The sequence below is a fragment of the Eretmochelys imbricata genome, chromosome 11, assembly GCF_965152235.1.
Source record: "Eretmochelys imbricata isolate rEreImb1 chromosome 11, rEreImb1.hap1, whole genome shotgun sequence".
Taxonomy (NCBI): domain Eukaryota; kingdom Metazoa; phylum Chordata; order Testudines; family Cheloniidae; genus Eretmochelys; species Eretmochelys imbricata.
Window position 1 is genome coordinate 69,880,300 of NC_135582.1, and position 144,179 is coordinate 70,024,478.

At 44.8% G+C, this 144,179-nt stretch overlaps 1 protein-coding gene across 1 annotated transcript; it reads left to right on the forward strand.

The window, feature by feature from the left end:
* Positions 1–5,277: 5,277 nt before the first annotated feature.
* On the forward strand, positions 5,278–92,757 carry COL6A3 (collagen type VI alpha 3 chain). The gene is made up of 45 exons (XM_077829481.1): positions 5,278–5,365; positions 7,429–8,046; positions 12,545–13,147; positions 19,682–20,284; positions 23,557–24,153; positions 25,097–25,663; positions 27,404–28,027; positions 29,571–30,170; positions 30,841–31,443; positions 33,542–34,141; positions 36,270–36,616; positions 37,366–37,444; positions 38,842–38,987; positions 40,813–40,905; positions 41,546–41,599; positions 42,720–42,791; positions 44,450–44,476; positions 44,601–44,645; positions 44,741–44,794; positions 45,530–45,592; positions 46,826–46,891; positions 47,602–47,655; positions 49,387–49,422; positions 51,042–51,104; positions 51,515–51,577; positions 52,304–52,366; positions 53,081–53,143; positions 54,210–54,260; positions 54,785–54,820; positions 54,927–54,989; positions 55,699–55,761; positions 57,356–57,388; positions 57,492–57,528; positions 57,629–57,640; positions 57,836–58,329; positions 59,208–59,307; positions 60,174–60,878; positions 63,405–63,507; positions 65,852–66,075; positions 68,798–69,061; positions 71,217–71,300; positions 75,862–76,041; positions 76,159–76,209; positions 91,185–91,355; positions 92,717–92,757. The coding sequence occupies exons 1-45, from the start codon at positions 5,278–5,280 to the stop codon at positions 92,755–92,757; spliced, it is 9,603 nt and encodes a 3,200-aa protein (XP_077685607.1).
* Positions 92,758–144,179: the final 51,422 nt, after the last annotated feature.

Below are 144,179 nucleotides of genomic sequence, written 5' to 3' on the forward strand. Positions count from 1 at the left end.
GCCCCTTTATTTGTGCATTTCAGATGATCGAGGATGCATGGATTTATTTCCAGCTGTTTTTTTTTGTCAGCTGTCTGACTTCCAAGTCTTTATTACAAAACCTTGTTATTCTTTTCATTAATGGTCTTGGAGTCCTTTGTATCACTTAGGAGGCCCTGAGTTAATTGAGCTGGCAAGAACAGCAGAAAACAGTAAATGTAATTTTTAAAACTGACTTGATTTAATCATTTGACTTATTTGAATCTCTTCTGGCTCATTTGATTGCCTCATGTCCTTTTGGGGAAAGAGAAATATTAAATCACTACATTTTATACTTGGATGATATTTATCAGCTAAGAAGTATTCGTGGGGTATGCTATTTAAGATTGGAAGCAAGTCTTAAATCATAAACTCACCACCAGTATGGCAGCATATCTGCTGTCACACTAAGGGCTATATTCTTTCAGCTGATTTGCCATGTGGATGCCAGATAAAAAGCTTACATAAAGTATTATCTTGGCTACAACATGTAAAGTTATTCTTGGGACCCTTCCATGTTCCTACTACAGGATCATCCCTGAACAGGTTATTCCACAGAGGGGATGGGAAACTTGCAGGATTCCTGTAGTTATTCTGCAGGTCAGAAGAATTAATAGACGTGAACTTGGAATGAGGTTTCCATTCCTGCCTTTGGTGTCCCTGAAAGGGTGAAGTGAGGAGAAGTGCTATCCCGGGCTGATTGTCATTCTGGCAGGGGCTAAAAATCAGAAAGGAACTAGCAATAGAAAGAAATGTTGATCAGTGCACGATGCTCCTGACTGGGTGGCTTCCAATGGCCAGCTGTAATCCTAACATTTTTTTAAATGGGGGAACTACAGTTAACTATCATAGAATCATAGAATCATAGAATATCAGGGTTGGAAGGGACCCCTGAAGGTCATCTAGTCCAACCCCCTGCTCGAAGCAGGACCAATTCCCAGTTAAATCATCCCAGCCAGGGCTTTGTCAAGCCTGACCTTAAAAACTTCCAAGGAAGGAGATTCCACCACCTCCCTAGGCAACGCATTCCAGTGTTTCACCACCCTCTTAGTGAAAAAGTTTTTCCTAATATCCAATCTAAACCTCCCCCACTGCAACTTGAGGCCATTACTCCTCGTTCTGTCATCTGCTACCATTGAGAACAGTCTAGAGCCATCCTCTTTGGAACCCCCTTTCAGGTAGTTGAAAGCAGCTATCAAATCCCCCCTCATTCTTCTCTTCTGCAGGCTAAACAATCCCAGCTCCCTCAGCCTCTCCTCATAAGTCATGTGTTCTAGACCCCTAATCATTTTTGTTGCCCTTCGCTGGACTCTCTCCAATTTATCCACATCCTTCTTGTAGTGTGGGGCCCAAAACTGGACACAGTACTCCAGATGAGGCCTCACCAATGTCGAATAGAGGGGGACGATCACGTCCCTCGATCTGCTCGCTATGCCCCTACGTATACATCCCAAAATGCCATTGGCCTTCTTGGCAACAAGGGCACACTGCTGACTCATATCCAGCTTCTCGTCCACTGTCACCCCTAGGTCCTATTCCGCAGAACTGCTGCCTAGCCATTCGGTCCCTAGTCTGTAGCGGTGCATTGGATTCTTCCGTCCTAAGTGCAGGACCCTGCACTACTATGTGAAGCACAGGTAAAGAGTGGATCATCCAAGTCTTGACAGAGGTCTAACCATACAAACTCCTGAGCCACAGAGACTGTGGCTTAGATCCTGGCCCATGCTAAGGTCACTGAATTGCCAGAGTGGCCCAAAAGGACCTTAAAACCTCCTTATACAGGGACCTGGGATTCCCCCCAGCCCCCATGCTTGTCGTTCCCGAATATCTTTTTCCCTTGTGCTGTAAAATAACCAGGCTGGGTGTAATCACAGACGTTGTCCCTGGGCAGGTTTTAGTAACAGGCAGCCACATAATGTCTAATGTCGCATGGCACATTGCATCTAGTGGGAGGGGGAAAAAGGGGGCCCGGGTGGAACCACCCCTTCCCTGCTTTGGGCCTACCAGACCAGAGCTGTGCATGTTAAAGAAGCATGAAGACCTATGTGGCTTTCTCTATGGGCTGTGGGAAGAAAGAAATTGCCAGGAGGAGCCAGCCCCAGAGGCCATAGGCACTGAAACCATCAGGAGTAGGCAGCAGGGTTTGACATCGTCAAAGTGTTCGCTATGGTTTTGACTGGACAGTCTCTTCCCTCTGCTGATTGGCTGCTTGCTCCAGCCCATCCTGCCCTCTTCCCTCACAGTCTCTTCCCCTCGGCCTCATTCCACCTGCCTGCCACACTCCCCTCCGTCTTCTCCCTCGCCCTCCCTTTGCCCTTCTGCTCTACTAAGCTGCTCCCAGCATGGCTCCCCCGGGGATGCTGCACTTGCTGCAGGTGTGAGCCCTGGGTTGGGCATCCTCCAGCGCCCCCTGCTGACAGTCGCTCCGGTCCCATGGTGGGTCCGTCTTGTCTCGCAGTTGACCCTCCAGCCAGGTCACATTTTAGACACACCCCTTCAGGGATAACAAAAGTCCAACTAAAAGGCCCAACAGAAAAGATCCATTTGCCCCCTTTGGGGCTATTCCTCCACCCGCCCTTGAGGCTCAGTCTTCAGCCCCACTCTGGACTCAATACTTCTTATCTTAGGCTTGTAGACCCTGTCTTTGGGGCTGGTAGGGGAACCCAGGCCCACCCTCTGCTTTGGGGTCCAGCCCAAGGACCCTGTATTAAGCAACTCTTGCAGACATGCTGTTTATCTGGGCCACTTCCAATGTCCAAGCCCTTTGTGCTGCTTCCCTCTAGCCTGTACTTACTACAGCCTCTCTTCTGGTTCCCAGGCCTCTGGCTTCTCCCTGGGTTCTCCCAGCTCCTCCTTTCGCTGCAGCAACACTGACCCCTCAGGATTCCCTCCACGCCTTGCCCCCTCTCCAGGGCCCACCACAGGGAATAATTTCAGCCCTGTGGCCTTCTTCAGACTGCCTTCCCCAAGCCCTGTCCAGAGAGCAGCAACTGCCCACCTCCTCTCTCCTAAATTTCTCTGTCCTGGGTCCCTAACGGCGCTGGGTGTTCTTCACAAAAGGAGGAAGTGAAAGCTACAGGGATGGTCCAGGAGAGGGACCCAGGACAGAGAAACCTAGGAGAGAGGAGGTGGGCAGTTGCTGCTCTCTGGACAGGGCTTGGGGAAGGCAGTCTGAAGAAGGCCACAGGGCTGAAATTATACCAGTCAAACCTGACATGTCCTCCAGGAGCAGCCAGGTGGGCTAATTGAACTCTCCCTCCTGGTAACCCATTGTTCACCCCATCACACCCACCCAAAACATGTTAAAAGAAGCTGGTGCTAACATACTATTGGCCTATCATCACTCTGGTCACTCTGCTTAGGTGCTCTAGCCCTTCCCCTACCCATTGCTGTCTTGGCTATTTAGATTGCAGGGTCTTTGGGGCAGGGATTGTTTCCTGATTTACCTTTGTACAGTGCCTGGCGCAACGGACCCTCGGCTTGGTTGGTCACTAATTACTACTGTAATAAGTAATGCATAATAACAACAAAGGCACAGCCATTTTCCTCTTGGACTTGGAAGCATCTTGGCCTAGATATGGCCAGGACATAATATAGTTTGCTTTGGGCCTTTTTGAATTGTTTTATGCTTCAGTTATGCTGAACTCTCTTTTATAAAGGATGTTCCTGGACCTAATTATTATTATTATTTCTTATTTGTGTTGCAGCAGTACTTAGGAGCCCTGATCATGGCAAGGTGCTGTATGTACACACCCAACAAAAAGGCATCTCCTGCCCCGGGGAGCTCACAATCTTCTATTGGTGACAGGCATATGTCACCAGTTGTAGAAAAGAAAGAGTGAGACGCCACAGTGAGATGCCCAGCTGGCATTTACTGGCATAGCTCTGTTGACATCAGTGGAGCATGCTGCTTTGCATCAGCTGAGGATCTGGCCATTGCTGCCAAGTTTTATGGAAATGTTTTCTGCTCCAGCTGGTTTCCTATGACAGTACATCCATCTATGGGAGCCAGGAGGGTACCTGTGTCTCTCTGCTTTTTCCTTTTCATTTAGGGCTAGATTGTGGGTTAGGCGGTACGTCTGGCAGGGTTGCTAGGATGAATAAGAAACTCCTTTATGCCCCTATGTTGGCTACTCCGGCTTTCGGTCCAGGTGCACAGAAGTGAGCTGGAAGGGAGAGGTGGGGCATGGATGGAGTCACACCAAGCTCTGCTTCCTCAGTGCACTGGCCTGCATTGCTAAACCAGTGCCTGGGGAAGGAGAGCAGGAATTTGTTGCTGTATAGGCCATGAATAAGTTACTATTCCATGGAGCATGGAGGACAAAAGTGGGGGACTGTGTGTTTCCTGTAACAGCAGCAATGCACCATCCCTTCTTACGGGCTGGGGCCTGGAGGCATGATCTAGCCCTTATGTATGAATGTGCTCTGATCATTGCTCCGCCAAACTTCAACTCTGCAGCCTTGTCGGTTTCCCACTATTTGTGGTATCTTCTGCTCATGTGAAAATGTTTTCCTTACCAGATTGCCATTTCCCATTTAGTGAATGCTGATTGTTTCTCTTTTGAAATTCACACACCTGGTTTTTGCCTGTCAATACCCACTTCCATCTTTTAAATGACTTATCATGCCAAAGCACATCATAATTTGTGCATCAGCAACGCTGGCAGAACACATCCAAGTACTGTTTTACTTACGTGATGCTACAAAACCCCCAGAAAACACTGGGAAATGGGACAGAACAAATGCCATCGAGAGCTGAGCGTAACCTGTTACGGGACAAATCTTCTTCCCAGCTACCCAAGTGGAATCCTACTGAAGGCAGTGGGCCAAATTCAGCCCTGGCATAACCAAGCACAGCTCCCATTGAAATCAGAGGGCATTACGTGTTCTGATGCCAGTGCTGTATTTGGTCCAACTACATTTCACCATAACTGAGAAGAGAATTTGTTCTGGTTACGTTATCTTTTCATCCACAGACCTCTAGCAGGAGCCAGCGTGAGTTCTCAGTAAAACATTAATAACAGGAGAGGGGTTTATGGTATTTAGTAATGGGGGTGGGGGGGCTATAAAATCCTTAATCCATTGACATGGGGGTGGGGGAGTTGCACCGGGGAGAGCATGGGTCTGAGGCCATACATATGGCCCTAACGCTGTATCGTAAGCAGTGGTGAGTTCTGGTGTGAGAATGCAGTTTACACTGATCATCTCTCTCTTCCTGTTTAGGTCACACATTTGGTGCTGTGAAAAACACAACAAAAAATGAGGAGACATCGGCATTTGCCGCTAGCGGCAGTCTTTTGCCTCATGCTCTCAGGCTGTTGTATGGTTGATGCTCAGCAACAGGGAGGTAAGGCTCCGGCATCTTTAGAGGGTTTATGATTTTCAAAACGGGGATGATATTTCCTGTTGTGTTTGTGGACAGTTTTAAAATGTGCATTTTGAAAATATATTGTGACCTATCAATGTTTTTGACTGAGAGTTAGTCCGAGCATAGTAGATGCTTATCAGTTCCTCACAAGTCAGTCAGCCTGAATGCCAAGTCATAGACATGCTGGAGAGGGCTCTCAAGTTATCCTAAGCATGTAAAGAGCAAATGGTGTCAGTCTGATGTTGCTTTGTGTTGCGAGTGGAGCATTTACATCTACTGGATTGCCACTCTATGTATTGTCTATGCTTCTTGGCAAACGTACTTTGCATTCCTTATAGCAGGGGTGGGCAAACTTTTTGGCCCGCGGGCCACATCTGGGTGGGGAAACTGCATGCAGGGCCGGGGTTGGGGTATGTGAGAGGGTGCGGTGAGCAGGAAGGGGCTCAGGGCAAGGGGTTGGAGCAGAGGAGGGGTGCGGGATGTATGAGGGGGCTCAGGGAAGGGGGTTGGGGTGCAGGAGGGGTTCAGGCTCCGGCCTGGCACTGGTTACCTGGAGCTGCTCCGGGGTGGAAGCAGTGCTTACCGGGGCCAGGGCACACTCTGTGCCTGCCTGCCCTGGCCCTGGCCCCACACCACTCTGGGAAGCGGCCGGCACCATGTCCCTATGGCCCCTGGGGGGGGAGGCAGAGGGCTCCGTGCACTGCTCTTGTCTGTGGGTACCTCCCCCAAAGCTCCCACTGGCCGCGGTTCCCCGTTCCCAGCCCATGGGAGCTCCGGGGGAGGTACCCATAGGCAAAAGCAGCACACGGAGCCCTCTGCCCCCGCCCCTCCCCTAAGGGCTGCAGGGACATGGTGCTGGCTGCTTCCTGGAGCGGCGTGGGACCCGTGGCGCCATGGGGTGGCAATCCCGCAGGCCAGATCCAAAGCCCTGAGGGGCCGGATCCGGCCCGTGGGCCATAGTTTGCCCACCCCTGCCTTATATGACCAAAAGCATGGGAAGAAAAATGGAATGTTGCAATGAAAAGAACACCAACTTCCAGCTGTTGTCACTGATGACCACTGTCTGCATTACCATGCAGAAAGCTTCTTTAGTTTTCTGAAGAGATCTAATAGTATCTTTTGGGTTGTAACTAGTTTAATAGGAGTTCACTGGGAGTAGAAAACACTGGGAACCCAGTATACAGAGGCCAATTCTGCACCTTAGTCCTAATTGACACTAGCAGGAATCTCCTTGTCCAAGCAAAGGTTACATTGTTTGGGTCATAGAGCATAAATTGCTTGCAAGCAATACTCATGTATATTAACATTACTTAATAACTAAGCCTGCATTTTGACTAGCAGAAAAGATTTCCTGGTGCTAAAAAACCATGCTCCAGGAATTATTTAGTGGAACTTTGATCCTTTAATAACAAAAGGCTAAAAGGTGGCTTTAGGCCTGGATCCTGCAAAGCAGTGAAGCATGTGTGTGACTTTAAGCTCATGAGTAGTTCCGTTGACCGCAATGGCCCAGATCATCAAAGGTGGTTAGGTGCCTATGTGAGTTAGGCACCTAAATACCTTGGAGGATCTGGGCCAATGAAACTAATCACATGCTTTTGCATCAGTGGACCAGGACCTTTCGCCACAGCCCACAGTAAGGGGACGGGAGGAGTCATGCCACTCCAGAGAGAGTGCATAGGGGAATTGTCCCAGAGATAAGTATGATGCTCCTGCAGTGCAGAAGGGGCAGCAATGCATGCTGCTTCCCATGCTAAATGTCATAATTTCTCACCCTGGTGCTCTGGGAGTGCCAGGTCTGGGACGAGCCACTGTGCAGGTGGAGTGGAGGATGGCGGTTTGCATCTTTCCCCCTCCTGGTGCCCCTGCACAGGGCGATTCACAGCCTAGCTTCAAATGATCCTTTTGTCTTGCTCCAGGTTATACGGGGAATAGGGGGCTTCATTTGATAATGCAAAATAGGCCAAGTCTGAGGAAGGGTTTGGGCATCATGGACTTATTCAGCTGACCTGTAGAAAATCCTAAACCAATCTGTTTTTTTAAAGATGTCAAAATCGTTGCTGCTGGTGATATAATATTTCTAGTGGATTCCTCTTGGAGCATTGGAAAGGAACGTTTCCAACTTGTTCGGGAGTTTCTGTATGATGTTGTAAAATCTTTAGCTGTGGGAGGAAATGATTTTCGTTTTGCCCTGGTCCAGTTCAGCGGAAACCCACACACAGAGTTCCAGTTAAATACGTATCACTCTAACCAAGATGTCCTGTCCCATATTTCGAACATGCCTTATCTGGGGGGAGGCACCAAGACTGGAAAAGGATTAGAATACCTAATCCAAAACCATCTCACTAAAGCTGCTGGAAGCAGAGCAAGTGATGGCGTCCCCCAGATTATTATAGTGTTAACGGACGGACGATCCCAGGATGATGTCGCTCTGCCATCATCTGTCCTTAAGTCTGCTGATGTAAACGTGTTTGCAATTGGAGTGCAGGATGCAATGGAAGGGGAATTAAAGGAAGTAGTGAGTGAACCCCGAGATACGCACCTTTTCAACCTAGAGAATATTACTGCTCTCCACGCCATAGTAGGAAACTTAGTGGCAAGTGTTTGTTCATCTCTGACTCCAGAAAGGGCTGGAGCAAAAGGAGTGATTAAAGACATCACAGGTAATGGCAAACTGCTGTGCTGAGACATTGCCGTACGGATCCTTGAGATAAGTATGGTAATTGCTGGTATTGCACTGTTTAAAGCCTTTGTAGGGGAGGACAGAGATGGATGTTCAAAGGTTTAAAAACAAAGGTTTCCAAGCAAATCGTAGAGTAAAAGCCTGTCACTGTTTGCAAAATACACTGTCCTCCCTGCCAGATTATTAAATCAAGCATTGTCTAGGTCTGTGAGTCAGCGATATGAAAAAAGCATCATGCTTCCTAATGCAGGCCCTGATCCTGTGATCCAATCCCCATGGGCACAAAGGTCAGCCTGCTTGCATGGAGCTGATTGCAGGACTCACTGGCAGCTTCATCTGTAGGAAAATTTTATTCCAGATGAATGGGCTTAATAATGCAAACAACTGCAGAAATCCCTCCGGTAGTCATTTTTGTGCATTCATTAACAGAACACAGGTTTAGGGATTTTTGTAAGAAATACAACTTAGTAGCAGCTTGACTTTAAGGATCTTTACATCTAGCCCCTAATATCCACCATTGGATATCTATGGATATAAATGCACTAAAAGAGGCACACACCCTATACGCTGCCCAGCTGGAAGATAGTCCCAGCATATTAGCTCCCAAGCTGCTACTGCAATGTGAAATAAAGGCCTGCAGCAGTAACGGCAGCCGTAGAAATATTGCCCCATAAGAGCCTGCTCCAAAACTCATTGAAGTCAGTGGGGAGACTGTCACTGTCTTCAGTGGGGCCGGGAACTAGTCCTACGGGCATCAAATATATCTAGATAATTCAGTTTGTGAAATACAATGGATCACACTAATCTTGTCTGATTCAAAGCCCATCGGCGCCAATGGGAGCCATTCCACCGACTTCAGGAGGGTTGGGATCTGGCCTGTAATGAAGTTGTTTGGGGATAATCTTCTCTCCTCAAAACTTCGCTATAAGCAGAATCTCACTATAGGAAATGAGGACCACTTTGGAAGATGATCGTCTCCTTGCACTGCAGGGAAGATCCTTGCACTTCCAGCAGGCACTGATCACTATAAGAAGCTTCAGGAAGGCCATGTTTGCAGTCTCAGGGTGCTACAGCTTTAAAAACTCTGACTATTCTTCCAGCTCCTCACTGGGAGCAGATGTGGCAAGAATGGCTCCTTCCTCCTGTTGGCTCCCTGCTTGGTAACAGTTGTGGCAAGACCAGGCTCCAGAAATTTCGACTTCCCATGCCCACTCTAGGATAGTGGCAGCTTTTCTTCTGTTCTGCTCAGACTGATCAAAGGAGGCGGGCAAGTTGGTAATCCCCTGTGCAGTGCTGCAGTAGAGAGCTAGAGCAGCAGGACCATCTTGTAAAAGAAGGGAATGTCACCTTGGACCCCCCTGACTTCTCCGGTGCTGCCCTGGATGCAAGTGAGGGCAGAACCAGGCCAATTAATGAGACAATTTTGCCTCTTTATGCAATTATGAAGTTGGAAAATGACTGTACATTCCACATAATAAGGCCGAGTGATCAAACCTTTGGTTTTATTCCTGAGACTCCATCTAAACATCAATAGCATTTGGGTAATGTAAGACAATAGCGATATACAAGATATAACATTAATCCACTCATTCCGTCTTGTCTAATTAACCTCTCATTTCAATCCCACCAGTTGCTATCCATCATTGCATGATACTTTGCACAAAAATGCGTGAGCACAGGCCTATTGTTTTGCTAAGAATTTGACGGGGCAAATAGACAGATCATTTGCAATCCATGGGAAAATTAAACTTTTTTCCATCAGTGAGCTAAGCTTTCTCAGTTATAGACAATGGATTTTTTTCAATATATGAAATAACTGTGATACCTGACGCTCTGATTGCACTCTATAGAAAGTTCAATATTTTTGCCACTAAAGGCCAAATCCAACTCCTATTGAAGACAATTTGCATTTTGCCATTGCCTTAATGTGTGGAGGATTGGGCTGGTGATATGAAACATCTTGACAGGTAACCAGACTAATGTATCAAATTCCCTATTGGCTTATGGACATTTTTATAGAAGAAAATATTTTAAAGCCCAAAATACATGTTTATTTCTGTGAAGGAGTATTTCTGAGGTTACGTCCCTTCAATAATAATTTTGGCGAGTGTTATTTTTCCACAAATAAAATGAAAGGTAACATTAGTACATAAGCTGCATTTTGTCACTGTGTGATTTACACAGCCTATATATAAATTATAATAAAAGTAATGGTGCGGCTGATGATCAATGCTGGATGATATTGGGACAAAGCCCAAGCTGATCATCTGTCTAAGATGACTTTATGGTGCCATTCATTTAGCTGGTAATTGACTTTGGTGCCATTCATTTAGCTGGTAATTGACTTTCATGCATTTTATCTTGTGATTCCATGTAGCCCTTTTTTGTAATCTTCTCCACCTAAAAATGCCATGGGCATTATAATACATGAACTAGAAGTGTAAGAGGAAAAACAGATCTTGTATTTGCACTCTAGAAAACACAAACTTTGACAGCCACAGAGTGGACTAGAGTGAATAGGAAAGTCAGCCTTGAATTTGCCCTGATGCCTACATTAAATCTTAGCTGTCTGTCTAATCTGACACTCTTTGCTTAATAGTGTAACAAGCATGCTTTCATTTGTCCTCCATCACTGGCTTGTTCCATCAGTGTGTTCGTAAGTACAAGGTTTTTACAGTGATGACAAATTATCCAACGTTTGCATACATTGTATTCCTGTTTCCTCCTGCACAGGAGCTACTCATACTATGATGATGATCACAATCGAAACAACGGTCAATAAATTAAATACCGTTATTAAAAAGAGAGCCAGGACACATGAAACAGATATAAACAAATCCATGTACTGTTCAAGATATTTCCTCTGCTTTTTTATTGTTTTGTGGGCTGAGTACATCACAGTCTGAAATGATCAATTAAATTAAAAGTTAAGGACTTTCATAGCTTTTGACTAAATCTCCGAGCCCTTAGTCGTTCTTAACCATAGCTAAGGTCTTTCGTTGGCATTGTTTATGGGGACTGAAATGGCTCATGAGATAGGTAAAGGACTAGGGCCTTTTACTGTACCATACGAATCGCATAGTTGCATCATTTGATGGTATTTTGCAAAAGTGGCTCCTGGCAAAGACCAGAGGTGAAATGCTGACCCCATCCAAGTTACTGGGAGTTTTGCCATTGACTTCAGTAGAACCAAGATTTCACCTTAGGTGCTTTAAAGCTCAGAGTCAGAGAAGATTTCCAAAATCAACTTGTCAGTTATTTATTAATGGCTTCAAGATTGCTTAGTTGTATCGTGGAAACATCCGAGTCCACTTTGGGGTATATTCTGCCCTTCCTTCATTTGTACAACTCCCATTGACACTGGTGAGCACAAGGAGGGAAGAACAGACTGTTTAGGAAATTCTTAGTCTGCTTTGGTCAGTCCTGCACAAAAAGAGGTCCTGCCTCTTTTTCCAATTCATAATTCATTAGATGTACATATTCATGTACGGTGTTGGTGGCCATCCAGGTTATAAGTAAGGTTGGATAATTATGTCATGACTGGTTTCATCAGCCTGTTTTAACATGATTCTGCATTATTTGATTGAATATCCAGTGGTCATGCAAAAATACAAAACCAGATACTTACATTGGTAACCAATGCAAGGTTCTGTGTTTGTACAAAACCACAAATACAAGCACATTTATTTGTGGTCTTTATCTGCATAGTTATTGTACCTGTAACGATAAATCTGTCCCACTAATATTGTGCATGGACTGGACAACTGAGAATAACGTTCTAAAATGAAATACACAGTCACTCGTACGGCCTTCTTTATTGTTGTTCTACAAACACATTTTAGATACTGGTCACTCAGTGTGAAAAAAACAATATGTTCAGCCAACATTTCAAACATACAACACAGCAGATTTCCAAATAGAGGCTGAAACTTTCCATATAAAAAAAGCATACCAGCTGTGAATGTAATTTTACAGCATAGCAGTTACATTTTGTCTTGAAAAAAGTGCAATGAGATAACATCCCCTGAATTTAACTGTGATTACAAATTATGTTCACATTTCCACTGACTGCGCAAATGTGTGTTTATGTATAAATCTGTTTAGTTCTTTTGGGTCTCCTAACTTCTGTAAATATTTAGACAATTCGCTTACACAGAAATTATCTAGATTTCACAAAATTCTAAGCTCTAGAGTTTTCCCCCCAGTAAAAATATTGTCCTGGTATTTAACTGTAAAAATGAATTTAGATTCTTTCAAAATATTATATTGTCTCATGAAACAGATATTTGGTCTGTTAACTCATATTCAATCAGAATGCAGAACTAAGAGGCAAATGTCACTGTCCTCAATAAACGTGTGTTTTGTTTTCCCATTTTCGTGTTTCTTACTGTTTTCCAAAGAAACATGTCAGAACAGTGTACAACTGCATGTAATTACTTGTTTTAATGCTTTCACCTTTTGCATTTCTTTTTTTAAAGCGCAAGAATCTGCTGACCTTATTTTCCTTATTGACGGATCAAACAACATCGGAAGTGTCAATTTCCCAGCCATACGTGATTTCCTTGTAAATTTCATTGAAAGACTCTCAGTTGGAACTCAGGAGATACACATTGGGGTGGTGCAGTATAGTGACCAGCCCAGAACTGAGTTCTCTTTGAACCGCTACTCCACAAAAGCTGATGTTCTGAATGCAGTGAAGGCACTTAGTTTCCTTGGTGGTGAGGAAGCTAACATTGGTGCAGCACTCGAATCTGTGGTGGAGAACCACTTCACACGGGCAGGAGGCAGCAGAATAGAGGAAGGCGTGCCTCAGGTTTTAGTGCTGATAAGTGGCGGAGAGTCTAGTGATGATATTCGAGAGGCAGTGTTAGCAGTGAAGCAAGCTAGTATATTTTCATTTAGTATTGGGGTCCTGAATGCTGACAGTGCAGAGCTTCAGCAGATTGCTACTGATGGAAGCTTCACATTTACTGCCCTGGATATTCGTAACCTTGCTGATCTTCAGGAACTCTTACTGCCAAACATTGTTGGAGTGGCCCAAAGACTCATTTTGTTAAATGCCCCAACCTTTGTTACAGAAGGTATGTATGCATTTATAGAATGTTGTATTTCATTGAATGAATGGCCTCTTGCATGTTTAAAACACATCTCTGGTATGTTCTCTGAGAGAGAAAAGAGAAGACACTGGGCTACTATGAGGAAACGCATTAGCCCAGCAGGCAATGCTTTGACCTCATACTATCACAACAGCAGTTTTAAACAAAATAAGCAGGGTATAAAAAACCAGATGTGAACTCCTCTGATTTGTCAGTCTCTGAAGAACGCTTGTGTCATTCAAACTTACAACATATGTTGCTATAAAGCTTCAATAGGAGGCTTAAGTGTGACATTTGGTCAGGGAAGTTAACAGATGTAAAATTCAGATGAGGACTATCCAGTGCTATAGACAATGATATGACTGCAGATTGGGATTAATCATTCTTAGTCATTAGCTAAGAAGTAACTAGTAGGGTGGGCCCCAACGTGCAGCTTTCATATCCAGAGCTAGGTTTTGAACAACTACTATGGTGAGAGGATGTTCAGAGCCAATTTGGGTTCAGTGGGAAGCTAGTTGGAATTTTTTTTCCCTACTGAAAATGTTGATTTTTCACCAAAAACAAACAAAGAAGCCAAAAAATGTTTTTTTTTTCTTTTCAGTAATTGAAAGCTGAAATGTTTCAGCAGAGACCAGATTTTTTTTTCTTTTTTTTAGTTTTTTGGTTTTCTGACAAGGCAGAGGAAAGCAGAGGAAAGCAGAAATTTTCAGAGGAAAGCAGAAATTTTTGGCAAACATTTTCATTTAGTCAAAACCAGTTTTCCACTGAAAAAAGTTTTGATGGAAAACATCAACCAGCCCTAGCTCATGCCCAGCCCTAGTATGTCAGATTTCTACCCTAAGGGTAAAATTCATTCCTGGGCAAAGGGCTGGTTCAAGGCCTAGGCACTACTTAAGTCCCGTATTTGGAAGACGTAAGTGGCACAACTTAAGTAGAACACAGATGTTGTACAGACCATCTGTACAGGGATGAGGAAGAAAGTTGCATTAGAAGGCACCATTACATTGACCTTAATTTTTTTTAAAAAAAGCAACCCTCAATTATTTTTAGAGGCAATCCCTATCCTATTAACATAATTTATCCTTAATTACTGTAGCTGAGTTGGTTTGCAGCTTTACATGGAGGCAGTGAAAGCAAATCACTGAAGTGTCCCTTCTCAGTTTAATGGCAATGAAGATTTAAAGTAACATACCAATCTATTTATTACTCAGCAGCATTAACTGGGTTATTGTAACATAATTCATAAAGGGGGGAGGGATAGCTCAGTGGTTTGAGCATTGGCCTGCTAAACCCAGCCTTGTGAGTTCAATCCTTGAGGGGGCCATTTAGGGATCTGGGGCAAAAATTGGGGATTGGTTCTGCTTTGAGCAGAGGGTTGGACTAGATGACCTCCTGAGGTCCCTTCCAACTCTGATATTCTGTGTGAATATATCCAGTGACATGTCCCTGAAATAAAACATACCTGTGCTGGAGTTAATATTTAACACATGAATTTTCTGGAACATGCAGGTAATTAGGATCCCTCGGTACTGTCATTTTATAATTGCATTAATTAAGTTAAATTCAATAATATATGGTTACCATAATAAACATGAAGTGCCATATTTTCAAAGGCCCCCTGTGGTTGAGTGAGCCTTCCAAAATGTGCATGCATCCATTCAGCTGATGCTCCTCTCTGGATACATGAAGATATCCATTTAATAGAATCATAGAATATCAGGGTTGGACAGGACCTTAGGAGATCATCTAGTCCAACCCCCTGCTCAAAGCAGGACCAATCCCCAATTTTGGCCCTCTCAAGGATTGAACTCACAACCCTGGGTTTAGCAGGCTAATGCTCAAACCACCAAGCTATCCTTCCCCACATTTGTACGTGTCATTACCCAGCTGATAGACACAAGAAACCCTTTCTGGATCCAAAGGCCAGTATGGACTATGGTACATTTTGTATGGTTCACCCACTGCGTAGGCATTTGAAAACGTCATCCCAAAATGTTTCGGTCAATTACATTCTGAACTATCATTGGAGTTGCATGGGTATAGCCAAGGGCAGAATTTGGCCCAATACCTTATCTTCCTACATGGGCTCCATTCATCCATTGGTAAATGCATGTAATTTTCACTCATGGTAGTTTTTTTATCTAACCATCTGGCCTGGTTTCAAAATTTAATTGGGGCAGTTTATTCTTGTTTAGCTAAAAGCGGCCATTCCAAAACCCATGAAAATCAAGCCCAAAGGACCCAGTTCACAGCTCATCTGTGCATGGGGGCCTTCCAGCTGTGGGATCTGAGTTTAGAACTTTTTTCCAGTTCTTTGATATTTATATGGGAAAGTTTTTTTTTAAAACATTCTACTCAGAGACTGCTACGAGTGTAAAGTTCAGTCCTCGCAATACCGCAAGGGTTGTCGTTCATTCTGTTTCTACTTGTATATTTTCTATTTACAGAACAGCTCATTTGAAGAAGTATCAGTCTGAAACATTATACAACAACTGGAATATATGTGTGTCTATATATATGGAGAGAGAGAGAGGGAGAGACTGGAATTTTCAAAAGTGCCTATGGGAGTTAGGCACTGAAATTCAATGGGATTTGGGCACCTAATTCCCATTTGTGCCTTTGAAATTTTACCCACAATGTACAGATTGTATATTCTACAGGTCAGCGCAAGCTATAAGAACTCATTCCTGCAAGGTTCTAAACACCTCTGTGAAGCACTGAGGCCTAGATGTCATAGGTAGCTAGGCCCCTAACTCCCACAGTTGAGGAAGCCCTTTGGAGGAGTGCTCGTCATTTTTCAGAGTCAGGTCCTAATGGCCTGATGCAAAGCCCATTGAAATCAGGGGGAGTGTTTCCACTGGCTTTAGTGGTCTCTGGATCAGACTTTAAGAGTCTAACCTCCCCGAAATAATCAGGAAGAAATGGTTTTGTCTTAATCTTGTCCATTGAAAGTGGTATGGTGGTGAAGTGGGTTGCTTTTTGGGGGTGTGGGGGTGGAGGGGTGGTTGGTTGGTTGCAGTTCCTGCATTCCTGTTATATGAGGAAATATAGTGTATAATTTGACCATGGCAATCATGTTTATTAACAAAGACTTATGCCTTATTGGTCACTTTTGTGCCTGCCAAACTCTTTGGATGATTCACACTAACTTCTATATAAAGTTAAAAAAAAGACCCAGGGCCTCCATGTTTGGATATCTAGCTTCTCACAAGCCCAGAGGATATTTTTTGGCATCTTTCTGGAGGACACAAATCAGTGTTTTAACAAGCCTTTTTATTAAGCTGGCATCCTTCCTACATCCAAATCTCTGGCTTTGTGCCTGGCACCCCTCTCCAGTGGGAAACTGATGAGGAGCAAAACTGGCTGCTGGGGGAACAAATATTGGAAGGGTTTGGAAACTATTCAAGGTTCTGGAAAGCGGCTGAGGTTAAACCACTAATGAATGATATGTGAATAGCTTAACTTTGGCAGCTTATGTTAATAACATCCTTTTAAACTGGGAAGTCTAGGCAGTTAGAACTAGATTGTGACTTGGATTATCCACTGGCATAGATGGAGTAAGAATTCCTGCATCCCCCTAATATGAGCTGCCTGGACTTTGGGTCCAGGGGCACAGGAATAAAGCTATTCACCTGCTTGCTCCCATCTGGGAGCAGGTTGTTGGCAGAACCTTGGCTTTAACCTTTAACATAGGACAAGTTATGCAGTCCTTAGTCAAGCAAAACGCCAGCTGGAGTCTTTGAAGCCAGTAGGGCTTTTGCCTGAGAAAAGGCGTGAGACCAAACACTAGTCTTATTCAACACCAGAATAAACAGGCAGGGGCTCGCTGATGGGCTCAAGGACTGCCATTTCCTCCCACCACACTAATGGCGTAGAAGAATTGCTACTACCACCCATGAGCTGTAGTAGAGGCTGTTGTTAGAGAGCTTATTCCTTCACTCTCCCACTTCCCTGGTCCTTCTCGCATGAACAGAGAGCAACAATACCTGAAGTCCGAAGGTGCAAACAATTCGATGTTTATTGGGGTGAACTTCCAGCAAGCTTAAATACAAGTTCCTTTTTCCTTATTTTCGAATCCCAACTTACTTCCTGTTTGCCCCTAATTTATATAGTATTATTCTTAGCTATACCTTAACCAATCATTCTATTGAAATTTAACTAACCAATCCTAACATATTGTAACATGATTAGCTAACCAATTATATCCCTCCACCTTAATTAGTTTACACCCAGCAAAATTAATTATACAGCAGACAGAAACAATCACAGAACCAGACAGAGATTATACAAACAAACAATAGCAAAGTGGGAACTATAATGACAAGACAATACAGAAGTGAGGATTTCACATCCCAGCTATTGATAAGTGAGTTCTTGCCAGACAGGATGCTATCAAACTAAGTTTCCTTTTACATTTTCTAGGCACTTCCCTTTCTCTGGAGGTGATAGGAATACAATCCTGTCCTGATAGTGCCTGACGGCCCAATAGCACCTGATTTCAATGTGACTAGTTTGGAACGTGAGGATGTGACCGGTTGCTTCCTAGCTTATGGCTGCCTCTGCTGCTTAGCCAAAGGCCTTAGCCTAAGAACAGGGCCTCGAACTGTCCCAGTAAGAGAAGGCCCTTACACCGGCAGACAGTGATTTTGATTCTTTCTTTTATACCTCTAGAACTAGCCAAGTGATAAGAATACCCCTAAATTCTTAAAGTACAGGCCTTTGCAGACAGGCCTGAATATCTATATCCTAACAGCTGTTAGGTCTGTACTCCCACTACTCAGCACTCTTGGTCTACAAGTACAACATAGTCTTGAACTACTGGCCAAAGCTCCGGCGCATGCTGCCACAGACAGGACTCCGGCAACCTTGGCTGTATTGTGCGCATGGAGTATTGAATCCCTATAACAGCCTTCCCACAGCCTGCCTGCCAGTGCATCAACTCCACTGCTTTTTAGGCCTTCTGCTCCAGCGCAGAGTCTGATCACAGCAAAGGCCCCGATTACGGATTTTGCCCCATAAGAGCATCAAACTCCTAAGAGTATTTTAAGATGGCACATTACTTTTCACCGGCCAGCCACATTATAGACAGTATTGTAATACTGTACTTTTCTTGTACCCTTCATTCTTAATTAGCCTAAAACATACAAAACAAGCTGGGCAAAGTTTTCAAAAGTGACTGGTGATTTTGAATGCCTCTGTTTTTGGGTGCCCAACTTGAGACCCCGTAGAGGAGTCTGGCTTCCAGCCCTTTTTTGGAAAATCCAGCCATTATAAGGACTCTTAAGTTGGGAACCCGAAATTAAAGCCCTCAAAATCACTAGTCACTTTTGAATATCTTGGCCACCTTCATTAAAAAAAAAAACTGGAAAAAAGTCCTCCAGTGCTCCTGTATAAATTGCTTTTCACTGTCACCAAGAGAAGCAATGGATTTGTAAAAAGAAGTTTCAGTTAAGGCTGTATGTGGAAAGCGAAGATGTGGACCCTCTCCCCATCCTATAATTGTTGATTTTCTTATTATGGCTTCTAGGGTAATAGTGCTGAAAGTTAAATCAAGATTGCGCAATGTTCACATGCACAAATGACGCAATAAATATATATTTATGATAGTGTCTACATATCATCATATTTTATCCTAATACCTATTAACCATGTTAATATTTATTTATCTAGTGCCCACATTTCCTGTGTTAAATATAATGGCATTTTGATGCCAGTATGGCACAACCAACTTTATTTCTAATTACCAGCCCTTCAGACTCAACTGGGAATTTGAAAATCCAGTTGTGTTCTTTCTACTTCTTACATCAACATCCCTATAAAGATTTGGCAGTTAAAATTTAGTCAACAATTTTGTTGAGCCAGAATAGACTCCAGCTCACTCTTCCATAGCGGGGCTGGCTGTGTTGAGCGAAGAACAGTAATAACTTGTTTTATTAGCTAAGGACACAGACAGGACATGAAGACACACAGGGAACAGGTATGTGCAATAAGTGGGAACTGTTCTTTACTTAATTGCTTTTGTGAGCATAATCATTTTGAGACACATGGGACTAGATGATGTAAATTAGCATGCCTCCGCTGAAGCCAATAGGAATACACCAGTTTATGTCAACTGATGTTCTAGCCCGTTGAAGAGTATGAAGATTTTTCATTTGTGTGTTTTTTTTCTGTGCTAGAATACCCTATGAAATTTCCAGTGTTATTATGATTAGCCTTTGACATTTTCTAACTTTTCCCCATGATTTAGAAAGAGACATTGTTATAATAAATCATATTTTATAGTGGAATTCAATGTAATCCCACACTAGAAAAGGGGAAAATATTCTGAAAGGAAGCACTGTAAAGGTGAAGTTCATGGCACAAAACCAAAGTACCCATAAGAGGCATGTAAAATAACAGTAACACTTACTTCAAGCAAACAAGAAGTCATGTAGCCCGTTCAATTCTTGATGTTGCATTGATAAGCACTGTTGATTGAGCACTTCCACTGACAATATATATGTATATTGTTAATTGCAGTTGTTGAAGTGAACAAGAAGGACATAGTCTTCCTGGTAGATGGCACAACTGCATTGGGACCTTCCCAGTTTGGTGCAATCCGTGATTTCATTGCCAAAATCATCCAAAGGCTGGAAATTGGACCAGACCTTATCCAAGTCGCTGTGGCACAATATGCAGATACTGTGAAACCAGAGTTCTATTTTAGTGCCAGTCAGAATAAAAAAGAGGTCATCAGTGCTGTAAGGAAATTGAAGTTAATCGGTGGTACGACACTCAATACAGGTTTGGCATTGGACTTTGTTAGGAAAAACTTCTTCACCAGTTCTGCAGGGTACAGGAGTGACGAAGGTGTTCTGCCCATGCTGGTGCTCATTACTGGTGGTAAGTCCACAGATGATGTTTCCCAACCAGCAGCAGAGATTAAACGGAATGGAATTGTGGTTCTCACCATCGGGTCCAAAAACGCAGTTCAGTCGGAACTTCAAGCAATTGCCCAGGAAGCAAACTTTGCGTTCTCTTCAGCTAGCTTCAGTACCCCAGCTTTGCAAGGCATTCTCCCTGAAGTGCTGACACCTATAAGAACACTCTCTGGAGAAGTAGTTATTCAAGAAATACCACCAGGTAACCATACACATTTATCAAAGGAGATGTAGCTGACATAGTTCTCACTTCTTATTTTGTACCTAGTAGAGATGAATGAATTGTCCATAATGGATATTTAGTTCAGTTAAATGTTGCCTCTTTTCCATTTGCAGAATGTTCATGAACAGATTGTTAAATTCTTTAATGCATTTGTTACTTGAGGTCTTTGTAAATTTGCCCTTCCCACATATTTGTCGTAAATATTTAGAACCTTAACTTCAAAATTCATGCTATTCTGGTTAATTATGTAAGTCACATGGTATTGTTTCTGATCTCTGATGAGATGATTTGTGTTACTAATCACCATCGAGCAAATTTTGAATACTACAATCAAATATACAATTTGAAATTTGCTTTCAGTGGATATTCGATCGATCATGCAAGCTTAATAATTCTATTTGAAAGTACTGTACGTTTGATGATAAAGCTTGACCATTCATACGTTCAGAGAAAGTGACCCTGAAAAGTTTGTGAACATTGAGGACTTCTAATTCACTTTCAAATTCAAATGTGCAGAAAAAATTCTCATTATCCACCTATCTATAAAACTAACTGAGTATAAAACTAGTGTAGAATTGGTTGTGTCCATTTAGAGTGTGACCCAAAGCCCATTGAAGTCAACGGTTTCTTTCCATTGACTTCTATAGGCTTTGGATGAGACCCTTACACAGTAACCTGAGTAATGGCATCTGAACCAGTTTCCCATGTATTTCAATAGATGATTTTTCTGCCTAAAGATTTTGTACTAAGGTTCTCCTCAGGACTTTTCACCAGTGGACAAGTGTGAGGCTGGATTCTTATAATAAAATACAGAGGGTCATGTTCTAAACTCACATTTCAGTCCCATGTCATGAAAACATGAGACAATTAAGGCCCCCCTTCAGTTCCCATTAAGGTCACTAGAGAGATTCCCATTGACTGAAGTGAAATTCGATCACGACTGTATCATTTTCTAGTTTCTTCAAGTTACTAAAATGATAACCCAGGGTGCAGAAAACCTGTATGGTTTTAAGAATCCTTTCAAAACACAATGACTGCTCCCTACGGAGAGTTGCCATTTTATAAATCAGTTTGCCTGCACTGGTCCTTAATTAAGATGAATATCACGGGAAAAGAATCTATCATTTAACAAGCTTTTTCAAAATGTGTTTCCTGCTAATACAGTTTTGCATGGCTACATGTCAACCCTGACATTTTTATTTCAAAACGCCAAGTAAAAATGTCCTTAAACTTTTTCTTCTTTAAAACTTATAAATGTAGCTTCCCTCTTTGTCTCTCTGTCTCTGTAATAAACAAAGCCATAAAGAAACACTATATGCAAGTAAATGTTCCCTTGCAACAGCCCATTACAAATAGTATTACTGAGTATGACACTCTGGTAGATTATCTAAGGATATTAGCTCGCATCAAGGCCTTGAATGATGACCACAGATGAGAACAGAGAAGAGCAACTTAATCTATATGATTTGGCAGAAATCATTTCATTCCAAAGGGACCAATTTTGCCCTTTTGATTTTTAATGCCCTGTTACTAGGGCCCTATAGAAAGAATAGAGGAATCTATCTACATACATGCCTATATATGTATGTGGAGTTGGCATCCATACGATCAATTGCAGAGGCATGCTATAAATTGCATTGGCAAGTGATAAATCTGTTGCATTCCTATGCAGTTTATCTCAAACATAGGACCACGTCTCCAGCCCACTAGTCTATCTCCCGGGGACTTCCCCTAACATTTCAAACCCCTCAGCAGCTTCAAACACGAGAAATTAGTTTTTTAAACCAAACTACAAGAGAAAAGTTGGCTCCTGCATCCCCCTAAAAGTGGAATTTCCCCCCAAACTGATCCCAGGTAGAGGCCCAGATTTGTTCCGGAAGCAACGGCAGCTTTTCAGCAGATAGGGATGTTTATGATTTTAAAGTCTGATATCACAGGACCTTTTAAGGACTAGAAGCGGGAACTGGAAAAGGGAGATTCCAAGGGTGAAATCCCAACCCTATGGAAGTCAATGGGAGCTTTGCCATTAACGTCAACAGGGCCAGTATTTTACCCTAAGTGTTCCAGTGGGATTTAGCACTATCTAAGGGGCTGAGATACTATTTTAAAGCTGTGACATTTTGGCCCAGATCCTGCCGTTTGCTGCATCTCTCCAGAGCAAAAAGGCCCTAATGCTGATGTAGGGCGAATCCTCTAGTGGGATTGAGCTGGCGCTGTGGGTCTGATGCCACCTTTCTCCATGCTGCAGGGGACCATGGCTGGGCCAGGTACTATGCAACATCAATACGAGGGGCGGAATTGGGACCTAAGCAAGGGGTGCAGGATCAGGCAGTGCATCCCCAAAGACGGAAGTTCCTCTCAGTCACTGACAGCAAAATGCAAATCTGCCGTTCTGCAGCTAAGGAGGGTGGAGATACACAAGCACCTTACATAGTCACCCCAATACAGCCACGAGTAACACCTACTTAAAAACACAACATACAGTGAAAGATATTTAAGGTGACCACTCAAAATACCAGCCGAAACTGGTTACTTAAGACAGGTGCTCTAGTACCAGAGCCTGGCGTTACCTCAGATTTACTAGAGTCTGGAGTTACCTCAGATTTACACTGAGAGCAGAATCTGGCTCACTATGCTTTGGGGACAGTCACTTGGAATGGGAGATTGTCTCATAAGGGCGGTCTCTGGTACTGGTTTCACTATATTTGACCATGATTCAGATCACAGTGTATTTTACAGACTACTGAGCTCATATTTTCTATAAGGTGTTAATAGAAGCCCCAAAGTTTTAATTAAATATTATCTCACACCAGTGTAAATGGAGACTAACTGCAGAGAGTCAGATTCTTATCTGGTGTACATTAGCGTTTCTCTATTAAAGTCAATGAAACCAGTTTACAGCAGCTGAGGTTCTGACCCAGAGTAACTACAGAATACATAACCATTCTGATTGGCATTAGTAATAATATGCATTTTCTATGCAGCAGACAAGGACGAGGCTCCATTTCTAAACAGTAGCCATTCAAATACTGTTTGCAGCACAAGTCAAAAACAAAACATCCAATAACTTCACATAATCTTTGTGCTGTTACTCTCTTGGAAACTCTCTCTTCACTTCTCTCTCTCTCTCCTACTCCCCCCTTCTCTCTAACAAGGTATACATGTGTGTACAGTGCATACTGTATGCACACATGACAAATACTGGTATGTTTTCTATGATGTCTCACATTATTTTCTGTGCTCCACTGCAGTTCAAAGCAAAAGGGATATCATCTTTCTTTTGGATGGATCACTCAACGTTGGAAATGCCTACTTCCCATTTGTACGCGACTTTGTTGTGAGCCTAGTTAACGACCTTGATGTTGGAAATGACAATGTACGCGTTGGCCTAGTACAGTTTAGTGACACTCCTACAACTGAATTCTTTTTAAACTCATTCCCAACCAAGGCAGAGATCATTACTCGCCTGAGGCAGTTGTTTCCTAGAGGGGGATCAGTGCTGAATACTGGCTCGGCACTAGACTTTGTCCTTACGAATCACTTCATTGAAGCTGGTGGGAGCAGAATAGATGAACAAGTTCCACAGGTCCTGGTCCTGCTTGTAGCAGGGCAGTCTGCTGACGCAGTCATACAAGCGTCCAATGCATTAGCTCGGGCTGGAGTGCTGACGTTTTGTGTTGGAGTTAGAAATGCTGATAAGGCAGAACTTGAGCAGATGGCATTTAATCCAAGAATGGTGTATTTTGTGGATGATTTCAGTTCTCTGGCAGCTTTACCACAGGAGTTAATTAATCCTTTAACAACATATGTTAGTGGAGGTGTGGAAGAAGTTCCACTTGCCCCTTCAGGTAATATCTACCTTTCTTCATGTTGACTGTATTAAGTTGGTCTTGTTTCTTTTGATTGTTTACTTTGAATGTTGCACAACTTCTTATTTGTCCAAGGCCCTGGTCCAGCAAAGCATTAACCCTTTATTTAATTTTATGTGGGTAGACCCATTGACCCACTGAAGTCACCACTAACATGCTTAAAGTTCAGCAACTGCTCAAGTGCCTTGCTGAGTCAGCACTGAAATGGAGCTCAGAATGGGTCTATGACCACCGTACCAAATATCCTGCCCAATTGTCCCCGTAGCCTTTGTATCCTGACCACTTGGGATACATTAGTGCCTATGATAGGTGTTTGAATGGACCAGCTCACATGTAGGGAGTGGTTACTGCTCCCCACAAAAAATGAAATGGAGAGATTAATATAGTGCAGAACAGCAAAGATCAACCAAGGCAAAAGCAAACCCCAAACATAAAAGGCTAGAGTCGACCCTCAGTTGCAACCCCACTGAAATAAACGGGCTGGTCCAGGTGTAGAGGAGGATAGAATTTATTCTTGATAGTGAGTTAAAAGTTAATGAAAGTCTCTGACATTATTTCCAAAAATATTTGTGTCATGTTTAACGTTAACCTGATATATATAAATATTTCCCCCAGAGTTCTTTTATTGTGGCTCCGTTCAGAAGGGGCTATTAAAAAGATTAAGATTATTTCGTTTGGAAATGAGAAAATTAAGAGGAATTTGACAAATAGATAACAGATGCTCCACTTTGCTTTGGAAAGTCAATGAAATTAAAAGGTGACCAAAGTGAAATAGGTTAAGTGTCCCTTTCCATTTAGATACTTCAGTTAATGAAAATCACTCAATCATTTTAAATATCCGGCTCCTTAAAAGAAAAGTTTCCATGATGAACCATAAAAAGGTTTTAACATCTTGTTTTCTTTTTCTCTCTGTTTGTTCTAGAGAGTAAGCAAGATATTTTATTCATGATTGATGGCTCAGCCAACCTATTGGGGCAGTTCCCTGTTGTCCGGGACTTTGTGCACAGAACTATTTCTGAGCTCAATGTGAAGCCGGATGCCATCCGAGTCTCTGTAGCTCAGTACAGCGACGACGTCCAGGTGGAGTTCACCTTTGATGAACTCCCATCCAAGCAGGAAATACTCCAGAAAGTGAAACGAATGAAGATAAAAACTGGGAAACAACTGAACATGGGGGCTGCACTGGATTATGCAATGAAGAATCTGTTTGTGAAGAGTGCTGGAAGCAGGATTGAAGAAAGCGTTCCTCAGTTCTTGGTTCTGCTTTCTGCTGGGAGATCTACTGACAACGTGGAACAACCAGCAGAGGCCCTGAAAGGAATTGGTGTTGTCGTTTTTATTATCGCAGCCAAGAATGCCGATCTCAGAGAACTAGAAAGGATAGTTTATGCTCCAGAGTTCATTCTAAAAGTCGATTCCCTTCCTAGAATTGGAGACATACAACCGAAGATAGTGAACTTATTGAAAACCATAGAAATTCAACGACCAGGTATGGAAAGCCACCATTTCTTTTGTTTTTATAATGTTGAAACGTATCAAATTTGTTTCAGAGGACTAAAAAAAATGTTGCAAAAATTATAAATTATAAATCATAAATTAAAACTACATACAAAACAATGGATCCTGGGCCTGATCCAAAGCTCACTGGAGCTGGTGAAAAGTCTCCCATTGACTTCAGTATGTTTTGGCTCAGACCCAGTACGACTGAGGTTTAAAATAATTATGTAGCAAGTGGTAGTCTATGTTGGTTTTCCTTCATTCAGGCTCTGACCCAGTAAAGCACTTCAGTGCATGCTTTCCTTTGGGCACAAACAGTCTCATTGAAGTAAAAAGTCTACCTTATGGTTTATGATTTATATTTATAAAGTATAATCTGCAGGCCACAACAGAGACTGCAGCCCCATTGTGCTAAGCACTGTGCAAATATGGTGTAATGGACAGTCTCTTCTCTGAAGAGACTGTCAGTAGGAGTAGATTTAAGTGCTTTGCTGGATTAGGGCTACAAGGAGCAAATTAGGGCATGGTTGTCTCTATTTCTCTTCCAGACTGATTTTGTTTTTCTTGAAAGTGGTGTGAGGAAAGAGGAGTATGGCAGAATTGACAATCCAGTGCATAAATCTATTGCTTGCCATCCTAGGTTCATTTGTTTATCTTTCTTCTTGAATGAAACACAAAGAGCTTTTATATGTTGCTCCCAGATATCAACCAGTAAATTAAATGCTATTGAATCAGTTGCAATTATAACAGGAGGAAATTAAAATGACATAACTAGAATAAAGGATAACAAAAGGGTAACAATTCAATCATCAAAATTCTAAACAGCATGGTATCATACAGACATCATCTGTGCCTTTTTTGGTGAAACATCCCTGCTTTGCCAACAAAGACAATGGGTATTATGGCCTCGCACCAGCAGATGGAGACATGGAAAATGCAACATACTTAACATGAAGCCTCCATGAAGGTTCTAGCCAGATGAACCTTATCCGGTCTTTGACAGGCAATGAGTGCTTACTGGTTGGCCTGCAGCAGGGTTCTGAAGTTTGGTCTGAGTTTGTTCGGTAGTAGAACGGATCAAATTTTTTTATCTTTTAAAAATGTTCAACTACTTTTTTCACAAAAATGATTGAAAATTTTTCATTTTTATTTTAGTTCACTTTTCAATCCTGCTGGCTTGAGCCAGCTGAACTATTGTCACAAAAATACTTTCACCGTTGTCCAATCAGCTGTGGAATTTGTGTATGTGCAGCATTACTTTTCTCTAGGTTAGAATGATCCTCAGGGACGTTTTTTCCCCTCTGTCTCTCCTCCATCTTCCACCCCTCTCTAGAGCACTCTATGTGGAATAGTCAACTGGTGCTAATGTGCTCCACTCCCTAGAGACCCTTGATCGCTTTAGGAGAAAATGGCCCCTGATTACATAGTCCATTCGTCCTCCCTTGCTGAAGGCTGATGCCTCCACTAAAGAGTATAGAGCCCCTCCTGACTAAGAAGGTATCACCCAGCACATGATGTCGCAGGGTTTTCACTGGATTTCCATCCATCTGTCCATTAGTCAAGAGCCTTTGACTGCCTGGCTAAAGGGAAACTATAAAGAAACAGGATCAGCATCTGTGATACATGACCTAAGATCCCAAGCCTCTCCTCTCTCTGCAAATCATTTTATACAGAGGATGTCTACTTTACACCGAGAATCTGACTTATCTTCCCCTCCCCTCATTGTCTCCATAAACAGCTGACGAAAGTCAGAAGAAGGATGTGGTGTTTCTGATTGATGGCTCAGATGGTGCCAGAAGTGGTTTTCCTGCACTGAGGGCCTTTGTGCAAAGAGTGGTCGAGAGACTGGATGTCAGTTCTGACAGGGTTCGTGTTGCCGTGGTGCAATATAGCAACGTCATACAACCCAAGTTCCTTCTGAACTCCTACTCTGATAAATCAGATGTGATCAGTGCCATCCAGGGCCTGTCCGTTATGGGAGGGGCTCCTCTTAATACAGGTGCAGCCCTGGACTATGTCATAAAGAATGTGTTCACCAGCCCAGCTGGCAGCAGAATAGCTGAAGGTGTCCCTCAGCTATTGATTCTGCTGACATCTGGCAAATCTAGAGATGATGTGAGAAGGCCCTCGGTGGCCCTGAAGACCGGAGGCATGGTGCCTTTAGGCATTGGAATTGGAAATGCCGATATCACGGAGCTGCAGACCATCTCTTACATCCCAGACTTTGCTGTTGCCATCCCCGACTTCAATCAACTGGATACCGTACAGCAGGTCATCTCAGAGCGAGTCACTCAGCTTACCAGGCAACAAATTAAACAGCTAACTCCGGATTTCGAATTGCCAACACCCAGTCCAGGTGAGAAGGTGTTTTTTGGCTGTTGTGTCTGCAGAGCACCTCGCATACGAGTAATATTCAGAGAAAAAAAACTGATGTTTAAATAACATTATGGTTGTGATGCAGAGAGGGAAAGGCAAGGCATTCACAATTAAGGTTCCAAAACCAACCTCATCTCCCTGCCAATTTATCCTCTATTTGCCCATTTGTACCTGGGTTTGTAAGGATCTGTGTAATTCCTGCCAGTCATTCAAATACCTCTATAGGACAGGAGGGATAGCTCAGTGGTTTGCGCATTGGCCTGCTAAACCCAGGGTTGTGAGTTCAATCCTTGAGGGGGCCATTTAGGGATCTGTGGCAAAAATTGGGGATTGGTCCTGCTTTGAGCAGGGGGTTGGACTAGATGACCTCCTGAGGTCCCTTCCAACCCTGATATTCTATGATTCTATAGGCCCCAGTTCTACCCTGTGGTCCATGTGGGCAGACCGCTATGTCTACTCAGTCCACTGAAGTCAATGCAGGCTATCTTACAATAAATAAATGAGGTGATATATTAATCAATAACTTAGTGACCAGATAATTTCTGCCCCCCCTTCCCCAAAAGAAAACTAGATCATTTAGATAAGAAACTGACATTTTCATGTAAATGCAGATTCCTATCTAGATTTTTCAGACATTTATAATTCAGGCACGGAACTTTGCTCTGACCTGAAACCGGGTAGAAAAGCTCATCATCAGGAAGCAAACCTTCTTTTAGGAAATAACAGCAACAGGAAAAATAACTCTCAGATGGCAAGTGTAGAGCAATCTAGTGACGCAAAAGAGAGTGGGGTATCACTGAACTCACTTTCTCCATGTCTAGATGGTCACCTTGCAATCTGCCTTGTGTAAGGGGTAGCATGGGACTGCACCTCTCTGGGAAAAGACCAGAGAAGGACCTGTGGCTCAGAGATAATCCTCATGTCTACGACCTCATGTGTGTGGCAAGCTAGTCTGGCCAGTGAATAGGGATTAGGTGCGGAGCCAGGGCTCCTCTGACTCCCTGCCTTCTCAGCCCCCTCCCTGGTCTTCACTCAGAGGACTCATATCAGGAGAGCAACCATTGTTTCTCCCCACATGGCCAGGGTTGCAATCTGAACAGGGGAGCAAAGGGGCTTTAATGCTTCTGTTCCCTGACATGGCCAAGAGAGAGCTCTGACACTCTCCCCTCTGTGCACTAAATGAAATCGTGATACCTATTTTTTTAAATTAGTGGCTGTATTAAAGTGAGATTGTGTGAATGTGGGACAGAATGTGGCTTGCAGGGTCTACCCTCGCTTGGATTCCAAATGTTGTAAGTCAGAGTTGTGTATGAGGTCTGCAGACTAGATTTCCACGCTATTTAATCCTACACATAGATTTCATTGGACAGCTGATTTCAGCCTGGTGCTGCTTGCTGTTGCCCCCCAAAATGATGATGTATAATTGCACATCTGTGGGTGCCTTCAACTTTTGCCCTTTAGATCATTTACCAATGCAACTCTTGGGCATATGTGCATCATCTGAACTCTTTCTCTTTTGACAGTGAGCAGCAAGAAGGATGTTGTGTTTCTCATTGATGGCTCCCAGTTTGTTACCGCTGAGTTCAATTTCATCCGTGGCTTGATTGAACGGCTAGTGAGCTCCCTGGATGTGGGTTTCGATGCCACCCGGGTTGCTGTGATCCAGTTCAGTGATGATCCCAAGGTCGAGTTTCTTCTCAATGCTTACTCCAGCAAAGATGAAGTGCTGAGTGCTATAAGAAGATTAAAGCCCAAATTAGGCCAAAGGGTTAACGTAGGAGCTGCCCTGGAGTATGTGTTGAAGAATATCTTTACAAGACCTTCTGGAAGTCGCATAGAGGAAGGTGTCCCTCAGTTTTTAATATTACTTTATTCCCGCCCATCTGCTGATGAGGTAGAGGACCCTGCCTTCCAAATCAAAGTAACTGGTGTCGCACCTCTGACTATCGGAAAGAATGTGGATCCTGAGGAGCTGACAAAGATTTCTCTCAGCCCTGAATATATATTCTCAGTGAGAAGCTTCCAGGAACTACCCAGCCTAGATCAGAAGCTCCTGACTCCTATTAGAACATTGACTTTAGAACAGATAGAAAGGCTCCTGGAAGACATAAAAGTCCCTTCAGGTAATATTGTCTGATCACTCGGTGCCTTTGTGTTGCTGTTAATGTAGATATTGCTAAAAGTGCAAATAACTTTCCATTCTTTCCCTGCCAACAAATGATTTTCCCCTTAAAAAGAAATACAGCACATTGCACGGTCAGGAGAATGGAGATTCATTAGAGATTTCATGGAGATATTGAGGGCTAAGGTTTTCTGGGCAAAAGTGATATTGCTTACCTTATCTGCAGCCCTTTGAAGAGTTTTCTAGTTAAAATAAGCATAAATCTGGGGCCAAATGCGGTTAGGAACATTTAAGGAAATGAATGCAAAAAAAATAAAAATCAGATTACAGGCGATTAGGATTTGGGGTGATATATGATTATAATTTTGGATGTAAATTTAAACTGACTGGTAAAGCCAAAAAGAGGCAAACAAAAAACACCCACCCCCCCAAAAGAAACCAACTCCAATTCTCATGCCTAAAGAGTGGGTTTTCACTTTAATAGATAGCACATTTTAGCATTCCCCCTTAAAAACAAAGCATATTTTTCAGGTGAATGGAGCTTCATCAGAGATCCTATGTGTTGTGTTATCCTTGGGAAGGGATTGCTCAGAAACCTTACAGCAAAGCTCAAGCAAGGAGGTTTTTCATGTCAGTAATTTTCCTCTCTCCTTGACGTTTTTGTTCTGCAGAATTGGACGGCAATGAGAAGGACATCATCTTCCTCATCGACAGCTCTGACAGCGTCAGGACCGACGGTCTTGCACACATTCGGGATTTCATCATCAGAATTGTTCAGCAGCTGGACGTTGGGCCAAACAAAGTGAGAATTGGTGTGGCCCAATTCAGCAATACTGTTTTCCCGGAGTTCCTTTTAAAACAACACAAGACCAAAGATGCCGTTCTGCAAGCCATACGCCGCCTGAGGCTCAGAGGAGGGTCCCCACTGAACGTTGGAGCAGCACTGGACTATGTTGTGAAGAATTACTTTGTTAAGTCTGCAGGGAGCAGAATAGAAGACAGGGTCCCCCAGCATTTAGTCCTCCTCCTTGGAGGGAGGTCCCAGGATGATGTGACTAGACCTTCTGCTTTGATTGCATCCACTGGGGTTAAAGTCCAGGGTGTAGGAGCAAGGAATGCAGACAGCACTCAGTTACAGAGAATTATCAATGATCCTAGACTTGCATTCATAATCAGAGATTTTACAGAACTCCCAACCGTTGAAAAGAGATTCATCGAATCATTAAAAGAACCTCAAGAGTCTACATCCATACCTCCTACAATTCCAGTTCCTGGTCAGTCTTTTATTCATGTTGGTATACACTAGGGGAAACCTTTGGGATGCAACATGGGATAAAATGATCGTAATTTGTAAAGCTGTTCAGAATTAATGTATTTTAGTCCTTATTCCTGTGCTTGCATTTCACTAAAGAATACTCGCCGAAAGGACCTTGCAGAACTTGGAAAACGGTAGAATTTAGAATGTGAATAAGACGGAAATATGTTCCTCATAAAAATAAATAACATATTACATAGCATAACATTTGGGCGGGGTGGGCCCATGCTCTGAGGTGGCACTGAGCATTCTCTCTCTTAGGGGCATGGCTGGCTGCCTCTTGCTCACAAGGTTATGGTCTCACTGATTGCTGTATGAGGGTCGGGAAGGAATTTTCCTTCAGGTCAGATTGGCAGTGACCTTGGGGGGGTTTCCTCCTTCCTCTGCAGCGTGTGGGGTGCGGGTCACTTTCCATGATTATCTGTGTATGTCTCACTTAATCATTTCCCTGACATTGTGGGGGCCTCAGGCACTGGTGCACCTTGGTCCCTTCTGTTCTCTGCCCATGGCACATAAAGTCTAGTCTCCTATGGGCTGTCGTACTTTGGTCTCATTTTGGTTGCTAGGTTTAGTGTGTGGGTGCTGGGTGATGTTGTTGGCCTGTGCTATACAGGAGGCCAGACTAGATGATCTGGGGGTCCTCTCTGACCTTAAACTTCATGACTCTATCATAAATATTATGTTTTACGGCCCCTTTCTTCTCAGCAGTCACAAAACTGCTTGTGTTGCTGAAGAAACATAAAGATGAGATGGAAGTGGGAGTGAAACATATCATTACTTCACATGGGGCCTGCTCCAAAGTCCACTGAAGTCAGTGGAAAGATTTCCACAGACTTCCAAGAGCCTTGGATCAAGACTATATTTAGGAGTTCTCCTCGTCTTAAAATAGAAGCAGGCATTTTGCTAAAATAATAGAAGTTTTGCACTTAGATTTGGCATTTGGAATTCTGTTCCCTGCCTCCCCCCAATCTATCCTGTTCTCTGCACTGGCTTCACCCTGGAGTGCTTGCATGTTGTGTGTGAATCACTGTTTTTATCATTTGCTTGCTCAGCATTTTCCTTGTTTGATTTTTCACTGGCACCCAGTAATGAATTACACCCAATGGTACCCTAATCTGGAACCTTGATGGACAAAGCTCTTAATGTTTGGTTCTTTGGTTCTTCATAATCTTTTGGTGCTCCTCCAAAGCTTTTGAAATACAGACACTCCTTTTCTCCATGTAACCATCATTGTCTCTTTCAATGACCCTGAACTGTGCCTTTTGTATTCTCTGCATATAATCTGTCACCCTAAATGGTTGCCTCAAGCCAAAGCATATTGATTCTCTTCTCCTTCCTGTTGCTTTGGTCTCTTTTCTCCCAAGAAGTCATCTCTGGTTGATATTTTGCCAAATCCAAAATGTGGTCTCAATAAATCTTGCAGAACCTGCTTTGCTGGCTAGTTTCTTCAAATCTCACATTTCAGAGGGCTTTTCTAGTTCATTGGTGCTTTAGGACATTTTCCCAGCACAGACTGACCGATTCGGCTATGGATTTAGCAGGCTAGCCACACAGGTGCAGAGCAGGGGCCAGAGCGGAGTTGGGGACAAGGGAGACTTTGGACTTCAGGTGCTAATATGAATCCCCAAAAAGGTGAGGTGTGAGCTGGGGTTTGTGTCAGTTTGTATATTCTGGCCAAGATTTGAAAAAGTGACTAGTGAATTTGGGTGCTAGCAAAAGAAGAGACATCTTAAATGGGTCTGACTTTTTGAAAACGCGGCAGCCGCCTGCTCACTGAAAGTCGGGCTCCTTTAAGATTGGCCACCCAAAGAAGGAGGCATCAATTCACTTTTCAATGGCTTGGCCTTCCCTGACTCATTCTGAATTAGCTGTAGTCTTACTGCTCACCGTATTTTCCAAGGCAAGACATTTTTCTAAAGGAAACGCAGAATTATTTCTACGCGCAGCACGTCGCCTTTGCCGACAATTTAAGAATGGTCCGTTTCCCTCTACTGTTTGAGACAATATTCTGGGCGCCACAAAGCATTTAATACCCACCTTCTTTTTAACTGTTTCAGATGGTAAAAAGGAAGTCGACATCGTGTTTTTGCTGGACAGCTCCATCAATTTAGGGAGAGAGAACTTCCAGCAAGTTATCCAATTTGTATATTCCATAATCGATGCTCTCTATTCAGAGGATAAATCCATTAAAGTGGGATTGGCCCAGTACAACTCTGACGTGACGGATGAATTTTTTCTCAAGGACTATACCACCAAAGACCAGATCTTACGTGCTATCAACAGAGTAGTCTATAGAGGGGGCAGAGTGGCTAATACAGGAGAAGGCATCAAACACATCCAGGCAAAGCACTTTGTGAAAGAGGCTGGGAGCAGGGGGGAGGACAGGGTCCCCCAAGTTGCTTTTATTGTGACCGGAGGCGAGCCTTTGGACGAGGGACAGACAGCAGCCTTGGCCCTGACAAACGCAGGGGTCAAGGTGTTTGCCGTTGGCGTGAAAAACATTGACCTGGATGAGGTGAGCAAGCTGTCCAGTGATAGTGCCACTGCTTTCAGGGTGGCGACAGCCCAGGAACTGTCGGAACTGAACGAACAAGTGTTGATTACTCTCGATGCTGTTATGGAAGAGCAACTGTGCCCCGGAGTGGGTGAATCCCGAGGCAAGTACCCCTGTGGTAAAAATATTATTCCGTGTATAGTTCTCCTCTTGGAGCACTTCGTTTGCTTTAAACAGACTCCTCCAAGAGCATCGTTGTATTCCTGTTGCCAGGCTTTCTTAAGCCTGGATCTGGCACATTCTAGCGAGTGGGCTCAGCCCTGCATGGTCTTGGCCCTAGCCTGTAAACTCTTCCCTAGGTGGGAAGCTCTTTGGCACTAAAACCATGCCTTCCTATGCATCTCTGGAGCGCCTAGAACACGTGGGGTGATACTGCAATATGTGTCAAATAACAATCCCAACAGGCATTCCTAGGGACCTCGAGAGGTCATCTAGTCCAGTCCCCTGCACTCAGGGTTGGTTGATCATGTGTTGACAACGATAGTATCTCCACCTCAAACAAAACAGTTACTAAATGATCTAATATTGCCCTGTGGATTTAAGTGTTATCTGATCTGACTAGCTCCTTTTTACTGTCTTAATTAGTTTTCATGACCAAAGGCTTACTAAGTGATAAACTGAAAACTAACTGCCCAAGATTAGTATGCATGTTATGCCAGTGAATTCCAGCTTGACAGGTGGCCTCACCGTGGATTTTGCCTTTAAACCAGAACTGGGTATAACTATATACGTTGGAGGATTAAGGATTGTGGGGAGAAGATTAGTGAGATTTACCCCTTTTGTCATGGTCTGCCCTTAACTTTCAGGGCACATTGTCATATTGTAGGATCTATTTCATTGGTCCATCCTCAGAGTGATGGACTTTGTTTGGCTCCAGACATCCACAAAAGAAAGTACCATACAACTAGTGGGTCATTCTGTAGATAGCCCAGGTCACATGATGCTTGCTCCTCCTCATTTCCAGCTGATTGCACGGCTGCAGACATGCCAGGATGCACGCAGAAGAAACTGGCAAAAAGGAGGGTGAACCTGGTGTTTCTGCAGGGTTCTTGCATGAATGGAAAGGGGATCCAGACTGGTAGGGGTCCTGTGGATGGACTGGGAGGGGAGGGAAGACTGTGTGATGATCTCTCTATTAAGATGTGGTCCCCGCTGGGGAAAAGTTAGACATGCCCATGATACAGATAAGAATAACATTTTGCACTGATCATTGCATTTTTCATTGAAGGATCTCAAAACACTTCACAGAGATCGATTACGGCTCACATCATTCCTGTGAAGTAGATAAAGCACAGATGATAAAACTGTAGCTAACAGAGTCTACCTGCCACGCCAAATGATACAAAACTGTTTGGCCACTAAACTGGGAATAGAACCCAGGAGTCCTGGCTCCCAATGCCCTGCTTAAACCACTCGACTTTTTGCGTCTCATATTAAATCTTTGTACTAATTCTCTCCTCAAATAATGCAAGACTTGTAATTCTGTGCAAATCAAGATAAAATGAAACTCTAGTTTTGGACGACAAATGGGAAATTGTAACAAATGAAAGGAGAAAACACTTGCCCACTGTTAAAGGATGGACAGGCTTTCACAGAGGCAAAACAAGATATTTCCCCATGCAATCTATGACACATTTATTTATTAGCGGATTCATTTCCTATTTGTTTTTTAATAGATTAAGTCAAATTCTAAACAATAGCTACACTGAGAAAAACATAGGCCTTTTCCCCAATATAACCACTTTTTATTCATTGTTCTTATTATAAGTAGTAGTTAGGGATCCAAACCAGGATCAAGGCCTTATTGTACTTGCTGTTGTCCAAACAAATAGCACAAAGATTGTCGCTTGCCCAAAGAGCTCACAATCTAGGATTCAGATAATATTCAACAGATGGATAAGTAGCGACTCAATTTTAAAAAAATAAACAGAGTTCGGTACCTGCTCTGTTCTGAAGCAATTATAGAATCATAGAAGAATCATAGAAGATTAGGTTTGGAAGAGACCTCAGGAGGTCATCTAGTCCAAACCCCTGCTCAAAGCAGGACTAATCCCCAATTAAATCATCCCAGCCAGGGCTTTGTCAAGCCTGATCTTAAAAATATCTAAGGAAGGAGATTCCACCACCACCCTAGGTAACCCATTCCAGTGCTTCACCACCCTCCTAGTGAAATAACTTCCCCCCACTGCTTACTCTGTGTCTGAATGACTCTACACATTTTTCCTCCCCAGAATGCAAACTGGATGTGATACTTGGGTTTGATGTCTCAGATGTTGGACCCGGGCAAAATATATTTAATTCTCAGAGAGCATTGGAGTCCAAGGTAGAGATCATTCTGAAACGAATTACCCAGATGCAGAGGATCAGCTGTACTGGCAACCAGCAGCCAACTGTGCGAGTGGCAATCATGGCGCAAACACCAACTGGAGCCATTGAAGGATTTGACTTTTCCGAGTACCAGCCGGAATTGTTTGAGAAGTTCCAAGACATGCGCAACCGTGGTCCATATGTTCTGACGCCACAGACGCTGAGATCTTACCAGGACAAATTCAGAACAGCTCCTGCCGACAGCGTGAAAGTAAGTCTCGGTTCTCCTCATAGAGGTTTTTCTATGTTCTTGGAAACAGAAACACACTGGGCAAGATTCTCTACTGGTTTAAACAAGCACAACTCCATAGAAGTGAACTTAGCTCTGCCAGTTTACACCAGGTAGGAAATTGCCCCACTGAAATGTTGCGAGCATGAAAGATTTCCTGACACTGAAAAGCAAAGATCCCTAGATGTCTGGGTTTTTCCCCATTATTTCTTCCCTTGGAATATTGCTGTATATATTTTAGTTTAATGGATGCAGGGAAATTAATAAACAAAGCATCCTTATTAGAGTATCTTAACCATATTGTCTTGCTGCACTAAAGTGTCATTTTAAAATATATTGTACAGGAACAACACTGTTGAGTATCGCTCAGGCGAATGTTTGTGAATACCGATTTGGGCCATATACTGAGCTGTAGCTATTACTAACTGGAAAATGTACATCCGAGTAACATGATCCGGCACGTCAAGCCAAAAATCCATATATTTGAAGGGCAGGAGGGACCAGTAGGATCAGCTAGTCTGAATGACCTCAGACAAAATGTGCACCTGAGGAAAGTACGTTATCGCAAGATCGGCTCTGAATAGTGTGGTGTAAATCTGTATCATTCCATTGAAGGCAATGGAACAAAGCAAAATCGACACCAGCTGAGAATCTGGCCAAACATTTCACTGTATCGCTGTATGTGGCTGTGTTTCCCAATTGAGGCCTGACTTGAATTGTTTCCTTCCCAGGTGGTAATTCACCTAACTGATGGCGTAGATGCTGGAATGGCCCAGTTGGAGGCTGCATCAGTCGCGCTGCAAAGAGAAGGTATTCTGTTAGAGTGCCAGGACACTTACTTTTCATTTTGCTTCATTTTGCTCATGGCTCCTAATAAAAGAGGTGCACTCAGCTTTTTGATGACTCTGTGAATGGTGAGGTCAGTATTAAGCTGAATTCCACACACGCTTGCTGTTTTTAATCCTCTTCCCCTTTGAATAATGCTATGGAGGCGTTACACTGACCGAGACTCTGTGTATGGTATATCTGTCAGCACGGGCAGAGGCAAGCCCATGCTGACAGACTCAGATCTGAATCTGAATGTCTCAGAATTTGGGGCACAGGGGTGGAGTTCAATCCAGGATCCACACAGCTCTTAGTCAGCTTACATTAACTGATCACTTGTGACCTGTGACGGCTGAGGATTCCTGGGATGCTGATCTGTTTCATCCAAAGTGATGACAGCGCAGGACGGGAAATGGAATCCTTCAGGTACAGAGCAGGTCCAGCACTGGCAATGGCCGTGCAAGCCCCGCCCTGTGCTGCTGATAGGGTCTGAAGGGACCAGATAAAGGAATGAGATGGGAGTTCAGCGTCCACACTCATTCATGGACTGATTCTGCAAGCCCTCTGTACACAGAACTCCCATTAGCTGCAGGGCAAGTTCCAGAGGCAAAGAGCTGGCAGGACGGGACCCTCTGCCTTTGCTCTTTCCACCTGGAATTATATATGGGCTAGATTGTACTGTTAAGGAGCAACTCAGCACCGTCACTGGAGACATTCTGCCTCCTGGTGCACTGCGGGCAGTACAAACTGCTACACCCCTTTAGAGAGTGCAGCATAGGCCCAGCACGCTCTCACGGCTGACCATGGTTCTCTCTCCTTCCTGCCCCCTTCTGGGCACAGTGCTCCTAGCGGGAGCATCTTGGGACAGCCCTGAGCGCAGAAGCTGCAAATCTGACCCAATCGTCTGCAGCCCACACAAGAGCCGTGCAATTCCTCGCTCCCTCCCTACTGCACCACCCTGGTATGGGGCCACCTGGAATCTAACCCCATGAGGACAATTTTGGTCATCTGGCCACCTGTCCCCATTGGGCCGAGTAGCTTTATAAGGACAAATGCCCAGCCACCAGGTGTTTCAGCCATTAAATGAAGCAAATTGGAGTCAAGCTGGTGACCTAGAGGTGAAACGCTGTGTGTGTAGCCCATCCACTACCTACTGGCACCTAAACGTGATGACTTTCAAACCCAGAGAGAGGCGGATGGATCGTTAATCCCTTGCATTATCCAGTCCCCTAAAATCATTCAAGTTAATAAACATGTGCCAATATTTTCTTTAGATTTCCAGTTAGACAGACAGGAACAATCCATAGTTAGATTTTACAATATGCATGCTTCCAAATCTTGCTGGTGCTTTCACAGAAATGCATTCTGTTCCAATCCTTCAGGTATAAAGGCGCTCATCTTTGTGGGGCTGGAGAGAACGCCAAATTTTGAGGATGTGATGCAGTTAGAGTTTGGACGTGGGTTCACGTATAACAGGCCTCTCAGAGTAAATCTGCTGGATTTAGATTTCGAACTGGCAGAACAACTTGTAAGTAACTTTGAGCCAACAGCTTGTATAGAGCAGAAACTTTACAAAGACTCTGGCCGGATCTTTGGCTGGTGGAAATCCTCCATCCATGGAGCTCTGCTGATTTACATGAGCTGTGCATCTAGCCCTATAAACTCTTTTGTGTATTTTTGTGGATGCTGCAGTGAATAAAATTAAATCCTGACTTTCTTGTGTGAACTGGTGCTGCTCTATTGATTTCAGAGGAGCTATGCCAGTTTATACTACCTGAGGATTCAACCCAGTACTCCAGATGCGATGCCATAGAACTGGACTATTATTTCCCTGTTCCAAGAAGTTAGATCTCTCTATCTGCCATTTGCATTAGCACTACAAACTTGTGGCTACCTTGCTCTTATTCTGTGTCTCATTAAATCTCTTTAGCAGCGCTGCTTTCTAGGTTTCTTCCCCTGAGTGGATAGCTGCCTTTCAGTAATATTTTTGATAATGAACTAGCTTGCAATTTTATTATTTTACACCCATCTATGTAATCTCTCTAGGACTCTTTGCAATGATTTTCTATCTTCATTGGCATTTGCAGTTGCCCCCAGTTTAGTATCGGCTGCCAGTTTTATGACCTTCCTCGTCCAGATCCTTAATTAAAATGTTAAATAAGACCAGATTTCACACTCATCCTTGTGTTACCTCCACTGGACACTTTGTCCCCAAACCACTACATAGTTGTTTAACATTACCCTTTGGCTTGTAGCATTTGAGCTAGTTTTCAGTCTACCTCTGTGCAATTCAATTTGAATGAATTTTCCTAGTAAAAGGCTGAATAGAGATAGGTGAGACCTCAGTGACAAACAATTTACTTGCTGAATTTTTTTACTGGTTTCCTGCTAATGAACTACGCAAAACTAATGAGGAGTCCGGTGGCACCTTAAAGACTAACAGGTTTATATGGGCATAAGCTTTCATGGGTAAAAAACCCACTTCTTCAGATGCATGACTCCACGAAAGCTTATGCCCAAATAAATCTGTTAGTCTTTAAGGTGCCACCGGACTCCTCGTTGTTTTTGTGGATACAGACTAACACTGATACTTGGTACCCAAAACTAGACTACATTTTATGAATTTGTCTGCTCTTCGAAATTATTTTGTTCCAATGACTTTCAGCCTGCGCAATGCTCGCTGTGAGGATTCGTTGGAGCATTCCATGCTCATGATTCGACATTTCAGCATTGAGATTGATCACCTTAAATCATATGGTATTGTTTCTGGGTGAAACTGGGGCATATCAAGGCCAATGCCCCACTCAACTCTGACTCAAGTCCTTGCATTGGCCCTCTGTCCAGGGGTGAATTTAGATCCTCTTTTCCCCGATTATGTGACCTAGCCTGTGTGAATTACTTCCATTTCTGCCTGAAAAGAAGTTTGCTGGGAGTCTGGCATTCACTTTCCATGAACATGTGTGTACACACATCTTTGCTCGCATGGACGTTTGGGAAGAGCAGCTAGAAATGGTTGCAAATATAGTGTAGGCAAAATTCCATTTAAAAGTGTCTAAAATCCTGGTGAATATTTTTTCTCCATCCTTGTCTGGCTCTGTTTCTGAGGCTGTAGTGAACATTTTGCTAAAATCCACTAATATCCAGGTCCTTACCCTGCAATGAAACCTTGCTCAATGTGGATAGACTCCTGAACTTGTGTAGCTTTCGCTGCAGGATTGGGGGATAAACCTTAGCTCCTTCATGTACTAAATTACTCTTCCTGCAGACCTGTACCTCACCCCGCACTCAAGGATGAATGTTGCTTTGGGAGTTCATTTCCTGCATGAGTTTTTAACAGCTTTCTTTCATTATAGGACAACATTGCAGAAAAAGTATGCTGCCGAGTGCCATGCAAGTGTTCTGGGCAGCGGGGAGATAGAGGAATGCCAGGTACCATTGGACCAAAGGTATGTTACTGCATCTAGTTTTGAACTATCCAAGCTTAGGTTCACATTTCACAGAAATCCTCTCCAGCTTTCAGACCTTTCCCCTAATAAAGAAATATAAATGGAGCACTCACTCACTCCAGCATCCTGCATTACGATTCAAGAGGAGGGTTGAATTTTAGAGACAATCATTTAAAGCAACATTAATGAAATTGTAGGGCTTCATGTTCTATAGTAATGGTATTCATTCAGAATTTCTTCTTAATGCAGTTCCATCTAGTGTCTCCAGTCAGGGTCAGAACCTGACTGTGCTGGGTGCTGTACAAACACGGCAGGAGACAGAGCCTGCCCCATAGCGTTTACAATCTAATTTAAGACAAGACATGACCAGTAGGTGTAGCAATTGGATGGGACAGTGTCGGGAAAATGAAGAATCATAGTGATAGAAAACATGTGGTTGCATAGACTAGCTATCTGCACAGTTTGAGGGTCTGTGGAAGTCGTAATCAGATTATTTAATTTAACTAGTTTCTTTATAGATTATATGACCCAAACAACTGCTCTGGATATTTTGAACAGGGGCTTAAAGGGGAAGCATGGATTGTAGCAAGGAAACCTCAGATATTATGTGGAAAATCAACTGATATGCATTGTTTTTTAGGGTGTTTCAGGTGAGAACGGCTACAGAGGCTATCCAGGCGATGAAGGTGGACCCGTAAGTAACTGCCTAGAGCTATATTGCCTCGGGGGGGAATGAAGGGGGATCTTGACATTGCTCAGATTGTTTCTGGCTGTGGTGGTGGTGGGGAGCTGGGACTTTGCGCCCAACATCCCCTCCTCTGATTGTGGGGCGGGGAATGGGAGGTGCCCTGCTTCCAGCCCCCACTAGTCGCTGGCCTGAGTAGTTGGCCTGACTCACAATGGGGTGTGGAAAGGTGTTAGAAGCTAGGGGGAGCTGGGGAAGGGTGTGCCTTTCAGTCTCTGGGCCACTCCAAGGGTGGAGCACACACCTGTTTGCCACCCCTTACTCAGGGCAGAGCAGCTTTGGCCACAGCCGAGTTACATAGAAAGCCAAACAAACAGAGCAAACACCCTGCCTGTGTGCAGCTAGGGGAGTACTCCAAAGTAATCGATGCTGACTGGAAGAAATGTGGAGTGATTGTGCTGCCCTTTTCAGTCCAGCCTTTGGGATATCAGACAGTAACAGTGATGGTGAAGACAATAAGTCCCATGATTTTAATTTCTCCTCATTAACATTATCGCCTCTGAACAGTTACTTCACCCTGCAGTCATACATAAACTAGGAAATAAACAGCCCGTGATGCACAGCACCAGATGGTGAGATGGAGGTCAACTGACTTTTCTCATCCATCTAGCAACATAATAGAGAGAAGCCAAATTCTGCTCTCAGATACTATGTGCCATGGGAGTTGTGTCTGAATAGTTAAGGGCAGGATCTCATTACCGAGCCATCCAGAATCCATTTTCTTTTAGGAGAACCTCGTAACACAATTCTGTATTTGAGAGGCTAGAGACAATTTAGCAAGAAGATATTCTCTTTCAATTGCTTCCTAAGACTAGGGTTGGCCCCCCACAGGTGGTGACCAGGGTCATTGGCAGGATGCTGTGAGGAAACTCACACTGCAGCTGCCTGACCCTGTCAGTTGCTGACCTCTGAAAGTACTGTTAGATTGTATCATGTAAACATGCCCAGCCCTTATAGGCATCTTCAGTTTCTGGTACAGTAAAACCACAATCCAAGTGTGTAAATACACAAAGTTAGGGCAAGTAGGGTGTATCGTAGACCATTACTAATTGCTCCATTCCTACATTAGGGTGAACGGGGTCCGCCAGGTGTCAATGGAACTCAAGGATTCCAAGGTTGTCCTGGTCAGAGAGGAATTAAGGTATGTTTTTAATGAATCTCTAGAGAATACAGCCACATCCTAAGTAGGTGTTAAGCAGTGTAGCTCCATTACAGCTTATTCCCCCAGCTGAGGATCTTATGCAAAACTAGGAAAGGGCTATTTCCATAAGACAGAAATATGGTGCCTTCAACATATGTCACAGTATCAGTATTTCATAGCATTGTAATGTGAAGGAACAACACCATGCAAAGTGCTTAAACCCAATATCACACAGTCTGCAGACAAAAATAATGTTATCATTGGGAGCCTTTGCAGCTGGACCATAGGGGAGAGAGAAGAGAGGAGATTGATTTTCTTGACACCATCACCATGTGTGAATGTTGGCTCAGGGCTGGGATTATCTGTGGGAGGGAAACTGCAATTGGGAGGCAGAGAGCAAAGTGAGAAGATGACTATTGTTTTAAATGGATGTATTGAATAATGGCTCAGAAAAAGGGACAAGAAAAAGCAAGAACTTGGGGAGATTTGCAATTTTTATTATAAATATTCATAGATTCTGAGGCCAGAAGGGACCATTCTGTCACATGCCAGAGAATTTCTCCCAGGGATCCCTGTTTCAAACCCAAATCTTGTGAGAGCACTAGAATGTCTCTCTTAGAAAAATATCCAGTCTGGAACATCCTTTGGATACAAATGTATTGTGGCTCAGAAAAGGGATCAGACATGAGGTCATTAGGTAGAGGAGAAGGGGATTTGTTTAAGGAGTAAACTATTTATTGAGGCCACTGGCTAATATAGACATTACTTTGTGATGCATCATGAGAATGGGGGAGGGGGCCCAATTTCTGAACGCCACTTTATGGGCTAGAGTGTGCCCTTGTCTTACTCAGCAAAGTAAGATGAGGAAAGGGCAGTAAAAGCTGCACTCCAAAGTCCCTGCTAGACTGAGACCTACCCAGATCTTGGGTCCAGTGTGGATTGCACCCCGTTTTCCAGATGCTCCCTGTGGTGATTGAGTGGGGTGGGGAGGGGTTGGAGAGTGGGCGGACTCTTGGATGTCCACCCTCTGCCGCCCACTACTTGCTGGTCAGGGGAGCTGCTGGGTGGAAGGGAGAACTCTGTCAAAGGCGGCAGAGAGAGGGTTGTAAAATTCCTTCACAGGGCGGTTCAGCTACATGTTGCCCCTCACTTCAGGCTCAATCCGTCCTCAGCTCTCCTCACACTTGGAAAAGTTCCTTAGAAAACAGCTGTTGGACGAAATAGGGCGGCTGGCTCCCGTAGTAGATTTTTTTCCAAACTCTTCATGCTTATCTGCTGACTTAGCGCACAGTCCAGCTCTGGTGCTTAACTTGTAATGAAAGAAATTCCGGGGCTCAAGAAATTTGTTTACTTTCATAATTGACACACCAAGCCCAGAGGCACCAGGGCTATGAACTGCCAAGCCCAGAGGCACCGGGGCTATCAACTGCCAAGCCCAGAGGCACCGGAGCTCAGCCCTGGCACAAATTAAGTACTGTCCAGCTCCCACTGATGCCAGCTGAAAGGCTATAAGGATGCAGATAACCTGGCTGCCTCCCCTTCTCACTTTGAGTGGGGGAGGTTTATGACCCTGGTTTGAGTGCCCCATCTCTCCCTAGCTGCAATCTCTGTGGGAAGTGTCTAGGGGAGAGTAACCATCTATTTTTTGTCATCTTCAGGGCTCCCGCGGATTCCCAGGAGAAAAGGTACGTGAGCGTGTTACAAACATAACGACAGCGACGGGTAGCACGCATGTGTGTGAAATATTTCCTCTTTTCACCTATGTGTACATTTAATCATTTGTACCATGCTTCTTTTATTATTCTGTAGGGCGAACTGGGAGAAATCGGCCTGGATGGCATAGATGGAGAAGAAGTAAGTCATTTTAATGAGCTCTCTCTTAATGAGCTGCCATGGTGCTATTCCCCCTAAAGCAGCAGAAATTCTGCTAACGCGTTTGTCTTTGGCAGGGTGAGAGAGGCCTACCAGGCGCTTCTGGGGACCGAGGCAGTGCCGGCAGAAGGGTATGTTTTATTATATACACTGTTCCAGAACGGTTACACTCAGTGACCCCAGTGCTTGGCTGGGGTTGAGGGACACACCACACAATTTGGGAGGGATTGGGTTTAAGCCACTTTTTGCTCTTCTCATCCTAGGCTGGACGTGCAACAGTCTGGTCCCATGGTGTAAGAGCAGCCTGAAGGCTGCTCTAAGTTACATCAGCTCCCTGTATTCTCAAGGGATTGTTACACCAGCTAGGGATTGCTGGGGCAGAGGGAAGCCCTGGGCATGCCCCCTTTCTCCTGCCACACCTCTTATCTCAGCAGGGAGTTGGAGAGCATAGGAGCCACTATATCACCTGTACAGCAGCAGGGAACCTCCTACACTGGGGAAATCCTCCCATGACCAACTATACCAGCTGCAGGGCTGCGGTGTGTGTAGCTAAGGATCAAAGCCAATATGCTCCCTTTCTTATGAGTGGCTGAATACTTTTTATTCATTAAGACTTGTACCAAAGCCAATAGCAGTGGGCAAATCCAGAGCCAAAGGGACTCTCCCCAGCAGTGATATGTTTTATTCCATGAGTCAAATTCACATGGCTCAGCTTGATCCTGCATTCCTCACTTCATCCTTACGGGAGTTTCGCCTGAGAGAGCAGAGAAGGATCACAGTTGATGTGCTGAGTAAATCTACCCCATATAGGCAGGTGTGTGAGCCCTTTCTGCAGCGTTTCTAATTTTCTGTATATCTCCTGAAAGGGTGATAAAGGCGTAAAAGGAGACAGAGGAGAACGAGGTGACCGAGGGCTTCGAGGTGATCCGGTAACTATACTTTAGTCTTTATAAAGATTTACGCCGGCTAGGCCTCCCAACTCTGCCCTCGGCACGGATTAGCCTACAAGGATGGTTCTTCGTTCCTGCTGCACCCAGAACTCCAGCTGATGGGGGGCTAGATCCTTGGTGCCTTGTAGCTCCCCTAGAGTCACCAGCTGAGGGTCTGGCCCTGGCTGTGTTAGGAATGTACAGACTGGACAAGAGCTGGCTGCGCTGCTACCCCACTTCCAGAGGACAGGCACATGGCAAATGGCCATTGTCACATACATGTCAGTAATACGCCTATTTCCAGGAGCCTGCCAGAATGTGGCCCACTGAACCTACCGAGGATGGCGGCTCAATGAGATGTGCAAGTAAACAGTACAGGTTGCCTGGTAATTAAACGTGAGACACGTTCCTGTTTTGAAACCCAAAGGTGCAGTCTGAAAATGTGATGCTGAGCCAGAGCAATATAAGAAGCACACATGGGCCAATGCTGTATTACATGGCTGATGAGAAGAGTCATAGAACCATAGAATATCAGGGTTGGAAGGGACCTCAGGAGGTCATCTCATCCAACCCCCTTCTCAAAGCAGGACCAAACCCCAATTTTTACCCCACATCCCTAAATGGCCCCCTCAAAGATTGAACTCACAACCCTGGGTTTAGCAGGTCAATGCTCAAACCACTGAGCTATCCCTCCCCCTGAAGTGAGACTCGCTCGCATAGGGACTTGAACCCTGGACCCTCAGATTAAAAGTTTGATGCTCTACCGACTGAACTATCTGGGCGCTCTGTAAGCTATCCGGGCGCTCTGTCATCTAAATAGACAGACCTAGACGTACTGTGAAGGTGGTAAAGTAGTTGCCATACGAAGGCACAATCATACTGAATCATACCTGTTATGTAAGTTACTGTGGGCACAGGAAAGCCCCAACGTAGTAGCTGCCTGGGCAGAATCAGCGAGTGGCTAGCACTTGCCTCTCGATGTTGACTTTATGTTAAACTGGCCATTTATTTACTTATTGGAAACATGGCTTCATTATATGAAATCCTTTCCCCATTCTTATTCCACTCTTGCAAGATGTCTCATGTCCCCAGCCACCATTGTGATCTATTTCATATAATGTGTTAAAAAATGAAACATGGATGTTGAAATATGATGGACTGTTTTACAGCGCGGGATGTCTGCCTCAGTGCCCCACTTACACCAGTGGGTTTCATTGCTTCTGCTGCTTTCAGGGCGAGACTGGACTTGATAACACACAGCGAGGACCCAGAGGCTCAAAGGGTGAAATTGGACCAATGGTAAAGTATTGAGATTTTTTTTTTAAAGCATGATAGAACAAATAAAGCAAGAAAATAGGACATTGCACACAATATTTATATTTAGGAGAGCTGATCAAAATTTTTCAGAGGGCATATTTTCCCTCTGAAAAATGGCATTTTGTTGAAATTGAAACTTTCTGTGGGACCATGTCACGTTTAGCAAAATTGGATTTAAAACAATTTGAAATGAAGCCTTATTGGAGCAGATGGTTGCAATTTCATTTTGAACCTGTTCTTCATTGAGAAATGTATTTCTTTTATATTATTATACATTGGAATATACCATAATAAAAATGGATTATAATATAATATACATTCTCATTTTTAATATAGATTTTTTAAACTCCAAGATTGGAATGAAACATTGTGATTTTATCCAAATGCAATGCTTCAATCGGTGTGAAATGATTTTTTTTTCAAAAATTGTGTTGAGCAAGAAATTATTTTTTTTTTTAATATTGGAATTTCCTATAGAATGGGAATTCTGAGTTCTGACTAACTCTAAGATGTATGTCAAGGGCATGATCCAAAGCCCACTGGAGTCAATAGAAAGATTTTCCATCAACTTCGAAGGACTTTGGATCAGTCACTAATATAGCTGGTATGAATGTTTAATTTTTGAGAGCTAAACTGTGTTCTGCTTGCTAGTAAATCTCAGGACTCTTATCTCAGTCTTTCTTTTACCGTAGGGAGAACCTGGACCAGATGGGGGGGCGGGTTCCCCCGGTGGAGTTGGAAATGATGTGAGTATCCTTAGTTATCCTGGTATTGTAGACAACCCCTCCCTCTCAAGGAAGTATCTGGTGCTATGAAAAGGATCTTGAAGGGTCAATTAAAAAAGTGTAAAAAGGGTGTAAAAGTACACCAATGGAACCTAAATGAAAAAGACATTGGTCTGTCACTTCAATCAGTGCTGCTTAATCATGAAAGGCCATATTCTGCTGTCTTTTCTGTCCTTAATGAATCAAAACTCCCACACTGCCAACTCAGTGGGAGTTTTGCCTGAGTAAGGACTGAGCAGAGATTTCAGGATTGAAACATACATTTTTTCATTTGTTTAGAGAGGACTTAGACATAATATTTAAAGAGTGCAGTTATTTTATAGAATTAGGCTTGTATTTTTATTAGACATGGGCCCAATTCAAATCCACCAATCTGAACATCCCAAACTGTGAGAAAGTTGGATAATAACGTTGCAGATTAGATCTCTCTCTGATTTAGACAGTCAATATGCAAAGAGAAGTAAAATTTTACCTATCAGAACAAAAAATCATTACCTAATTTTGAAACAAAGTCAACTTGACATGTATCATGTGTGTGTGTCTTGGATCTACAACATGTATGTCAGAACTTGATAGCACTGCTGAGCGGACATGGGGTGCAGAACAGTTCTCAAAACTGAGGCCTGATTCTGCTCTCGGTTATACTGTAGAGAAGATCTGGGAGGTATACCAATGTAAAACCAGTGTGAGAGCAGATTCAAGTAAATCTCTCCCCCAATTCACAGCTCCATCTTGCTCCCAGCTGAGGGCTATGCCCTAATGGCATGGTATACCTGAAAGAATATTGTTGCATGGGACAGAATGGTGTTATTAGCTAGTAGTTTGCATCAGAGCACCTGGTATATTTGACATGGCTCATGTTCACAGCAGTGAATTCCTTTTTGAAATGGCCATATTGAGTTGCAGAACCAGCACACATCTCTGTGTTCTCTGGGCTCCATTCTAATCTCATACACCACAAGGTGCATTTGTGCGTCTCTTCAGAAAATTGCAACCTCCTTTTAGATGTTTCAGCGGAGCTTTCAAGAGCTTGTGGGGATGCTTATTTGTATGTTTGGGATCAAAAGAGATCCCTGAAAGTGTAACTAAGATGGACCCAGACTCAATTGATATAGGGTCTGCTATTGTCCCCAGGCCACGTGTTATAGTGAATGTGCCTCTTCCGATTCACAAGTGTGTATTTCATGTATTTTCATTGCCGATATTACAGTCGGCAATATTTAGGACCAGGTCCTCAGCTGGGGTAAACCCAGTTCATGTCTGAGGAATCTTGTTCACAGAAAAATCTTGCTTCGTTCTGTGCCTTACTTCATATTTTCCTTACAACTCTAAGAGGGAACTAAAAAATACCAAGCAAACCTCAGGGGGAAAAGGCCTTGTGCTTTTCCACCCTTTCCCTAGAGTTTTAAGGTCAGGCTCTGATCTCATTGCCATTGGAGGAACTCTGTTGATGCCTGTGGAGTTTACGTTGGTGTGAAAGACAGCAGAAGAAGGCCCATCGTTTTTAAAGGGCAAAAAGGAAGTCGTTGCTATTTCAGCTGGCAAGCCAGAGCTCTTTGGAGACACCTTTCTCTGCTTCTCTGTTGCTTCCATGCTGTGTACATGGTTAAAGGAATCCACAGACCACAAGCTGTGAGTATTAGATTCAGTTGCTTGGCATAACATGTTTTGTTGTGGTTTATTGATTCACAGGGTAGTTTCGGAAGAAGAGGGCCCCCAGGACCCAAAGTAAGTGTCTAGTGTGTTGTGTGGCAATGTTGCACAGGTGGCCGGTTTGCATTGCAGACTGTGTAAGTGGTACAGAGTTGATGTGTTCCAGACAGAGTGACTTGCACAGTAGTGCTGGAAGTAGACTTGGGTTTTGTTTCTCTCTTCTTTTCTTCCACACCTCCCCCAAACTTACCCCCTTCCTCACATTTCTCAGCTCCTTCCCATCCTGTGGCTGTTGTGAGATTAGACTCCACATCTGCAAAGTGCAGGCCTATTCTACTCTCTCTTTCAGTCCAGTCACCAGACACAACGCGTGGGGGACAAGGAGCAATCTCATATTAAAAAGAGCAAGAAACAAACCCCAGTGTTGACTTACCCTCCGGTCATGTGTTCTGAAAGTAAAGGAGAAGCATAAACTGGCGGAGGAGACAGTGAGCAATTAGAGGAGACTGAAAAGAGCTGAGAGAATACTTGACAAAATTTCCCAGGATTCATTGCTTGAATAGAATAATGGCATTGATTTCAGCTCCAGGGTCTCACTCCTGTCTGCTTTTGTTACTATTGTGAACACATGTATTAGCCAAATGTTCATGGAAAGAGCAAATTTTAAGTGACTATTTGTGAAATTCAAATGTTGAATTTCTCAGCGTGAGTTTTCATATTGGAAACCTGAGCCTCACAATTACACCCAACAAAGCATGTTGACTACTTTTAATGTAGGAAAAAATAAAGTGTTAGGAATCAAAAATCTAGTGCCCCAGGTTCCCTGATCTCCTGTGCTTCGTAAGAATGTTGTGCAGTTATTTATTTAGCACGTGCCCATGTGTATTACAAATTAATTTCTGCACTGTCTGGGCCTGCACTGCACTGTGTTGTGTCCTCCATCCTACAAGATGCTGAGTCCCTCTTAAGAAACAGCGAGTGCCCTCAACTTCCATTGAAGCAAAGGGAGTTCAGAATGCTCAGCACCTGGCAGGCTCAGGTCATTAAATGATAACCCTACAATGGTTTAACATAACTGGGGTAAACTGGGTGAAATTCTCTGGCCTGTGTTAGACAGGAGGTCAGACTGGATGAGCTAATGGTCCCTCTGGCCTCAGATCTATGAATCAATTATCCTATTGTACTATGCAGTGTAAACCCAGGAATCCAGCCCTGCAGATCTTACTCCAGTGCTTTCATTGCAAGATTTACCTGAGTAAGGACTGCAGGATTGGCCTTCGCATTTGTAAGTCAGTTACGGTAATGGGACTTAAACACATATGAATCAGTAAGAGAAATGAACCTCTTAATGCACATGATTTACTGGCCTTAAAGGGTTAATTTTCATTGTGCCTCATTCTCATTTATAGTAAAGTCTCTTTACATCGCCAGAGCAGTGTGAAGAGGCCTTAGAATACCCAGTCATCAGAGCCATTGTTCTTGCTAAAGTGGAAGACAAGCTAACAGGAGCTTAAATGTCTCTACATCAGCGATTCTCAACTGTCTCTGTACTGTGACCTCAGGTTACAAGAGAAAAAACATCATAACTCCCCTCCCATCTAGCCATAAAGAAAGGGAGGCTAGTTGGGACTCACTGAAAATTGTTTGTGACCCCAGATCTTCCCATTCTAATCTGCATTATGTTGTATTTTAAGGGTGCCAAAGGTGCGCCGGGTCTACAAGGAACCGTGGGAGAACAGGGTACAAGAGGGCCACAGGTTAGTAAGTTTCACAAACAAAGTTCCTGAACAGCCTAAATATGTTTTCCTTTGCTATGTTGCTTCCTTTACCTTGCTACTGCAATATGCTTCAGCTTGCCTTGTTCTGGGTAAATGTCTTTGAGACCTTGTCCATAACTGCTTCTGAATATTATGGCAAAGTGACTATGATCTGTCGATTGCACTGTGGCTGACAGGGGCCCCGATTGCTCTGCCCCAGGACATGAGTCACTCATTATATTTATGGTGTGTTGGTCACATCATGAAACATTGGAACTGGTCCCCATGGTTTTCAGAATTGTCTTTTAGTCTTGTAACTTTGGTTCTCCCTCCCAGTCTCATTTTAACAATATTATCTCAGTCTTTTAATATTTTATACCTTATATAGTATTTATCTTCTCCATATGCAGGGTCCTCCCGGTCAGATTGGGACTCCAGGTCTAAGAGGAGAGCAAGGCATTCCTGGCCCAAGGGTAAATATTTCTTGTTCTTCTCATTCTGGGAGAAGAAACTTACTGCACCTGATTTAAATGAAGTCAATGAGAATCTTTCCATTGATTTCAGTGGGACTTTGAATGAAGTCCAGTATTTGTCTTTCTCCCCAGTACCCCAGGCCTTGCAAAAATAATTCTATTTGAAGCTCATGCTAAGGTTCCCCAAACTACTGGTTTAGACATGAACATGAATTTGAAATTCATTGGGTCAAATTCTGACCAAGTTCCAATCTTTTTACAGGCAAACTCCCTGTAATAGGGGGCTTGGAGGGCCAGGTGGCTAGTGGTTGGAGTACTTGACTTCCGGCCCCCTGCTTCTCTGGTCAAGGTGCCTAAGTCTTTAAGGCAGGGGGATAGGGAGAAAGAAGAAAGAGTTACTGAGGAATTGAAACGCATTTAATCTACAGACAGGGTAGATTGATATTAACAATGACACCAACTCAGTTTTTCCACTCAATTCCCATTAAAATCAATGGGAACTGGGCATCTGAGCCCCTAAAGTGGCTTTGATGGATCTCAGTCTTAATAGTTAATAGGTGATTTCCACTGTTGAGCAAAACCTTTTGATTGTTTGGTGTGGCTGATACACACGTTATTAATAAATAATGCTAAATGAGCTATGGAGCTAGGCCCCAATATTTAATTTCAATGTACTGAGCTTTATTGACATGTTGCAAAATTTTGGCTCTTTTCTTTCTATTGTAGGGCGGTGGTGGTGCTGCCGGACCACCCGGGGATCGGGGCAGGATTGGTCCCTTGGGACAAAAGGTACGGTGAGCATCAATATTGAGCATCAGTGCCTAAAATAATAATGAAAAGCTGCTGAATATGAGTTTAATCTCTTTTTTTAAACATACTGGCAATCAACATGTTCAAGCAAAATTGTGATTTATCATCTTCAAGAGTTTGCATAGAGTGGAACAAAGCAGGGTAAAGGCTAAGCCACTGGCTGCTTTACTGGAATCCTATGTCATTGAACTAGAAGACACATTTATTAAAATAAAAACAACTTTGAGATTCATAATATCCTGGGCCAGATCCTCAGCTGGTGTAAATTGGTGTAGCTTGATTGACTTAGCTGATTTGCACCAGAAAATGATCCAATCCTTTTTTTCGTGATCCGTATCACTGTTATGCCCTCTTCATATATACCCATTGGGCCACCAAACCTGCTGTTATAACTTCGCCATGGAGTTCGATCAGCAAAATGTCTGGCCCTTTGTATTTTGGCCTTATTGTTGGTACGCTCATAACAGACAAATGGTGGCACTTATTACTGCAGCTTCTGTATTTCACACAGTCTCTGAAATCACTGGATCAGGCAAAAGGATAAACAGTGCTATGGCTTTAGCCACACATTTTTAGTTGTGTAAACATGGCCATGCATTCCTGCTTGTAAGGGACCATTACAGATGCATTTGTAGAAAAGAACCAATGCATAAGCGGAGAGATAAGGGCTTAAATGAATACTCCCTTTTTCAGGGTGAACCTGGTGATATTGGAACAAAAGGACAGCCTGGATTTCCTGGGCCTCGAGGAGAGACAGTAAGCATTGTCCTGTGCAGCTCTAAAGGATGCTGGGCTAAATCCCATTCTGGTATAAATGTGCAAAATTCCATCAAAGCAGAAAATTTAGTTTTCTTGTCCTGCCTATGGTCCTTGTATTTTACATGGTGACATATAAAGAAGAAATATACATCATAGTTTTACTCTTGTGTGAACATTTTTTTTTAAATGGCAATCACTCTCTGGAGGAGTCTTTACGTTAGCTGAGGGGATACTATTAAGTGATTTTTTTTTTTGCCTCTTACTATCTGTTCCTTTATACCTAAGAATTCTTCACAATGAGCAAGAACAGGTGTATAGACCAGTGCAAGAAATATTATCAGCTCTATGGGGGATATTCACCCTGTTGCCCCGAAGTGGTAGCTAGGTCTCTTTCTGGCCCATTGCACAGAGCATAGATGTATACCCTACTTAGCAGTCACCATAGTTCCTACCATTCTCAGCTTAATACAGATTGCAGTCCTAAAAGTCAACTGTAGGAGGGATAATGGTTGGTCATCTAAAATAAGGAGGAACAAACACGTTTGGGTGAATGTTTGCAGGATCAGCACTTATGTAAAGTTAAGCATATGCATAAGTATTGGTGAGATCAGGGAAGTGGTGCTCAATCCTGTTCACACTGAAGGCAGTGGCAAAATTTCCATTGACTTCATGTGTGTTGGATTGGTTCCCCTGGTTCCTCTAGGAATAGAATAGCTATCTGATATACTGGTTCAGAGAGACTTCTGGTTTCTTTTGAGCAACTTGATATACAACCAGGGTAAAATCCTGGTGCCAATGAAGTCAATAGTTAAATTCCCATTGACTTCAACGAGGCCAGATTTCACCCAGAGTGCATATGCACCAAGCCTGGTTTTAGTTTTATATCTTTGTTTTTACTTCTCTCTAAGTAACTAATTCTAAAAGGGCCTGATTCAAAAGCCTCTTTCCATTGACTCCTATGGACTTTGGCTCTGGACTAAATGGATTTTTGTGACTCTTACGTTGCACCAATAATCCTTGCACATGTGTTACATATTAATGCTTTCATCTTTGCCAATTTTAGGGAGAAGATGGGCGAGATGGAGTCGGCAGGCCAGGACCTAAAGGCAAAAGAGTAAGCGCAGCCACAACATGTCTAACAGTATCGCTTCAAGGACCTTAAAAACCAACCGAAACCCTGGCGGTAACAAGGACCTCCATCCTCCAGTTGGATCCACACGCATGGAGAGTGGGGGTGTCTAGTTGAAGTCAGTGGGGTTGTGCATAGGAACAAGGATCTGCTCTAGTGCGTCTGATTATTGAATCACAACAAGATGCTGGTCAAACCCGTCCTCCTTCATATGTGTTGGGTGCCTTTGTGCTTGTTAGCTCCTCAGTGCAGCTTGTCCGCCTACTGATGGCACTTTAGAAATAGCAGCATCGGCTGTCATTTCAGTCTTGTTTGATATTAACAGTCCAATAACAATCAGATTTTTAAACCAGCTGCCATTTATTCTCTCTTGATCATATCAACATTATGAGCCTGCAGTTTCATTCACTTTTCCTCCACCGGTTCTTTTCCTTCATACATTTGCTTTGGACCTGTCTTCAGAAGCAAGATTAATTTTTTTAAACCCTAAAACTTTTCTGTTACTACAGGGTGAAACAGGATTCCCGGGATACCCAGGGCCAAAGGTACCGTTGAGCTTATGTAACTTCCCTTCATGTTCTGCGAGAGTAGCAAATTTCTGTTTTATATTATCTTCTGCTACAACTCCTGTTTATACTGTTTTCTAAACAGGGCGCAGCTGGATCTCGAGGTGGCGGTGGAGGTCCTGGCCCTAAAGGAAACAGAGGCCGCAGGGTAAGTTTTACCATGACACGGTTTCTCATGCAGTCCTTTACGCAAGAACGGAGTAAAAGCCTGCTTAGCTTCAGGGCTTTGTGAGTTCTGCACAATGTTTTTTCCTCATTCACGCTATTCTGGGGGTTCTCCTGCTCCCAATGATTGGGATTGCTAGGCTGCAGCTTTGGGAGAGTGATCGGTTGGGCCAGATTTTGCTCTTCGTTACACTGGAGCATGCAGCCCTGTTCAGACAGTCCCATTCTTCCCGGGGGAGGGGACTTGCCTGCCACAGATAGACTAATTCAGCCATTGGTCTGAAGAAACCCTGCACATTGGCTCCACGGATGAGGGAGGAGGTGAACATGTACCAAGCTTTCCGGCTGGCTACTCATGTCTGGATTTGCAATTAGAGCATAGACATATTGCTCTGCTGTATATAGTACTTGTAGTCAGCTGGACAAAGTTATTCCTCAGGAAGCCACTTTTTTATATTAGTGCCTTTATTCTGAAAAATAATCCACCATGGGAGGTTATACCGGTTGTATTTCAGACACCTATTCCTTAGTGGGACTGTACGCTACAAAGCTCATAACTCATTAGCACCTACGTACCTCCAGTGAGGTGCATAGGACTCTGTTCTCCTTGAAGAGCATTCGGGACATTCTTCTAGTCTTGTGTTCAAACATATCAAATGTGGATTGGTGATCTTTACTCTACTGTTTCTCAGGGGAATGCAGGAGAGCCTGGGGAACCAGGTCAGATCGGAGTGATTGGATACCCAGGACCACCTGTAAGTGTTCATTGTATTTACAGCTGGTCTAGTAGATTGGCTTCACTGTCCCCAGAGAACTTGCTAATTTCCCTTTCCATTAATATATAGCATGTTTGCCAACAACTGAAATAAGCTCTATTTTTCCTCCTTTTATCTTACACTCTGGCAAATTCATCCTCCATTATCTTGGACATGTTGCATGTTTCCTTTGGGTCTAGTGAGGATAATGGGATCCTGATTTCATTGTGCTCGCTTTATAAATTCCTAGCTTGTTGTTATCACTGAACAATGTTCATACATGCTCCAGGTTCAGTGCGTGACGCAAGGCACTCTGAGAAGGCTAGCAGTGAAGGGCTGGTACATGCTGAGAAGTTTATCAATGTACATTTCTTTGACATTTGGCCTTTAGTTGTTCCACGTGGGAAGTTTCCTTCTCAGCGTTTGGTCAAATAGAAACCACCCAAATACACCAGCTAAATCCACCACCCCTTAACAATGTCATAAGTACTCGGGAACTTCTCTCGCAGGGCTCCTGGGGACAGGTTGCCAAGCCTGCAGCTGCACGGACCCTGGGTGGGAGGTAGAGGTTGTGTGGCTACTTGTTTTCAAAGTGGCAGGAGGTCACCCATCTGCTAAATCTGCAGGGCTTTTTGTTGTATCCCCTTTCCTTACTCAGCATGCCATTTTTTCTTCTGTGCGGACTACCTGTGACTAAGTGAGTCCTGTGCTACCTAGTGCAACATGTGGAATAGCAGCTGTTCCATTGCACAGCCCAGTAACACTCACCAAAAGTGGTAAGCAAGTTGCTTACTCCTGGGTATGGACGTGGAGCGGCCTACATACCCCAGCACAGGATTGGGGCCTAAGAAAACATCCTGCGTCTCAGACACCCAGGAACATAATACGTTGGGAGATAATCAGTTCTGTTTAATTAATTACATGCCATTTATACTGGCTGGGCCTGCCTGTTAGCCATTGTTTTACAGTCATTGAAATGCATTGCCCTGAATCTGTTCTCTGGCAATCGTCCCAGGGGAGGACTGCCAGGACGGTTCATGCTCCTCACCAAGATGGTACGTAACTCTCACCCAATGAGGCAAGCTGGGTGTGCGTGTGGGGGAACGTTTGTAACTGCCTTAGCCCCAGTGTGCGTACTCCTCCAGGGCAAGGCACAAAGTCACCCTAACACTCAAATGGGTGAAATTCCCCCTGTGCCCAGGGCCTGCACAAGGTCTGTGTAGCACTTCATTCTCACATAAGCCCTATGCGGAGATCCTAAGGGATGGTGACCCTCTGCACAGGGGTGAATTTCACCAGGTGCTTAACAGTGACTGCAATGATTTAGATGAGCAATAAGAGCCCTGCATGCCTGTAATACAACAGATCCTTGATTTTATGAGCTCCTTCATCTCCAAGTAGTTTGTAAAATAGGGATTCTACTGTATAACATTGATAAGGATAGAAAGTTTCGATTTCTTCCTGGAGATGGAAATTAAAATATACAGATTTTTGTTCTTACTTTCACATGCTCATTGGCTGAATAACAATTTTAAGTGACTTTGGTATAACATCCCATCAATATGTATTGTAATGCAAGCTTTTTTTTAAACAGGGGCTTAAGGGTGAAAGAGGCGAATCCAAAGATGTAAGTTGAATATTACTTCTCTGCCTCCATCTTGTTCTGAAATACCTTTTGTTTGATGGCGTGTTTATCTCTCTCTCTCTTTTCCTTTTCCTCTTTTTTAAAGCAATGTGTACTTATCCGGAGCATCAAAGATAAATGTCGTAAGTATCTCTGTGCTGTCGTGTTTCTGTAGCTCACTTGTGTGCTGATCATGTTATACAAACTGACCCAACTAAATCACTTTCTTTTAATTATTTACAGCTTGCTGCTATGGTAAGTCATTTTGATTGTTTACTGCCTAGTAGTAATTTTTATATATATATTTATTCAGGGCCAAAGCCTCAGGCGATATAATACCCTCCGTTGACTTCAATGGAGGTAAATTGATTTACGCCCTCTGAGGATCTGGTCCTTGCTATTTAATAATATCATCTAATATTAACTGTTTTAAACCCATCTTTTGGGTAGGCCCCAAGGAATGCCCTGTGTACCCAACAGAACTGGCATTTGCTATAGATACCTCCTCAGGTGTCAATAACAACATTTTCAACCGAATGAAGCAGACAGTGCTGAGAGTGGCTAACAACCTAATCATTGCCGAGAGCAACTGCCCCCGGGGTGCCCGTGTGGCAGTCGTGACCTACAACAGTGATGTCACCACGGAGATCCGTTTCGCTGATGCCAGGAAGAAAGCCAATCTCCTGGAACAGCTTCAGAACCTCCAAATCACCCTGACGACAAAGCAGCGCAGCCTGGAAACTGCCATGTCCTTTGTAGCCAGAAACACCTTCAAGCGTGCACGCAGTGGCTTTCTGATGAGGAAGGTGGCTGTGTTCTTCAGCAATGGCCCAACAAGAGCATCGTCACAACTTAACGATGCGGTGCTGAAGCTGTACGATGCTGGAGTCACGCCAGTGTTCCTTACTGACAGAGAGGATCGGGCTCTCATAAATGCACTGCAGGTTTGGACCACTCATTGCTGCTCTTTCCTTTCTGCTTGATGAGCTCTGTCAGCTCCCATGGAAGTCAGTGGGCACGTTTCTATTGACTTATGTAGGCATCGGCTCAAGCCTTTCAAATGCCTAGTTCCGAGCAACATTGTCAGGACAAACAACAGGCTTCATGCATATTCCAAAATTCTTTCCCAGTGCAATGCATGCTGTGGAACGAGAATATTGATTCTTTGTATTGTGGTAGCTCTTAGAAGTTCTAGTCATGGACCAGGACCCTATTGTGCTAGGAACTGTACAAAAACAGTCCCTGCCCCAAAGAACTTACAGTCTCAGTAAAATACCCACACGAGTACCTCACTCTTAAGGTACTGATGTGAATGAACGGCATTTTGTGAATGAATTGGGTGAGAGGTCTCTCATACACAGAGAATAAGAAATCTCTATACTGTATGTTGAAATACAACTTAAAATCTGAGTAAGCTCCAAAGAAAGTATTATTATTTATTAGTATCCCACCCAGCAGCACCCAAAAGCCCCAATCGCCCATTGTACTAGGTGGTGTACAAACATAGCAAGAGACAGCCCCTGCCTTAAAAACCATACAATCTAAACAGACAATACAAAAGAAGGGGTGGGGTGGGGGGAAGAATGGAAGTACCACATTATTATCCCCATTTTACTGTTGGGGAACTGAGGTCCAGAGAGATTAAATAATTTGTCCAAAGGTCACACATGGCATGTATGGCAGATTAGGGAACTGAATCCAGCTCTCTAACCCCCAATCCAGTGCCTTAGTTCAAGACTACCCTTACCCTAAGAAGTTTATACGTTTAAAACTTATAAATATGTGTTATGAACCCTGTGTTTTTTGCTTTTGTCTAAACCAGATGAATAACAGTGCAGTGGGACAAGCTATTGTCCTTCCTACCGCTGCGGTTCCACTTAATCAAACCATTAGGAGACTACTGACATGTCACATTTGTTTGGGTAAGGCACTGGGTTTCTCCTCTTTATAATTTTGTTTAGTTAGGGCCTTGTCTTACATGAGTAGCCCCATGACAGCCAATGGAAGTTTTGGTGTGATGGAAGCACAATCAGGAGTCAGCCGATATGCAGTATGAGGTGGGATACATTCACATTTCTATTTTTTGCTGAGTTGTTATGTTTGAGAGAGAACATTCAGCAAAAAGGGTTTGGATCACACTGCGGTTTAACACAGTGGTTCTCCAGCTTTTGCATTCTGCAGATCACATCAGATGTTCATATTCCTTTCATGGTCTGTTTCCTCTTCCAATGTCTCAATCCCCTGCTTCTTAGTGCTCAAAATACTGCCTTCTCCAGTTGGCTAGAAAGAGCTTGACGGACTGCACAGTGTGAAATTCATTGATTTAGTAGACATGTGTTCAAGTAACTGAAGATGCCTCGGGATGAAATCCTCTATATATGATATATAACCTACTGCTTTCTGCTTGAGCCTTGGTAGTATTTCATATTATGAGGGAATTAGATTGTAAGAGCGATATAAAAGATATGTTCAGTAGCTGAATAGATACAATTTGAGCATATTACTACATAGCTACGTGATATAATTAAGGAAAATTGTAATTGATTCAGTTGCACCTACTGGAACTAATGCTTAATTTATGCCAACAGTGTGGAAAGAAGCAAAACTATTATTGGATTTGCTTTTATAGCAAAACTATTAATACACCAGGCATATGACATGCCAAAGTATTTTATGGGAGACCACATCTGTGATATTGTTGGATCTCGTCAGAAAATAGATTATAACTATGTCAAGGAATGATTGTCTTATGGACGTGCACATGAAACAGGATGTATTTCTTTTCTAGATGTATGTGATCCTGATCCCGTCTGCGGCGTTAGTCCTAGTTCTCAAAGGCCTTTCTTCAGAGACAGGAGGGCAGTCCCCACGGACGTAGACATTGACATGGCATTCCTCCTGGATAGCTCTGAGAGCACCACTCCTTTGCAGTTCAACGAGATGAAGAAGTACATTTCCTACATAGTAAATCAGTTGGAGATCAGCTCTAATCCAAAGGCATCACAGCACCATGCAAGAGTGGCCGTTCTCCAGCATGCTCCTTATGAATACGAAAGCAACTCAAGCTCATTGCCAGTAAAAGTAGAGCTGTCCCTAACAGATTATAGGTCCAAAGACAAGATGATGGATTTCATTCTGAACCAAATGGCCCAGCTATATGGCACAAGGGCTCTGGGAAGTGCAATTAAATACACAATGGGACATGTTTTTGAAAGTGCACCAAACCCCAGGGATCTGAAAGTCATGGTTTTGATGATGACTGGAGAAGTTAAAAAGCAAGAACTTGAGCACCTTCAAAGAGTTATCTTGGGTGCCAAATGCAAAGGGTACTTCTTCGTGGTACTTGGCATCGGCAAGAAAGTGAATGTCAAGAATATCTACAGCTTGGCTAGTGAGCCAAATGATGTGTTCTTCAAATTAGTCGAGAAGCCGTCTGAGCTGCATGAAGAGCCCTTACTGCGCTTTGCGAAATTGTTACCGTCGTTTATCAGCAGTAAGTAGAACATAGCACAGGCATGGGGGAAAGTGGAAGAATAAAGATGTTAATATGATAATGCAGCTTGGAGATGGGGACAGCATGAAAGTACAGAAAATTAGCAGTTGTTGGCATGGCTTTTTTGTCTTATTTGATTTTAACTAGAGATGGGCCTCAAGCCCGAACTGCAGATCTGAACACCTGAGGATGTTAGGCAAGTTTGCCTCTGGAACCAATCAAGATGCCTGGTGCCTAGGTCCATACATTAAAATTCTGAATCTAGGCAGCTCAGCTCTTTGGGGACCTTTGGCTCTGAATCTGCATTTTGCAGTTTCAAGTCAGCCCTAATTATAACATTTTTTTATTCTTTCATCTTGTAGATGCAAATTGGTTCCACAGAAAGGGAGTTCTGGGCTGGCTGCTTTGGGCAGTGCAAAATCTTTCGTCATACTAAGTCTCTGGTGGCTCAAAGAACCACAGTGATTGAGGAGATTCTCAGGGGCAAGCCCAGGGCAGCTTTGTTTCTTGCTGTCCTGTAGCACGCTGGAAACTCACTAAGCATGCTCTCCTCTTCACCCCAGCACCCCACCCTGGCGATATCTGAACAGCTCAAATGAGGAATTACCGTTCTCTGAGCGTAATGCTCAGGCATTTAGTGATGTAAACCACGCTGGCCAAAGATTCAGATCCCAATAGTTTTCTCGGCCCTTTGTCATTCAGAGGCAGTAACCTGAGTTCCATGTAACTTGCTGTGCATGGCTCCTTTAGAGGTGCCTTGAAAACCAAATCTCTGTTGCACCAGAAATGCCTGTCAGCAAGTGTAATGTTACTGGCCTCAGCTGGTGCAAATGGTCACAACTCACCATTAACTTCAACTTATGCAAGTTGAGATCTGGCCCACTGAGAGGAGAATTGGGTGCTTTGCTGAGGCCATTAGCTCTAGTGTTTATGTTCACCCTCTTGGGGTTCTTCACAGCACTGTCTCTCCTACAATACACAATCTGCCTGCTGCAGTACCAAAAGCAACCCATTGGGCTAACAAAGCCTAAGTGTTGGGATTTCCCCCTGCAGACTCCACAACTACCCACCATCATACAGTCTCGGCACCTGGGAATAAAATAGAATCATAGAATCATAGAATCATAGAATATCAGGGTTGGAAGGGACCCCTGAAGGTCATCTAGTCCAACCCCCTGCTCGAAGCAGGACCAATTCCCAGTTAAATCATCCCAGCCAGGGCTTTGTCAAGCCTGACCTTAAAAACTTCCAAGGAAGGAGATTCCACCACCTCCCTAGGCAACGCATTCCAGTGTTTCACCACCCTCATAGTGAAAAAGTTTTTCCTAATATCCAATCTAAACCTCCCCCACTGCAACTTGAGACCATTACTCCTCGTTCTGTCATCTGCTACCATTGAGAACAGTCTAGAGCCATCCTCTTTGGAACCCCCTTTCAGGTAGTTGAAAGCAGCTATCAAATCCCCCCTCATTCTTCTCTTCTGCAGGCTAAACAATCCCAGCTCCCTCAGCCTCTCCTCATAAGTCATGTGTTCTAGACCCCTAATCATTTTTGTTGCCCTTCGCTGGACTCTCTCCAATTTATCCACATCCTTCTTGTAGTGTGGGGCCCAAAACTGGACACAGTACTCCAGATGAGGCCTCACCAATGTCGAATAGAGGGGGACGATCACGTCCCTCGATCTGCTCGCTATGCCCCTACTTATACATCCCAAAATGCCATTGGCCTTCTTGGCAACAAGGGCACACTGCTGACTCATATCCAGCTTCTCGTCCACTGTCACCCCTAGGTCCTTTTCCGCAGAACTGCTGCCTAGCCATTCGGTCCCTAGTCTGTAGCGGTGCATTGGATTCTTCCGTCCTAAGTGCAGGACCCTGCACTTATCCTTATTGAACCTCATCAGATTTCTTTTGGCCCAATCCTCCAATTTGTCTAGGTCCTTCTGTATCCTATCCCTCCCCTCCAGCGTATCTACCACTCCTCCCAGTTTAGAACTGTGGTTTAGAAATATATGTTTAGAGTGGTTTAGAAATATACGTTTAGAACTCTGCAGCTTGATTTCCCCATCTCCGCAGGAAGGAGGCCTAGATCCTTTAAATTGTCAGAAAAATATTACGTTTCGCTGAGCCTGTACTGTGGGAACACATGGGTTTTGTTTAAGTACAGCAGGGTTTAGGCATTATCTAATATGCTTAACCAATGTATTCTTATGGTTTGTCCTGATATAAATCTAAAACTTATGATCCCCATGGAGCTGTTGCTGTCTTGAAATAATAAATATACCGTTTTAAGCAACAGCTTAATTTCTTGTAGTGATCAATGGAGCTGGTGCCAGAGATATTATAATATAGTCGTTAACACAACATTCCAACCTAAACCAGGTCCGCTGTCTTTTGTGGCCAAAGTGAGATCAATGTGGTTAAATTAACATGAAATAATTGTTATGCTGAGTTGATTAATCATTTTTTTAAAAGTATTACCATTATTAAAAAACAACATTTCACATTGAGCTGTTTCTCTCTCTAGGTGAAAACTCTTTTTACCTGTCTCCAGACATACGGAAACAATGTGATTGGTTCCAAGGTGATCAGTCAGCAAAGAGCTCTTCTAAATTTGGCCAAAAAACATTGTAAGTAGGAGTTTTTCTGCAACAGATTGGGCTTGGGAAGCCAAATCTCTGAGGGACAAGCACTGTCTTCATATTCCTTGTCATATTGAATTAAACTGAATCCTGGATCTTCCCACAGGGCATCTAAGTGTTCATGAGCCTGCTGTCCTTAGTGCTGTAGCAAAGGAGCAGCACATCTGTCTTTAGATAATTTTGATATACAAATATACTATGTAGAGTATAAAACTATCTTCCTCGTTTGGACCAAGATTTCCAAAAGTGGTTGATGGTTTTGGGTGCTCAACTTGGCCCACCGTAAAAGGACCTGATTTACAGAGACCAGTTGCTCAGCACTGTCTAAACACCAGGCCCTTCTTAGGTAGCATTTCCCAAACTTTTGAAAGCTGATCCTCTGCTTCAGGAAAATGAAACCAATCACACTCCCATTCAACCTGGCCGGGTGGTGTTAAAAGCTGATCCCTCTCAATTTATACATCTCCTGCTCCAGCTAGTGCTTTGCACTCCCTTAGGGGGCACTTTGGGAAACACTGCTTTAGGGGGTCTCAAGTGGGACACCGCAAAAGTAAGACACTCGCTATGACTTGCATCTTTGGAAAATCTTGGTCCTGTATTTTCCTAAGCAGATTTTTTTATGTTAAATTTACAAGTCATGTCAATGGACCCATCCTCCAGGTTCTCTCTTCATGAAAATCCCAGTAATTTGAATGAGAATTCCAGGTACAGAGCAAGCAAGACAGCCTAATATACCTTGCTATTCATCTATTAATTGTGTATCTTTCTCTTACTTCACTGGCATCATTGTAAATCACTGCTAAAATGATTGTGCTATCATGGGATGTCGTGCATGGTAAGGGTTGTTGCCTTTTCTCATACCACAATCATGCCATAAAGCATGGTCTAGGTATACTTGTTCCTGCCTCACCATGGTGGGCAGGGATGGAGTAGATAATCGCTTGAGGTCCCTTCCAGCCCTACATTGCTATGAGTCTATGTGTGGCAAGATGATTCAGCTTGTATGGTGATAGACAGGATAGAAAAACCAGGACAGGTATGTCTGAAAATGAGAACAATGAATTTCTTTTTAAAAGCTTATACTATAGCAGGGGTGGGCAAACTTTTTGGCCTGAGGGCCACATCGGGGTATGGAAATTGTATGGTGGGCCATTAATGCTCACGGAATTGGGGTAGGGGTGCAGGAGGGGGTGAGGGCTCCAGCTGGGGGTGTGGGCTCTGAGGTGGGGCCAGAAATGAGGAGTTCAGGGTGAGGGAGGGGGCTCTGAGTTGATGTGAGGGAAAGTGTGGGCTCTGGGGTGGAGCTGGGGAGTTTGGGGTAAAGGAGGGGGCTCCAGGCTGGGACCAAGGGGTTCGGAGGGTGGGAGAGGGATCAGGGCTGGGGTAGGGGGTTGGGATATGGGGGAGGGGTGTAAGGGCTCCGGCTGGAGGTGTGGGCTCTGGGGTGGGGCCGGGGATGAGGGGTTTGGGGTGCAGGAGGGTGCTCCGGACTGGGACCAATGGGTTCGGAGGACAGGAGGGCAATCAGGGATGGGGCAGGCTGTTGGGGCATGGGGGGTGGAGGGGGAAGGGGAGGGCTCCGGCTGCGGATGAGGGGTTTGGGGTACAAGAGGGGACTCTGGGCTGGGACCAAGGGGTTCGGAGGGCAGGAGGGGGATCAGGGCTGTGGCAGGGGATTGGGGCGCAGGCTCCGGGCGGCACTTACCGCAAGCAGCTCCTGGAAGCATGTCCCCCCATCCAGCTCCGAGGTGCGGCCAGCATGTCCCCCCATCCACAGGCGCCACCCCTGCAGCTCCCATTGGCCAGGAACTACATAGGAGCCGGAGGGGGGTCATGCCAGCTGCTTCCTGGGAGACGACGCGCAGAGCAGGGTGAACCCCTGACCCCACTCCCCGGCTGGAGTGCCGGAGCGGGGGAAACCCCTGACCCTACTCCCTGGCTGGAGCTGAGGGCCAGATTAAATGGTCTGATGGGCTGGATGTGGCCTGTGGGCCGTAGTTTGCCCACCCCTGTACTATAGGATACCTACAGCGCTGTCTAATTAATGGCCTCCTTACCAACAGAACTTGTAACATGCCTGCCATGGTAGTAATTAGGTGTAGCGTTCAGCTGCTTGGCAGAAATCCACCAGCTTCTCATTTCTCTGTGGGCGCAGCCTACAGCACAGGGAAGCCCATGGAAAGATTCCCATTGACTTAGTGAACTTTTATGAGTCCTTCTACCTCCAGAACTCTAGTATCACACGAATAAAGATGTTATTGCCCGGCACAGCTACGTTTTGTGTTAAATAGAAAAATATAGCGATCTGTAACAACTGGTTTGGTTTAAACAGACATGGTGCAAATAATGTGACTACCAGTGCGCCTATGACCACAACTGTGCGTACGACCACAACTGCGCCTACGACCACAACTGCGCCTACGACCACAACAAGCCCAACCACGAGTGCGCGGAAAGCTACAACGGCAAACGCAACCACCAGTGCGCGGAAAGCTACAGCTACAACTGGAAGCAAAACTCCCAGTGCACGCATAGCTGCTACAGACCAGCCAGCGGGTATGTACGGTATTCCCCAGTCTTCCCTTTTTTAGAAGATTGAGATCCGGGGTCTGAGCAGTAAAATCCAGCGCCCACTTTTTCAAATACTGGGAAATAAAAAGGCAGAGCGTTCTGTCTCAGAAAGGACTATATTAATTAAAAAGTGCCTAGAGGGCCAAATCCTCTACTGGTGTAAAGTGGTATAATGCTCTTGACTTCAATGGAGCTTTGCTGATTTTCACCAGCGGGAGAGCTGCCCTTCTAACGTCTGTGCCTGGAAACTCCCACAAAGATTTTGTGGGATTGCATGGCTATGAATGAATCAGAGACTAGACAGAATTTATACTAAATAAAAGATATGTCTTTATTCAAATGCATTGTTGATTCTCAGTGGTTTAGGTGGAATAAATATAGTAAATGAGCTATACAGTCCCACCCAGTGCAGCCGGGTCATAGGTGTAATGCCACTGGCTTGACCTTGAGGGTCTTTAATACCATTATAGCAGGGCTGAATTTGGCCCATTGTGGTTAAGCACATAGCCACTGTGTAGGATCATTTGACTTCTGAGTCAGCTAAATGGAAACGTTGCAGTCTGTGCAGACAGAACCAATGCTGGCACCATATATGGGAAAAGAAAGCTTCTTATGCGAGCAATGGTAATTTAAAAGAGCTATGCCATATGGTTTTGTCAGGGGGTTGCACAAGTCTTTACTTTTCAGTGACAGAAGTAACAAAGAACATATGCAGAGAAACATGTCTCTATGTAAATATACGGTTACACTTTCATTAGGGGTCAACTCTGTCGTCAGCTTGCAGAGGAGACCCAGTCTCATGCTTCACTGGAGTTTTCAGCCAGTTTTCTAACTGTTTTATCCAACATTGTATCATAGTTTTGTCCAGAGCTGGGAAAACTCTTCATGGCAAATAATTTGACTCATTTAGACCTATTTTCTGTTAATAAATTACCCTTGGGTGGCCACTGGGCTAGGGCTTCAGCTGGTACAACTCAGAGGTCAATGGAGCTATGCCAGCTTATAATGTGGCCTGCTGGTGTTTGCAGATTTGTTTGCTATTTGAAATTGTTAGGAACATCATACAAACATATTTGAGTTTGTGGGAGGCTTGTTTGCTTTGAAGATGTCTTTGGCTAGTCACTATTCTTATACGTGGATTGTGATTTGGTCACTTGTCACATCAGATAGCTGGGTGATCGAAACTTTTATAAAGAGGAAGAGGGAAAGCAGAAATGTTTCAGGGTTCATCACAGGAACATTTCTGCCATAGACCTTCACATGATAATATTTTTGCTCAAGGTTTCCCAAGCGTCCGCTTTCCGTGGACTTTCTTATGAACAAAAAACGCTGCTGATGCCAATGAGTGCGGAAAAGCCCGTTAACATCTTCTAGGCACAGAAACATTCAGAAATAGGTTGTTGCAGCTCCACCCAGCTCTAGTTTTGCCTCTAGAAAGAAAATTATGTGCATGTGAATGAAAACTATTGAAGAAATATTGTGCCCATTTAGGACTGAATTGCTGATTTTGAGGAGTTGAAGTAACACATGGTACTATGTGCTTTCTTTTTTTAAGCTCTAACCCTGGTACCTATAAATTAGCTGGAGAGAGCAGATGAGGGTCTGGTCTAGTCTCGAAAATTAGGTCGGCATAACTACGTCACTCAAGGGTGTGAAAAATCCACACCCCTGAGCAGTGTAGTTAAATTGACCTAAATCACCTCGTAGCCAGTGCTAGGTCAATGGAAGAATTCTTCGGCTGACCTAGCTACCGCCTCTCAGGGAGGTAGATCACCGACACTAACAGGAGAACCCCTCCCGTTAGCATAGGTGTAGTCTACACTGAAACACTGCCGTGGCACAGCTGTGCTGCTGTAGCATTTTAAGTGTAGACTAGCCCTGGGGAAGGGCTGGGGCTGTTCTGCTGTGGTCATGGGGCAATCTTCCTCCAAGACTGTAGCTCAGCAGCAGACCCTAAGGTGCAAAGCAGCCTTCACAGAGCTGCTGTGGTATCTGCAGCTACTGTCCTCCTGCTCCATTTCTGTGGGGATATTTTGGCCACATAAACACAGATCTACCAGCCCTGATTCTTCCCTGATCTGCAAAGGCTTCTCAAACCCTACTGCAGCAGTCCAGATTAAGCCCTCTCGTTGCACATCCCTTGCAGTCTCCATGGAGCCCTCAAACCATATCCCTTTTTGAGCAGTGAACCCATCGTGGTTGCACTATCCATTGGTCTTTTCTGGTCCCACAATGGGATGGGCAAAGATCAAGAGTTTTTTCTTAATGAACAAACATGAGATACTTGAGAAACACTGACTAAAGTAGTTTCCAGGTGTGAATTAAAGAGCACGATTCATTTTCTCTAGAGCATTTTTAAAAATTCAGTTCAGAACCATGGTACTATACCATACATGGCATTTCAACCAAGATTTTCACAAGTGACCAGGGATTTGGGGTGTCTCAATTTTTGAGTGCCCAACTTGACACCCCTTGAAGGGTCCTGTGCTTCAGGAAGGGCAGCACATCCACCCTCTGAAACGCACTTCTGAAAATATTGGCCTTAGTATTCCATAATCTGTTCTATACGGTGATAATTAAAGCCTTGGTTAACCTTCCCATCCTCCTCCTCAGGAACAGCTAATTGGACTAAAATTCCTTATGCACCGAACCATCCCCTCAGCTTTTCTCTTCGAAGCTTCTGACTTTAGTTTGTGTTGCACTGCAGTTAAAGTGAAGAGTGAAATCCAGATCATTGACATCACTGAGAACAGCGCTAAGCTACGCTGGGTGAACCCTGAACCCCAGACCCTTGACTTCTTTGACATCACCATCACCTCAGCACAGGACCACTCTCTAGTCCTGAAGCTAAACTTAACCAGCACTGAACGGGTGATCGGAGGCCTCAGAAGCGGGCAGAAATACCAGGTAGCAATTACTGGGTACCACAAATCACAAGCCAAAGTAACCTACATGGAAACGTTCAGCACAAGTAAGTGTCTTTCTGGGTATGTGGGATGGAATAAACATATTTTTCCAGGGGAGATGTTGAAAACATTAAATGGAAAAAGTCACAAACAATGGAGAGTAAATTGGTGATGATTATGATGATTCATGCCTTGATAATGCTCAGTGTGTAACTGTATGTCTTACATGCCACCTCTCAGCGCAGCAGCCTGGTCTGTAGTGCAATGGCAAACAGAAATTGTTTGCAACAGCAAATACAAGTTGTCATTTCAACGCAGTTAAACTGATGAAGATTTCAATGGAACTAGTCCATTCCTCAAAGAGGAATTTGTTTCTTATTGTGCGTACAGCCCCGAGCACGATGAGGCCCTGATCTTTGACTCAGGCCTTCAGTATCAAAAGAGCTCAGCTTCCCAACTGTACTAGTATAACATATTATACGGGTCCATTCAGAGGGGATTAAGCAGCAGGTTAGTCCTCTGGAGACCCAAGTTCAAATCCGTGTGTAGGTAACTCATGAAAAGCACCAAATGCTTTGGCTATTCAGGATAAGCCCAAGCTTTTCGCTGATCAGCACTGAGGTGTATTGGCAGAGCAGCATGGGGAAGATTGCCCTGTGCCTGCCAGCTCCATGACCGGCTCACTTTAGTGCTGGTAGAGCCTCTCCCAAGGCCTGTTGGAGTCTGCGGGAGGCTTTCCATTTATTTCAGTGATTTTTGGATCACGCTAGTTGCAGTTGCTTACCTTTGCGAGCAATCAGTTCACCCGCCAGAACGTTCAGAAAAGATGTGAGCCCGAAGAAGAGGCATTTGCATAAACTGAGTTAGAAGCTAGGATGCCGATTAAAAGGATCCCCCCATCACTGCTGCCTGCATACACCCATGCTTTGAAAAACAACCCTGCCCACAGAAGCAGTGCTGCAGAATTTATGAAGGGGGGTGTGTCCCTCTGGCTGAACCAGTCCTCTGGACTGCTGTTATACTTTGGACAAAACCCATTTTGGTGGAAACTGCCGTTGCAGTGTGAAGCAAGGCCTTTTCCAGCAGAGTTCAGGCTTGACTAGGTCTATGTATCCTTGATTACATTCAACACAAATCTTATCATCAAAGCAGCTGTATAACTGCTACCCCATCTGGGAACTGCAAATTGCCCTGGGGGGGGGAGGAGCATGCTCAGTTGTTGTACATTGGCATAGCTCCATTCAAACCGATGAGGTGGCACTGATTTACACCAACTATTTGGCCCACTGAGTGGGATCATTGCCCCTCCCAACCCAAATCCATCCTGTACAGAAAGAACCAGTGTCAGCTACTTTTGGGCACCATCCCCTTCCTTCCTCCCAACCTTGGGGGGTCTGGAATCTGTACTGTGGATGGGGGGAAGAGATGGGTACGGAGAAGGGGCAGCATGCATGGTGGAGATTGCTCTGCCCTCCACTCCAAAAGTCCTGGGAGCAGTTGTATCCAGGAGAGAGTTCTTGGTAGTGCACTTACCATGGGGCTACCAGCAACTGACCAGAGCAGGGCCTCTGTGCAGATCCCAGGGGATCCTGGAGCTTGAGAGCAGGCCCCCTGGACCTTTCTAGGTGTTTCCAAACTCCACGATAGAACAGTCAGGGGGAATCTCCATTAAAGGATTTTTATGGAGACTTCCTCCCCAGGAATCCCTGCCAGCGGGATTTTTTCCCTGGGATGGTGTGATCTGGCCCAATGTAAGCACTGATGAGTAAACACTGTCTTTGTTATAATACAGAACAAAGCAGCCCATCCTGTTAGCATAGTTGCTGGAGGGAGAAGAATTAATCCGAGATGCAGTTACTCTGACATGAATTACTCATTGTGTCAGCTGCAACCAATATATATTTCTAGAGTTTATGTATTTATGTAAAGAAACCCAGCTCTGAACAGTGCTGCATCTCTCCCTCCCCGTACCAGCACATTTTGTTTACCAACTCTTATTCCATTCCTTCCATAATCAATACGATCTAGGCTGTTTCTGGTTGACAAGCACAGTTCCTGGTCCAGACTGTAGATTTCTAGTAGGCAAGAAATAGAAGACCGGAGGCTGGCCTGGACACATTGCTAGGGGAGGTGGTGTTGGTTTTCCTTTAGCTACATGTGTTGCTCTAGGATTTTTTTTTCCCCTTTGGCTGATCATTCCATTTGGTTTTGCTCTCACAGAAAGTATGCCAGTGCCCAAGGCACCTTCAGTAGCGACTGCTAATCTGATGGTGAATACTGAGCCTTTGGAACGGCCAGAAATAGGTGAGTAGCAATGCACTTAGCAGAATGGGAGCAGTAGGTTCCATAATTACCTGTGTTGGGACTGTACTAGGGCCTCTGCTAGACTCTGCTCTAGCTCCATTTAAGTCAATTGACTTCAGTGGTCCTTGATCAGATCCTAGCGTAAACTGCATGGAAATCAGTGAAGTTATGAAGATGTCCACCAGCAGAAGAACTGGCCCTTTATTTCTGTTGTGAATTAAATTATTTCCTCAGACAATTAAGGTGCAAAGAGCTGGAAAAGTGCTGTTCATTCAGGGCCAGATTCTGCTGGCCTGCCTGAGCCAGAGCAGGAACTTACTCTGCAGGAAGTCACACTGATTTCAATATGACTGCTCAGGGCATGAGGTACAACACCCTGGGCTTGGCCAAAGGTCACTGAAGTCAATAGAATTCTTTCCATCAGTTTCAGGGGCCTTTGGATCAGTCCCCTCATAAGTAAGGCTAGCACAATCTGGCTCTTAGGCAGGCCTCAGGCACAACCCCATTAGCTGTTCTGTACTGTTCTCCTGACAACCTCCCTTCCTGACCTGAAGGTGTAAATGGTGCAGGATGCTCTATGGCACATTGCACCATTGTACTGGAGTGTCAGACTGGAGAAGGAATGAACTGTCCATCAGAGGCTGAGCTGAGAACCATCCGATGCTCGGTTCACTTGGCTCCTGGGTGTAATACAGAGCTTTACCCAAGAGTTTGCGGCCTACCGGGGAGTAAAAGTGAAAGATTTCCCAGGGATCCTATGAAGAATGGTCATGTGACCTTTTGAGTTGGTTTAGTAAGCTTCTCTCACACTGTAAGTCCTACCACTTGCCCACCCTCATCTTCATTTCTTCCACCATGGCATCAATGGTTTATTGTAATAAACCATTAATGAGCAAGTAATCAGATCCTATTCGTGATTAACAGTGTGTTTATTATTAACATTTGTTATTAACATGTAACCATTGTAGTGATTAATACCTATAATGGCTCCTCCACTTTGTTTTAAATGACCATAAAGATATTACATTAAGGTCCTTCCCCCCCATCCCCCCCCAAAAGAAAGGTAAACAACTGATTGCACCTAATGTGATCAGTTACACCTCAGCTAGCACTGATCTCAGCCCCCTGGCTGTAACACCTGATTCACAAATGAGGGAGCTCTGGACCCTCAACTCATGGAAAACAGCTCCACTTCATTACAGTCATTGAAGCAGCGCTGTTTTCCACCGGCTGAGGATCTGGCTCCCAGTCTGAACCATAATCCTGAGGTTTGTAACCTTTGTCTTGTTAAGACCTTATTGCTACCTTAACAATGTTTTCTTTGAAAATAGGTTCTGAGATTTGAGTTAAAAATGCAGACCTGGAGGGTGAGATTTTCAGAGCTGGCTAGGGGGTTTGGGCGCCAGGTTCTCATTAGTTTCTAATGGGAATTAGGAAGTTCTTGGGCCAACCCACACAACCCACACAACTGAGGTCAATGGGGTTTGCCTGGATGTACATGAGGGTGAAATATGGCCCCTGTTCTTTAAACCAGATTGAGTTTATTCAAGTGATTTTTTTAAACACACTGAATCTTACCTCTCCCCACAGCCCCAGGGTACTGTGAAGGACTAGGATTCCTAGGAGCATCTGAAAAATCTTTGCTAGCTTTCCTACAGTTAACACTGGCACGGGGGAGGGATGGGGAGGGACAATCTCATTATGGGTCCCGTATGTATAACTGCCCTTGCATTTAAGTAGCACTGCTCAGCTGCAGCACTTTGAACTTGCTGGCTCCAGATTAGCAAGATTTCATTTCTCTCTTTGGACAACATGCCATTGCTGAGATTGGCTGTAACACACTGAATGGTTCCTTCGAAGTACATCCCTCTCTTCATTTGCTGTCTTCCATCATTTCCAGTGTCTGTGTGTGAACCATTTGCATTTGCTTCCCCCACCCCCTCCATGGTTTTTCACCTGGAATGACACAGCTGGCTTGGACTGCCCAGCTACTCTGAGAGCACTAGCCCTTGTCTACACGTTTAACCCTTTGTTTGTCATGCCTTCCGAAACAGCGGCACAAGATGTATGGTGCACTATACATCTCTGTGTCCACGTGTGACTTCGTAGGACATACAGCGGACCGCGGGAATGCTTAAGGGTTGATATACAGAACAAAACAGCATCAAAATACATAAATTATACACAATAGAATAGCTAATCAGGCACGTGTGCCTGTGGAATTGATACAGGCTCTCAGAGGACTAGGAAATGTGTTGCTTAGAGAGTCATGGGACCAGAGAAGCCCGGGTTTCCAATAGCTAGTGATCTGGAGGAAACATGCAGTTTGATACAGAGTTCAGTAGTTCATACAGTGGCATAGCTTATCTGGATTCCATCTAGGTGCTTAAGACATTAACTAGAATAGCATACTGGAAATACTGGGTTACATAATCTAAACCTGCATACAAGCTTTTGTGTCAGTTATTTGGCATGGAAAAAGGGCACATGCTAAAAAGTAAGGGCCAAATCCTGCAGTTAAACTCCTATTAAAGTGAATGAGATTTTTGCCTGAGCAAGAACTGCAGGATTTAGCCCTAAACAATCACTTTTGGACTCCAAGTAATATACTCTAATCTTCAGTTATTTAAGTCAGACCTTCTGAAATCAGTGAGTTTTTTTTAAAAAAATGTACTTTAAACCCAAAACTCATGCCAAGGCAAATAGGTTTTTGAATACACACTTCAGAGCACAGAACTCTTCAAGCCCAAGCCTGCTCCCATTAAAATCCACAGCAGGCGTCCCACTGATGTAAACTGGAGCAGCCTAAACCACAGCAAGCAAACAATCCCTACCTAGAGATCTCAGAGAAGACCCAGGAGTAAAGCTGAAATTCCAAAGTGTTTCATCCATTACTTTCCCAAGAAAATCCAACCACTATTCGCTCACAGAGACACCACCGATTCGGAGCACTTGAAAATGACAGCTTCGTCCTGGAACTCTCCATTTAAGGAGACAGGATTTTAAGTAAATTTTCCCTTTGAAATTCCAGCCTGCACTGTTATCTGAGGAGCTTAAGGGAATAAGTCACACTACTCCCATTGACCTTCCAGGGAAGCTGGGAAGCTGGCTCCTTTAGCCTCCTGCAGCCTCCCTGACTTGATAGCTCAGTGCCTTCATACTTGAGCCCACACTGTTTTTCAAGCTTTCTGCCAAGTTAGAAAACCTCAGTGATCTCTAAACTGACACCACTACCACATGATTCCCGCCATGGAAAATGTCCAACTCCGACCGATGGCCCAGTTATTCCTCAGAGTGCGTGGGATGGGGGTGTATTGTCCAAGCAGAGTTGGGTGGGAAACACCATGACTGCGTACGGCATAATGCCAAAGGGACTGCTGGGGGCTTCCCAAAGTGATACTTGCTAGGCCTGTTAAAAAGGTGTAGGGTGTGTTTCCTGCTGCCACTGGCTGGAGGTGGTGGTGATCAGCCTTCATCCCCATCCTAGTCCCTTTGGGCTGTCCAGCATTGCCATCGGTGCTAGAAATGTCCCAATCCTCCCAATCTCAACCCCACACAGCTGCATTGTGGCTCTCTTCTGCATTGGTGCACACAGGGAATCCTTGTGCCCTTGGACATGTGCATCTCAGAGCCAGCTCATGCCACTCTTGCCCACAGAAGAGCAACCTTACTTGGTGAGTGGTTCCATTAAAAGGAATAGGGCTGGTCCTGGAGTACAGCACTACCCCGCCTACAGAAAGCGGCACAGCCTGGCCCATGACTTGCCCCTCAGTAATGGATGAGCTGACCACGATTACGCGTGTGCTGAGTTTTTCTGCTTAGATCTGCTTGGTAGCAAACTGGATAGGATCGCGAAATCTTACATATACTGCAAAACGACATCACAGTCCGACGTTTCGCTCAGTTGGGCGCAATCCCTGTCACCCCCCGGTATCTCTGGTTTCTGGGGGTTTTGCTTAGAGAGGGCGAGATTGTGACCCACCCCGATGAGCTGTTATTTGCAGAGGTAGTTCCCATTGACCACTCCTGTGAATAACTGATCCCCATTGGAGCACGGAGCTCACAGTCCGGCCTAGAGAAATCAGGTTTTGGCAAATATTGAAATTAGGCCCAAAAAATGGTTTTGTTTTTTCATAAAACCTCAGCAAACAGTAATGTCCCTGATTTCACTTGGGCTGTGAAATGTTTTACACTGTTCTGGCACTTTCCCCATGCTCTGTTCTGCCCCTGACTACTACATCGCATTGATTTGGCGCTTATGTCCTAGGCTAGGTAGAGGCACGTACAAGCCTAGCACATTCCCTGCAAACCTATGCAAAATAAATAAATAAAAATCTGGGGTGCATGCACCAGCTGCTTGGCATGTTTGATCTGGTGTGGTTAGTGCAAGAGTATGTGCAGATATGACTAGAGACCTGGCACAAGCTGAGTTCAGGCCAGGCCCAGTTTTACGGATGACTTTTTAAAATGCTTGATTTTTTTTTTTTGTTTTTGCTCTCTTTGCCTTTTCAGCTTTTAACCCTTTCAGAGTCATTTAACGTTTGCACATTTTGAAATTTAGATTTGACAGATCCTTGCTTGCTGGATTTTGACATGGGCACACAGTGCAAGGAGTATCAGGTTATGTGGTTCTTTGACTACAAAAACAAGATCTGCACCCAGATTTGGTATGGTGGGTGTGGCGGTAATGCCAATAGATTTGAGACAGAAGCTGATTGCATTAGCAGATGCTTGAAGCCATGTAAGTACCACATGGGGTTAACCATTTTTGCACTTTTATAATATTGTCAAATAAAATTTTAGATTGGCAAGAAATTTTGGTTGAAAAACAAAACCCCACACACTTTTTCCCCTACAGCAGCTGAGAAAGTCATGCAGCAACCACCCCTTGAGAAAAGATTATTGCCAGGTAAAAGCACAAATGCAGCAGATCCTGCATTTAATCTCACTGCTCTGGCCACTTCTGTTGCAAGCTTTGCCACTGTGGGACTAGGGCAAATGTAACCAGAAAGTATGTTTTTTTCACTTGTCCACTTGACCAGCTGTGACCACTTGACCCATCACATGCTTTGCATGGACACGCTGTTGGCATGCCTCATGTTGCATCCAGAAACGCAGTGTTGACACGAGTTAACTGTAACTACAGTTAACAAACTGTAGTTACAGCAAAACCAGGTCGTTTATTTCATGATAAGTATATGGTCACTGAATTGGAGAGGATTGCAATCACAAGGAAACTCGTGTTAGCACTGTTGTGTTGTCCCCTGGTAACTGTGTCCCTAACTAATGCCATCACTCTGCTGTATGCATTACTCCTGGGGGAATTCTGCGCCAAAAATCCAAAATTGTGCACCAAAAAAAAAATATCCAAAATTCTGTGCCAAAAATGCAAAATTCTGCATATATTATTTGTCAAAATAATGCAATATAAGAACACCAGTTTCACTTATTTTGGTAATTTATTTAAACTACCATACAGAAAAAAAAATAACGATAACTCCCTGAACAGTTAAGTTACAAATACTTGGTAATCAATACCCTGCAATCCAGTTATAATCCTGGGTTTTCATTTACTTGTATTTTGGCATTTGGTGTTCTGTAAAGTAGAATGTCACTCTATATGGCCAAGACTTTCACACATGAAAATACAGTTTTGCTCGTCATTGACCTGCATTTTTTTTTTAAATGGAAAAGTAAAATAGAACCTGAGCTGTAATCTAACCCCACTGTGCCTCTCTGGCGCAGGAAAAAAAGCGAGAAAGCACACAGATCTTCCTAGCTGAAGAGTCCGTTACTGTCATTTCCAATAAGGCTCCTTTACACCACTCTGGCAAGGTAAAGGAGCCTTAATTGACTGATGAGAAGACTTCACTAACAATGGGAACATTAGCAGCCTGCCTGCTTAATTGTTACATTTCTGCTCCTTCTCAGGGACAGAGCCTGCTTCACAGAGCCCTAGGCCTCCAAGTCCGGGATGCAGCAACTGCGAGCACGAGGGACAGAGTGACTCTCTCTAGGAACGCATGCACACTTCCCCAGCCTCTCTCCTCCCCTGCACAGTGATCTGCTCTCTCTGCTGCTGGCTGCTCCCAATGGACTTGCCTGGGCTGCCAGGGAAGGGGCATGTGTTCCCCACAAATTTCTTTGCTCCCCCTTTTTTCTGCAGGGGAGCCAAGAAATCTGCAGAAGGTATGAATTCCGTGCCCCTGGGGGCACAGAATTTTCCCAGGAGTAAAGTAGTGTGGATCTGTACACTTTTCTTTAATTGAAATACTTAATTGAAAAATATTCCTCATTGCTTGGGTCTTGAGTCCAGATGTTCCCCTTATGTGGAAAAACCCTCAAGAAATGGAGAGTGGGGGGAACCCACACTAGAAAACTGCAAAGTTCTCCTCAAGGAGTTTCCTCGGCTGTAATGTGGGGGTTTGCAGCTTTGTAGACTGGACAGAGGGTGTAGCCTGTGATTGCATGGGATCTTGACGATCAATGCACAACAGACTTCCTCCTCCATAGCGATGGCCACAGGACAAAAACCTGAATAGAAAAGAGTCCTGCCAGCATTGATGAAGCCCTGTCTCCCTGCAATGGTTGTGCCCTAGCCCGCTCTCTGGGAGGGGGGACAAACCCAGGAAGGAAGCTAATGCCAGAGAACCACAGCAATGTAGTGCTAAAAGGAGCTTTGAGAGGTCGTCTAGTCCAATTGCTAGAGGCAACATACAGTGTTGCCAAAACAGCCATCCGGGAAATGGGATTCTTCTTCAAGTGATGGTCCCTATGTGTGAAATATACATAGGGACCACACATCTCGAAGAACCTCCAGTTACAAGTAAGTAACCTCCTCTTTCAGTAATGCAAAAATTTTGAATTTTTGAAAAAAAAATCATCCCAAATCAGGAGGAATTTTTTAGGGGAAAATTTAAATTCTGCAGAAACTAAATTGTCCATCAGCAAATCATTCTGCTGGAAAATTCTTGACTACCTCTAGGGACCAACTCTCATGAGTTTAGTGTAAGTCTCATGTTATTTCGTGCTTTGCTGAATATCACGGCTCCTGTAGTTTAGTGATATGCTTATTTGGGAATCTTGGCTTTAATATTTCCTTTTTAAAAAGCAAGTTTCTAGCCTTCACGGTGGCAGAGAAATACTTCAAAACGTGATCCAAGTGCATGCTAGAGACTCAAAATCCAAAAAGCAAATAAAAAGAATGCCCAAATGTATTTATTTATTTTTAAATCTTTTAATGTTTCAGCCATCTTGGGGCGGGGGCGGGGGGAGGTGAGGGCTGACTCATGAGTTTTCACTGCTTGGGATTGGTAAAGGGTGGTTTGATCACAGTCTGTAAGTACCCACAGTGGGAACAGAAATTTGATAGTGGACTCTTCAGTCTAACAGACAAAGGTATGACCCAAGATACAAGGGCTGGAAGGTGAAGCTAGACAAATTCGGGCTGGAAATAAGGTGCAAAGGTTTAACAGTGAGAGTCGTTAACCATTGGAACAACTAACCAAGGGCTGTGGTGGATTCTGTATTACTCATCATTTAAAAATCATGACTGGCTGTTTTTCTGAAAGATCTGCTCTAGCTGAAACAGGAATTAATTCGGGCAAGTTCTGTGGCCTGTGTTACACAGGAAGTCAGACCTGATAATCACAGCAGTCCCTTCTGGCCTTGGAATCGATGAACATTAATTCCTATGTGGATTTTGAAATAGAAATACACCAGAGGAGCATGCCACAGAGAGCTGCAGAAATTTCGAGATCAATAGTTTGTTGTGCCGAATGAGATTTCCGAGTCCTTTATATTAGAAATAGGTTGTGTCCTGTCACCAGTAAACTCTGGAGAGAAACAATTATTTGTGGACCACGGTTTGAGAACGCTAAGCTAAAGGGAGCATATTGCTAGTGTGGAAGCCTTTTCTGGCTTCGATTCAGCTAGGCACGTCAGCACATCCTTAACTCCATTCCTGTTCAGGAAAGCACTTACTTAAAATTAAGAACGAGTTTAAGTACTGAAATCCCATTGACTTAAAGTTAAGTATGTGTTTAAGGACTTTGCTGAATAGAGAGGCCTTGCTGAATCAGGGCCTAAATGAATAGATTTGCCAAATGAGATCTATTTCTATGTTATATTGGTTATGCATTGATTGGGTTTCTCATGTCCCTTGGTGACGTTTCCAGTGAATTTTGTTGCTTAGGCTAAAGTGATATTTCCAGTACATAAAAGGTTGTTACAAGGAGGAGGGAGAAAAATTGTTTTCTTCATAACTTCTGAGGATAGGACAAGAAGCAATGAGCTTAAATTGCAGCAAGGGCGATTTAGGCTGGACTTTAGGAAAAATTTCATAACTTTCAGGGTGGTTAAGCACTGGAATAAATTGCCCAGGTGGGTTGTGGAATCTCCATCATTGGAGATTTTTAAGAGCAAGTTAGATAAACTCCTGTCAGGGATGGTCTAGATCAGTGGTTCTCAAACTAGGGCCACCTCTTGTTCAGGGAAAGCCCCTGGCGGGCAGGGCCTGTTTGTTTACCTGCTGCATCCGCAGGTTCGGTCGATCGCGGCTCCCACTGGCTATGGTTTGCCGCTCCAGGCCAATGGGGGCTGCGGGAAGCGGCGCGGGCCAAGGGACGTGCTGGCCGCCCTTCCCGCAGCCCCCAATGGCCTGAAGCGGCAAACCATAGCCAGTGGGAGCCGCGATCGGCCGAACCTGCGGATGCAGCAGGTAAACAAACAGGCCCTGCCCGCCAGGGGCTTTCCCTGAACAAGCAGCAGCCCTAGTTTGAGAAACACTGGTCTAGAAAATACTTAGTCCTGCCATGAGTGCAGGGGGCTGGACTCGATGACCTCTCAAAGTCCCTTCCAGTCCTGCAATTCTATGATTCCTAAACTTGGCGTTATTACTCTGCAGACAGTCCACAGCAGATTGACAAGAAAAGCAATGAAGTGGCCCTCTTTATGGCAGACAGACATTTATGTCCATGGTTCTCTGGGAGATTTCTTCTTTTTATTTGCAAGTTTTAGTTAGACTCTCTTTCTTCTACAAAGTTCAGCCTGAATCTTTGATTGAAAAAAGAGATGGGTTTGAGACACAAAAGTCAGCAGCAGTTTTCAGACACTGATATTTGGGGGGTTTGGATCAGGGATTTTGGTGCAAAGAGATGAAGAACAGCTGTAAAATTGGGATATACATGGGATTCCAAACCCAGCCAACCTTTAGGATTCTTTGGATATAGAGCTCTGCTTCAGGACCATCTCCATGTTTTAAGTACAAAATAACCTTTAAGTTTACTATGAAAGAAACAAATCCAAACAGCAGCAGTTAAGGCTAGCATTCCAGTCATACATTTGTGTGTGTGACTGGATCAAGTAAAGCCATGACTCACAGTGGCCACCTCCTCTCTTTCAATTATGTGCAATATAGCCACATCTTAAAGCCCATTTCAGTTAATTAGGAGGTCTGAACAAAATTCAGCACTGTGATTAGACCCAGCTTGTCTGGGTCATTTTTTGTGTACTGCAAGCTTGAGACACAAATCTTCCTCTTACCGTATGCGCAACATGTCTCAGGTGGCACGTGACCAGGATTCATCACTGAATTTGGTCCGCTCCCGGATCATTGGTCCAGACCAGGTACTGACAGGGAGTGCAACGTCAATGCTGATCCGTGCCTCCCCTAGACACCAGTTAGATGCACTGAAACTTGTTAGGATCCTGGTGCCTAAACAACTAAGAAGAATTCAGTCAATTGTCTGAATGATTTGCTCATTAATAGCACAGTTTTCCCACACTCACACGGTGGACACATGAGAAATCATAGTGAGTCAAAAAAAGCACTCCTGATTCAAGCAGAAATCCCGTTGACCACTGTGGGAGTTGAGATTGCTCAGTGTCTCAGATAAGTGCTTAGCGTACTGCACAATTGAGCCCTTAGTCACACTGACATAAGAAAAATTCAAATCCTAGCCAGAGAGGGAGATCCTGAAGGTAATCTGGTGTGTGAGGCTGGCAAATGGAGTTTGAAAAGGGGTCAGAATAGAGCTGACGTTACTTATAAAACACATTTTATCCAGGAATATCAATGTACTTTACTAAGGCGAGTAGTAGCCTTATTTTAGCAAGAGGGTAAATTACTTGCCCAAGATTATATAAAGTCAGATTAAACTAAAATCCTCTTGTTCTCAGTCCCCTGGACTAGCAGCTAATTGGCATAGCCTCCCTGTAAAATAACTGCTGTCAAAATATCCACAGAAGAAATTATGTATGGTTAGGAAAATTGGGAAAGAATGCAGAATGAATGGCAAGAGCTGCTAGGAAACAGATTAAAGAAAGAAAGGCTAACAAGATCATAGGAGGCACAAGGAGACTTGCCACAGAAAGTAGAAAACAACAAAGGAAAAATAACCTGGTGAATGCAAAACTATCATGCAAAGGCCAAAAGCTGAAAGAGGGGAAAGGAAATGAATTGTGTGTATAGATGAAGCCCAGAATAATGGCACAAAAACAAGATCTCCACATCCTCTGCTGAAGCACCAAGGCCTTAATTTCAATCCTGTGCTTTAGTGCGTTCCTGAACAGGGAAGTATTGCTGAATCAAGGGCCCAAATAGAGTAAAAGCTTTGTTATCCAGCATGTTGAGGGAGTTGGGGGTGCTGGTAAGTACAAACTCCGGTTAACTAAGAGGGAGGGAGTTTGGGTAAGAGGGGGGGCTCAGGACTGGGGGTTGGGGCATGGGAGAGGGTGCGGAGTTGGGCTCCTGGTGGGAGTTTGGGTATGGGAGGGGGCTCACAGCAGGGGTTTTGGGCACAGCAACGGATGCGGGGTGCCAGATCCAGGTGCCGCCTCCGCAGCTCCCATTGGCCTCGGGGCGGGGCGGGGGCAGCGCACAGAGCCGCCTACCCGTGCCTCACCTGGGAGCAGCTGGGACATGTTGCCACTTGCAGGGAGCTGCCCGAGGTGAGCCCCTCCCGGATCCAGCACCCTGCACCCCCTCCTGCACTCTGAACCCCTCATGGCCATTTCTCCACCTAGAAGCAGCAGGGACATGTTGCCACTTCCGTGGAGTCACGCAGAGCCAGATAGGGAGCCTGCTGGCCCCGCACCAATCAGAGTATAAACAGGACTTTCTATGAAGATCAGAAATGCCTGTTTATAGAGCTTTCCGGTTGGTAAAGTGCCGGATAACACAGCTTTTACTCTGGGCTTAATTCTTCAGTGTTTCCCTAAAAGTCAATGGGAGTTTGGCTCGAGCTAGCCGCTCACAAGAACCACAGGTTATAATCCATTGGCTGGAGGTGGAACCTTGAAAATGCATAAAAGAAATTAAAAGATTTAACTATTACTGAAAAAAGAGCAAAAGGAAGACAGAGTCAGCACCTCTGCAAATTACTGCACAATCCAGAACCTGACACGTGACCAGCTAATATCACTTATTAGCCACAAAAATGCTTGTATTGTGGAAATTGGACCAGTCAATGAGAACGAACTGAAGCTAACCGTCAAAGAAATTAAGGGGGAAAATAGGTAAGCACTGATGTGATTAGTGCTGAAATTCAAATGCTAAAGCTAATCAGAGAAGGAGGTTTAAAAACACTCTTAGAGGTCTATGAAAAGGACTGGACTGATAAGAAACTATCACTTTAAAGCAGAGGTGCCATTGTGTAACTGTCAAAGTCAACGTAGCCTAATAGGAAAACTGGAGAGACTCTATTTTACTATCTGCACATAGCCAAATCTTCAGGAATATCATTCGGAGTCAGAATTAAAGCACAGAGTGACATAATCATTCATGGCGAATAATTTAGCCAATGAATTCGAACTTTTTATCCTTCTGGAATAGCTATTAGCAGGATTTCCTTCCATGTATTCGTTTGAAAATTTTCTATACATTTTTGGGGGGGCTTAAAAAAATTCTGTGTACTGTTCATGAACAGATCACTGCAGATATTCAGTATTCACTCTCCAAGCTATGTCAGTTAGTTGTAGTGTTGGATAAGTCACATGGTTCCCACTAGCCACCACTCTCCGGCCACCCAGCTGTGAAGCCAATGGAGAAAGAAGGGTGGCAATACGCCCCCTCCACCCCCCAACACACACAATAGCCAGATTTCATGGTCTGTGATGCATTTTTCACGGTCGTGAATATGGTAGGGCCCTAATTACTGTAAATCGTTGAAATGAGCGAACACCTACATGGCTCCCTGAATTCTCTGGATTAGGAGACAGCACTATAAACATCCATTACATTAGAGCCCTGGGCGGATACAAATTTATACCCGTGGACGCGGATATCCGCGGATAGAAATCGGTATCTGCAGAACCGCAGGGCTCTCCCGCGAACCGCAGTGGCAAAAGGAGCCAGCGCCCCAAGCCAGCATCTCCTCTGGCGCGGATGTAGAGAAGAGATACAAATGGTCATTAGAGGCCCACCGGCAGCTGTCCGTGGTCGCACTCTTGTGTTCAAGCAGAGCGCACGCCCCCAGACAGGAGATGCACACAGCTGCGTGGAAGGGCTGGGGGCAGGGCTGGGGGGGCGGTACAGCCGCACCAGAGGAGTTGCTGGCTTGGGGCACGGGCTCCTGGGAGCAGCGGCCCCACATTCGGCTCCTTTCACCGCTGCGGTTCCTGGGAGAGCCCTGCGCTTCTGTGGATACCGATTTCTGTCCGTGGATATCCGCATCCGTGGGTATAAAGTTGTATCCGCGCAGGGCTCTACATTAGACACTCCCGTAAATACTAAGGGCCCAGTGGCTGGAAAGATGTATGATGAAGCATATGCAAGGAGAGCTACATCTTCCAACTTCTAGGTTTGTGTCTGAGTCTGGGCTGAAGCAGTCCTGTTGCACTGAATGTAATGATTGCCCCCAAATGGCTTTTCTGAGAGAGTCACTAAAATAACGTGGAATTGATGAACAACCATCAACTACCCAAGATGCAAAGACAGAGGCTAACTACGAAGACTAACCCACAGTATATCCTTCCAACTGCAACAGAAATGAAAACTCCCTCACTATAAAGGTAGAAACAAAGAAGAGAGTCAAACTGGTCAGGAACTAATTTAACAAGCACAGATGAAAGTTAGAAGCAGACAGGATGGCTGCTTTGGATTTGTGCTTGCTAATAAGGCTCTGTAGCACATAATCAAAGGAGAGGCAAGAAGGCGAGCACGAAAACATTACCTACATGATGCTTTCAAAAAGCAAATAGCTCCAGAGAGTTTTAACGAAAGGCACTAGAAGAAGAAACCTCTTCCCCCAACACTGAGGTTGTGTCTGTGTACAAAGTGCAAAACTCAAAAAGAACAAGTGGGCCCCCTTAACAACATACAAAAGGACTCATTTCTGTTGCCTGTATCCATTAAGGCTCTGATCCTCCAGGGCGAAGTATGTCCACATGGCATCTGATTGAAATCATTGTTCTCAATGGGAGGTGCTGAGTTCCTTTGACAATCAGGAGCTTCCTTCTTTCCAAAACTCTTAAGATCCTCCTGTATTTTCTGGTCCATGTAATAACCGCAAGCTGTTGTTTTTTTACATTATCAACATATACAGTTTCATAAATCTTCAGCTATGGTACAGCAGAAAGAATCCTGAAGCTGAAGTTGAAATTGGATGTGCACCAAGTAAAACAGTAGCTGACTTTTACTGTGCACCAACGGATCTAGAATTACCCGCTAACTTGTCGTTAGTCTTAAAAAGAAGGAGACTCTGTGCTGCAGAGGATTAAGTACTAGTACCTATACATACCATGGTCAGACAACTTTGTTTACCAGCCGGAGTCCATAACGGAGCGCCAGAATTTGGAGTGGATTGATTTTTGCATGTGTAAGTGCTGGCTTTTATATTTGACATTGGCCAATTGGAATGCAAAAAGCAGTGAGCTGGAGTGTTGTTTTTAAGACAACATCCTCCTCTCCCAAAGGCCTGGAAAAGCTTTTGGCTGCAGGTGTCCATCAACAAAGCTGAATTGAAAGATCTGTGCTGATTGCAGACTCGTACGGGACAATGGGTAGAAATGACAAGGGCTAGAAAAGTGCTTTTAAAACTTTCTCCTGTCTCAGAATTGCAGTTCCCAGTGTCAATGGATTATACATCACATAGAATCATAGAATCATAGAATATCAGGGTTGGAAGGGACCTCAGGAGGTCATCTAGTTCAACCCCCTGCTCAAAGCAGGACCAATCCCCAACTAAATCATCCCAGCCAGGGCTTTGTCAAGCCTGACCTTAAAAATATCTAAGGAAGGAGATTCCACCACCTCCCTAGGTAACGCATTCCAGTGTTTCACCACCCTCCTAGTGAAAAAGTTTTTCCTAATATCCAACCTAAACCTCCCCCCTACAATAAATTGTTAACCATATAGAACTGTTAAACAGAGCAGCCAACAAATTTCCAGTGTGATTCCAGTAGGGAGGATGGACAGTTTGAGGTTGATCTAATTGACACATTGGAATTTCTTTTAGCAAAGATATACTCAGATATATGTGATCATAAAGCAGAGAGACTCTTAATATAGCGTAAAGCATCACAGTAGGGAACCCTCCCCCCAGTTCAACTGAAGAGCAGAGTTGATTTTATATATGCCAGATTCTGAGCCCGAAGTATAATTGTGTGAAGTATACAACTGCATACATGGGGGGGTGGGGGGGTGTCTGTAATGACAATGTGATAAAGTGCATGGGTTTGTGATAAAGATACATGTATCACAAACCTATGACTGCATCTCCAAGCTCTTAATCGCTCATCTGGGATTTAGTCTAACATTCCAAACCCCTGAGTAGCTTCCAGGACCTACCATTATTATTTATTTCGATCAAATTGCCACTGGAATCTTTTTTATGGAGTTCTTTGCCAGACCTGTTTTCTAATCAGAGTTGCAGTAGCATAGTTCCAGGTCATTCCCCAATACAGAGCTTAGGGAGTATTAAGTCTTGTTCTTTAGGATCTGCCTAAGTTTAAGAAACTAGCTTGCAAATGTACTTTCATTCCTCCAGTCTGCTAGGTTGGGCCCCTGGTGCTATCAAAGGCCCCAATCCTGGAAACAAACAAACAAACAAACAAACCGACCCCCAAAAAACAACAACAAAAAATGGGCAGGGAGGTGCTCTCATTATTTAAAAATAACTAGAAGAGAAACTGTAGTCAACCCCTAACAGATTTCTCTCATTTTTTAATGAGAAAAAGTCCTTTATCCTCAATGTTGATGTAAAATTGCTTTATAGGAAACTGGGGTCTGATCCCATAACCATATATTCCCATGATTAGTCCTTACTTGGCCAGGTAGGCCCGTTAAGTTCAATGGGATGTTTTGTGGGAAGGAGGATTACTCTTTGGGCCTCCTGTGCTTTGTTAACATTAACTAAAATTTGTAATCAGGGTGAGGACTGCCGAAACCATTGTAGCTGTAATGCATGGAGGCCGAGATTTCTGAAAGTGACTAGTCAGTTGAATAGCTCAAGTTTGCGATGCCCAACTTGCCATACCTTCCAAAGGGCCTGATTTTAAGGGGTCTCAAGCTGGGAGCCCCAGTGCTGAGTTACCCCAAATCACTAGTCACTTTTGAAAATCCTATTTATATATTGAACTGTACTTTACAGTCGCCTAGGCTAAATTTCAGACTGGAAAGGAAGGCAAAGGGTTTTAAATTTAATTTTTTTTTTACTCTTGATCTGATGCAAAATCAAGCATGTAAAAAGTAGTTATTTCTACTTTCACATCCTGTGAATGTCTTACAAAACTGATCGCAAATACTGCCAGCCCTGAAAGGCATGTAGTAGCCTTAGAGAGCTTCACCCCCTTGCAGCTGTTTACAAACTACATAAACACATGATGAATTTGTTACCAAAGAAGCATGTTCCCAAGGGATGGGGAAATATTGCAACAATTAGAACATCAGCCTTCCCTGCCTCCCCAGCTAACCGATTTTCTTTTCTGGTTTTTGTGTGCTGCGTGTGATTTTTAATCACGTGGCAGGCTGGAAAAGGTCAGTATGAAACAAAAGGGAACAAGAAACTGGAAATATTGAGGAAGACATGTGGATCCCACTGACCCTGTGCTTGACACAGGACCCCAGAGGGGTGTCAAAGACTGTTGTTTGCCAATTATAAACTTCACCCCTTGATCCAGAGGCCAACTAGACCCCAGATTAGGGCAGCTTCAGGACCGCTCTAAATTGGGTTCCTTGGTAATGGCTTCCAAGTGGCTGCTATGCCAGACTGAGATGACCAGGGCATAGCACACAACTCCTGCCCCCTAATTCACCTCCTTGCACAATGGGAGTGCCTCAAGCCAGCTTTGTGTCCCCCTTCTTTTTAGCACTGGAGCAGTACAAAGAGCCTGAGCAGAGGACCAGGATCTCACCCATTGCTGACAAATAACTGGAAGAGAAACTATTCTTTAATAAATAGAAAAATAAATTACCAAGAACCAGATTTTTAAAGGCATTTAGGTGCCTAACTCCGAGTGATTTCAGTGGGAGTTGTAATATAAATCCACTTACATGAAAACCATTGACTCCGATACTGTAAATGAAAGTCTTGTAAAGTTCAGGGTCTCCTAGAGTTCTGTCCCTATCGAGAGAGTGTAGCTACCATGTGACCTTATTTTTATCTCTACCTAATCAATCGGCCATTGCACTTACTACTCCATGGGATGCATTTAGTTGTATTAGCCTTCATTTTGCGCTTGGATCAGTGCAGGAACTCCAGGGCCAAGTCTTCTCACTAGATTCTGCCGGCCTCACCATTGCCATTTAAGGCATGTATTTTTTCTTGCCTGTGACAGATACTGAATGGCTCAGAAATAGGCAGTGCTTTTTACATGGCAGGCTATTTAAAATAAATAGTGTTATACTAAACAGATAAATCGTGTTTCTGTGAAAGGCTGTGGTTTTATAATCCCGATTCCATGCATGGACTGTCTTGGTGGTGAATCTATCTGGCTAATATATCACTTCTTGCTAGGGCAGGGAGTGCTGTCTGGTATGTCCTCCTATGCTATAACCTCAGCTAAGAGATTTGTATCTGTATACTGACAAAACCTGGACCTTTATACTCTAGGTAGGGCAGGACACATTGTAGCCAACAATGACTCTGATGATGGTCCTAAGTATATTTTTTAGAACCCGTTAGCAATTATTTATGATCTGTATTCTAGTAGTTCCGAGGACCCCAATGAAGGATCAGGGTAGCTCACTGAGCTAAAGCTGCAAACTCTTTCTGCTTTCCCCGCCAACCCCCCTGGGGTCCCTCTGCCCTATTATACATCCCCTTCACCAGGAGGGTGTATCGAGTCCACGCTCTTTGACACCTGGCACTGAGTCACTAAGGATCGTGCTGTGACCAGAATGTAAATGGAAAGGCTTGCTAACATCACACCAGGTCCCATGGAGAACTGTGTGAATAAGTGATTTTTTGGTTCACTTGCAGAACTGAAGAAAAAAATGGTTCAGAGCAACCCAAAATAAACATTTTTTGATTTTTTGGGTGAAACAAAAAAGTTGAACCAAAAGTGTTTTGAGTTAAATTAACTATTTTGTTAGTTTTCAAAGGTTTGGGGGCTTTTTAACTTTTTTTTTTTAATTGTGCGAAATTCCAAAATGAAAACTCAAAATGGTTTTGGTTCGGAAATGCCCAAACAAATCATTTTGACATTTCCAAATTTTTTCTGTGCTTGACCGAAACAATTTGCCACAGTCTACCTGAGCCTGCAAATTATTTTGTTCAACCCAAGTCTGCTTTCTTCAGCAAAAGAAAGTATTTGCACAAAAATGTTTGCTCTGCGGTTGCTCTGTGGAGCAGCCCCCTCAGCTGGGGTAAATCGTGGGACTCATTTACGTGGGCTGCACCTGTTTACACCACCTGTAGATCAGACGATCCAACTTTGGCTCAAGTTTCAAATATGTTTGTCACGAAAAAGATCCAGAGAATCTTGTTTGTGTGCAGATTGCACATCTCCGGAAACAGCTCCATGAGGAAAAGCATCTTGACCCTGACATACCATGTGCAGATATTAAGGTCAGACTGGTTTCAGTGGACCGGGCCGACCTAATATCAGGTACATTCAGTTAATAAGTTAACTAAATATAATAAGTTATATTCAGTCTACACTGTCTACTAAGGTGAGCGTAGAGGGATTATGTCTCAAATTATCTTGGTTCGTATGGCCTCTATATCATTCACAGATTTTGTACATATGAGAAAAATATAGTATTTTAGGGCAGAAATGGGGTAACTCAGGTGACGGGCTCCACAGACTGTTGTAAGCCCTTCTCACCAAAGGATTTCCTGTGTGTGCTTGGGAAAGAGAATTCAGCAGCCAGCGGCAGCAAGCCGATAAGGCACATGGTGCAGGCTGGGGTCTGACTCTAACCAGGAGGTGTCCTCTTTAATCACGGCACCAGCTGACATTGGAAAGGCTTCCAGGAAGTGAATGCATGGTGGAGTTCTGACCTTTGGCTGAGCTATGCTGGTTTACTTGTAACAGTTTACAAGGTATGCCCTTGTTATTGTGAGGAAGGGACATAGCTATGCGGAGCTATTTCCAGATCGGTATCTCTATCACACATACATATATAATATAGATACTATAATAAAATGAGCGACAAAAATATAGTCACCTAATTTTGAAATTTACTATCCATCATGTCACAACCTTGCCAAACCCAGGCATAGCTAATCCTAATGGACAATCCTTTAAATTGCACGCACACACACACCCCATACACAATCACATCTGTCCCTTGCTAGTGGACTCATTTGCGACATTCTCGGTGAGACCCCACTCTGTGCAGTCATAACAGCTTGGTGCCAGGAAAAGTGGAAGGGAAAAATGTAAATGTAGATTTGACAGTAGGAGAGAAAATCCTGTCCTTTGGGAGGAGACTGGAGAGGTCAGTGTGCAGCGGCCATGTGGCTTCTTAGCTTACAGTCATTGGAGAGGATCCAGCACCACTCCACAGGTGCTCTGTCCCTCATCACTAGATGTGAGTTTGTTCCCAGTATAGCTAGGACTGAGGAATGAGACTTTTTTCACTCCCACACCTGAGTAGCTCTCACTACACAGACTAGCCTGTGCACTGAATTCGACATGGCCTAGATTTTAAAAAGGACTGGAAGTGGGCTTTTCGCTCAATGTTGTTTGTAGTCGATGTCTGGCTTCCCTCTTCCCTAGGCATGGTTAGCCATGTGAGAGTGGGGAGCAGCCAGGCCATACAGCTGCTGGAGTTTCCAGTACCCTCTGGTACTGCTGGGCCACATACACTGAAGCTAGTGCAGCTCACTTCCCATGCTTAGCTGGCCAATTCCACTGGCTGGCGCAGAAGGGACTACAGACATAGTCCTGCCCTCTCCTCGTCCTCTTTTGGCACCTCGCATTCTTGGGGATACTTGGAAGAAGCAGGGACTATGTTCCTATCAAGATTCTGGCCAGCCCCTGAGTAGTGCAACATGAGGGAAGGGGAAGAGCTCCCACACAGGGGCTGGCCAGATCGTGTGCTTCACAGCTTCAAGTGATCTCTTGCAGGGACCAGGAAGGAATTTTGTCCTTCCTGGAAAACACTGGATAGTTGGCTAGGTAATTGGGGGTGGGTGATGGTGGTTCTGACGTTATCTGAAGCAGCAGCTGCTACTGGAATGATGGACCAATAATCTGATCAACTGGTAATTTGTATGTTGTAATATGGAGATTGTCTCTTTAATCCTGCATGCCACATGTACCCAGCGATCCATCTGTCTCCGTCTTCTAAGCATGCACCTTCTGAGAGGCCACGTCTGACTTTGTGTCAAATAGTATCTATGAAACCATGGAAGTGCAGGAGCCTGTCTGGAAACGTGGTGGTGGTGTGTGCATTTATCGGTTGCTAAGTCTTTCTCTTTCTCTATTTATTTGTAGTCACAGATATCTGTAGGTTGCAAAAAGAAGAAGGAACCTGCAGGAATTTCATGCTCAAATGGTACTATGACTCAGAAACCAAGAGCTGTGCAAGGTTCTGGTATGGTGGCTGCGGTGGAAACGAAAACAGATTTAACACCCAGAAAGAATGTGAAAAAGTTTGCGTTCCTGGTAAGTGGAGTCCCTTCTGCCACTACCCAGCTCCCTTTGGCTACAATAGCTGGAGAGAGGCAGTGGAACTGTTGGCAGTTAATCATAACTTAAGGTCATGGAGCCAGCTCATCAGCTAGTGTAAATTGGTGTAACTCCATTGACCTCAATAGAGCTGTTCTGATTTACACCAGTTGTGGGTCTGGTCCATAATAGTTACAGCATGAGGAAATTGTCACTTCCAATCTGATACCAAAACACTGGCTTCTGATTACAGAATGCTCCAAAACCTGTATCACGTGGACATTCCAGAAATTGACTGTCAAGGAGCTCAGATACCAGTTCTGACAGTGACTACAATCCCTTTTTCCATACAAGACCTGAGCTAAACCCCATTCAAGTCAGTGGGAGTCTTTCCATTGACTTCAGTCTGCTATGGATTAGGGGCACGGGTGCACTGAATTATCCTTCTTGAAGCCTCTCTTCCAAGAGGGGGTCTTGCTCCACCCCATTGATTGCCCTGGGCCAAAATTTTGAGTGTAGCCTAGTGCAAGGACTTGCTGCATATGGGGAAGACACTAGACCCCAGCCCATTAGGAATCAACCCAGTTGTGGTCTTGCTGTGATCACCTGCCTTCCTATAGATTAAATTTATGTGTGCAAGAGATCTGTGGGCACAGGAGGACAGCAGAGAGCTGGCAGGACAAAAAGCACCCTCTATCATGTGCTGTGGTAGAGCTCTTGAATTTAGGACAGGAGAGTACACAGAAGAGGATTCACTCATACACCGGACCTGGGACGACAGCTCATCCTTGACGTGTTCCACACTTCCATAGCCACGTGCACATCTCTGGGGCGTGGCCAGAGAGGATCAGGGCATCTCCCAGTGGCAGTAGCCCATCAACCCTTGTATAAATGGCCTCACGAGAGGCCACTTGGGTGATGACCTTGAGGAACAGCATATTTAGAGCTGTGCTGTACTACTTGCACATACCCCTAGTAAAGGCCAGCACGTGTAGTCTACGCCCTGACCCAGGATCTGCATGTACTTCAGGAACAATTTCCCCCAGGGTGTTGTCCCCTGCGCTGCTGGGAAATAACTCTGCAAGGTGCCGTGCACCGCCCCCTGCATGGGCGAGCTGCTCCACTGGCCAATGTGCTGGGGGTAGGGTCAGGGCTCCATGGACTGCCTACTCGCTCCCCATCCACCTGCCTCTGAGGGCAACATCTGCCCCGCCTGCTCCTGAGCTGCTGTCGGCATAGCCTGAACACAGGCTGTGAAAAAGGGGTTTTCAGTGCTTAAACATTGCCTTGTTTGAGGCCGTAGGTGGTCTCCTGGCCACACAATAATGTTGTTTTTTTTCTCTCCATTCAAATTTCAGCTCACATTAATCCTGGGGTTGTCACGACAATAGGAACCTAAAGACAGCAACATATCAACACATACCTCTCAGAGAACCAGGAGTCAGCCAATGCCAACTTACCCCTGTAGAAGCTAAGGGTATAGACTACCTTGCACTGTACTATTTCATGCTTTAAATTCCAAGCAAACCTTGAAGAGAGTGTTTTGCTGCATGACCTATCAATATGGTGCTAAACTGTTTGTGGACTGAGTACTACATGTGTCCGGGTTATAGTGTATACCTTCAACTTTATGTAATAGTTATCCACTGCAGATTATTTTGTTTGAACATGTCTACAAACTACCATTTCCTTCAGATTCTGGCATTATGCCTGTTTATGGCAATGTAAAGTCTAGAAAATAAGGGACAAAATAATTTCACTGCAACTGTTATGTATTTGCTTGTATCATTTTCATAACTGAGCATAACTTTAGATGGAAAGCCTATGTGTAAAGAAGTCATTAATTCTGATAAACAAGCAGTTCAGTTTTTCATTCTGTTTTTACTCTTGCTGGATTAGATTTCAAAGGGATTCTTTTTTACGCATTTGTGACATATGTGATCAATCAAACTAAAAAGAAAAAAAAAGCAAGATTTCTGAATACAGATGCGCTGCTGGGACCAACACCTCAGTTAAAGAATTTTTAAATCGTGGTGTAGAATGTTTTTGGCATTCCTCTAAATGTTGTGTGTTTTATCTTTTTTGTTTGTTTGCAGGGCTGGGGATTTTTTTTTATTGTGATTTTTGTTTTTAGGAAGTCTATACAAAAGAACTTTTAAATAAAGTCTACTGGAGGTTTTGAAAGTCTTGTAGTTTCGTGCCGTCTTAACTTCAGTGGAACTACTCCCATGAGCAACGTTAGCACATAAAGTCAGAGTCAGAGTTTGAGGCCAGAAGGGACCACCGGATTATCCAGTCTGACCTCCTGTATAGCACATGCGTAGGTCTTTGCAGAATCAGAACCTCAATCATTGATCAAAATAAAGAAACAAGGAACTTGTGGGTTTTAGCGACTGAACAATAAAAATACTTAGAAAAAAGAACAGGAGGACTTGTGGCACCTTAGAGACTAACAAATTTATGAGAGCATAAGCTTTTGTGGGCTTCAGCCCACTTCATCGGAGGCATAGAATGGAACATATAGTAAGAATATATATATATATATATATATATACACACACACACATACAGAGAAGGTGGAAGTTGCCATACAAACCGTAAGAGGCTAATGAATTAAGATGAGCTATTATCAGCTGTTATACTGAGCTCTTCTGTAGCAATTCTTACCTATAAATCTCAAAGCACTTGACCAAGGAAGTTGGTATCATTATCCTCGTTTTATAGATGGAGAACCCGAGGCACAGGGGACAAGTGACTTGCCCAAGCTCACCTAGTAGATCCATGACAACACTGGGAATAGAACCCTGTTCTGCTGAGCTGCTGTCCAATGGAATAACTATTGGACCATGCTGCCTTGTAAAAGACAATAAAACGCTGATTTCTTGTATGGTTCAGTAGCCAAGACAGTGGTTCGAGGTCTGAGGCGACACCCACTAAAGCCAACTACACGCCCATTAACTTCAATGGGTGCAGGGTCACCTCTTTAGGAAGCTTCCATGGTAGAAAATATAGCTGGCACAGGCCATTGCCGGTAGGCTAGGAACAGTGACCTTGATTTCAGTGAGCAGCCTCCAGGTGTGTAAATGCAACTTTGCACACACCTCTGCCCTTACTTTTGATGCACTGTCACCCGCCTGTCAATGCCAGGATTGGGGCAGAGTTGAAACATCCCCTTCCCAATGGGTTACGGGAGTGGGCCCCCCCTGCAATATCCCTTTGGGAGCTGTCGGCTGCTCACCACCCCAGATCGGCCAGTTCTGTGAGGCAGTGTGCGATGGTGCGCCGGGCCAGGGCCTGCCACCCCACCTTCTTTGATGTGATTTGCATGTATTGGTTACTATCAGGGAGCACCCCAATATGCCCCTCCCAGGGCAGAGACTGCGGGTGTACCTGATGGTTATGCTAGGGGGGGCGGAAGAAGGCTCTGTGAGCCAGTGCGGCCCTGACACAAGGCCCAGCATGCACCATGCTCCATGTACAGAGTCAAACCAGAATTGAAGAGGCATTTTATGAAATGAGAGGAAACCTTCCAGCATGGGGATGAGTCACCCAGAGAAATTTGCCTGCCAGGCTGGACGATGCCAGAATGAGGTGTCAGGATTTGGGTAATTATCCGAGCTCAAACAGCAGCCGAGATCTGATTCCAGAGCCAGCGTCTGAACCGAATTGGTGGAAGTCACATTGTGTCTGGCTCTGAATGGTGTGACAGCAGCCCTGCCAACACAAACACACGGGGCAGTGGGGAATAACACTGCCCCTTCACACTGACCTGTCAATCCAGCAATCCGAAAACCTCCTTCTTCAGGCGCTGGGTCCATTTGGATCCAAGCCCCAGAAGATGGATCTGGATCCTTCTGTTTTACAGAACATTAGACTAGATGATCAGAATGGTCCCACCTAGCCTTAAAAGAATCTATGAATCTCTCTTGTAGGAGAATTTGGTCCCAGCCACAACGGCCAGCAAGAAACAGGAGGTATCTTTGGGTTTTCCACCTTACCCAGTCTGGAAAAAGTCTGCAGAAAAGGAAGGCTCTGGAGCTGGAATTTTGGATATTTCCAGTGCTGCCCATGGCAATTGTAATATTTTAGCACCTGGTGTTCCCAGATTTAGTCAAGACTACCCTAGAAGGCTAATGCCCAAGGCAAGGCTTTGAAAGTGGACTGTGCCATCTTCACTTGCTTGGTCAGAGAATCCTGATTTAGACCAACAGGCAGACGAGTGATGCTCACATCAGGAATTCATATTAGGCAAATTAGTACCCTCATATTGAGTCATACCCAATCAAAGTGCATCCATTGCCTTTGAAAGGATCCCGAAAGCCTAGCAGGTTAATCCAGGAAAAGGGATCCCGCAAATCTCTCTAGAATCTGAATTAGCATTTGTTTCCACAGGGACAAAAGCCAGCGCATATTCATAGGACGAAACAGAGTGAAAAAGTGATGCTCAAATTATGACAGGGTTACATTTGATTGACACAATTTCTTCTGATACCCCAAAGTGCCATTAACACTCCATCTGTGATGTCAAAGAGCCACATTCACCCCAGTAGCACAAAGAATTCCCAGTTTGAGCTCCATGTGCCAATGAGGACTACCCAGGTGTGGTTTTGGCTACAGGCCCTTTCTCTCGGGCTCTGTCAGGAGCCGTCAGCTTTAAGTTCAGGTGTGCAGTATCGGCACATCCCTGTCCTGCTTCAGTCTCCAGGCCCTTAGCAAACTTTCCCCTGCAAGGAGCCCAGCATCAAGGAGTCTCACAATAGCTTTTTAATTGCGGGCTGCAGGACGATTTAATAGCTGTTTCGGATCTAGTATCTGGTTTTTGTGAGAGCTCACGGAGAAGAGCAGCTGGATTATATTTTCCATCTGATCCAAAATATTTTACATATTGGAAAAACCAGGTTAGAATGGCTCAGAGGCACATAAATACAAGCAAAAAAAACAAACAAACGTTATTTCAGAGGAGGATTAACCATTGGAATGGTCAAGTGACATCCCTGGCTCAGAGGATGTTCGAGAAAAGCACTCTGCCCTTTGTCGGGCCTTTATAGGAAGAAAGAAGAGGACTTGGATTCGAGTCATTGGTGTGACTCATCTAATACGGAACATGTATATTAATCAGAAAACATCTTTCATGGGGGATTTTTAAAAATCGCCTTTGGGAAAGGGAATGGTCTGTAAGTAGTGTTACCAAAGCATTGTATTGCATTATTAATGTTAGGTTAGCACCTGGAGCAGCCAACTGAAATCTGCCCCATTCTGCCAGGCATTGTACATGAATATAGCAAGAGACAGTCCCTGCCCTGAAGAACTTAAAATGTAAATAGACAAGACAGATACAGGTTTAGAGGGGGTTTTGCTCAAGATCACACAGCAAGTCAGGTGGCAGAAGGACCAGAGCCCATGTGCACCATCTCGGTCCAGTCCTGATGCAGGGCACCATGCTGCCTGCCTTTTGAGTGACATAAGCAAAGCAGGCAGGAGGATAAATCTGTATTCTGAACAGATGTTGATGGACTAGGCAGCAGTTCTGCGGAAAAGGACCTAGGGGTGACAGTGGACGAGAAGCTGGATATGAGTCAGCCGTGTGCCCTTGTTGCCAAGAAGGCCAATGGCATTTGGGGATGTATAAGTAGGGGCATAGTGAGCAGATTGAGGGACGTGATCGTTCCCCTCTATTCGACATTGGTGAGGCCTCATCTGGAGTACTATGTCCAGTTTTGGGCCCCACACTACAAGAAGGATGTGGATAAATTGGAGAGAGTCCAGCGAAGGGCAACAGAAATGATTAGGGGTCTGGAACACATGACTTATGAGGAGAGGCTGAGGGAACTGGGATTGTTTAGTCTGCAGAAGAGAAGAATGAGGGGGGATTTGATAGCTGCTTTCAACTACCTGAGAGGTGGTTCCAGAGAGGATGGTTCTAGACTATTCTCAGTGGTGGAAGAGGACAGGACAAGGAGTAATGGTCTCAAGTTGCAGTGGGGGAGGTTTAGGTTGGATATTAGGAAAAACTTTTTCACTAGGAGGGTGGTGAAACACTGGAATGCGTTGCCTAGGGAGGTGGTGGAATCTCCTTCCTTAGAAGTTTTTAAGGTCAGGCTTGACAAAGCCCTGGCTGGGATGATTTAATTGGGGATGGGTCCTGCTTTTGAGCAGGGGGTTGGACTAGATGACCTCCTGAGGTCCCTTCCAACCCTGATATTCTATGATTCTATGACTAAAAGAAGCCCTCCTGCTTCCTGGATAGCTCAGTGGTTTGAGCATTAGTCTGCTAAACGCAGGGTTGTGAGTTCAATCTCTGAGGGGGCCATTTAGGGATGTGGGGCAAAAATTGGGGTTTGGTCCTGCTTTGAGCAGGGGGTTGGACTAGATGACCTCCTGAGGTCCCTTCCAACCCTGATATTCTATGATACCTTTTCTTTCCATCCCACTCTTCTCTCTCTCGGCTCCCCCTACTGTTCCCTAGCGTGTATTGCATTTCCTGGCTCCTGCTCTATTCCATTAAGTACAGACACAACAGAGAGATTGTTGTGGGCTTGGAACGCCATATGGGGAATAATGTAATATAAAATGGTGCAATTAACTTCTGGGTTTAAAATAAATCTCAGTCTACAAAGATAAAAGGAAATAAGGCCGGACAGAAAGGGCCTGCACCAAATATAAACCTACGACTAAGAATTCAAAATTGCAGCAGATGGGAAAACAGAGCAAAAGAGCTACCAGGAAAATGATAAACATTAATGGTGCTCAGTAACTGCCTGCTCTGAAGTGTGTTAAAAATGCTTCACCGCATTAAGGAGGAGCTAAGGTAAAAACAGTTTTTAAGCTGGGACTTAAACCAGTGACTTTGGAGCTGGGAGAGCTTTCCAGATCTTCAGTGCATGCGTGATTCCTAAGGGCCAGACTGTCAGCCCTACCCTCATGGCCAAAACCGTCTTACTCCATGATGTCACTGGGAGTACCCCAGAGTATGCTGCTGCCCACCATAAGTGAGGATATCTGATCTTACATGTGCAGTGCATGGAAGGAACAGGATCTTAGGTGTGCAGTGCATGGAGACAGGAAGCACGCTCTACTGGATAAACCATTGGACTGGGATCCTGAGTGAGCACTGGGCTTAGCCACCAACTTCCAGTGTGACCTACTCTGTGCCTCCATTCCCCGTCTGTCAAGCAGGGACACTTCCCTACCGCTTCAGGGCACAGGGGGGATGCTCAGACACTACGGTGAAGAGAGAGGTGGGAGATATGACAAGAGATGAAAGAAAAGTTAGGAGTGGGAGTGTCTTGTGGATCAGCCATGGGACTGAGTATCAGAAGTAGAACCAGGTGAAATTTTTCTTACAAAGCCTTTCCACACCAAACAATGGAGATCGGGGTCAACTAAAACTATTCACAAATTCCACTTGATTGAGGCAAATTGTTTTGGCAAAAACAAACAAAAAAAGAAGCATTTTTCAGGAATGGTGAAACCGTTTGCTTTGGCATTTCCAGAACAAAACATTTTGACTTTTTGCTTTGGAAAAACATTTCATTTCGGATTTCCCCTCAATGTTATTTGAATTAAAAAAAAACACTTTAAAAAAATCCCTCAGAACTGCAACAAAAGGTTTTGTTTTGATCAACATGAAACTTTTGTGTTGTTGTCAATTTTGCTGATCATAGGGGCCACAGAAGTCCACACAGAGAGAGCTGGATTATGGGACCAAATATTTCTTGATGCTGTCTTGAGCATGTAAAAATCCTTGCCAAGACCATAGCAAGCTTCAGAGAGGCTTGGACATTTATATGCAAAGCAAGAAGAAAGTTGTAATAATTTACTCTAAAAAAATTTCTCGGGAGATAAAACTTCAGGGCTTAAGCCAACCACTAACTATTAGGAACTAGGTTGAGACCTTCATGGGGCAGGTTATCCAAGAGGATTTCTTGCACCATTGTCAGAGACAGGATACTGGACTAGATGGTGATCCAGCCGGTAATTCCTATACTCCTTTGATGCAACTTTTCCAGCATTTAAATTTGCCCTCTGTGGCATCATCATTCTTTTAGTCACCATACAAAAGTGATTAATTAAACTGGAGGAATTACATTATTTCCCATTCAAATGCTCCATGTTGTCCACAGAGGACCAAGATGTTCGTCTCATCAATTTTCTGTAGATTTAGGTTTTGGCTCTGAAATCAAACATGGGCACTGGAGGGCACCACCTAATGTATACAGTCCAGGTTTTGCTCCGTATGCAGCAGCAGCTTTCATCATCCTTCCAACAAAATACCAACCAAATGGGTGGAGAGTGAAGTCCATGATTTTAGGGTAGTTTAGTGTCTGGTTTCCCTAGCCTCTGTTTGCTAGAAGCTGGGAATGAGCGACATGGGATGGATCCCTTGATGATGACCTGTTCTGTTCATTCCCTCTGGGGCACCTGGCATTGGCCACTGTTGGAAGACAGGATACTGGGCTAGATGGACCTTTGGTCTGACCCAATAGGGCCATTCTTATGTTCTTATGGTTTCTGGCGCACTGTGAAGACACAAAGCAAGAGTCCATGTTTGAAGAAAGCAGAGATAAGCACCTGGCTGAATAGTGTGTGTATTGGGGTGATTTGATATTTGAAGCAATACAATAACAAGAAAAAAAAACAAACTGAAGAAGCCCTTAGACAATGAACTGTATAAAAATAAAAGCCATGTAAGTGAAGCCGTAGATGCTCATCTACTGTACAACAAATGTTGTTTTATTATCCATGTTTTGTATGATAAAGCACCATCTCCATTTCACCCTAAAAGCGGTTTCATCTCAGTGGAGGGCAATATAGTGTCTATGTAGCAAAATGTGTTCCCATTGTGTTACACACTAGGGAAGCACATCAGAAGACAGTCTCTGCCCTGAAGAGCTAGCCAAAAATTTTCACAGGGTATGGTTTGAAAAAAATAAAAGTTTTGTGATTGTTCAAACGTCCCCTTTTGACATTTTTGGAATGAAAAGTTTTGCTTTTTGGGTCAAAATGAATTTTTGTTTAGTTTAACATCATTTTAGTTAAAAATGTAAAATATGATCTCACTTGAAATGAAACATTTTGAAATGATCAAAACAAAATGTTTCAATTGCTCTCATAAAATTTCTTTTTGCCTTCAGATTTCTGGTTCACAAAAACTGCCAAGGTTTTGAGTTTTCCTCCTGATTTGGGATAGGAAAATTTTTCAATTTCAAAAATTCTTACGATGGGGAAACCATTTTCTGCCCAGCTCTCCTTACAAGTAATAAGGTGTTTTCTCTGGGTTCACAGATCTATAGCATTAAAGGCCAGAAGGGAATATTTTGATCAGTGAGTCTGGCTGGCTGGTTGAAAAACAGGAGGGGATATTTCACCAAAAATCGAATCAATATTTTTCCCATTTTTTTTTCAAATTAAAAAATTTGGAATTTCAAAATGGTGTCAGCAGTTTGGAATTTGAGAAGTTGTGACAAGTCCTAATAAAAATAGAAAATATTTGGAAAAAATATGGGAAGTGCAGAGGCTCCTGTGTACAAAGTAGAAACAGACCCCAGTGGCCAACACTCATAAGTCTTGAAATATTTTGAGGGCTTCCTTAAGGCCCCAGCTCCTGGAGACAAGTGAAAGTCCTGTGAAAATGTCAGCGTTCATTAACATTGTAAGATTCTAGCACTCATGGATGCAGAGAAAAGCTTGAAAAGTTAACTGAGTGTTCTCTAAAGATTCAAAACCAAGGAAAGACATAAACACATAAAATCTCTCGTTTATTTTTATTTTAAAAAGCCATGATTTTTATGCCAATCTCATGCTTTTTTGGCAATGATTCAGAGGAAGGTGCAAGGAATTCCCCTTGGGGGAAATTTTGTCTTTATCCCAGTCAGTGAGTATTTGGCTTATGCCCTGAAGCATGAAGCTTTATATCTCTTATGCATTTTTTTACTCTACCTAGTGTGGAAATTGTCCTTATCCAGATAACTAAGCCTTTAACTGAATTCTACTAAGGTTGTAAATAAGGGCGTGATTTCCAGGTGACAGTGCTTCTTAGCTTTAGGATACCAAATGATACTCATTTTCCATGTGATTCACAATGTATTCCTGCTTCTCCTCTCAGATATGCTCCATATTGCAGGGGCATCACTTTCAGCACTAGATCCTCACCAATTCTTCTGGGACAGCTCCCCCACGCAAAGAGTGGATCATCACCTAGTCCACAATAGGCTCTTTTTTAGCTCTCCGTGGTGCATGTTCAACGTGAATTTTCCTTTTTTTCACTCCCCCTTTTACTGCGTTCCTCTGTTGATGCAGATCTGTTCTGGCTCGGGTACAGGCTTGGAAGCACTGGCAAGAGACTGAGGTCTTGCACAGTAGGCAGGAGGTGCCAAACTCAGCCTTGTTTGCCCTGGAAGCCAAGCTATTCAATCATTTATTTGGACTTGCCTCCTCGCACATTTCAAGCACTTAATTATAAAAGGGGCTGGTGGAGTGGGGAAGGGGGTTTGCTTTGAGGTTGTTGTGGTTTTCTTTTCTGTAACGTCCCCATTTTATTGTGGCTCGTTAGTCTAGATAAAACTAAGGGCCTGATTTTCATTTATAAAAAGGCCCCTTTCCAGTGTAAAAGGGCCTGTAAAGGTATTTCCTGCCTCCTTTGCACTCCCAGAGGAGTGCTCTAAAAGTGCCTTAGTGTAAATGCAAATCAGGGTCTGACTATCGCATGCTGCCTGAATGATCTAATCAGAGGACTCTGTTTTTAATTGGAAGCAGAGAAGCTGAACTGAGCAGTGATCCAGCTCTCACAGAGGACTGTATTTCTGAGTGCATCTGCCTGGGGTAGAGGCAGATTCCATGGAGGCTGGTTTCATCTGATTAGTTATTTGGGATGTGAGTACACTCACGAACTAACCGGTTTATTGCTGGAAAGGGCCTGTCTGGGAAGTGATCACCTAGCCTCCTTTCTCACTCCCAGCACATCAGGCATCACAGCTCAGCTTTCTCAGGCCTTTTAAGGAAGCACATCATGTCACTGGAATCTGTTCAAGGGCTGCATTCCGGCTTGCACACATGGAAGCTATTGCTGGTCAGCTGGGAGAGCATCTGCCAACGTGGCCGGGGACTCAGACCAAAAATAACTGGGTGCAGCTCTTCAGAGGCCTTTGCAGAAGCAGCTCAGTCCTGTCTGTCACTAGCAAGCATATGCTTCAATGTGCAGGCAGCCAAGCTGAACTCGTGGATACATTAATTATCTCTAGCCATTACATTTTCCCTCTTTGTGCTTCCCCGGTCTCCAAATGAAGCTGTCGAGTTTCGAGCAAAGTCTTCTTACCAGGCCTCAGAGCTTGGATTGTACTATTCAGTTATTACTGGGCCTGATCCACAATGCTTATTGAAGCCATCAGTTTTTAACTAAACACCGCTGCAGAGATATTGGTCTTCCCTGATTCCTGGCTCCCTCATCGTCTGTGGCTAGACTGGAATACAGCAAAGGAAAATCAACGGCTTCTCTTCTCCCCAGTGGAAAAATTCTCTAACTAGTCTGTCCTTTCTGTATCAGAAATGGGAAAACCTCTCAGGGATCGTTCTTATATCACAGAACCATAGAAGATTAGGGTTGGAAGAGACCTCAGGAGGTCGTCTAGTCCAACCCCCTGCTCGAGGCAGGACCATCCTCAACTAAATCATCCCAGCCAAGGCTTTGTCAAGCCGGGCCTTAAAAGCTTCTAAGGATGGAGATTCCACCACCTCTCTAGGTAACCCATTCCAGTGCTTCATCACCCGCCTAGTGACATAGTGTTTCCTAATATCCAACCTAGACCTCCCCCACTGCAACTTGAGACCATTGTCTGATTATCGAGGCAGGGATACAGCACCTTTCACTATTGCCCATTAAACACAAACAAACAAAACTACTCATGGCAAACCCAGGAGCAGAATTGTGTAAGTTCTTCGTGAAGGATGGTTTTATGGCTAGGATGCTGGTTTGGGCCTCAGAGCATACGGGTTCAGTTCCTGACTCTGGTTCAGACTGCCTGTGTGACCTTGGGCAAGTCACTCTGTCTCTCTGTGCCTCAGTTTCCCCCTCTGAAAAATGGGAATAATAATACTTCTTTGTCTTGTCCATTTAGGCTACAAGTTCTTTGGAGCAGGGACTGTCTCTTAGTATGTGTCTGTACAATGCCTAGCATCATGGGACCTGATCGCCTTCGAGCCTTATGGTACTGAACGTAATGCAAAAATTGTAATTAGAGCAGAAAACAATATCATACCACCAACCAATTTAAGAGGCATGATCTACAGATGTAGCTGCGAAACCTTTGCCAAACATGAGTTCTTCAGCGTTCTCTTTTCCCTAGTCCCAGAATGGAACAGGGCCACTATGCCATAGGCAGACAAGAGACTGTTAGTTTGTTTTCTAAGGATCTGTAAAGAACTAGGATGAGGATCCAGGACACAAACTATTCACCCTAGAAGAATTCTTCATCTTGGGAATAATTTATACCCATTGGTCTTCTTTTTCCAGGTCTTCTTCTGGCTTGCTTCTTGTCATATCCTTCCGGCTTACCGTAATTGAATAAACACGCAGCACTTTCTCTCTCTTTAATTTCTTTCCAGGAAAAAACAAAACCCTTCCAAGGAACGGCATCAGCTGTGTTCTTACTTAGAATTTCCAGCCCAGTTAAGAAGTTCTCCTATGTTCAGTCATGTCACTTGTCCCTCACATGACTATAGTGTCATATTTACTGCAATTACTGGGGATGCTCAGCACACCAAACCCCTAGGGTACCAGTAGCACGCTGGATGACCACAGCTTGGAGGCAAACACTGTAGGTGCGTCAGCAGCTCGGCCTTGTAGGCGCTAGCCCAGGTGTGTCCCACTAACCAGTCAGACACATGGCTTGGGGAAGGGTATTTCACTAGGGCGGGCAGGGAAGGACATGGATGCAGATACCCTAGGTACAACTGAGGCTTAAACAGTTACAGTTCAAAGTGAGTAATAGCTGCTCTTGTCTGCATCCCTGGGGCAGCCCAATCGAGCGTCAGGGCTCTTCAAGCCCTACTGCCTGGGGTGCTCTCCCCAGTCCAGTCTCTATTCCAGCAAATACGAGCTTGCAGGTTTCCAGGTCAGGCTCAGTTCGTGTCTCATTGGGTCCCCCTCTGCGCAGGCAGAAATTATGTTATGGGGGGGAAATTATACTAGAACGTTGTAGTTAAAAAATACCTGAAAGCCAAGAAATTCAAAGTTAAAATGATAGATTCAAAACCATCCCCCATTCAATGGGATATATGAAACTGTGCAGTTAAGGTACCTCAGGTGACTTCGGTTTTTGCCCTTGAATCAGCTGTGTGCAATGCTGCACTTAATGGTGAGATAAGTCCACTGCATATCTCACACCTTCATTACTGCTTGTAGTGCACTTTGAGACCATTAAATGAGTGCGAGAATTTGATAGAATGAATCAGTAGGGATCAACTTCATTGTTACTATTATTCAATATTTAATATTCATATTAAGTTACAGCCCAGAGGTCCCAGTGAGTATTAGAGTCCCTTTGTGCTAGGCACAGTATAAACAGAGACAGACCTGGTCCTTAGTCTCTAAGGTGCCACAAGTCCTCCTTTTCTTTTTGCGGATACAGACTAACACAGCTGTGACTCTGAAATCTAAAACATGCTCAGCATTTTAAAAGAAGTGCATCGCAGCTAACAATAAGCATTTTCCCAAGATCTATCTCCTATGCATTCAGATAAACAGAACTAGCAAGATCATTTGCATTTCCACCTTCGGATGACATCCAGTAATTTTCTATGCACAGGATCGCATCTTTCATTCACAGGCAGGCAGGAGGTTTCAGTGTCTTTTGTCATAGCCTATAACTCTTCCAGTCTCAGGCCTGATCTACACTGAGGGGGGACCGATCTAAGTTAAGCAACTTCAGCTCCGTGAATAACGTAGCTGAAGTCGATGTACTTAGATCTACTCACCGCGGTGTCTTCACGACAGCGAGTCGACTGCTGACGCTCCCCCATCGACTCTGCCTGCGCCTCTCGCACCGGTGGAGTACCAGGTCGACAGGAGAGCGTTTGGCTGTCGATTTATCGCATCTAGACTAGATGCGATACATCGACCCCCGCTGGACTGATCGCTGCCCATCGATCCGGCAGGTAGTATAGACAAGCCCTCAGTGTAGTCCAATGAGGATACTATAATACTGTATCTGAATTTTACCAGACAAAGCAATTTCTGATTGAGAAATCTGCATTGAGAAAGTCTAAAAATAACCACCAACCTTTCCAAAAATAGATAAACCACTGGGCCTTCTTGAAGCCAGATAAGTACAATAAATATGGAGTTTCTAAGACAAACTGCTTTTCAGGTAGGACGTTCCACAGCATGGCTCAGACAGGGGGACTCTCAGAGAATTGGGTGCGTGACAGGTGGTAATGCTACTAAAGGTTTTCAGAATCTGGAGGCTATTCATTGACATGAGTTGATGAATTTAGCCAGTTCTAATGGACAACTTCCGGTAATGTCCCATCACCTTTACAATTAGCTCCCTTGCTGGCAGTCTCAGCAGTTAGGTCAAGGACTGAAAGAGCAGAGAGACTTGCAAATAGAGGTTTCAGAGTAGCAGCCATGTTAGTCTGTATTCGCAAAAAGAAAAGGAGGACTAGTGGCACCTTAGAGACTAACAAATTTATTTGAGCATAAGCTTATGCTCAAATAAATTTGTGAGTCTCTAAGGTGCCACAAGTCCTCCTTTTCTTTTTGACAAATAGAGATGGCTCCTCCAGTTCAAAACTGAAGCAGGGTGATGCAAAGAAGTTTCCATAGTCACTGTCCAGAGAGCATCTTTTCTATTGCTCTTCAAAATACTATAATTGACAGCAGAGGAAATGGAAGTCCTCTCTAAACAGAACAAGAAGAAACAGAAAGAGTGAGTAGATGACTAGGAAAAAGGGAGGAGAAATGAATCCTGGAGATGGACAGGTGGGAAATGTGGAGCGCTAAACAAATTGACACGCAAGACACTTACATGGACAGATACTGGAACCTCTCTGAATCTTGCTATGTTCTTGGCAATGTTTTTTAAGTGCTCGACACAACATCAAGAAACATTTGGTACCGCGTTCTAGTTCTCTCTATATGCTCAAAAACATGAGCAGGGGGTTGGACTAGATGACCTCCTGAGGTCCCTTCCAACCCTGATAGTCTATGATTCTATGATTAAGACAGTCCCTGCCCTGATGAACTTAACATCTGGAAGGCAGACCTGGAGAAGACATGATGCTCTGGGACACCCAGAGGCAGAAGTAACTTGTCATTGTTTTTATAGTGTTAAAGTGTCAAGAGGGGATATACAGTGTCCTTGTAGAGACAGAACCATCATCATATAAATCCGCATCAGAAAGGTCTCATCTAAACTACCTAACCCATCCCTGAACAACCTCCAAGGTCATTATTTTTTCCTCTTGCTTTCAAATAACAGACTTGTGTCATTAATAACAGAAGGCCCATGTACCATCTGGTGTGTGCTATGCCTTTTCCTTAAGATTTACAGTATCCGATGTTCCCCACCCCCTTTGGTGAGGTGGAAACAAAGATAAACATTAAATGTAACTGAGGCTATGTCTACAATAGCACTTCTATTAATATAACTTACATTGCTCAGGGGTGTGAAAAAACACCCCTCCGAGCGACATAAGTTACATGGACAGAAGCGCCAGTGTGCACAGCGCTATGTCAGTGGGAAAGCAACTCCCACCGACATAACGACTGCCACTCGTTGGAGGTGGGTTAGGTATGTCGACGGAGGGCTCTCGCCTGTGGGCATAAAGCGGCTACACGAGTGCTCTTACAACGGTACAGCGGTGCTGCTGTAAGCTCGTTCGTGTAGACATGGCCTGAGATCAAAGCCAGTGCCTCTCAGGATGTGGAAGCCAGTATTATTGAGCGGAGAATGCTTCCGTTTAAAGAAAGCACTTTGATGAAGTGTTATTCATGGGGAATTCCATGGACTCAGCATAACTCAGGCAGGTTCTATACACGTGTGTCTATCCATTAGGGAGTAGCAGAGATTCTGAGCACAGAGCAAGAGAGATCTTCTGAAATGTATCACTAGTTATGGGGACACCTCATCAAAGACTCAGCACTTCTACTCCTGGCCAACATGATTCGACATCATTGTTCACTCAGCGTCTATTTCCTCCTTAGCTTTTTCCTTTTTATGGGCTTTTAGGGAAAGATATGTGGATGATTAATGGACCGATTCAGCTCCCACTGAAGTCGATGGGAATTTAATAGGAGCTGGACTGGCTCCTAAATACTTCAGTGCAGTAGAAGTACAAAGTGATTTCTGAAGGGACTGAGACATATCAATGATCAGGACCATTTCATAAAGTCTCTCCCCTCCAAGGCTCTGCTCCATAGGTGCTGGAACTAGGGGTCCTGCCACACCCCCTTGCCTGAAGTAGTAATAACAACCCAAATACATGGTTTCTGACTTCAGCACCCGCACTATAAAAATTGTTCCAGCACCACTCCCCTGCTCCTCTTCCCAATAATGGATATTTTTAGCCGAAATAGTTGATGTTCCCATACTAAATCAGAGCTCTGACTATGCTCACAATATACATGGTATTTGCCATTTGTTCAGCGTGAGCCACATCCACTTCTGTAAACGTCTACAGACAGAAAGTGCTGCATTAGTCCTAAGCACTATTATTCTAACAAAGCATTTACATGGGCTAGTGATTGGCTGGCACAATGAACACTGTTAACTCTGGTATTAAGCTTTTGTTTAATCTCATTGTGTCATTTTGTGCGGAGATACTCACAGTATCAGGAGTTGGATGGGGGAGGTTCTGTGGGCTGAAATGTGCAGAAGGTCAGGCTAGATGATCATGCTGCCCCTTCTGACCTTAAATTCTAGGAGTCTGTCACATCCGGCCCGCGGGACCGTCCTGCCTGGCCCCTGAGCTCCTGGCCCGGGAGCCATGCCGCCACATGGCGCAATGCTCTGGGCGGTGGGGCTGCAGAGCCCGGCTTGACTCGGTGCTCTGTGCTGCATGGTGTGGCTGCCTGTCCTGGTGCAGCCGCAGTAAGGGGGCAGGAAGCGAGGGACGGGGGGGTTGAATAGAAGGCAGGGGAGTTCAGGGAGCGGTCAGGGGTGTGGATAGGGGTCGGGGTGGTCAGAGGGCGGGGAACAGGGGGGTTGAATGGGGGCAGGGATCCCAGGGGGGCAGTCAGGAAGGAGAGGAGGGTTGGATGGGGTGGCGGGGGCGGTCAGGGGACAGGGAGCAGGGGAGGTGGATGGGGTAGGGGTCCTGGGGTGGTGGTCAGGAAGGAGAGGGGGGGTTGAATGGAGTGGTGGGGGGCAGTTAGGGGCAAGAGGTCTGGGGGCGGTCAGGGAGAAGGGGTGGTTGGATGGGGCAGGAGTCTGGAGGGGGCAGTCAGGAAGGAGTGGGGGGTTGGATGGGGCAGGAGTCCTGGGGGAGCCGTAAGGGGGAGAGAAGCGGGGGAGTTATATAGGGGGCAGGGGCCGGGCCATGCCCGGTTCGTTGGGGAGGCACAGCCTCCCCAACCGGCCCTCCATACAATTTCGGAAACCCGATGTGGCCCTCAGGCCAAAATGTTTGCCTGCCCCTGATCTAAGCCCTTTTCTCAGCTCTCCTAGAAGTGGGCAAGAATATGTCTTTTTAGTCTAAAAATTGGTGTGCTGATTCTCTGGCCACTGGAGAATTTTCATGTATTTATTTACTGTTAATTTAGAACAAATTTGGTCACACTTGTTTTGATGTACAGTTCAGTAAAAATGTACCATGCTTTCACATTTTGAACATAATTAACCTGAGAAATCACTGCAACAAGATAGTGGGAGCGAAAGCTTGGTACAGTTCTAAAGAGGGCTACATGCATTTTTATAGACATATAAGAATAACCATTTATATTAGATTGTATAAAAATAGGTGTGTAATAAACCCTCATGCTTCATGGAATAAGCCAAACAGTAATTGGTGATTATGGGTAAATTATTCTATAGCAAACGAGTATGGAGTTCCCTGTACCTTCCGCTGAAAAAAATCTTATCATGGCTGCTATCTGACAGCGTACTTGACTAGATGGATCACTGGTATGAACAGGAATAGCAACTCCTATGTCTGTGACAGAACTGGGAATCAATTCCGTAACTCTTGAGGATCAATCCCTGGCCTTAAAACACAAGACTATCTTGGGTTCAGTAGGTGCTGATTTTGGTCTACAAAACCCTATATGATGGGTCCTGTCTATACAGCAATGCAGCCATGAAGGCTGAGATCAACTTGGGTGCAATTGCTACCTAGATTATAATGAGTGCTGGTGTCGGGTTATTTTGTTAGGAGGGCCTTGACTTGTCAGTGCCCCATTGGTCTAAAGAGAGTTGGGGCCTTCGGGTCGTTAGAAAAGAGTGCAAGAGTGATCTACTCTCTCAGGCATTTGCAGGAGGGGCTTGGTTGGATGGCCTTACTTTATTTTGGAATGGAGGTCTCAAAGTGTCTAATAAATCTTGTAATTTGACAAAGCTAGTAGCATTTGTAAACCACTTCAAGGTTGTTTGAGGACAACTGAGCTAAGGAGTGCTTTGTTAGAACCACTAGGGGGTTTATAGGCTCCATAAGGGATAGCTACCAGACCAGGGAGCCCTTGGCATACACCCAAGATGATGGAATGCACAAACTCCATCGGTGAAGCTTCTGGTATTTGCAAACTCTCCAAGCTAATTAACTCTGAATTTTTTATTTACTATTTATATTATCGTAGCAGCTGGGAGTCCCAGTCAGAGACCAGAACCCCATTGTGCTAGGCATTGTACAAACGTAGAACAAAAAGATGGTCTGTGTCGCCAAAAGCCTACAATCTAAATATAAGACACGGGACAGTGGATGGATAGACAGACAGGGAGTACAAGAAAATAATAAGATGATATTAGTCAGCATGAAATGGTGTTGTCTCTTAGATTTTTCCACCCTGCCCTTTTCTTTTTATTTCTTCTCTATCTAAACACACACGGGTAAATGAAATGCCGTGTTGCTTGTTCAGGTCAAAATATCAAGCATTCAACAGTTAGAAAATTGCAATAGTTAAGGTTGCTCCTGCCATGTCTAATTCTGCTAGGCTGTAAATAAGTAGCATTACAGAACATTTTGTACTGCTGCTTCCCTTGTAAAACGTCCTTTTTCTTTTCATTCCTTCATTATTTATGTATACTAAAAAATTTTTGGATGTGAAATGGAGCAGAGCTAACCACTGTGATGGCAACGTTTGGAATTTACTATCTTTTGATCATTCGCTGTCTCAGCCTTTACATTGCACTAATGCTAGAGTTTGGCCTTTAATTATATCCACCCTTGGAAACTTTTATAAGAAAATTCATAGTGGCTCTGAAATATTTTATTAACTAGTATTACGTGTATAGCCTCTGTAAATGAAGTCAGTCTAAGCATGCAGCACTTAACTTATATATTGAATCCTCTTCATTTCAAAAAGTGCATATATAATGTTGATGACATGTCATATACTATAGATTTTGATTCTTAAAGGCCAAGCTTTTCAAAAAATGGGTATCTAAAATGCTCAGTAATTTACAAAAGCAGGGCAATTATTTAGGTACTTGAATATGGATTTAAAAGCCTAGCTTGAGGCAGCTGGCCCTAGATAGAAAGGATGGTCCCGTAGTTAGAATACTAAGCTAGACCTTAAAAGACCTCGTTCAATTCCTTCCTCTATCACAACTTCCTGGGGGACCTTGGCCAAGCACCACTGAGGCCCAGCACCACAAAGGTACTTAGGCTCCTAACTTCCCTTGAACTCAATGAAAGTTGAGAGGCTAAATACCTTTGTGGCTCTTGGCCTAGTCTGCCTGGTGCTCAGTTCCCCATCTGTTAGGGTGGCCAAATAGAAAGTGTGAAAAATCAGGACAGAGAAGGGAGGGGTAATAGACACCTATATAAGAAAAAGCCCCAAATATTGGGACTGTCCCTATAAAATCGGGACATCGGGTCACCCTACCATCTGTACACAGGGGATAGTAGCACTTTCCTATCTTAAAGAGCTGTGGGAGGCTAAATACATTAAAAGTTGTCAGGGGCTCAGACAGCCCAATAATGGGGACCATGTAAGTACCATAAAGAGATAAATCTTAACTTGGAATGATGTAATATTTGGAGCTCTCTCTCATGTTTGTTATGTTAAACAAGTAATGATCTCTTCGTATTTATTTGCTTTTTTTCCCTTTCATAATTGATATTCTATATCTGAAGAAATACTGTGTATTTCACTCAGCAGGGAGGAGCACTCGGGAGTTGGCTGATGTACCTGGACTTTTCTCCAAAAATGCATTTAGTCCAATGAAACTGAGTGGCAAGGATGACGGCTTCGTTGTCAGAGCAGGGTATGTAAATGAGATGCACTTGGATGGTGCCAAGTGATGAAATGTTAAGCTCTGATTTTTAATACAGGCATTGCCAAAAAAAAAAAAAAAAGGTAAAAGAGGGAAGAATAAAGACTATATAAAGACCACTCTGGCACTGAATGTGATGCTTAGCCATCCATGCTTATTCAACACAGTATTTAAATCTCTATCTCAGAAGTTTTCTTTGTGTGCTATAACCATTTCATACATATTTCTGTTTGGACTGCAAGCTCTTTGGGGCAGCAATTCTGTCTGTGATGCCTTGGAGTAGTTGTCTAATAATCATCAACATAATGTTGCTTTCCCTTTAATTAGAGCACTCAGATCAATACAATCCACTTAACAGGCTATAATGGGAAACTGAAAAGCTGATATTTCGCTCTCTTTCTCATTAGTCCTCTCCAATTGGAGAAGAAAATGACAGAAAAGAAAATGCAATTTAATTTAAAAAATAACCCTGAAGGAAAATAACCTATTTCCTACTTCAAGGGAATCGGGACAGTATAAGGAACTCAAGATTTGTTTGCTTTGTGGCCTGAGGGAATTCAGTATCTCTCTGTTCCATTCAATATCACTTCTGTGTTTATGTGAAGGATATTATTTAGCCACTAAATGTCTAGATGTGCCAGCAATGCCCCTCTGCCATGTACATTGGCCAAACCGGACAGTCTCTATGCAAAAGAATAAATGGACACAAATCGGACATCAGGAATCATAACATTCAAAAAACAGTAGGAGAACACTTCAGCCTCCCTGGTCACTCAATAACAGACCTGAAAGTGGCAATTCTTCAACAAAAAAACTTCAAAAACAGACTCCGATGTGAAACTGCAGAACTGGAATTAATTTGCAAACTGGACACCATCAGATTAGGCCTGAATAAAGACTGGGTATGGTTGGGTCATTACAAAACCTAAACTTAATTTCCCCCTTCTGTTACTCACACTTTCTTGTCAACTGTCTGAAATGGGCCACTCTCATTACCACTTCAAAAGTTATTTTTCCTTCCGTGGTATCCTGCTGTCAATTCAATTGTCTCCGTAGACTGAACTCACACTTGGTAAGGCAAATCACATCTTTTCATGTATTTATACCTGCTCCTGTATTTTCCACTCCATGCATCTGATGAAGTGGGTTCTAGCCCATGAAAGCTTATGCCCAAATAAATTTGTTAGTCTCTAAGGTGCCACAGGGACTTCTCGTTGTTTTTGCTGATAGAGACTAACACGGCTACCACTCTGAAACCTGTCACTACCCACTGTACTGTATAACTGTTCCAGAGAGGGCATGCTCCTTGGAGACAAAGCCGGAACTCAAGCTGTGTGGACACCTGCTTGTTTGAGTCTGTTACTGTTTTCTTTAACAAACACCTCCTCTTTGAGGAGGATTGTGATTCCATATATCATTACATGCCTGCAGCAATGACATCTGCTTCATCTATGGCCAAAGCGCTGCTCAAAGACCTGAAATTTTGGAAGCAACCTTACAGCCTAAGAAATCCTCCCAAAGCCTGAATCTGAGGCCAAATTTCTGAGAGAAGGGAAGTGTGAAGCACTAGGGCTCCAGGGCTAGAGGATTTGGGTATAATTCAATGTTATATTTGAATTCTGGGGAAAATGATGGAGAGAGTAAGCTATTTTGGGTAGGGACAGTCTTTCTGTTCTGTGTTTGTACAGTGCTGAGCACAATGGACTCCTGGTCCCTGGCGGGGGCTGCTAGGTGCTACCACATTACAAATAATAAAGACGACAATGACTCATTGTGGGCTGGGTGCAAAGTGCCGCTGAAAGCTCTGTTTGTGTCTAACGGAACCGAGCAGATGCATCCCAGGTTCATTCCTGCCCTGGGACAAGAGCTGAAAAGATGGGGCTCAATGTCCCCTTCTGCTGCATGGGGCGGAGGAGAGCAAAGATATGCAAATTCAAACCCCAGGTGGCCTGGCGCAGAGAAGAAGAAAAATGGAGGCTAGCTCTCAGGGTCCCGGCTGCGGGTAGCTGAGGCCAGAAGCCACGGTCTGAACTGGTGTTGCGCCAAAGGGTCAGGTTGCAGTTGCTGAGCCATGCTAAGTTAAAAGCTGACTGGATCAGTCAAGGCTGGGCTAGTAGAACAGTGTCAGGCTGGGTTAGGAGGAGCTGGGCAGGGGGACCTGGAGATAGGAATAAGGCAACACAGCAGGGTCTGTTGGTAGCAGAAAGCCAGGGATCCACCTAGTTGCACAGGCAACCTCCAGGTGTTTCCCCGGGTCTTACATAACATGCCTGAGCCAATCAGGGAAACGCAGTAGGTACCACCAATCAGGGCCTCCATGGGCAGGTATCCAGTGAAATCTGAGCCTGCAGAACTCATAGGCTGCTCGCCCATGCTCCACCCGACCTCTTGAACAGCAGCATGGATGTGGCAGCCTCAGAGGAGCCAGCAGACCCATGTTCCTGACCTTCACTCCACCTCCTCTTGAGCTGGTATTGGCAGCAGCCTCTCCATGGCATCTGGGTCATGTCTGGTTAGCACAAGGGCCCTCTCTGGACCCGTACTATTCTGAGGTGGGGTCTGATGTCTTCTGTGATGGGTCCTGGGAGAGCGCAAACTAGAGATGGTTTTATATTTTTTTCCCCTTGGTGATGAAGGGACGAGGCAGCCCCTCGGTGATTATTCTGATTTTTTATTGGACTCTGTCCCAAGAAAAAAGAAGCCATTGTCTCTGGGTTTCTGTGTGCCTCTGAATCTGGCATGGGCACAATTTTGTCAGGTCTTGGATACCCACGAGATCTCAGAATAACCAGGCTGCTTCAGACCAATGGTCCAATTAGTCCCGTATCCTGTCCCCAACAGCGGTCACTACCAGCTGCTTCAGAGGAAGGTGCAAGGAACCCTGCAGTAGGCAGATATGGGATAACCTGAGGAAAGTTTCTTCCTGACCCCCATTAGCTAGAAGACGGCTTGTGCCATAAAGCGCTAGGGCCCATAGTCCTTCAAAAAATTCTAGTTTTTTTTTTCTCATGTCAGGGTTCCTTCCCTACTCTGAACTCTAGGGTACAGATATGGGGACCCGCATGAAAGACCCCCTAATGTTATTCCTACCAGCTTAGGTTAAAAACTTCCCCAAGGTACAAACTTTGCCTTGTCCTTGAACAGTATGCTGCCACCACCAAGCATTTTAAACAAAGAACAGGGAAAGAGCCCACTTGGAGATGTCTTCCCCCCAAAATATCCCCCCAAGCCCTTTCCTGGGGAGGCTTGAGAATAATATCCTAACCAAATGGTTACAAAATCATCAAAGACCCAAACCCCTGGATCTTGGAACAATGGAAAAATCAGTCAGGTTCTTAAAAGAAGGATTTTATTAAAAAAAAAGAAAGGTAAAAATCATCTCTGTAAAATCAGGATGGAAAATACTTTACAGGGTATTCAGATTCAAAACACAGAGGATCCTCCTCTGGGCAAAACCTTAAAGTTACAGAAAACAGCAATAAACCTCCCTCTTAACATAGGGAAAATTCACATAAAACAAAAGAGAAACTAATCCGCCTTGCCTGGCTTACCGATACTGGTTGCAATATTGGCGACTTGGATTAGGATGGGTTGGAGAAGATGGATTTCTGTCTGGCCTCTCTCAGTCCCAAGAGAGAACCACCAGGTAACAAAGAGCACAAAACAAAAGCCTTCCTTCTCCCAAGATTTGAAAGTATCTTATTCCCTTATTGGTCCTTTGTGTCGGGTGCCAGCCAGGTTAGCTGAGCTTCTTAACCCTTCGCAGATAACAGGATGTTGCCTCTGGTCGGGAGGGATTTTATAGCACTGTATACAGAAAGGTGGTTACCCTTCCCTTTATATTTATGACAACACTGCTAATGTTTTGGGTAAAAATTGAAACAAAAAAAAAAGGCATTGACTATTTCTGCCCTATTTTTAACTTGGGGTATTCTTGTCCTCCCATATTAATGTGCAAATCCTTTTTTGCTAAGCTCTTGACTTCAGGGGTATCTTGTGGCAGTGAATTCCATAGGCTAATTATGCGTTGTGTGTGTAAAAACCTCTTTCCACATACATCTTCTCTCACATCAACTGGGAGGGCACATATATTTATATCAAACATTTATTATTATTACCCAAGAAGTGATGTCCCCCAGGTTCTGTAGTTTAAGTCTTATGGCAATTTCAATCCCAAGAAATTTTTTTAATTTGTTCATTCCCCATCCCTGACCCCAACAAATCCTAAGGCAAAAAAGATTGTCAAATGGCAGAACACAACTAGCTGGAAGTGAAGTCACTCTTTAAAATCAGACGTAGTGGGGTAAACAGTCCCAGCTATTAGCCGTGCCTGTGTTCCAGATGCACAGTGATTTACAAGACAGGGAGAGTGGGTCTCAGCTTAAATTAAACAACGTGGGTAGATCCAAAACAGATGTCTAACCTTTATCGCAATTGCTGCAGAGACAGAGGGAGCAGACAACAGGGGAGAAGGGCAGAGAAAGCGACAGCTAATGGAAACTAAAAGATCTTCCAAAGGCAGCTCATAAAAAATAAATATGAAAGCCATCAGCCAGGAAAGTTTGCCTTAGCTAAGACTATATGTTTTGTTTTGACATTTGCTACTATAGCAACCACTGTAAAAAAAGTGTAGGCATTTGTGATGACTTCAACGTATTGAAGTATTAAAACCTTATATTAAAGCAATATCTTGGGGAGATTTTATCCTAAGATTCACTCACAGGAAGTGTTTTTTGGTGGATAATCAAGCCCCTGGAAAGTGGTGATTTTGGGAAGAACAGATTGAGAAAGGTAACAAACAGTACCTTGGGCCAGATGCTTAGCTGGCGTATCCTGGCACAGGTCCATGGAGATCAGCAGAACTACAGCTGATTTACACCAGCTGAGGATTCTGTCTACATAGATGGTAGCACAGAAGTAGTACAGAGGTTTACAGGGCTCAATTCATTTGAACCTGATACAGGAGTTTAACACCAATGCAATCCAAATTGTCCACTTCTTTCATAGAATCAGAGAATCAGAGAATATCAGGGTTGGAAGCGCCCTCAGGAGGTCATCTAGTCCAACCCCGTGCTCAAAGCAGGATCAATCCCCAACTAAATCATCCCAGCCAGGGCTTTGTCAAGCCTGACCTTAAAAACCTCAAAGGAAGGAGATTCCACCACCTCCTAGGTAACGCATTCCAGTGCTTCACCACCCTCCTAGTGAAAAAGTTTTTCCTAATATCCAACTTAAACCTCCCACACTGCAACTTGAGACCATTACTCCTTGTTCTGTCATCCGCTACCACTGAGAACAGTCTAGATCCATTCTCTTTGGAACCCCCTTTCAGGTAGTTGAAAGCAGCTATCAAATCCCCCCTCATTCTTCTCTTCTGAAGACTAAATAATCCCAGTTCCCTCATAAGTCGTGTTCCAGTCCCCTAATCATTTTTGTTGCTCTCTGCTGGATGCTTTCCAATTTGTCCACATCCTTCTTGTAGTATGGAGCCCAAAACTGGACACAGTACTCCAAATGAGGCCTCACCAATGTTGAATAGAGGGGAACAATCACGTCCCTCGATCTGCTGGCTCTCTTTCTTCAAGTATGGCTTCCAGACTTGGACACAGTTCTCCAGCTGAAGCCTCACCATTGCAAATAGAGCAGGGCAATCACCTTCCACCATGGGCGCCAATTTCTGCTGGTGCCGGTGGGTGCTCGACCCCCCTCGGCCCTGCCTCACCCCCTCTAGCCCCCATTCCAACCCCTTCCGCAAAGTCCACGCCCCAACTCCGCCCCCTCCCTGCCCCTATTGGACTCCTTCCCCAAATCACAGCCTCCTCCCCTGAGCACGCCGCATTCCTGCTCCTCTCCCCTCCCTCCCGGAGCTTGTTACACTGAGAAACAGCTGTTTTGTGGCAACAAACACTGGGAGCTTGGGGGAGAAGCGGGGACATGGTGCGCTCAGGGGAGGAGGCAGAGACGAGGCGAGGTGAGGTAGGGAGCCGGGAGCTTAATATTTAACTTTTAACATTCCTGTGGTGGGAAGAACACCTCAACAGCCTGACACTGTGCATTTAATTTCAGAAAGGGGAACTATGCAAAAATGAGGTTAGTTAAACAAAAGTTAAAACGTACAGTGATCAGAATGAAATCCCTGCAAGCTGCATGGATACTTTTCAAAGACACCATAATAGAGGCCCAACTTAAATGTATACCCAAATTAAAATACACAGTAAAAGAACTAAAAAAGAGCCACCGTGATTAGCAACCATGTAAAAGAAGCAGTGAGAAATAAAAAGGCATCTTTTAAAAAGTGGAAGTCAAATCCTAGTGAGGTAAATAGAAAGGAGCATAAACACTGCCAAATTCAGTGTAAAAATGTAATAAGGAAAGCCAAAAAGGAGTTTGAAGAACAGCTAGCCAAAAACTCAAAAGGTAATAGCAAAATGGTTTTTAAGTACTTCAGAAGCAGGAAGCCTGCTCAACAACCAGCAGGGCCCCTGGGTGATCGAGATACAAGAGGAGCACTTAAAGATGATAAAGTCATTGTGGGGGAACTAAATGAATTCTTTGCTTCAGTCTTCACGGCTGAGGATGTGTAGCAGGGTAGACACCCGCTCCTGCCCTGAGGGGCTTAGAACAGCCCAGGGGAGAGCTATGGCTGGGGCAAGCAGCCCAGGCTGAGAAGGGAAGTAGGCTCAGCTGGGGCCACACCCCAATTAGGGCTCAGGGAGCCTTATAAGTAGGCAGTGAGCCAGGAGCTGACTCACTCTCTCTTGCCTTTGGAGAAGGAGGGACTTGGCTGCAGAGAATACCTAGATTGGAGAAGGGCTGGGGAAAGGCCAAGGGAGTTCCGGCCTGGAAAATCACAGGCTGTGGCCTAGTAGAAGGCCAGACACGTACTGGGGTTGCAAAGGGGGCAGTCCATGGGTAGGCCAAGATAGCAGGTCCAAACCCCTCCTTGCCAGTGATGAGTGGCTTTTACACTGCAGTCTGCTCCCGATGCAAGGGGCTAGTTGGTAACTGACAGGAGCCTTGCAGTGAGGCAAGGTGGGGATAGTGGGTGGGGGTTCCCTGGGAGGGGGGGGACTCTGAGAGACAGTGGGTGTACTGCCAGGGGGCAGCCATCCAAGAGACAAGGGGTACCAGGTCTGGGACGGATGCGGGCCCTGCGGTAAGGTAGATCACCAACCTGCAGAGGGCGCTGTGGAGCCTGGTGAGCTAATTCCTGACTAAGACCAAGAGGAGGCGCTGCAGGGGTGAGTCCGCTCCCTTACACATGGTGGAGAACGCAGGCACGAGTGGTCTGCCCTGATACAAGGGGCAAGTGAGAGGACCAGGCAGATTGTGCCACGTTGAGATACTGAGGAAGGGGCTGATGGAGCCCAGGTATGCTGGGGTTTATTATGCGGAGACCCCAGGTGCCATCCCAGGTTGGGCCCTGGGGTCAGTGCCCCAGAGGAAGGGGACTGACGTCCTCCAGGGAATCTGGGAGGCCAAGGTGGGATTGTAGGAGGTGCAGGAGGCCCTCCATGGACAGATGGCCCAGCTGGTGAGGGAGCAGCGGGCCTTCGTATGACTCCTCCAGAGGGAGTTTTGGAGGAGCCGCCGGCAGCAGGATGGGAAGCGGAGCACCAAGACCAGGAGGCCTGTGGAAGGGCGCAGGGCTTGCTATGCCTGCGGGCAGAAGGGACACTTGAAACGGGACTGTCCCTCTTGGGAGGGGGAGCAGGATGCCTCACCCCAAGCGGAGACCGGGGCAAATCCCGGGGCCATACCGCTGGGTGAGGGAACCCGGGCGGCAGCCAATCTGTTGGGCCTGTGGGCTACAGGGCCACATATGGGGGAAGTGCCCAGGCCCAATGCAGGAGGTCCACATGAGTCCCAGCAAGAAGACAGGACCCCGAATGGACCATAGAAAGTCCCGGGCGGCACAGAGGCGGGGAGCCTGCTGGGGCTGCCGGGCGCTGGACCACATTAAGAGGCATTGCCCCCTTGGGGGAACTGAGGGGCAGCGATAAGTGGGGCCTGAGAGCCCGGAAGGGGCAACACCCGACAAGGTGGTGGAGGCGGACCCCAAAGGAGGTCGGGACCCAGACCGTCACCGGGCTGGCCGCCAGTGAGGAAACCCAGACAGACTGGGCCCAGCAGGAGGCCGGGACTCAGATCGGGGTAGAAAAGTCAGCTGCGGGAACCTAGATCCAGAGGGAAAAGGGCCAGGGGGACCCAGACCTGCGGGCACAGCTAGAGGCCGCGGAGCAGGCCTGCCTGACAGTGGAGGTGGAGCCAGAAAAAGCCCACAAGGAGAAGGAGGACCTGGCCTTCAAACTGAAGCACAGTGAGGAGATGCGAGAGCGGCTGGCAGGACATCTCTGGGTTGCACAGGCCAGAAGGCCGCCCTGATCCCCTGGGGTGGGGATTTTGTGGGGGGTGGGTGTAGCGGGGTAGACACCCACTCCTGCCCTGAGGGGCTTTGAACAGCCCAGGCCTTATAAGTAGACAGTGAGCCAGGAGCTGACTCATTCTCTCCCTAGCCTTTGGAGAGGGAGGGACCTGGCTGCAGGGAGCAGAGAGTACCTAGATTGGAGCAGGGCTGGGGAAAGGCCAAGGGAGCTGGGGAGCTCCAGCCTGGAAAATCCCAGGCTGTGGCCTAGTAGAAGGCCAGGCAGGTACTGGGGTTGCAAAGGGGGCAGCCCATGGGTAGGCCGAGGCAGCAGGTCCAAATCCCTCCTTGCCAGTGATGAGTGGCTTTTACACTGCAATCTGCCCCCGATACAAGGGGCTAGTTGGTGACTAGCAGTAGTTTTACTGAGGCAAGGTGGGGATAGTGAGGGTGGGGGTGTTTCCTGGGGGAGAGGGTGGGGGAACCCTGAGAGACAGTGGGTGTACTGCCAGGGGGCAGCCATCCAAGAGACAAGGGGCACTGGGTTCGGGACGGACGTGGGGCCAGCAGTAAGGCGGATCACTAACCTGCAGAGGGCACTTCGGAGCCTGGTGAGCTAATTCCTGACTAAGACCAAGAGGAGGTGCCGCAGGGGTGAGGCTGCTCCCTTACAGGATGTTGGGGAGATTCCCAAACCTGAGCCATCCTTTGTAGGTGACAAATCTGAGGAATTGTCACAGATTGAAGTGTCACTAGAGGAGGTTTTGGAATTAATTGATAAACTTAACAGTAACAAGTCACTGGGACCAGATGGCATTTGCCCAAGAGTTCTGAAAGAACTCAAATGTGAAATTGCAGAACTATTAACTATGGTTTGTAAACTGTCCTTTAAATAAGTTTCTGTATCCAATGACTGGAAGATAGCTAATGTAACGCCAATATTTAAAGAGCTCTAGAGGTGATCCCAGCAATTACAGACCGGTAAGTCTAATGTCCATACCAGGCAAATTAGTTGAAACAATAATAAAGAATAAAATTGTCAGACACTTAGAAGAACATAAATTGTTGAGCAAAAGGCAATATGGCTTCTGTAAAGGGAAATCATGTCTTACTAATCAGAGTTCTTTGAAGGGGTCAACAAACATGTGGACAATGGAGATCCGGTGGACATAGTGTACTTAGATTTCCAGAAAGCCTTTGACAAGGTCCCTCACCAAAGACTTCTACGTAAATTAAGTTGCCATGGGATAAGAGGGAAGATCCTTTCATGGATTGAGAACTGGCTAAAAGACAGGGAATGAAGGGTAGGAATAAATGGTAAATTTTCAGAATGGAGAGGGGTAACTAGTAGTGTGCCCCAAGGGTCAGTCCTAGGACCAATCCTATTCAACTTATTCATTAATGATCTGGAGAAAGGGGTAAACAGTGAGGTGGCAAAGTTTGCAGAGGATACTAAACTGCTCAAGATAGTTAAGACCAAAGCAGACTGTGAAGAACTTCAAAAAGATCTCCCAAAACTAAGTGATTGGGCAACAAAATGGCAAATGAAATTTCATGTGGATAAATGTAAAGTAATGCACATTGGAAAAAATAACCCCAACAATACATACAATATGATGGGGGCTAATTTAGCTACAACTAATCAGGAAAGAGATCTTGGAGTCATCGTGGATAGTTCTCTGAAGACGTCCACACAGTGTGCAGCGGCAGTCAAAAAAGCAGACAGGATGTTAGGAATCATTAAAGGATAGAGAATAAGATGGAGAAGATCTTATTGCCCTTATATAAATCCATGGTATGCCCACATCTTGAATACTGTGTACAGATGTGTTCCCCCTCATCTCAAAAAAAATATACTGGCATTAGAAAAGGTTCTGAGAAGGGCAACTAAAATGATAAGGGGTTTGGAACAGGTCCCATATGAGGAGAGATTAAAGAGGCTAGGACTTTTCAGCTTGGAAAAGAGGAGACTGAGGGGGGATATGATAAAGGTCTATAAAATCATGAGTGGTGTGGAGAAAGTGAATAAGGAAAAGTTATTTATTTGTTCCCATAATATAAGAAGTAGGGGCCACCAAATGAAATTAATGGGCAGCAGGCCTAAAACAAATAAAAGGAAGTTCTTCTTCACTCAGTGCACAGTCAACCTGTGGAACTCCTTGCCTGAGGAGGTTGTGAAGGCTAGGACTATAACAGCGTTTAAAAGAGAACTAGTTAAATTCGTGGAGGTTAAGTCCATTAATGGCTATTAGCCAGGATGGGTAAGGAATGGTGTCCCTAGCCTCTGTCAGAGGGTGGAGATGGATGGCAGGAGAGAGATCACTTGATTGCCTGTTAAGTTCACTCCCTCTGGGGCACCTGGCATTGGCCACTGTTAGACAGGATACTGGGCTGGTTGGACCTTTGGTCTGGGCTGGTTGGACCAGTATGGCCATTCTTGTGTTCTTGGCTGCCGGTGGGTGCAGAGCACCCACCAATTTTTCCCCATAGGTGCTCCAGCCCCAGAGCACCCATGGAGCTGGCGCCTATGCCTTCCATGTCTTTGATATGACACCCCTGTTAATAAACCCCAGAATATTAGCCTTTTTTGCAACTGCATCCCATTGTTGACTCATTCAATTTGTGATCCACTATAACCCTCAGATCCTTTTCTTACCTAGTTTTTCCCCATTTTGTAGTTGGGCACTTTGATTTTTCTCTTCCTAAATGTAGTACTTTGCAATTGTCTTTAATTTCATCTTGTTGATTTACGTAAACTTTCCAATTTGTCAAGGTCATTTTGAATTCTCATCCTGGCCTTTAAAGTGCTAGTGACTCCTCCCAACTTGTTATCTGCAAATTTTATAAACATACTCTTCACTCCATTATCCACATCATTAATGAAAATATTGACTAGAACCAGTCCCCTGTGGAGCCCAACTAGATACATCCTTCCAGTTTGAAAGTGAACTAGTGGTGATGACCGTAAGTATGGTCTTTCAACTAGTTTTGCATCCATCTTTTAGTAATTTAATCTAGACCCCATTTCCCTAGTTTGTCACGTGGGATTATTAAAAATTAAGATACCCTTATGCTTCAGGTGTGATGTATCAGTAGGCCAGTAACCCTGTCAAAGAAGGAAATTAGGTTGGTTTGGCATGATTTCTTCTTGACAATTCCATGCTGACTATTCTTTATGGCCCTGTTATCCTCTAGGTGTTTATAAAGTGATTGCTTAATAATTTGTTTCAGTATTTTTCCAGGTACTGAAGTTAGGCTGACTGTTCTGACACCTCAGGTATTGCTCTCCTTTTTAAAGGTAGGTACTATATTTGCTCTTCTACGGTCCTCTGGGACTTCATCTGTTCTCCCTGAGTCCTCAAACATAATTGGTAATGGTCAGGCCTGCCAACAGCAACTCCAGGCCCCAGGGCAGAATAGTCAATGGCCCCCCTAGAAAGGGATGGCTGAGGTTTACGACACTACTTGTTATCCTATTGATAACACATTATAACCCACTACACATAAGTTGCGGTGTTGCTTGATCTAGTTAACTTTTTCCAGTTGCACCACCCGTATTAAACAAATTGTGAGCCTAAGTATAAGATGTAGAATTTGTTACGAATTCTATATTTAAATTAAATAAATACATTATGGAATGAAATTAATATATACAACATTTAAAGAAGCCCAAAGAAAGAAAATATCTAAAGTATCAAGTAGGCTAATTAAGCACCTAATCATGATTCATGTGCAATCTAAGGACAAGGAAAAAACTGATATAGAAGATGTAACTGAATATGACCAACAAAGTTAAAATACACAATACTTGTGCTGATGGTGCTGTGGGACATCAACACCCAGAGCAATGAGGAGACAGGCATGGTGTGTCACATCTACTGGGAGACCTCTGAGGAGGCTGTCGGAGGCAAAGGCAGAGGGAAAACTTGTTCCCTGGCTGAGTGGTGGAAGTGCCCTCTCATCCTGCATTCATGGTGGCAGCTTGTCAGCCAGTGCTAGAGGCAATGAAGATGGGGGCGGGGGGGGGAGCGCGAGCCCCGGCAGCCTCTCAGCAAACTTAGGGTAGCTCGATTGGGTGGTTGAACTTGCTGGCTTGTATTTGGCAAGAAGCTGCAGCCTTGGGGGAGGAAATCTGGTAGCGCAGAGGGAGCTTGTTTCTCTTTCAAGTCTCCCTACCCGCCCCTGTTGTTGATGCTTTGCCAGACTAGCAGGGTGCAGCAGCACTCCGGCAAACTGTTACTGTCCTGGGTGGAGGGGGGGTGTGTGTGTGTGTGCTCTGTACAGAGCAGCAGCTGCAGAAAACCAGATTTTTTTTCTTTTGTTAAAAAAATCCCATATCTATCCCATCTACTTGGGCCCTTTTAAATCGCCAGGCCCCTGGGCAATTGACCCATTTGCCCCACACTGTTGGTGGGACTGGTAATGGTTCTGAGATTGCTTCAGATAGTTCCTTAAGTATCCTAGAGTGAATTTCATCAGGACCAGCTGACTTGAATACATCTAACTTATCTAAATGTTCTTAAACGTATTCTTTCCCTATTTTGCATTGTGGTCCTTCCCCCTTGTTAACATTCATTGTGTTGAATATCTGGTCATCGTTAACCTATTTAGTAAAGATTGAAGCAAAATAGGCATTTAACATTTCAGCTTTCTTGATGTCCTCCATTATTATTTCTCCTTGCCCAAGAAGTAGAGAAAGATGAAGGAAAAAGTGTAGGTCCTCTTGCTCCTAATATATTTATATAACCTCTTATTGTCTTCTGTCTCTTGCTAGGTGTAACTCATTTTGTGCCTTGGCCTTTCTGATTTTGTCCCAACACACTTGTGCTATTCCTTTGTACATCTCCTTAGCAATCTGGCCATGTTTCCACTCTTTGTAGGTGTCGTTTTGGCATTGCTTTGCACAGGTATAAATAACCAAAGAAGGTGCAGAGCAAGAGGGAATCAATGCCTAAGAGGCTCTGAAAGAAATGGATGGAGAGAACAGTGATTAGGTAATATGCAAAGGATGCAGACCAAAATAAAGAGAAGGAAAGGAGGGCATACATTTCTAAAGACCATATAAAGCATGGTCTACACTAGCAAAAGCTAGGCCCATAATGGGTCTCTCATGCAACTCCACTTGATAGCAATTGTAAAATTATAGTCAACGTTCAGGTTTGTACCACTGTATTGGGGACCAGCCAATCTTAGGGCTGCATTGTGCAACCACTACTCTTGTGAGCAGCTGCTCTCCTGAATAGTCTTTTTGATCTTTTTGACCCTAATCTTCTATGATTCTATGATATCCTGCAAGTCAATGGCCACCCAGTGTAAGGATTGCACAGGACTACTTGCTAAGTGCATATCAACATCCGTAAGGGATGCACAACCTAGTTCTTCAACAGCCCAGTGGTAGCAACACCTCCATTCTGTGCACTCTAACACCCACACCCTTGCTATGCCCAGTGGTGAATGGGAGATCTGTTAGCACAGATGCCCATTTGGTTTCCTAAGAAAGGAAGACAAGCAGCATTAAGAGAAAGAAGTGTGACAGGGCAAAAGGAAACAGGTCCCAGTTGCACAATTTAGTACAAGTGGATCCAGATGCAGAATTTCTAGTGGCAGCTGGGAAAGCCAGGTCTGCATTAACTGGAACTAAATAGATTAGGTAGAAATGGCTGTGGATGGGAAAGCACTGGGTTCTTAAAGACCTCCTGGAAATGGATTAGATTAGGAAATTTACAAGCATGTAACAATAGAAGACAGCTTTGTGCTGACAGCACAGGAGAGGAGACCAAGACTAGACTAGTGAGCATTCACTGTAACGCTTCAGGCCAAAACAGTTCTTTGTCACCCACTTATTAAGGTGATAATGGTGGCGTGTTAGAAAATAAGCATTCCCAGAAAATGCAGAAGAGCTTGCTCTGAGAAGGAAGCCTAGAATCCCACTTATTGACTGGAACCTATTGTGCACACAATTTCCATGTACAGAAACCTACTGTGCATGCATGATTTTCATGTGCAAATGCTGGCTTGATTATGTTGAACTCTGACACTTAAATCCATTAAAGAAGCTGTAAGAAGGCACCAGAGGATGGAGAGTAGTGAAGAGCTACAGCAGAATGAAATCCACAAGATCTGCAGGAACCCATAATAGTCTGGACTGGCAGATCCCACCTTCAGGGCCCAACTCTTAGTTGCTGAACACCTGCAAGTCCTGCTCAAGCCCATGAGATACTCAGTATTGCCAACCCCAAAAGTTATGAGTAAGATCCCCAAAATCATTTTTTTTTAAATTAAATCATAGGGTGTTTTGGTTTGTCTTCTGCTTTTTTGAACTTTCTCTGTCACCCTCAAAGTGTGTGTGTGTCAGTCAGCATGTTGCCAGTTCTCAGATGTATAGTAGATAAGACTATTTTGGCCCCTGCTTCAGGAGCTCTCACTAGAGAAACCAACTTGAGATGAGGGTCCCAATGTGCTAGGCACTGTATGAAAAGGTCAGAATCAGAGCAAAATGGATCAATTGACTGAAAACATTATTATTAATATTTTGTTTTGTGGCAAATTTGTTTTTTTTCCAGCGGAAGTACAGCTGGGCAGGAAATGAATTTTCTATTAGATGGGACATTCCTCAAATTCAAATTTTTTTCCACTCCAAAAGGGAAAGAAAACAAACAAAAAATAAAAATTCCCAGCAAAACAAAACAAGTTTTCAGTCAATTGATACATTTTGCTCTGATTTTGACCTTTTCCAAGTTTTAATAATTTTTAAATATAATACACAATTAATATTGTTTCAAAAACTTCTTTTGAGACAATTGAAACGTTTTCCCCAAAAATGTTGAAATGAGATGTTGGACATCAACAAAAAGCTTCATTTCAGTTTTGTCTAAACAAAACTTTATTGAAATCAGCATTTTTCTAAATGTTTGGGTTTAAACAGAATCAGTATTGTTTTTCAAAAGCTGTTTTGAGATGGTCAGAAATTTGTCATCTAAAGGGACATTGTCTGCCCTGAACAGTTTACAATCTAGTACAAAGCATGGTGGCGAGTTTGTGAAGTGGGAGCTGGAACTGAGGCCCACTACAGTAATCTCATACAGGGGCTACCAAAAATCCGTTAGATAGGAACAATTTTAAATCTCTGCTGAGTTGGGCAGAATTCAAACCTGTGCCCTGCAGGTGAAAACTCATTAGCAACCCCCTTAGGCATTTAGTGCCTCTAAGCACTAATTACACCTTGAAGAATGAGGCTGCTTTCTGGAAAGATTGTTAAATCAAGTTCTGACCTTTTTGGAGCTCATACATAAACTGTCATATTGTGTCAGATCAATGGTGAATCTAGCCCACTATCCTGTCTCTGACTGTGGCCAGTGCCAGATGCTTCAGAACGAATGAACAGAACAGGGCAATTCTGAGTGATCAATGCACTGTTGTCCAGTCCCAGCTTCTGGCATTTGGAGGTTAGGGACACTGGAGTATGGGTTGCATCCCTGACCATCTTGGATAATCACCATTGATGGACCTATCTTTCATAAACTTCTTTTTTCTTGAACTTAGTTATAATTTTGGCTTTCACAACATCCCATAACAATTTCCACAGGTTGACTGTGCGTTCAGTGAAAAAAATACTTCCTTTTGTTTCTTTTAAACCTGCTACCTAAAGCATTCTTGTGTTATCTGAAGGGATAAATAACCCTTCCCAATTCACTTTCTCCTCACCATTCATTATTTTATAGACTTCCATCATCTCCCCCCAACCCACACCCCTTAGCTGTCTCTTCTAAACAGAACCATCCCGGTCTTTTTAACCCCTCCTCATATGGAAACACTTCCATACCCCTACTCATTTTGCAGTATGCATCCGATGAAGTGAGCTGTAGCTCATGAAAGCTTATGCTCAAATTTGTTAGTCTCTAAGGTGCCACAAGTACTCCATTTCTTTCTACTCATTTTAGTTGCCCTGGTTTGCGCCTTTTTCCATTTCTAATACATCTTTTTTGAGCTGGAGCAACCAGAACTGCACACAGTATTCAAGATCAGGGTCTACCATAGATTTAGATAGCAACATTATGCTATTTTTAGTTTTATTATTGCAGTGAGGTGGTGTGGCCCCCCTCTGACCCAGAGGGGAGGAACCACTCTCTCTGCCCCAGTGGGTGGAGTCCAGCTGGGTTTGGCCCTACCACTGGAAGTTGAGAGGCAGGGCAGGAAGTACAAAAGGCAGAGCCCTGAGCTCAGTTGGGGCAGAGCCAGGGAAGGAAACAGATATGTTCTGCTTGCTGGTACCCGCCGACCCTGCTGCCGAGCTAGGCAGTGCCCTGGACCTGGAGAGGCCCGAGGCTGAGGAGGAGTTAGAGCTGGTGGGACTGTGGCCAGCTGAGTATCCTGACGAAACAGAGAAGCCCGAGACCACGGAACCTGAACTGGAACTTGGGTAGAAAGTAGCCCCGAGGTTTAGTCTGATGGTGTTGTGGCTTAACAGCCAGTCAGTGTGTTGCAGGAGGATCCCTGCTGATCTGGTGATGGGACACCCCGCCATTGTTCGGGCTCTGGACTGGAACACAGTGGAGTCGGGTGGGCCTGTGTTCTCCTACTCCTACCATCCCACCGACCCCGGTGTGGCATCTCCCCACCGTAGTGCTATAGACTGCTCCCAGAGCTCCCCTGCCTAAGGGTTAGAGCGAGAGATTGTTTGCTTGCTCCACCCTGCCTGAGGGCTGGGGCTTAGAGACTGTTTATTGGACCCACCTGCTAAGGGTGTTGGGACCCTCACCACTGATTTGCTGATTCCCCCGATACTAGGCTGTGAGCCCAGTGATGTAGTGAGGCGGTGTGGCCTCCCTCTGACCCAGTCCACTACACTTGGTGGAGAACATGGGTAGCCACCCTACCCCTGTGAGAAGGGGTCTTAAGCGAGTTGCTCTCCAATAGTTCCTGTAACAACAACGGAGATGGCACTGAGAGCCAACTGCAACCAGTGCAACAGCTGGGGGCCCAGCAACAGCAGCTACTTCGAAGGCTGGAAAACTTGCCCCAGTAAGCGACTGAAGGAGCTCCCTGTATTCAGCTTATTGAAGGGAAGGCTCAGAGGAGACTTGATCATGGTCTCTACTTACCCATATGGACAGATGAGAGCAGAGGGCTCTAAGCTAGCAGTCAGAGACAGAAGGAGAAACCAGTGGCTGGGAGCTGAAGCCAGACACATTCAGACTACAAATAAGATGTAATTTGTTAACAAGGAAGGAACTGACCATGGGGCACTGCCCCAAGGGCATTGCAGTGGGAACACTCTGTCACTGGGAGTCTCATACATGAATGTCTGTGCACCATCTACACTATGATTCACCCTCCTTCATGAGTTCGTGTGCACAGACCTATGGTCAGCTGCTCAGAAGAATGTTAGCCCCTAGAGGTGGTGTGAGAAGGCTGGTCTCAAGGCAGCAGGCCCAGCTGGACTGAGAGGTGCTAGCAGGGTTTCCAAGCACAGGGGTCCTACATTTAAGCAGCAGCTACTCAGAAACAGAGTCAGCCACTCCTTGGCTTGGGACTGAGGTGGCTGGCTTGGGATCCCTGCAGGGGGAAGTGCCCAAGCCTAGTGCCTGTGTAATGTGGAAATTGTAGATTGCACCAGCATTCTCCAATTTAACCCTACGAATGCCAAGTCCATACAGTGACTGCCCTGCAAGGCCCTGAATATCCGCCAGTGCATAGCCAGAGGGCTGACTGTGGCCCTTCACAGACCCAGGGCTAGCTGTGCCCCAGCCCCTGGACTCCCTTCCTGCATCTTAGAGAGCACCAGGGCTTTGCTGTCCTGCAGGGGGAAGTGCAGGTGCACCAGCCCCTTCTGCCTCTCCTTCTCTCAGGCCAACAGGGGGCACACATGGATGTTAACCTGGGGACAGGAGACAGGTCAGTCCAGTGCGGGAAAGGCTCTGTCCCAAGCTCCCACCAGCTGTCCCTCCCAATCCATCTTCTTCCCACCCACACCATACGGCCTGGTGTCCTGTCCTAATTCCTTGTGCTCCCCACCCCCTCAAGGTGGGGTGGAATGAGAGCCTCCTGTTACCTTGAGCTCCTGCAGCAGGTTGTGCAGCTTCCTCCTCTCCTGCTGGTGCAGCTGCTGGGTCATGACCTGCAGCTGGGCTCCCCCCTGGCTTCTCAACTCCTTGTTCTCACACTCACCTGGAGCAGGACCAGGAGGAGTTAGGGGCAGGGGTGAAAGTAAGTCAGGACACTTACCGGTACGGGGCCTGCGTGGCTCCGGCCCCTGGAAGGGGTGGGGCCTCAGGCGGAAGGGGCGGAGCTGGGGGGGGTCATCATCCCCCAGCCAGCCCTTCCAGGCCTCCTGGCCCGCGCCACCTGGGGCTCCCATGTTGATTTAAAGGGCCCAGGGCTCTGGACGCCGCTGCTGCGGTGGCGTCTGGAGCCCCGGGCCCTTTTAAATAGCCGGCCCCAGGGCAGCTGCTCCCTTTGTCCTCCCCACCCCACCCATCAGTGGCCGGGGGGGCAAAAGGGGCAGGGATGTGAAAGCACTGCCACGCTTTGATGGGGGCTGGGTATGGGCCGCTGCAGGTTCTTACTGGTACGCAGTACCGGCCTGTCCCGGCTCACTTCCACCCCTGGTTAGGGGTTACTGCTAGAGACTCTCTGGATATCACTATCCACACCGTCCCTCCCCACCAGGAGACAACCATGTCTCTGTTGTCATACGCCATGGGTCAAGCCAGTATGTTTGAATCCCAGCTGCTAACTGACAGGCTTGCTAGACAAGGAGTGTAGCTGATAACGCAGTCAAAGCAAAGCTGTTGTGGGAAATGCATGCAACGGTGCAGAAAGCAGTGCTTGTTTGCAGTACGAGTGAATCAAAGAGGCCCAACATTCGGGCTGGGATATTCAAAGGGTGTTGGGTGCCTGAACGCTGGGGAAAGGCTCCTTTGAAACACCCCAGAAGGACAGCAGTCGCTTTATGGAGGTGCAGCACTCTCAGTGAGTGTGAGAATAACTAAAGCAGAACAGCCAGATACAGGATTAAGTCCTGAAAGCAGGATGGGAATTTCCAGGAGACTGGAGAAGAGCACAACATTGTCCCAGTAAGTCTACGTAAAACCTTCATAAGGCTGAGCTATTGCTATAGGAGATGAAGCTTGTGTCTAGGAGGTGCAGATTGAGCCCATGCATGGAAGGTGCTGTGTAAGGCCAGGTCCCTCTCAGAGCATGCAGTAGAATGCAGATGCAGATTAGCCAATGGGTGCAAAACCTGTCTACTGAGCAGGAATCTGACAGGGCACGGTTGGGTTAAGGGTACAGCATGTTATGGGAGATCCTAGTACAGGGACCACAGAACATGCCACTAAAGCGCTGAGCTTTGTTTCCTGGCCCCAGCCACATGACCTGGATCAGGGCTGTCTGCCTCCAGTGCGGGAGGTTAACATCACACTTCCCCCCTCCGCCCCCCGGCTCAGACCCACCTCTCTAGTCTCCAGCAGGGCTGACAGGTCCCGCTTGGTCCCCTCCAGCTCTCAGATGGTCCTGCTGTGCCTGGGGACCTGCTCCGCTGGTTGCTGCGTCAAGCCTGACAACTCCATCACCTCACGGAGCCTCTGCTGTGCCAGCTCCTGGCAAATGTGCAGTGCAGAGCTCAGTGTGGGGCCATTCCCCCACAACCAGAACGACAGGGATCCTTCCCCCTCCCCCTCAGTCTCCTGGCTTCTCACCTGGCTGGCTACTCAGTTCCCAGTTCTGAGCCACTTGCTCCTTCAGGTGCCTCGTGAGCTGCTGGTTCTCCCCATCCAGTCTCTGCACCTTGTCCTTGTAGCTGCTCACCTTGGCCCGCATATCACTCAACTGGCCCTTCAGGTCCCAGGCCGCCTGCTCCTTCCCATGGTTCCCTGCAACACTATTCAGTATTGAGTGTGACCCAATATCCAAACACCACATCTGATGAAATTTTCCATGTTCTATATCCAGGTCTATTATGGGTCGACCATATTGGTCCTTCCACAGAGGAGTAACAACAGAACAGGATTGTCCCATTACTAAATTGTCTGGAGTTGGTGTCTGGGGTGTTTGGGTCTGACTTATTGACTCTACTACAGGCAAACTTTTGAATAGATCATCAGTGTGTTGGGTTGTGAATTCTGAAAATTCCAACCATGTAGATTCTCCCAAACTTCTTCCTTTATTTCTTCCTTCTGCATTCTTCTATCTGCTGTCCTCTATCCTGTCTTTAAAAGCGACAGTCACTCTTATTAATTTGCTTCTCTTTTCCACCTTTTTAACTGTGATGAATGGAATCATTTAGATTCTTTTTCCTTGTTGGATATTGAGCTGATCTACAGTAGAGCTTGTTTTATCCACTATTCTTACATGTCCTTCCCACAGAGGACTAAGCACATGACCCCCCCCCCTTTTTTTGAATTGTTTATACATGGCCATATCACCTATCTGCCATTCTTGTGGGATGCAAAATTGGTCCCATTTTCTGGTCCATTTGTTGGACATTTGCCTTAAGTGCAATTGCTATTTGTTTGTGTGTGTCAGTAATGGACTTTAACAGTTGTTGCATCCATTGATCTGTTAGTACCCTAGGAATTAATTCATCTTGGGGTGTTCCAACTACCCACCGTTGCTCCGGTAATCTCATATTTCTCCCAGTCATGTCTTTGAATGGATGCTACAGCTGATGTGTTGCTACAGTTCCCCAATAGCCATTAATATTAAAGGCAACTTTTGATCCCAATCTTTACCCTGATGGTTCACCACCTTCCTCCGGGAAGTTTTTATTCTAATTAGTTCTTTCTACCTGCCAGAACTTTGAGGATGTCCAGCTATATGCAACCTTTGTTTAATACTAAAAGCTTGACACAATCCCTTTGTGATTTCTCCTATAACATGTGGCCCTTGATCAGAATCTATTTCTTATGGGATGCCCCATCTTGTAATAATTTGATCCACCAGAACTCTAGCTGTGGTTAATGATGTTTTATTTTTCGTAAGAATTGCCTCAATCCATTTAGAAAAAGGATCAATGATTACAAGGCAATATTGATTTCCTCTTGCAGTTCTTGCAAACAGACCAATAAAATCAATTTGCAATCTATTCTCTAGTGTCCTAATGGTCCTTTTACTATCTTAGTATTTCCATTATTAGCTGCACAGGGTAAGCAATTGTTCACATATTCTACATCTGCCTTCATACTTGGCCACCAACCTGCCATTTGCAACCTATCAAGAGTTTTTATCTATTCCCTTATGCCCATTATCATGTACTGAGGAGATTATTTCAGTCCTAATTTCAGTTGGAACTATCCATACAGACATTATCATCTGTTTAGTATCTAGGACCAATCCTGTTATGTTGCCAAATTTTCCATCATTGGTTTTCTTTTGACGCCAATTTTTGTATTTCAGGATCTTTTCTTTGTAAAGCTACTAGATTGATTTGCTCTATCTTTTCTCCTTCTGTTTTTGTTATCTGGGCCAACTGGAGTAGTGGTTGCTATATCATCATCCCCTCCTTGGCTTCTTCCTTGGCCTGTTCATCTGCCTTCTTATTCCATTGAGCTCCTTCAGCACCTTTCTTGTGAACTTTTACTTTGCCCATCAATACAGGTTGAGTTCTTTTGTTGTGCTAGATCACATAAATACATTAACTTGTCAGTATGGGCAATATGTTTACCATCTGCTGTTTTCATGCCTCTCTTTTGCCATCGAGGCATTCAATCTACTATAGCTCGTAATACCCATTCAGAGTCCGTAAAAATAGTCACTGTTTAATTCGTTGGCATATTTTCTAATGCTACTATTACGGCTACAATTTCAGCAGCTTGCGAATGAGGTAAACATGCTCCCTTAATAACTTTCAGCAGATATCCTTACAGCTTTATATCCTGTATATGCTTTACCCTCTTGATAAATGCTAGAACCATCCACAAACCAAATTACATCTACTTTATCCATAAATTCACTTAGGATTGCTCCACCTTGGAACAATATAGGTCCTTCCGGTGGAATTTCTGGCAAAGGACATTCATGCTGTTCTCCTATCAAAAAAACCATAAGAAACTTGGAATCTTTTCCATGGCTACAGTCTTATTTAACAAGGCTAATGTACATTTTGTTAAACTGGGACTAGAGACATGCCCTTCATTAATCTTTCCTGTTAATACATATTTTACAGGTGAATGGGATGTTTTCAAAAGCACTGGGGATAACCCTACTAAATATTCCCAATGTTGCAAGGTCCAAATTAAAGCTAATACTCCCTTCTCACAAGGAGTAAATTTTTCTTCTATTCTACTCAGAATTTTCGAGTGCCATATGCCACTGGTCGAGAGCCTGTACCATGGTTTTGACTTAAAACAGCACTCATGCCCGTGTTTGTAGTAGCCAACTGTAATACAAAAGGTTGTCCTACTTTTGGATACTGTGATGGGGTCAGGCCAGATGGTTATAGGAGCGTGGTAGAAGGCAGGTATATTAGCCTGAGGATAAGCAAGTCCCCTTTCCCCTGGTAATTGAACAGGGGTTACTCCAGGTTAATTAGGACATCTGGGGCCGATCAAGGGCCTGCCAGAACATATTAAAAGCCTCCCCTCCAATCAGATAGGTGTGCGCGATAGAAGCTGTGGGGAGCAGGTGTGCTACTGGAGAGCTGGATGGTGCAGACACTGAAACCCCAGGAGGGAGACCCCACAGGTACAGAGGTGAAGGTTGGACATATGACCAGGGAAGAATATAAAAATATTGCTCGGGCATGTAGGAATGAAATCAGGAGGGCCAAATCGCACCTGGAGCTGCAGCTAGCAAGAGATGTCAAGAGTAACAAGAAGGGTTTCTTCAGGTATGTTGGCAACAAGAAGAAAGCCAAGGAAAGTGTGGGCCCCTTACTGAATGAGGGAGGCAACCTAGTGACAGAGGATGTGGAAAAAGCTAATGTACTCAATGCTTTTTTTGCCTCTGTCTTCACTAACAAGGTCAGCTCCCAGACTGCTGTGCTGGGCATCACACAATGGGGAAGAGATGGCCAGCCCTCTGTGGAGATAGAGGTGGTTAGGGACTATTTAGAAAAGCTGGACGTGCACAAGTCCATGGGGCCGGACGAGTTGCATCCGAGAGTGCTGAAGGAATTGGCGGCTGTGATTGCAGAGCCATTGGCCATTATCTTTGAAAACTCGTGGCGAACGGGGGAAGTCCCGGATGACTGGAAAAAGGCTAATGTAGTGCCAATCTTTAAAAAAGGGAAGAAGGAGGATCCTGGGAACTACAGGCCAGTCAGCCTCACCTCAGTCCCTGGAAAAATCATGGAGCAGGTCCTCAAAGAATCAATCCTGAAGCACTTGCATGAGAGGAAGGTGATCAGGAACAGCCAGCATGGATTCACCAAGGGAAGGTCATGCCTGACTAATCTAATCGCCTTTTATCATGAGATTACTGGTTCTGTGGATGAAGGGAAAGCAGTAGATGTATTGTTTCTTGACTTTAGCAAAGCTTTTGACACGGTCTCCCACAGTATTCTTGTCAGCAAGTTAAGGAAGTATGGGCTGGATGAATGCACTATAAGGTGGGTAGAAAGCTGGCTAGATTGTCGGGCTCAACGGGTAGTGATCAATGGCTCCATGTCTAGTTGGCAGCCGGTGTCAAGTGGAGTGCCCCAGGGGTCGGTCCTGGGGCCGTTTTTTTTCAATATCTTCATAAATGATCTGGAGGATGGTGTAGATTGCACTCTCAGCAAATTTGCGGATGATACTAAACTGGGAGGAGTGGTTGATACGCTGGAGGGGAGGGATAGGATACAGAAGGACCTAGACAAATTGGAGGATTGGGCCAAAAGAAATCTGATGAGGTTCAATAAGGATAAGTGCAGGGTCCTGCACTTAGGACGGAAGAATCCAATGCATCGCTACAGACTAGGGGCCGAATGGCTAGGCAGCAGTTCTGCGGAAAAGGACCTAGGGGTGACAGTGGATGAGAAGCTGGATATGAGTCAGCAGTGTGCCCTTGTTGCCAAGAAGGCCAATGGCATTTTGGGATGTATAAGTAGGGGCATAGCGAGCAGATCGAGGGACGTGATCGTTCCCCTCTATTCGACATTGGTGAGGCCTCATCTGGAGTACTGTGTCCAGTTTTGGGCCTCAAACTACAAGAAGGATGTGGATAAATTGGAGAGAGTCCAGCGAAGGGCAACAAAAATGATTAGGGGTCTAGAACACATGACTTATGAGGAGCGACTGAGGGAGCTGGGATTGTTTAGTCTGCAGAAGAGAAGAATGAGGGGGGATTTGATAGCTGCTTTCAACTACCTGAAAGGGGGTTCCAAAGAGGATGGCTCTAGACTGTTCTCAATGGTAGCAGATGACAGAATGAGGAGTAATGGTCTCAAGTTGCAGTGGAGGAGGTTTAGATTGGATATTAGGAAAAACTTTTTCATTATGAGGGTGGTGAAACACTGGAATGCGTTACGTAGGGAGGTGGTAGAATCTCCTTCCTTAGAGGTTTTTAAGGTCAGGCTTGACAAAGCCCTGGCTGGGATGATTTAACTGGGAATTGGTCCTGCTTCGAGCAGGGGGTTGGACTAGATGACCTTCTGGGGTCCCTTCCAACCCTGATATTCTATGATTCTATGATGGGCAGGGGAAACCCTGCCCAACAGGGCGTACAGCCCTTCCAGGGCCCAGAGGTTTGGGGGAAGAGACCCTGCCAGAGGTGAGAGACTGAACTGGGTGCTTGGCTTGCTGCCACTATGCTCGGAGGAGCTATCAGAGACTAAGAGGCTCCCCACCCCTGTCAGGGAGGCTGGGAGGAACCCCTGCTCAGACAAGGTGGAAAGAGTAAACCCAGGGAGAGAGGAATTCCCCAGCCTGCTGCTAAGAGGAAGCACGGAACCCATCGAGGCGGAGAAGCAGCTCTGCTACAATACACTAAACCTAGGCTTGAGCTAAAGCTCTTTTAAGCTGAGTAAAAGCTTCTTGCTGTTGATCTCTACTCCCATCTATTACCTTTCTTTAATAATGGATACAGTGGACTAGCTTTTTCTGCATAATCCTTTATAAAATCTGTTGAGAAGTTAGTCATCCCTAAAAACTACCTTAAAGTGAATACATCTGTTGGAACCGGCAATTTCTGTAATAATTTGATCCTCTGTTTGTCACTAGATTGTCCTTCCTGTCCTAATGTTACTCCCAGGTAGTTGACTTGTTGCTGGCATAATTGAGCTTTTTCTGGACTGACCTTGAACCCTGTTTCTTTTATTTTTTGTAAAACTTGATCTAATATTTCCAAATCGTTTTCCTTAGTTTTTGTGCTGATAATATGATATGTTATCCTTATTAGCCATTTTCTCCCACATTTTATTTACATGAATATGGCAAATAGCAGGGCTATTATGAAATCCTTGGGGAGGTTTGCGGGGTTTCCTGAAAAGTAAAGGCCAATTTGTACCAGGAGTCTGGATGTAAAGGGATCACAAAGAATGCATTTGCTAAATCTAAAACAGTGAACCACCATGCTCCACCCATAACGGAAGCAATCGCTTCAGGATACTTTGCTACTACAGAAGCAGTCACTGGGGTTACTTTACTCAGAGGCCTAAGATCGATGGTTAACCTCCAGGTTTTACCATCTGCCTTTAAAACTGGCCAAATAGCAGCATTATTTATGCTCTGTTCCACTATAACTCCCTGATCTAAAAGCCCTTGTATCATTTTCATTAAACTGGGTTCTGCTTCCTTAGATATTTGTACTGTCTTTGAGGTGGGGGATCTGGTCCAGTAATCAATCTTCTGCTTCTATTTTTCCACATCCTGTCTTATTAGTAGCCCAGATCTCTTTATGCTTTTGTGCAATTTGCAAAACTTTTGCTGACCAGACTATTTCATTTCTTCTACTGCTTTAATAGTAGCAAACCTATACCCTGCTTCAATGAAAGTTGGTCTGTTGCTTTAATTCTATCAAAAGGCATCTCCCATAACACCTTATTTACTAAATCTACTGTTAATCTAAGTTTTCTTAGTACATCAACACCAAGTATTCCATTACCATCCGTTAGGGTTCCCTCCCCACTCTGAACTTTAGGGTACAGGTGTGGGGACCTGCCTGAAAGACCCCCTATGCTTATTTCTAGCAGCTTAGGTTAAACTTCCCCAAGGCACAAATTCTTCCTTATCCTTGGACAGTATTGCTACCACCACCAGGTGAGTTAGACAAAGATTCAGGAAAAGGACCACTGGGAGTTTCTGTTTCCCCAGAATATTCCCCCAAGCTCCTTCATCCCCTTTCCTGGGGAGGCTTGAGAATAATATACCAACCAAATAGGTAAACAAGGTGAGCACAGACCAGACCCTTCATTTTTTAGGACACTAAAAACCAGATTCTTAAAAACAGAACTTTATAATAAAGAAAAAAGTAAAAGAAACACCTCTGTAAAAATCAGGATGGAAGGTAATTTTACAGGGTAATAAGATTTAAAACATAGAGGATTCCCCTCTAGGCAAAACTGTTCAAAAAACAGGAATAAACCTCCCTCTTAGCATAGGGAACGTTCACAAGCTAAAACAAAAGATAATCTAATGCGTTTCCTTGCTACTACTTACAATTTTTGTAATCTTAGATGCTTATTTCAGGTAGGGTTTTAGGAGATGTGTTTTTCCTGCCCTGGTCTCTCTCTCTCTCCCGGAGAGAGCAAAACCTCCCCCCACAGATTTGAAAGGATCTTCTTCCCTTAGTGGTCCTTTTGGTCAGGTGCCAACCAGGTTATTTGAGCTTCTTAACCCCTTACAGGTAAGGGAGGGATTTTATGTTACCCTTAGATGTATGTTTATTACACCATCTAAATGTCCCTAATTGAAAATGCACTGGAGCACTAAACGGTACTTTACTTCTTTCTTCTTTAAATCGTTGTAGTTTCCTGACTGTTACAGGAGGTCCAAATAAATTCTTATTGTAAGAATTTATTAAAGAAAATGTGGCACCTGTATCTCTTAACATGTTCTGTCAGAATGCTCCCTTATTAAATTCCATGTATACAGTGGGTCTCCCCCAGTCATCTGTTTGTAAATGTGCCACTAAATCAGCATGATCTGCTGAAGATAGGGGTGCTCAGCCTCCATATACTTTGATCTTTAGGGTTAGGTGGAGCCGTAGGCATGATCCTCTCATGATTTGCTAATCTTCAGAGCAGTTCTTCTGTAGGTAACCCATTAATTTGTTCATAAGGTTCATACTGCAGTAATTTTCTCCCCCCGCCAATTTCTTCCTGAATCACCCATCCTCTGTTCATAAGGAATGAATTTCCTATTTTTATCTCCCTCCTTTTTAAATTCTTCTCTGTTCTGCTGCTTTTGTTGACTTTCTGGTCTTCCCTGGACCATTATTGGAGAAGGTTATTACCAACACCTTTTCATGCTTTCCCTTAAGAGGCAAACTTGTTTCTCTTTTGTATTTCATATCATCTCTTTGCCTTTTCTTCTATATCACGTAAATGCATCTGGAGAGGATCATCAGAAATTGTGGCCATTCTTTTTGTTGGATTGAATCCTAACAACAATGCTCTTTTGAATTATGGGACATAATATAACACTACTCTACCTCCCCGGGGAATTCCTGAATGTTTATACAATAACCCTTTCCTAGGTATGTATGGTTCTGACCTTTCCTTTTGTTGCTGTTTTTCCTGATGGAACCATACCACTGGATCTTCTCCAGGAAAGAAAAACTTCAAAATTTCCTCCTCTATCCTATCTGTATTTCTTTCTCCTCTTCCCTGTATTTCATAGGGGAGTCCAGCAAAGTCACCTGATCTCATACATTCGTTGATCAAAGCTGAGATATCACTCCCTGTTAATCCAGGCATTCCTGCCATGTTTGCTAACCATCCAACTACCATATTTCTATTTAGGGAACCCATTGATTTTTTCCTAAAGCCCTAATCTGTTCAGGGGTATATGGTCTTTCCTCCACCCTTTCTTCTATGCCTCCTCTGTTTCCTTGTGCAGTAGTTTTCGTTACTGTGGAGGTCGTAACTGGAGCTACGGGAGGTGGCCTTTGCAATTCTTACAACTCCTCAATACAGCCAAGGCCTAGCTGCAATAACCCACTGCACCCACCTTGCAGCTCGGACAGCCGGGTCCCACCCTCACCAAGTGCACATAGCCAGCTGCTGAAGAAGACATTTTATTGACAGCACGCATGCTGAGTCCATACCAGTATTAAAAACAAGACTACAAGCCTCACACACACCACCCCGCAGCCCTACTGGGTGCAGAAAGGGTTGGTCCGCCAGAGCTCCAGCCCTACCATGCAACCAACCCTGGATGGTGACATCCCTCACTTCCTGTTGGCCTGGGCTGTTCCGATCACACAGCAGGGAAGAGAGAGGGAGGAAGGAAAGTAACTCAGCTCCTGGAGTCACCCTGCTGGATCCAACCTTCTGCTGGGGAGGATACACCACTCCCAATCACAGAGATAAGCAGCCCCCAAACCAGATGATTCTCTCACAGACAGTGACAGCTATTCTGCTCCCAGCTGGATGGGTCTTGCCTGGCATCAACAGTGCTCGCGGTCTCACTATTCTCACTTGCTTTCCATCTTAGCATGGGGCTGGACTCGGAACCTTGACTATGTTTCCCTTGGTACTAAACATAACTTTTGTTTTTCCCTCTGGGGTTATCATTGGAGTCTGCAACCCCGTGCAGGCTCTTCTTCTGGCACCTCCCACACCCCAAGGATCTGCCTTCAACCCCCCCTTCCCATTATACAATCATAGCTACAATTAAAAAGTACCCTGTTGCACCTGCACTCAAAGTAGTCACTACACAGTAGATTGACTGTTCCCTTGGACTTAATACCACAGAGCTCCACACCCAGCTAGCGTGCACATGTCCTCTGAAGAAAACTAGGAGGAGAAGGATGAGGAAGTAAGTGCAGTCACCGCTGACTCACGCCCAGTGCTGTGGAAGGCAGAAAGCTCAGGACTGTTCATCTCTGCTTAGATGGATGTCAAGGCTGCTCACGTCCACTTCTTCCAGCTTCTCCTCTGGCTGGAACTCCTGAACTATTCATCTGTGCGAGCACAGGAAATCTCTCAAGAAAGAGCCATTACTGCCCAAAGCTCTTTTGGTGCACAAGATCTCACCCTTCCTCCATCTCCCACATGCTCTAGATCAGTCCAACTCGATGAAAAGAGACAGAGCGAATGTCAACAAATCGCTTGGCCAGTCACCCCACCACCATAGGATCCAGGAGCCAGTATGATTCTCTCCTGCCCCAACCCCTCCAGATGTTGCAGGCTCTTGAGCCCAAGCTTGTGGGGATGGATGCATACTCAGCTCACCTGCTGGGGGGGTGGTTTGTCCAACACAGTAGAGGAGACAGAGAGAAAAAAGGTGGAAGGAACTCAGCACCTGGAGTCACACTCCTGCATCCAACCTTCTGCTAAATGTGTCTGGAGAGGATCATCAGAAATTGTGGCCATTCTTTTTGCTGGATTGAATCCTAACAACAATGCTCTTTTGAATTGTGGGACATAATGCTGGTGAGGGGACACCCCTCCCGGTCACAGAGCCCCCAAACCAGATACTTGTCTCAGAGAGAGACAGCTGCTCCACTCCCAGATGGATGGGTCTTGCCTACCGTCAACAGTTCTTGTGGTCTCACTGCTCTTGCTCGCTTTCCATCTTACCACGGGACTGAACTCGGACCCTTGACTTTTTTCTCTTGGTGCCAAACACAACACAAGAGGAAACACTAAAGCTATCATCGGAGTCTTCAACCCTGTGTAGGCTCCTCTTCTCGCTACTCTCACACCGCGGGGCTCTGCCTTCAAATCCCCCTCCCATTATGCCATCATAGCTACAATTAGAAAGCACCCCTTTGCACCAGCACCCAAAATGGTCACTCTCCACAGGAGACTATTGTCTCTTCCCCGGATGCAGTTGGGGCAGAGCCAGTAAAGACGACAGACATGTCCTGCTTGCTGCTGCCCACCAACTCTGCTGCTGAGCCAGGTGGTGCCCTGGATCTGGAGGGGGGCGAGGATGAGCTGGAGCTGGTGGGACTGCCACCGGCTGAGTACCCTGATGAAACAGAGGAGCCTGAGACCACACAGCCTGATCTGGAACTCAGGTAGGAAGTAGCCCAGGGGCTTAGTCTGATGGTGTTGTGGCTTAACAGCTGGTTAGCATGTTGCAGGAGGATCCCCGCTGATGGGACACCCTGCCACTGTTAAGGCCCTGGACTGGAATGCAGTGGAGTTGGGATGGCCTGTGTTCCCCTACCCCTGCCACCCCACCCTTGGGATGGCAGCCTCCCCACTGTAGTTCTGTAGAGTGTTGCCAGCACTCCCCTGCCTAAGGGTTAGAGCAATAGGCTGTTTGCTTGCTCCACCCTGCCTAAGGTCTGGGGCTTAGAGACTGCTTATTGGACCCACCTGGTAAGGGTGTTGGGGCTCTAATCACTGCTTTGCTGGTTCCCCCTAATACTAGGCTGTGAGCCCAATGATGAAGTGAGGTGGTGTGGCCTTCCTTCAACCCAGAGGGGGAGGCACAACCGTGAGTCCACTGCACTTGGTGGAGAACACGGGTAGCCACCCTACCCCTGTGGGAAGGGGTCTTAAGCGAGTTGCACTCTAACGGTTCCTGTAACAAGAATGGAGATGGCCAAGCAATGGAGATGGCAGCGAGAGCCACCAGCGACAACGGGCAGCACAACTTCAGTAACAACAGCGACTAGTGCAACAGCTGGGGGACCAGGAACAGCAGCTACTTGGTGAGCTGGGGGCCCAACATCGTGAGCAGCAGCAGCAGCGATGCCTTCAGCACCTGGCAGCCTTGATGCCCGGTCCCAGCCCATGGAAGCACCCAGCCCCTCTGGCCCCACCATACCGTGCGTTTGGGAGAGGATAGGACCCCAAGACGACCCTGAGGCTTTTCTTGTGACAGTTCAGCGGGTCGCATCTATGACCAATGGGCCATCCTCCTCACCCCATACCTGACGGGGCAGCTCAAACTGCCTACCAGGGGCTCCCAAATGATGAGGCCATGGATTATAGATGAGTGAAAGCAGCCATCTTGGACACTCTGGACACCTTCCAATGGCAGTTCCATGAAAAGATCTATCCAATGCGTGCCCGACCCTGGGTCATGGCCTAGGAGTTGAAGGCCTGCTGGAGGTGGCTGCAGCCCGAGTGATGGACTGTGAATGACGTTGGTAAACAGATTGTCCTGGAGCAGTTTGTGCACATCCTCCCAACCCGAGGGAGGGCCTGGGTCCTCTGGCACCAGCCACCAATGCCGAGCACAGCCGTTGCTCTGAGGGAGGACTTCTTCGCTGCGGACGCTCTGATTGGGCCAGTGATGCGGGTCCCAGCATCGGGGTGGGCACCTCGAGACCTGAGAAGTCTGGCACCAAAGCAGCCATGTGGCCTGGATCCTGCAGACATGATAGCTGGGGGAGTGACACCCCATGCCGAGCGGGCTCAGCACCGCAGGGGATGCTGGGACACCCCAATAAGAAGGGCCGAGCGCTGCTGCCAAGTCTGCCCTGCCATCCGGCTGAACCACCACGCAGGTCAGGGTGCCCCTGAAGTGGGGCCCCGCTTCTCGTGCGGCAGGTTTTGGCATCTGCAGCAGGATTGCATCGAGATGGACTGCAACTTTTGTTGGGTCTATATGGGCGACTCCTGGGCACAGCAGCATCCTTCTGCCAAGCTCACAACCCCTGTCAAGGTCAGGTGGATCTCAGTCACCAGCCTCCTCGATTCAGGTTGTGGACAGAGCTTCATCTGTCGAGAGCTCGCCCCAGACCCAACCCTCGGAGAAATACGGATCCAGTGCATCCATGAGGCTGTCAAGCTGTACCCCTGAGCCTGGGTCCCACTTACTGTGAACGGAGTCACCCAGCTGATGATGATTGGACTAGCCTCTACATTGGCCCACCCGTTCATTCTGGGTTGTGACTGGCTGGAGTTCACCAGACTGCTTTGGGCCCTGCCACTTGGAGCGGTACTCTCACAAGAAGTCCTTGAGGGAGACCTGGCTGAAAACGGTGAGG

Coding starts and splice junctions, on each gene's coding strand:
- COL6A3 (XM_077829481.1), top strand. CDS start 5,278: ATGAGGAGACATCGGCATTTGCCGCTAGCGGCAGTCTTTTGCCTCATG. Junction 42,792..44,449: donor CTGGTCAGAGAGGAATTAAG/GTATGTTTTTAA, acceptor TGTCATCTTCAG/GGCTCCCGCGGATTCCCAGG. Junction 47,656..49,386: donor CCGGTGGAGTTGGAAATGAT/GTGAGTATCCTT, acceptor ATTGATTCACAG/GGTAGTTTCGGAAGAAGAGG.